The sequence below is a fragment of the Nomascus leucogenys genome, chromosome 24 (assembly GCF_006542625.1).
Source record: "Nomascus leucogenys isolate Asia chromosome 24, Asia_NLE_v1, whole genome shotgun sequence".
Lineage (NCBI taxonomy): Eukaryota > Metazoa > Chordata > Mammalia > Primates > Hylobatidae > Nomascus > Nomascus leucogenys.
This window is the reverse complement of record NC_044404.1, coordinates 29,004,826-29,148,322: the sequence shown is the minus strand read 5'-3', so window position 1 is coordinate 29,148,322 and position 143,497 is coordinate 29,004,826. Positions and strand designations below refer to the sequence as shown.

The 143,497-nt window shown below is 51.6% G+C and overlaps 1 protein-coding gene across 10 annotated transcripts; it reads right to left on the bottom strand.

Annotated features, from left to right (window-relative positions):
• Positions 1–44,282: 44,282 nt before the first annotated feature.
• Positions 44,283–138,653, bottom strand: PTPRU (protein tyrosine phosphatase receptor type U). 10 transcript variants are annotated; one of them, XM_030805491.1, is made up of 32 exons: positions 138,458–138,642; positions 118,328–118,459; positions 114,948–115,219; positions 114,380–114,461; positions 114,158–114,273; positions 113,680–113,854; positions 112,605–112,898; positions 97,309–97,617; positions 93,968–94,077; positions 93,434–93,635; positions 92,948–93,050; positions 90,139–90,412; positions 87,497–87,533; positions 86,603–86,741; positions 81,944–81,973; positions 79,633–79,790; positions 67,264–67,454; positions 66,517–66,592; positions 65,936–66,012; positions 64,227–64,244; positions 60,582–60,618; positions 59,813–59,910; positions 59,607–59,723; positions 58,678–58,832; positions 55,895–56,030; positions 55,254–55,403; positions 53,162–53,335; positions 50,197–50,337; positions 47,553–47,678; positions 47,261–47,418; positions 45,765–45,900; positions 44,283–45,492 (listed from the first exon to the last, which is right to left on the bottom strand). In XM_030805491.1, the coding sequence occupies exons 1-32, from the start codon at positions 138,528–138,530 to the stop codon at positions 45,430–45,432; spliced, it is 4,359 nt and encodes a 1,452-aa protein (XP_030661351.1). In that variant the 5' UTR covers positions 138,531–138,642; the 3' UTR covers positions 44,283–45,429. The 10 variants fall into 10 exon arrangements, with proteins under 10 accessions (XP_030661351.1, XP_030661344.1, XP_030661345.1 ...); XM_030805484.1 differs by having other exon boundaries at positions 59,822–59,910; positions 138,458–138,638; XM_030805485.1 differs by lacking the exon at positions 64,227–64,244 and having other exon boundaries at positions 138,458–138,647.
• Between the last annotated feature and the right edge of the window lie 4,844 nt (positions 138,654–143,497).

Genomic DNA, 143,497 nt, shown 5'->3' with positions numbered 1-143,497 from the left:
AAAGAATATAAGATAACCTAGGAATCAATTTAACCAAAGAAGTGAAGGATCTATACAAGAAAAACTATACGACACTGATGAAAGAAATTGAAGAGGACACCAAAAAATGGAAAGATATTGCATGCTCATGGATTAGAAAAATTAATATTGTTAAAATGACAATACTAGCTAAAGCAATTTGCAGACTCAATGCAATCCCTGTCAAAATACCAAGAACATTCTTCACAGAAATAAACAAAAAAATCGTAAAATTTGTATGGAACCACAAAAGACCCTGAATAGCCAAAGCAATCTTAAGCAAAAATACCAAAGCTGGAGACCTCACACTACCTGACTTCAAAATATACTACAAAGCTATCATAACAAAATCAGCATGGTACTGGCATAAAAACAGGCACATAGACCAACAGAACAAAATTAAGAAGCCAGATGTAAATCCACATGATTATAGCTGACTCGTTTTCAACAAAGGTGCCAAGAACATTCAGTGGGGAAAGGAGTCTCTTCAATAAATGGTGGTGGGAAAAATGGAATAACCATATGCAGGAGGACAAAGCTATACCTCTATTTCTCACCATTCCCAAAAATCAAATCAAAATGGATTACAGACGTAAATCTAAGACCTCAAACTATGAAACTACCAGAAGAAAACAGTGTGAAAACACTCCAGGACATTGGTCTGAGCAAAGAATTTTTGTGTAAGATCTCAAAAGCACAGGCAACCAAAGCAAAAATAGACAAATGGATTACATCAGGCTAAAAGCTTTTGCACAGCAAAGAAAACAATCAACAAAATGTAGAGATAACCCACAGAATGAGAGAAAATATACGCAAACTATTCATCTGACAAGGGATTAATAACAGAATAGATAAGGAGCTCAAACAACTCAATAGCTAAACAAGAAAATAATCTGATTTTAATTTTAAAAGAATCAAATTCTTCTTTTTGTCTTAAAAGAAGACATACAAATGGCCAGTAGGTATATGAAAAAAATACTCAACATCACTAATTTTTAGAGAAATGCGAATCAAAACCACAATGAGCTATCACCTCACACCTGATCAAATGACTACTATCAAAAAGACAGGCTTGAGACTAGCCTGGCCAACATGGCTAGTATTTAGTATTTAGTATTTCTACTAAAAATACAAAAATTAGCTGGGCATGGGGTCACACGCCTGTAATCCCAGCTACTCAGGAGGCTGAGGCAAGAGAATCGCCTGAACCCGGGAGGCAGGTGTTGCAGTGAGCTGAGATCGCGCCACTGCGCTCAAGCCTGGGCAACAGAGCGAGATTCTGTCTCAAAAAAAATAAAGCCAGGGAATAATGGATGCTGGTGAGATGTGGAGAAGGGGGAACCCTCACACACTGTTGGTGGGAACGTAAATTAGTACATGCACTGTGAGAAACTGCTTTTCCTCAAAAAACTAAAAATAGAACTACCATGTGATACAGAAATTCTGCTACTGGGTATATGCAAAAGAAAGGAAATTAACGTAATGAAGAGAATAAGCACACCCATGTTTACTGCAGCACTATTCACAATAGCCAAAATATGAAATCAACCTACAGGCCCATCCATGGGTAAATTAATTTTAAAAAAAAAAGTGGTACATACGCAAATGGAATAGTATTCAGCCATAAAAAAAGAATGAAATCCTGTCATTTGCAGTAACATGATCAGAACTGGAAGTCATTATATTAAGTGAAATAAGCCAAGCACAGAAAGACAAATATCACATGTTCCCACTCATATGTGGGAGCTAACAAGGTGCGTCTTATAAAAATAGAGAATAGATTGGTGGTTACCAGAGGGTGGAAAGGAGAGGGGGGATGAAGAAAGGTTGATTAATGGGTACAAATACACAGTTTGATAGAAGTAAGACCTGGTGTTTGATAGATCAGTAGGGTGACTATAGTTTATGATAATCTATTGTATATTTCCAAGTAGCTAAAAGAACATAATTCAAACATTTTGAGCAGAGAAAAAGGCAAAGGAAGAGGCAAATGTCTAACCCTGAATGTTCCAAACTGCATCCCCAGGAGATGTGATTACCTGGTATTTTCCAGGGCAGTGGGGCTTTAAGATGCAGGATACTCGGCCGGGCGCGGTGGCTCACGCCTGTAATCCCAGCACTTTGGGAGGCCGAGGCAGGCGGATCACGAGGTCAGGAGATCGAGACCTTCTTGGCTAACACGGTGAAATCCCGTCTCTACTAAAAATACAAAAAATTAGCCGGCCGCGGTGGCGGGCGCCTGTAGTCCCAGCTACTCGGAAGGCTGAGGCAGGAGAATGACGTGAACCCGGGAGGCGGAGCTTGCAGTGAGCCGAGATGGCCCCACTGCACTCCAGTCTGGGCCACAGAGCGAGACTCCGTCTCAAAAAAAAAAAAAAAAAGATGCAGGATACTCAAAGTACATCAAACAGCCCCATTATGGCCAATTCCCTCTTTGCTGCTGTTGTTTAATTTCTCCTGGAGAATAAGATTGGAAAGGCAGTGCTAATTCAATTTGCCAGAATGAATAAAGATAAGACAGCAACGGAGGGTGATGAAGCACTGGGAACACATAATTCACATCCCCAAAACCCAGTCTCCTTCCATCACAACTGCCTTCCCCATGCTGGAGCTAATTAAGCCAGAATGATGGCGGTTAATTATTTTCCGCTGTGGCTGGGGAAGGCTGGCTTCGCTGGCCAGGCAGTGGGCATGAGGAGGTTTGTAAAAGGGCAAATCAGATTAAAAGAAGGAACAGGGGCTTGTGGATCCCCTGGGGGCTCACAGATCTCCCTTATGGCGGAGGGAGGTGGCACTTAAATGACATGTTCATTAGCTAAAGATTCGCGCATCGATCCTGGTCTCTGGAGTCCAGTACTCATTAAGCCCAACACTAGGCAATCTTGCCAGGCTGGGTCCAGAAGACAGAATGGCGTTCACAGGAATGGCATCACTATGACCTAGGCAGGCATCCCTGTGTGCAAAAAGGCTTTTCATCCACGCACACAGGGGTGTTGCTCATCAGAAAGAATAAAGAGTAGCTTCATGGTACATATTGGGGTCCTCATTGCTAGAAGAGCACATGGGTATACTTGGACACTGGTTCAGCCCCATACACATGAGTATGATATAATTAGAAGCACCTGTATTCAGACAGCCTGAGGGTCCCTGCCCCACTGCTGACTAGTTGCATGACCCTGGTGAAATTGCTTCTGTAAGCCTCAGTGACTCGTAGAGTAGGGATAGTCACAACACCCGCTTTACTGAGTTTTGATGAGGACTAAGAGAGAGTGCCTGAAAGAGCCCAGCTCAGCACCCAGCCCATGGGAAGGGCTCTAATCATGAGTTATGATCCATGTTATAGTATGATGATCACATGGCTTCTCCTTTCTGAGTGCACGTGGAAGGTGGGCCCTCTGGGCTGGTTCATGCGCTTCAGGGAGAGTTGTATTTATGGCCATAGGGGAGACCTTCCTGTCTCTTTTGTGATCCTCCTTTGTGACTCAGATAATGAGTACTTGGTGCCTTGCTAGGAAGGAGGGAAAGAAGGTGGAGAGCCAGGCGCTCCTTCAGGGCCAGGAAATGTGGACTTTATGGAAAGCTGGCAGTCTGCTTTGCTGAAATTGAAGGCAATTTGCAGCAACACAAAAGGGTGCATTAGAGAGGGAGGTCTGGGAGCCCCAGCAACGGGGAGGCTGGAGGCTGGAAAAGAAGGGGATGAAACTGACCCAGAAAACAGCAATTTAAATGCAACCAAAGCACGAACACAGCTGCCAGGGACCGGGGTTTCCATTCACATGGAACGAAGGACCCAGGATGCAGATGCCTTGTCTGGCTGATGGAGCAGGGGAAGGAAATCCCCACGGGGGCCAAGCCTCGGTGGGCTGGGCTTTCATTTCCTTTTTCATGGAGTCCAAAATGAGAACAGCTGGTGTTGGGGCCTGGGATTGGACTCAGATAGGGACTGGGATTTTTTCTTAACTGAGGGAAAAGTAGAGTCACAATCAAAGACGAAGGGGGTTGGAGCTGGAAAGGCATCAGCTCAAGAGTAGATGCTGGCTGTGAGCGGGAGTTTCAGGGAGTAGGTGAGACTGAGGACAGCGGGTGATTCCCAGCAAAAAGCTCAGGACTGTGAAAGGGGAGGATGGGACGTGGCTCCAGGTTTGTGAGGAGCCTAGCAACTTAAAGGAACAGGAGGGTGGATGGCAGTACCCCCACCCCAACCCCAGCTCACCATGGGCTTCTGGACCCCTTGAGAGCCCAGGAAGTCCCAGATGGAAGAAACGTAACAAAACTCCACTACTCCAGTTTGGAGAATCATAGAGTACTGGGGATGAGAAAAGTTTTGGAAATGACCCAACTCGTAACCATACACAGGAAATTCCAAGGGCTGGAGATGGGCAGTGACCTGACCAAGGTCTCTGCAATAGTTTAGATTTCTTTCAGCAAATATTCACTGGCCTCCCTCTTGAGACAGAGTATAGTTCTCTGTCCTACTGATGTAGAAGAGCTTGGCTATGTGACTTGCTTGGGCCAAGAGAATGTGAGTGGAGGTGACAGTTGCCAATTCTGAGCCAGGTCCTGGAGAAGCATCCTGTGGTTCTGCTCACTCTCCTGGCCTGGTGCCATTTTTGATGAGAAGAACACGACCTTGGGAACCACGACCCACAGAGGATGAGCAACACGTGGGCAGACCAAAGCCCGGCCCAGCCCAGAGCCAGCCCCCACCTCAACTTGAACCTGGAATGGAGCTGCCCTGGCCAATCCCCCCACCCAAAAGCAGGAAAAATAAATGCCTACTGCAGTCAGCTGCTGTCCTGGAGGTGGTGTTAAACAGCATTACAACAGCAATAGCTGACAGGCAGCCACATAGCAAGTCAGGGACTAAGCTGGACACACCCCAAGCAGCCCAGGAAGAATAAAGGACTCATTCCCTCCCACCACTTCTGTCCCCTGAACAGGCCATCGTGCCTCTGGGTAACATGATAGCCCAGGTCCAACTCTTAAGAAGCTGTGTGTGGCCACTGCAGCCAAGTGCTGTCTCCGGGAGGCACCTCTTAAAGCTCACACTGCCAGGAGGGGTGAGCTGGCCCCTCTCCCACCAGCCCAGCAGCAGGGACTCCTCTCAGACCAGGCAGAGATGCTATAGTGATGGTGGGTGAGCCCAGCGGGGGGCCTGGAAGCAGAGCAAGCCCAGGAGGGGGCTGGACAGCAGCCCCAGTGTGAGGGGTGGGAGCCTGAGTGCTGGCGGGCACAGGAAGGAGAGAGGGGCAGGGTGCTCGGGAAACGCTCTGTCCCAGGGGCCACCCTCTGCAGGGAAGAGCCCCTGGGTGTGGAGTGAATGGAGGGAATTGGACCCTCCTCCAAGCACAGGGCTCCGTGGCCCCCGGCGGCCAGTGACCTCACAGCTCTGAGCCAGGGATGGAGATAAGAATGTCCCCTCCAAGGATTGCAGTGGGGAGTGAGATAAGCTTTACCAGGTAACATGCTCAGCCCAGTGCCTGATAGACGGGATCTCCTCCCCAACCCCCAGTCAGGACACCCCAGGGGTCAGGATTGTGGGCTCCCCAGTCACACATCTGGGACCCGTGTCCTGCTTCACTGCCTCTGGCCGTGTGACCCAGGGCAGGTTCCCCTCTTTCCCTGAGCCTCAGTTTCTTCTTCTGCAAAATGGGGATCATAATAGCACCTCCCTCTGAGTTATGGTGAGGACACTGGGAGACAATCCTCATAAAGTGCCTTGCACAGGACCTGGCACAGAAAACTGCCTCCACCAAAGGCAGTAGGTGTCACCCCAAGCCGGGGGGTCTGAAGGGGACTTTCAGACAGTGACTTCTGGACCCACAGAAGGGGTTGTTATTCCCACAGCTCATTTGCTCTGGCTGCCCCTTCCAGGATTCACGGGTCCACAGCTATTTTTCTCCAGCCCCCAAACACCTCTCTCTCCCTCCCCATCCAGCTTTGACAGGGCAGCTCTGGCTCTATGTGAAAATGGATTTTTCTGTTCACATGAAAATCTCATGGAAAACAATATCTTCTTCTTCTTTTTTTTTTTTTTTTTTTGAGACGGAGCCTCACTCTGTCACAATAGCTTCTTTATAAACAAACACTCTGTCCCCACATGTGGGAGGATTATCAACAACAACTACATGGGAAAATGTGGCTCCTCCTTTCAAGCCACATTATGTTCAAAGCAGTGTCCACTCCACCATCTGTTACCTGTTTCCTTTCTCTTCTTCTGAATGAGAGCAGCCCGTGTTCATTGCTATGGACTCGATTGCGTGCCCCCAAAAATTCCTATGTTGCAGCCCTAACCCTCAATGCGATGGTATTTGGAGATGAGGCTTTGGAAGGTAATTAGATTTAGATGAGGTCATGAGGGCAGGGCCTCGTGATGGGGTTAGTGCCCTTATAAGAAGAGGCTCCAGGGAGCTTGTGTGTGCTCTCCTTCTCTCTCTTGCACGCCCTCTTTCTCAGTCTCTGCCATGTGAGGACATAGCCAGAAGGCAGCCATCTGCAAGCCAGGAAGAGAGCCCTCACTAGAACCCAAATTTGCTGGCACCCCGATCTGGGATTTGCAGCCTCCAGAGCTGTGAGAAAATTAGTTTCTGTTGCTTCAGCCATCCACTCCAAGGTACTTTGTTCTAGCAGCCCAAGCTGACTGACATTCCTTCTTGTAAAAGATTTGCTAGGGGAGATGAATCCAAGAAAATCACGAACTCCTGAAAAGATGGCTCTTGGAAAAAGCATTCATTGTGGTGTGGAACAGGGCTGAGTGTGGGTGGATAAATCCAGGCAAGGGCATGGGGCCATCATGGTGGGGGGTGAATTGTTTTCCTGGAGTTCTGTCTATAATTAATTACCTGCTCCTGACTGGTGCTCATGGCTTCCGTGAGTGAAATGGTTGAAGTCTGGCTGGGTCTGTGAAGCCCTGTAAGGCAGGCAGGTAAAACCCTAGCTGTATCTTACCTGTCCAACTCTCTGGAGCCCAGGCCCCATCTCTGTCTGACTCTACCCTTGGGCCTCCATGCCCTAACTTGGGTGCTATCTCTGGTCCACAGTCTTGGCATGGGGTCTGTGAGTCTTACTCTTGCTAGTGGCTTGGTCCAGCCTCTTGGGTTCATCCCACTGCAGAGCCGGGCAGACAGCCTGGCAAGTGGAGCAGGACTGATTTCACACCATCCTCAGACCTGGCCAAGATGGATCCTTGCCCTGGGTCCCAGAATTTGAGGACTCTGCTCTGTTCCTCCTCTGGCCATGTCTCTCCTCATAAGATGAGGAATCTGTGTGGCCAAAAGGATGTGACCTTTGGAAACTAACCCCCAATTTAGACAATAGTTTGGGTACCTGAGACTGCAGCACTCCCTGCCCAGATATCCCAAAGCCGACTCCCCAAGCCCAAGTGGGCCTGGTCACTGGGTCCATCCTCCTGAGGGTGGCCTGCGCTGCAGGCAGGCACCCAGGCCTGGGTCAGGGGTGGGGGTGTGTGAAAAGAATTTGAACGCGGTGTCCACATGCATGGGAGGCCCTTGAGGTGTGGAAGGGATCTGAGGTAGGAAGAGAAGGGGGCGGACCAAGGAGGGGCTAAGTTTGGTTCTCCCTGTATCTCCACATCTAGGATGGGAACTCAGGGGCCTGAGAACTTTAAACTCAAAACTGGCCTCCTAGGTTGTTAGAAAGTTGCATTTGTTAAAGGAGGAGGGTAGGACATCTTCTATTCACCAGTTTGTTGGTTTGGTTTATCATTTTAAATATTTGGAAATGTGGGCATCCATTTGTGCTCTTGCCCTGGGTCCCCCAAATGTCAGGGACGGCCAGAGCATCCACTGTGCACAGACAATGTGCTTGCCTGGGGGTCAGAGCCACAGGCAACATCAGGCACCTCCCCATTACATGACTGGGAGTGGGGAAGTCAAGGTGGCCTTTCCAGTCTGGTCTGATTGAGAGGCAGAGAGTGAAGTGGAGTCCTCACTTGCACAGCACTCCCCCTGCGGTACCCGCCAAGGTACCTGTCCTGCCCATGGGGAGGCATTTGATGGCACCGTGTGAGAGGGGCACACTCTGCCTAAGTGCGAGTTGACTGATGTGCTCCAGAGAGAGCAGGGCCCTTTAAGGAGGTGTGGCTGGAGAAGGTGGCAATCATCCTTCCTGCTTCCAGGTGAGGGCACCTCCAACCTCCTTGTCCGAAGAGACCAGTCCTCTTCAGGGTCAGCAGAATATCAGGCGCATGGGCCAAGAGCAGACTCAGAGGCTGTGGTGGGGGAGCTTGGTCAGCCGGGAGAGGTCTTTGTCACTCTTGCCCCCATCCTCAGGAGTTTTAATGCCCAGCACAGGCCTGGGCACAGAGAGAGCCTTTGAGGCACGTGGTTGGTGAAGGGATAACACAGCTGCAGGGCCAGGGTAGGGAGATCCCTCAGGACCCTTCATCCTGACCCATCCGCATCCCTCAGCCTCTGCCTTCAGCATCTGGGGCCTTCTCTCAGTCTTCCAGAAAGCACCAGGCTCCCACCCACCACAGGGCCTTTACACGTGCCCTTCTCTGCCTAGATCCTCTCCTGGTCCCTGTGGCTCTTCTTACCTCCTTGGGGCAAGTCAAGTCTCCGTATTATTGGGCCTCTTTCAAAGCATCAGAGCCCTCTCTTGCCTGGCACTCACTCCAATTGTGATGAATTAATGATGTGGGCAGTGATTTCTTCAGCACATCCCTCCTCCATTGGCTGCAAATTCACCAGTGAGTCTATGCCACAGATTTCGCTGCAGCCCTCCGAGGTCCTGGGGGAGATTCGAGAAACAAGATGGTGCCCAGTAACTGAGGGGCGAGGAGGCGAGCCGTCAGGATAAGAGTCTTGGTGAGGCTGATGGCCCTCCTCCCAGTCCCTCTCTCCTCTGATAAGAAGCAACACTGGCACACCTGAGACTGTTCTCCAGTGGCCTGAGGCCTGCAGAGTTTGTAGTATCTAGGAAGCATTGGTGGAGTGATGGCTTTTTATTCATCCCATCCCCTTGAGGTCTGACATTTTAAAATTCAGAATCGCAGCATCTCAGGGCTGCAGGGACTTTCCTAGGCACTTGTTGATAACCTGCCGTGGCAGGAATTGATTTATTATCCTGTGCATATTTCAACCATTTACACATACACACATACACAAGAATGTTATCTTTCCCCACTCAGCTTCTCCCCTTCCCCTGCCTTCTAAATGAGAATATTATCTTTGCAAGATGGTTTCTGATGTGTGTGTGCATGTGTGCGCATGATGCCAAGTCAGGAGAATGGGCAATGGAGGGGGAAGAAAGGAGGAACCAGAAAGAATAAGCTGATCTTTCCATATAATGAAGATGAGAGGAGGTAACAGAAATAGGAGACAGAGAGAACAGCTCTGCAAGCTTGTCTGGGGAGCTGCTGGAGCTTCAGCTTGTGGAAGGGTCTGCAGTTCTTGATGGTAAGTAATGGGGCCTGCAGAGAAGAGAGAGAGAGAGAGAGAGAGAGAGAAAGAGAGAAAGAAAGAAAGAAAGAAAGAAAGAGAGAGAGAAAGAGAGAAAAAGAAAGAAAGAAAGAGAGAGAGAAGGAATAAAGGAAGGAAGGAAGGAAGGAAGGAAGGAAGGAAGGAAGGAAGGAAGGAAGGAAGGGAGGGAGGGAAGGAAGGGAAGGAGGGAGGGAGGGAGGGAGGAAGGAAGGGAGGGAGGCAGGGAGGGAGGGAGGGAGGAAGGGAGGGAGGGAAAGGAGCCTCTCCAAGGGCGTGGCTTTGCACAGCTCCCCCAGCCAATGAGAGTCAAGCGCATGGACTCAGTTTAGACCTGTTTTCTGCCCCTCAAACTCTTGTAACTTGTGCTCTATCTGTAGCTGACCCCCAGCCCTGCCCTGGAGCCCTGAGCACTAGGCTAAGGGTGGCCCAGATCTGTGCATCCAGACTCAACAGGCCCCTCAGGCTCCATCTGCCTGCCCCGAGCCCATCACCCACGCAGCCTCCTCAGGTTTTGCCCCTTGGACAGTTCTTGGCCAACTCAACAGCTGGGGTCAGTGACAAGAGTAGCTATTTTGAGGAATAAGAATCAGTTGATCTTTCCGTATAACAAAGATGGGAGGAGGCGACGAAAATAGGAGCTCGAGAGAGAGCAGATCTACAAACGTGTCTCGGGGTACTGTCCTGCCCGTTGTCCACATTAAAGCCACATTTTCCTAAAGCGCCCACCAGACCAACTCGGTGCCCTGTTTACGGCCCACCAAATCTGGAGCCACTGATGCCATCCATGCTCCCCCACCTCCCACCACCACTGTGATTGTCCTGCTGTTCTCACCATGGAGGAAACCAACCTTGGAGCTGTCCAGGTGTGACCCACACTTGTAAGCCACCCACCAGCCCTGCCGTTGAGCACAAGATGAGGCTGCAAACAGTGGCCTGTCTGACCACTCATCGCCTGCTCACTCCCAGCCACACACCTGCATGTCTGTGTCATTTGTCTGTGGCCTGGGCTTTCTCCTGGGAATCAGGCCTCATGTTTTCCTGTAGAATATCCACTGGGCACAGCCATCACTCACTCTCTGGGGACCCAGCACAGGACTGTCTGTCTCAATCTGTGCCCAAGTCAGGGAGACTGTGTCAGGCCACCAGTCCAGGGGCCACACTCAATAGCTCTGAGAGGAGAAGGAGGGTTCTGGCTGGCCGGCAGCACCACCTGCCAGATACCTGGGTTTCCACCACGAGCGCAGTGGGTCCTGCAGGAGTCTCTTCAGACAGGCATATTCTCTGGGTGTGGGAGGGACCTGAGGTAGGAAGGAAAGGAAATACGCCATGTTTCTTCTGTTCTCCAGTTTCCTTCCCAATTATCTGGGAATGCGGAGCCCTGGATTCCCAGGCCTCTGTCACTGGGGATCAGGTGCTGACCCCACCACCACCACCACCACCAATTCTCCTGGCCCCAGAACAGGCCCTCTGAGTCCCTACCCTGCACACAAGGAGGACGGGGCACTGAGCAGAGGCTCAGGTTCAAGTCCTGGCCGTGCATCTCCAGGGAGCTGCTTCCCCCTCAGGGCACACCTGACTCATCTGTACAATGGGGTCGTTGTCTTTACCGCTCGAGCTTGTTGAAGGGATTCCGATGCCCAAGCTCCCCATAAACCCCCAACACTCTGCCGCCCCAGGTTTTGGGGTTTGCTATTGATCTTGTTACTTTTTCCCCACCATGTCTGCTGCAGTTTCTCCCGGACCTTGGGAGCTCTTCCTCAGGGAGCTGGTCCCTGCTGTCACGATCGTCTCTCTCAGGGCCCTGCGTTCTCCTCAACAAGGTTCAGTCCCCATTTTTCAGCCTGAAGTTCATTCTTTTCTACTTGTTTTTCAGTCTGGAACAGCATTTATACTAGATATCACCTGGCACAATTCCCTCATTGTCAGGTGCGGAAATAGAATCCCAGGAGGTCTCTCAGGGACTCAGAGCTGGGGTGAGGCAGGGGTTCCGATGCCAAGTCCAGGGCTCTCCCTCTACCTTCCAGGTGGCCACCCTTTTGATAGGCCTCCTCTGAGACCCACCCATCTGGGGTCTCTACACACAACTATGCCCCAGATGAGGGCAGGGCAGATGTGGAGCAGGGCCTGGGGACACAGCCTTGCCCATTGGAGAGAGGTAGAGGGGAGCAGAGGTTACACAAGCATAGATTCCTCAACCTATGAAGTGGACACAATAAGATCTGCCTCTCAAAGGTACTGGAACAGAGAGGATTGCTTGAAATTATCCCAGTCAAGGGACACTGCTTGGTTGAATGTGAAAATTCAAGAATGGGGTTGACAGGAACAGGACATGATGTTTTCAAGGAAACTGATGAATAAATTGCAAGTCATTCAGAGGAATTTGAAGCTTACCTGCCTTCATTGAATTGATCTCCAACTCTTTCCCTCCCTCTAGCAGAGTGGAGTGAGGAATAAACAGCAGCTTCCTCACACACACACACACACACACACACACACACACACACAGAAGAGAGAGAGACACCAGCCTCCGTGCAGATATCCCCTATGAGGGTGGTAGGGCTAGAATAGGGAGCCAAAGCCAACCTTCCTTCTGGGATCAACCACAGTCCTAATACTAACAGCTACTGTTTGTTGAGTACCTACTTGGCACCAGACACCATGGTAAGTATTTTACATGCATTTTCATTTTTTTATTGTTTTTATTTTTAATTGTTTGTGGGCACACAATAGGTATATATTTAATATATTTATGGGGTACATGAGATAGTTTGGTACAGGCATGCAATGTGTAATAATCACATCCTGGAAAACTGAGTATCCATCCCCTCAAGCATTTATCCTTTGTGTTACAAACAATCCATATACACACTTTTAATTATTTTAAATGTACAATTAAATTATTATTGATGATAGTCCCCCTGTTGTGCTATCAAATACTTATATCAAATACGTATTCATTCTTTCTATTTCTTTTTTGTACCCATGAACCATCCCCACCTCTCCCCCGCAGCCCCATTGCCCTTCCCAGCCTCTGGTAACCATCCGTCTATTCTCTATCTCCATGAGTTCAATTGTTTGGATTTTTAAATACCACAAATAAGTGAGAACATACATGCATCGTCTTATTTCCATCTCTCAAGAAGACAGTGAGGTGAGCATTATAAATAGCTTCCTGTTACAGAATTACAGGAGGGTCAGATAGCAGCAGAGAGAAGGCTCTAGACCAACACTGGGTTTGATTTCCACTGCTCACACTTGGCCATTGTGAGAACTTAAGCAAGTTATTTAGCCTCTCCAAGCCTCAGTTTCCTCATCTGTAAAATGAGGAGTGACAACTTTGCCGGGCTCTTTTGAGGTCTACGAGCAAACGGGTCAGTGTCTGGCATGTAGTAATTATTCACAAGTGGAGGTCATGGTTATTCATATCGTCATTATTGTTCAAACATTGCTTCTACATCATTCCTTTCCCCTGTGCCATCCCAGTTGCCCACACTGGGGAGAACTGCAGAGATGAAACCAACCAAAAATAGAACACTGAGATGTCTCATGAACTTTAAGTGACTACACAGAATTAAGACTTCCCTGCCGGGAGGCAACACACACGCACACACACACACACACACACACACACACACATTTCCTCCAGCAAGAAGAAGGGAGGTGGGGACTCCCTGGACATTCTATGTCCTGGACATTCTGTAGTTCCTGATGATTGCAGGCCCAAGCTCCTGGCATGTCTGGACATGGGACCCTCTTTGCTGGCACTAGGAGGAGGGTGAACGAAACCAGTGGGCAGGGAGGTTTCACTCTGCCTAAGGGGCCTGCCCAGCTATGGCCACCTCCTCTTCAGCTCCAAGCCTCCACTCCTGCTTTAAGACAATCTGTTCTCCACCTGACAGCTGCAGAATTGTCCCAGTACCCAGCACAGAGTCTGGCACAGAGTGGACATTCAGAAAATATTTATTGAATGAATTAACAAATTCTAAGATTCTATAATTCTAGGTGTCTACAATTCTATGACTCTGTGATTTGAGAATCTTAAACTACTATCATTTTAACCAGTGCCAAAGGGGGCCAGGCAGGGAACATGTATGAGTGAAATGAGCCAGACATAAGAGCAAATACCCACTGTGCAAACAGGGCAGGCTGGGAGGGACTCCGCTCCCCATCATGGCTGTGGCCCATTCTGAGCCTAGTGTGGGTAGATCTTCCGATTTTTCAGGACATGGCAGATATATGGGTTTTTTTTTCTTTTTCTGTCTTTTTTTTTTTTGGTAGAATGTTCTCATTTTTGCTCACTTTTAAAGAGTGGCGGCCGGGCGCAGCGGCTCACGCCTGTAATCCCAGCACTTTGGGAGGCCGAGGCAGGTGGATCACGAGGTCAGGAGATCAAGACCATCCTGGATAACGCGGTGAAACCCCTACTCTACTAAAAATACAAAAAAAATAGCCGGGCGTGGTAGCAGGTGCCCGTAGTCCCAGCTACTTGGGAGGCTGAGGCAGGAGAATGGCATGAACCCGGGAGGCGGAGTTTGCAGTGAGGCGAGATGGCGCCACTGCACTCCAGCCTGGGCGACACAGCGAGACTCTGTCTCAAAAAAAAAAAAGAGTGGCATGTTTTGAAAAATATAATAATGAGGGAAATTGAGTGCTGGGTTTATGGAAATTCTCTGGACTAGCTTTGACTTTTCTGCAAATCTAAACCTACTCTAAAATTTAAAATTTTACTAAACAACAACAACAAAAAACACCATGAGGACCAGCCAAAGGAAATGGATCTGTGAGCCGAATCAGCCCCATGGACAGCTGTCTGCAAACTCTGTTCTCATCAGCGGTAAACAGTAGGTGCACAGCCAGTGCCCAGGTCCTTGAGCGGCTCAGACGCTCCCACTTCCCAGTCAGGCTGGGGAAGAAGGTGGGTCCACCCCCGGAGACTGGGGCTAGGGGGGACACAGGGCAGAAGCTGAGGAGAGCAGGCCTGGCCGGGCTGGGGGTGCAGGTAGTTCCAGGCCAACACATTGAGAGGCCCGTTAGACGCCCAAGTGGAGAAACGTGGCAGGAGCTGACAGTCAAAGCCCAGGTAAGCAGGGTCAATTAGGGGGCGGCGAGCGTGTAGATGGTATTGCTACGGGACTGGGTGGTCTCATCTGGGGGAGAATGTCGATGGAGAGGAGGAGAAGGTGGAGGACCGAGCCCTGGGCGCTCCCATCTTGAGACAGCAGGAAGAAGAGAAGGACCCAGCCAAGAGACTAAGAAGGGCCAGCCCGAGAGGTCAGAGGAAGACCCAGAGAGTGCACGCACTGGACACAGTGTGGTGAGGTGGGGGACGCACTCGACTTTGACACCTGATGGCCCTGATTTTCATCAGATTCACTACGAATTCTGAGATTGCATTATTTCAGCAGTCTCTCACTCCGGCAGTTCAGGGGAACTCCTTCAGACCTCGGGCTTGAGTCTGACAGTCTGAATCCTGATTCTGCCCCTTTCTAGCTGTGCGCCCCTGTTTAGGCCTCAGTTTCCTGATCTGTAAGATGACGATAGTAACTCCTACCTTCGCCTCACCTCACAGGCCCCAGAAGATACCCGGTCCATCGTAAGACAGGACACACAGGGGCTCCCATTGGCTGGCGCCCCAGATTGGCATAGTCGGGCCCGCCTCTAGCACCGCCCACGGCCCCGCCCACGGCCCCGCCCACCCTCGCCCTGTGCACCTGCCCAGGATTCCTGGCATCTCAGCTCTGCTGCTTCGCTTCTCCTTTCCAGGTCTTGCTTCCCTTCTGGAGTTTGGCTCTGACCCTTGATTGAGGCTGGTTTTAGGCAGAACTTTTATTGCAAGGGGCAGAACACACACAGCTAAGGAAAGCTAGAATGTACCTGGAAAATTCACAGCATGGAACCATGGCTTCAGGGATGGGTGGAGGCAGAGGCTCGAACCGTGTCTCCGGGCTCTGCTTCCCTCTGTGTTGATACCTTTCTCAGGCAGGCTTTCTCCTCACTGCAGGGAAGGTGGCCACCAACAACTCCAGGCTCAGATGGTGTTTACAGGTTGTTGATTCTAGAGAAAGTGGGGCTGCCTCTCTCCAAGTATCCATATGTCAGACCAGAGGACCCTGTTAATAGAAGGGAAGGTTCCTGGACAAACGCCTGAAGTCCTCTAGATGACCTGATGTGCTTTTTGCCTTTGCGCCTGATGATCCTAGGAGAACAAGGGTCTCCCTGAGGTGACTGGGGGGAAGGGGGCCAAGCTTAAAGCTGAGAATGAGTTCCATGGAGTAAGCAAAGGTAGGGTGGGGCTGGATCCAAGGGCTTAGAAGACTGAATTAGTGGAAATTCGGGAAAGCAGAAATCTGCTCATGGGGCTGTCTGTGGAAGTAGGAAGAGAAGGGAATGCTGGAGGTAGTGGAGGTCTGGACTCAACCCCCACCACGGTCCCCACAGTCCTTGGAGGAGGTAAAGTCCTAGGTGTTCTTTTGAGCTCTGGGCCTCAGCTAGACTGCACCCTTCAGCTGCTGGCAGAATGGACACACAATAGGAAGGCGGGTGCCTTATATAACCCAGGACTGAAGAGGAAGGTATTTATCACACAAGCAAATCACAGGAGGAACCAATCAGCAGAAACTGCCAGTCAGATGGATCAGTCTGATGAATTCGTTTATTCAACCAATCACGAGTTGAGCAGCTGCGGTGAGCTCCTATAGGAGACAGGTGGGCTTGGTGGTGCCTGCTGGTTCCCAACAGCCTTAGGCCTCCAGGCGGCTTGCACCTCCCCCACCAGGGAGCAGGTCTCACCAAACAGGCAAAGGATAAATGGCCTCCTATGGGTGGAAGCCGTTCATCCTTTCCAGGCATGAGGGAGTGTGGGGGACTCCCGCCTGATATTTCAGTGGGGCATTGATACGCTCGCATCTCCAGGCCCCTGATGATGTCAAAATGTTATGATCTTGCTGGGAGAAGTGATGAATGGAGCACAGTGGAATTAAATATCGTCCTGAAACAGGATGTGGGCTCCCGAGCATGTAGTCATGGTGACAGCATCGCTGCTGACTTCACTCACCAAAGGGGACACAGGCACTTGGGGGAAAAGGCACCTGTCAGGCCCTCCTGGAGACACTGCCCCAGAATCTCTGTCTCATCAAGACTGAGGATGTCTAACTTTGTTTACTCATTCACTCACTCATTCCATCTATTTACCTAGCACCTATTTTCTGCTAGACATCATGAACATCACAGGATGTTTGCTGTCTGGAGAGAGCAAATAGTCTAGGAGAGGAATGAGACATAAATAAATATAATTTAAAACGTGGATGCTTATTGTGAAGTGAGAGAATAAAACAATGTGAGGGAGAACAAAAAGAGGGATTGATCTGGGGAGTCCAGGGAGGGCCCCACTGAGGAAACGAACTGAGACGAGGAGGGTCAGAATGAGCCAGTCAGCTAAGTAGGAGGAGAAGAGATTTTCTAGTGGCCAGAGCGGTCTATGCGAAGGTCCTGAGGCAAGAAGGAGCCTGGGGCATCCTGGGAACAGAGACCCCAGCGAGGCTGCAGCAAGGCTGGAAATACCACCAGGACTGGGTCAGGCGGGACCATGAGGGCTTTGCCAAGGTCTAGCAGCTTAACAAGGACAGTAATGGGCCATGGGAGAGGTTGAAGCTGGGTTGCGATGCCACTGGGATCCTGTGTTTAAAGATCCTCTGTCAGCAGTGTGCAGAGTGGGCTGGAGGAGGGGCAGGAAGGGAGAAGAGTATTCCAGGAAGAGGAAGCAGCTCACAGGCAGGTCAGGCTGAAGGCGTGGGCAGACATGTTCCAGCAACTGGAGGAGCAGGTAGCTGGGAGCTGTGAGGGAGGGCAAGGCGAGGGCAGGGATTTGGATGGGGATTTGGACAGAGCTATGCAGGCTTCATAGCTGCTGGTTCAGAGTATGGCTATTAAATGCGGAGAGATGACATGATCCATTTTTTAAGTTCCCTTTAAACTCAGCCTTACTTGGTCCTACAGCCAACAGTGATCACAGTGCAAGGAGGCTCAGCTCCTATAGGATGGGGGAAGGGATCCAACAGATAATGGTCCCAGCACTAACCTTTCTACCTGTGTGGCCTCGAGTGGGCTCCCGAACCTCTCTGAGCCTCAGCTCTCTCCTCAAGAAATGAGGCTGAGGCTCCCTACTCCACAGGCTTTAGAGCGGGCCTGAGGAGCTCAGGTGTGTGGCGTGGGGGTCAGTGCTATCATCCATGTCATTATGAGTCCATTTACCTTGTAGACAAGGAGCCACCACAACATTCCAGGAAGCAGAAGGGTCAGGAGTTGTCCCTTATATTTTCCAGATGAGAAAACTGAGGTCCAGGGAGGGGAAGTGGCTCTCCCAAGGGTGGCAGGTGGTGGGCAGTGCCCAAGACATTATGAGGTGTAGGATGGTGCAGTGGTTAGAGCTGGCCCTCTGTGGAGCCCCATGGACATACATTCCAAATCTCATCCCTGCCACTCACCAGCTGGTGCCTGGGTCGGTGGTGTGACCTCTCTGGAACTCAGTCACCTCACCGTTTTTTATTATTTATTTATTTATTTATTTATTTATTTTTTGAGATGGAGTCTCCCTCTGTTGCCCAGGCTGGAGTGCAGTAGCACGATCTTGGCTCACTGCAACTTCTACCTCTACCTTCAAGCAATCCCCCTGCCTCAGCTTCCCAAGTAGCTGGAACTAGAGGTGTGCACCACCACACCCAGCTAATTTTTGTATTTTTAGTAGAGATGGGGTTTCACCATGTTGGCCAGGCTGGTCTCGAACTCCTGACCTCAAGCGATCCACCTGCCTCAGCCTCCCAAAGTGCTGGGCTTACAGGCGTGAGCCACCACACCCGGCCAGTCACCTCACCTTTAAAATGGGCTTTATGCCCTCCTGTTCCATGAGGTGTGAGGATGGACAAGATGGTGCTAGTGAGGGGCTGCACCATTCCTGGCACCTTCTCTTCAATGCTTGTTCAATGGTAATTGTGGTGACAGGACCTGGGACTTCCCCCAGTCTGCAGAGGGTTCACAGTGGCCGAGGCTGCACCCATGTTTGTTGGGGTGGAAACTGCTTAATAAGCTGGCATTAAGGAAGCACATCACGAGAAGGCAGGAGGACAATGCCTGGGTAGAAATCTCTCTCCCCACTCAGGGAGCGGCTGCCCTGAGCCCCTCACACTTGGGCTCCTTTTCTCCCCTTGGCTCTTGGTGGGATCCACTGTCACTTCTGCACAGGGATAACAGTAACAATAACGATAATCCCAATCCTCGAAATCTGTCCTCTCGGCAGAGCTTTGCCTGCACCAGCTGTCGCTCCGTCCCCACCTCCCCCGAGAGAGGGCTGCTAACGGCAGAGTCTTTGGGCAGGACGTCCAACACCAACACACTGTGTGACTCTGGACAGGTCCGTTCCCATTCTGGCCCTCAATTTCCCCTTCTGTACAACACAGGTGTTGAACTACATACTCCTAGGGTTAGGAAGAGTCAGTCCATTTGAGCCATTAAGTTCTGGAAGGATGTTCTGGGAACGTGCATGCATCTGCCCTCTCAACTCCCACTCCCCCCGGACCTCATCCCCTCTCCTTTCCCCAGCACAAAGCTCTGCCCACAGTCACCTTCTGCTGTTCCCCAGGGCCTTTGCACAGGCTGTTTCTCCTGCCCAGGAGTATGCATCCCTCGGCTGTAAGCAGGGTTTGACCTTCAGTTCGTTCCCATCCCTACTCAGATGTCCCCTAAAGTGTCACCAACCCCCATCTATCACTCTTTGTCTCCCTAAATTGCTTTTGTCCCCTCGAAATACTCATGTTGAAGTCAAGACCTCTAGTACCTCAGAATGTGACGGTATTTAGAGATAGACCCTCTAGAAAGTGATTAAGTCAAAAATGAGGACCTAAGAGATTAGGACACACAGATACCAAAGTGGACACGAAGGAAAGACCACTTGAGGACACAGCACAAAGGTGGCTGGCCAAGGAGAGAGACTCCAAAGAAACTAACCCCGCAAGCGCCTTGATCTTGGACTTCCAGCCTCCAGAACTATGAGAAAATACATTTCTGCTGTTTAAGCCACTTAGTCTGTAGTGTTGTTATGGCAGCCCCAGCAAACTAATATGTCCCCACTATATAGCACTGATCAGCCCTGGCATTTTTCATATATTCATTTGTTGTTTGTCCCCTCCCTACACCATACACTAGAATGGGAGCTCCATAAAGGCAGGGACTTGGCCTATTCTGTATCCCCAGACCACAGAACAGCACCTGGAACATAGTAGGTCCCCAGGAAATGAAGAAAGTGGAGCCGGACATCCCTGATTTCAAGTTCTAGCCCTTTCACTCCTCCACGGTGTGACCTTGGACTGCCCCTTAACCTCTCGGAGCACACTGTGTCTCACCTGTAAAATGCACCTAATAATCATACCGAACTCAGAAAGGCTTGTGAAGCCATAGCAGACAAATGCAGGCAAACTGCCTAGCACAGTGCCTGGTGTGCAGCATATGCTCCAAAATAAAAGATATAATTGTTGCTGTTATTGCAGCAGTAGCAAGTTTGATCCTTCATTTAACCCTCTACAAACACACATTGACACCTCTTCTGCTGTCTGATGCTGGAGACAGAAAAATCACTCTGGCTTCTGACCTAGGTATGCTCACAGTTTAGTGGAGGAGACAGACCAGGGGACACGTGTCAAGACAGAAATAGGCCAAGAAGGGAGGGCTTCACTAAGAAGGGGATATTGGAGCTGGATCTTGAGGCATGAGTAACAGCTCACCAGATCAACAGAGAGGGGAGGGCATCTAGACAGGGAGAAGGGCAGGTGCAAAAGTAGGGACACGTGCTTTATGGTTTCCATCTGGCTGATGTCTGTGCCTCTGCGTGGGCTGTGAGCTGAGGGCACTGGGAGCCTGGGAAGGGTTTCCAGCTGGGAGGGACCCAGCCAGCTTTGTGCTGCTGATGGGCATTCTGGGTTAGACTGGAGGGGACGAGCTTGAGGGCAGAGAGCATGCATAGTGTGTGGAGCTGGGGCATGAGGTGGGCTTGACTGGAGGACCAAGGAGGGCACAAATGGTCAGGATGTGCCTCCGGTCAGCTGGAGAGAAGCAGTCAAGACAATGGCCTTGATGTGGAAATGCCTCAGCTGCCGAACAAGGCTTCTTCAAACTCCCAACTAACGTTGGGGTCTCCCCACCTAGGCAGAGACAGACTGGCAGGCAAGGCTTGGGGGCTGGGGGTTCAGAGAGCTGAGAAGATCAACCAGGGCATCACCCACACAACTCACAGGGATGTCAGGAGGAACATGCGGTCAGCCAGAACCAGAGCAGGAAAGCTGACAAGACTAGAGAAGTTTCCTCCCACCAGACAGCCAAAGAGAAACACATTTGTTTTCAGGAGACAACGTGATTGTTTTTTGCACTGAAAAGGCATGAATAGAAAATTCCACTTTCCAAGACAGCCATCTCCTCCCCCAAGCATTAAAGGGATCTTCTGTATCCAGCTTATTGGTGCTTGAAATTCTACGACTGGAGCTCCATTTCTATGGCTTGAGGCTTTGCCATTTGTTAAAATGCAAACAAAACTTCAAAGAAGTCATGTCTTCAACACAAACTTATTTTCATTAATTCAACAAATACTTATTGAGTTCTTTCTTTCAACCAGGCAGTACCCAGAGTCTGAGAACAGAGAAATTAATTAAGTCCTATCCAGAGCCAAACCTTCAAGGACCTGGCAAGGTCTGTGCGGATAGCAGGTGGAAAGTAGGGGCGGGGAGGCAATAATTTCCTTATTGCTGACCATAATGGTGTTGGAAATGATGGTGGTGGGCGCGAGGTGCTGTGGGAATCCCCGGCAGAGTTTATTCATTTCAAAGTTGCAAAAGGTGAAGCTTGACCTGGGATCGAAAAGATAAGGAGGGTAAAGGTTAGGGGCTGAGAATCCCGGATGGAGGGCTCAGCAAGGGCGAATGAATGGAGTCATGAGCCAGTACGGGTGAGGGGGACTCCATTCCACTAAGCAGAGGGCTTGGCCATAAGGCAGGACATGAAGGCAGGGCTGGAGCAGCAGGGGGAGTTCTGATTGACTGGATCATATTCACGATCTCAGGCAACGGCGATGACGACTATCTCAGGGCTTCGTTTGCCTCCCCAGCCTCCATGTCACCACTTCCCACCAAGTCCACAGACCCTCCCTCAGGGAACTACCGCGTCCTCTCAACACGTGCCCCGAACGACCCACCCTCAGCTCCAGGGCCGGATTCTGATTGGCCCAAGCCGTGGGTCTATCCTGTCTTACTGGATAGTGATTGGGTCAGGAAATGGCACATGACCCAGTTCAGACCAATGAAAGGCGAGGAGATGTTCGCTGGGGCTTCTGGGAAAGAGGAGCCGTCCCTCTCTTCGAAGGGAGGTCCCGGAAGCGACTGGCTCTTTTCTTCTGGTCGCTGCAGAGTGAGGGTGTGACGGGCCAGAAGGACGGCAACAGTCGAGGAGAGAGGCGAGAATGCCAGAGAGACGGAGCCCAAACCTGAACCCAGGGTCAGAGGGCAGCTGGGTAGCGCTCGCTCCGGAGGTCTCGGTCGGCTGCGCCGCTGACTTGCCAAATTTGCCTAAGCCCGTTTGTTGGTGTTTGCAGGTCCTAACTGATGCGGTGCCGTTTTTCAAGTACAGAATTGGGTAAGCGTTGGAGACAGGGAGCAGCCAGCAGGTGCAAGCACTTGTGTGGGTCCAGTCCCTTTCCTTCTGGTTCTGTCTCCGTGCACGCTTCTCATCACAAGTCAGGGTCTTGCCCTGGAAAACATCTCCCGACCCCTCTTGCTGGCCTGGCACCTGCACAGTGAGTCCTGGTCAGGCAGCCCGGGTGTCAGGAACCCTGGGCTCTGTGCCAACCCTGTCTGCTGTCTGGCTGTGGGACCTGGGCTGATTTATGCCCACTCTCTGGGCCAAATCTGTGATTCATCCACCAGCCCATAGACTGTGAACTCCCCGAGGGAAAGGGCGATGTCCAACCCATCCATGTGGCCCCCAAGCCCAGGACAGGCCTGGCATACAGCAGGTGTCCATGGGGCTGTTGACCAGTGTGGGAGTGGCGCCTTTCTGCTCTAACCTCCCAGGATCTGGGCCATTCATGATGCTGACAGGGACAGCTGCAATTCCTTCTGTCCCCCGCAACAGCCTCCTGGAGGCCCCGGCCCGATGCTAGAGCAGCAGGAAAGCTCACAGGAAGAGATTTCACACGGAGACTTTGAGGCAGAGGCTTCAGTTCGCACACAGCCTCTATCTCTGTTGAAGGTTCACTGAGCCACAATTAGACTACAGGGTGAGGACAATCCCCCAAAGGCTCAACCCTTTACTCTCCAGCTGCAGCTGACCTGGGCAAGATTTGAAACTCTTTCCTTAGTTTATTGGTGTCTGTGGCAGGGGTGAGGGAGGAAGAGCAATGATGAGGAGCCAAGACAAGAATCAAAAAGAGAAACAAGCCTGGGCGTGGTGGCTCACGCCTGTAGTCCCAGCACTTTGGGAGGCTGAGGTGGGCAGATCACTTGAGGTCAGGAGTTCGAGACCAGCCTAGCCAACATGGCAAAACCCTGTCTCTACTAAAAATACAAAAATTAGCCAGACATGGTGGTGAGCACAGGTAGTCCCAGCTACTCTGGAGGCTGAGGCAGGCGAATCACTTGAACCTAGGAGGCAAAGGTTGCAGTGACCCGAGATCATGCCACTGCACTCTAGGCTGGAAGACAGAGGGAGACCCTGTCAAAAAAAGAAAGAGAAGAAAGAGAAAGAGGAAAAGAAAAGAAAAAAGAAGAGAAAAGAAAAGAAAAAGGAAAAAGAAAAGAAATGGGCCGGGCATGGTGGCTCATGCCTGCAATCCCAACACTTTGGGAGGCTGAGGCAGGCAGATCATGAGGTCAGGGATTCGAGACCAGCCTGGCCAACATGGTGAAACCCCATCTCTACTAAAAATACAAAAATTAGCTAGATGCGGTGGCAGGTGCCTGTAATCCCAGCTACTCAGGAGGCTGAGGCAGGAGAATCGTTTGAACCTGGGAGGCAGAGTTTGCAGTGAGCCGAGATTGCGCCATTGTACTCCAGCCTGGGTGACAGGGCGAGACTCTATCTCAAAAAAAGAAAAGAAACAAATCCATGGGGTTCAGGTAATGTTTATTCCTTAACAACAGCAGAGCCACTCCTCTGCCGTATTGGGTGGCATGGGCTGAACCTCAGATTGTTCAGAGGATGAGGACCTGTGTGTCTGTATTCACAGGCAGGAGCAGAGAAGGCAGGGGTGGAAAGACCCACTTTCTCCCACGGGAAGAGGGTTCAGTCTAAAGAGAATTGGAGGTGGGTCAGGGGCTCAAAGCGACCCTGTTGTATGTGTAGGGAGTTTGGGAGGGGAGAGTAAATCTTGTGTGACATGTGAGGGTGGGCAGGGAGGAAAATGAGGAAGTGGTGGATGATGATCGGGAAAAGTTAGGAGGCAGAAAACATAAAACATTGAATTCCAAGTTACGGATCTTGGCCTTCGTTCTGTGGGCAGTGTACCTCACACCACACACCCCAGAAGAATTTTGGCAGTGTGCCCAGAGAGACATGAAGCCATAAGATGGGTACAGGACATCCTCCCTCTGTGTGGAAAATGCCCATTATTTTATATTTTATATTAAAACAATCATGGTATATCACAGAGGGCAAAATATGCATGGCTTTGAAATATTATATTGGAGAATTGAAAGAACCTATGAGCCTGTGGCTGGAGTAGATGAAGCCCTGTCTGGATGCAGGCCTCTCAGTAACCTGGGTGTCCCCATGTCCTAATGCTATTAGTAGGAAGCTCCCAGTTTCTCCTTCCCAAACTTAACAAAATGGAATCTCAGCCTCCACCAATACTGGGAGGGAAGAAATTGGGGGCAGGGGTAGAGGGCTGCCCATGGTGCTAAAACTGGATTAACCCGTTTCCACAGATGAGCTCTGACCTTAAAGTTTCTATTCTGTCTTCACCTTCTGGAAGCAGATGAAGGAGGGTGGCTCGGGGAGACCCCAGGAAGCTGAGTACTCCAAGGGCTAAGGAAGTAATAATCCTCAGGGCAAGGTAGGGCTGGAGAGTAGAGAGAGGACCTAGAGGAACAAGATTAGGACAATTATCATGTGTAGCATTCGCAGGTCCTAGGAAAAATATTTTCTTGAGTTTGGAGACTTTCTCTGCTTCCTAAGAACCATTCAGTGTTCTTGAAGTGAAAATGGTCCCTTAGGAAAATAGTCTCCAGGACCTCCTCTTTGTGTGTGTGGGTGTGTATCTGTATGTGTAGTTGCTTCTGTATGCATGTGTGCAGCTGACTATGCATGTAATAGACTCTGTGTGTGATGATGCATAGCTCATATTAAAACAACTGGCATCTCATAATTCAATTCCTCAGGAGGAAAAATCTAGGACAAATATTTAGCTGGTATTTTATCCCAATTCAAATATGTGTACATCCTGAGTTGTCTCATCTCCACCCACAGCCCTGTAGTCACAACCACCCAGGTAGCATCTGCTAAGAAGAGAAAGCTCCAGTCTCCAAGTGCAGGGGTGGGGGTGCCTATCTTGGTGGGGGCTGAGGGGAAAGCCTGTAAGGATTTCAGAGTTCCAGGCAGATGGAAAGCCTGCAGCTCAGCACAGCCAACCTGGGCTTGCAGACACGGTCTCTAGCCAAACTTCTTGTCTGGCCCATCATGACTAAAGGGAAGGGGCCCACACCCCAGGTGTCTATACTCATCCGTCTAGGGCTGCTCTGTTCCCCAGTCTTGCTGGGCCTTACAGGCCTGGGAACATCCAGCCTTCAGACATGGTGTTAGCCAACTCAGAGCTTTGGCTGCAGGCAGAGCTGGGTTGGAGTCCAGGCTCCACTGCTCACCTATTGGGGGACTGAGGGCATGTTGTTTCAACTGCTGCACCTCATTTGCTGTCAACCCCAGTGAGTGCCCCAGTATGGCTGCCACACAGTCAGTGCTCCCTCACTGTGGATCTCCCTCTCTGTCTCTCCCTAACAGGAGACATGACAGTCATTTGCTCATGGGTTCTCCATGTACATTTCTTCCTGAGTGATCTATTGACATGAAATTGGCCTTCAGCTTTTTTTTTTTTTTTTTTTTTTTGAGACAGAGTCTCGCTCTGTCCCCCAGGCTGGAGTCGAATGGTGTGATCTCAGCTCACTGCAACCTCTGCTTCCCAGGTTCAAGTGATTCTCCTGCCTCAGCCTCCTGAGTAGCTGGAATTACAGGTGCCCACCATCATGCCTGGCTAATTTTTGTATTTTTAGTAGAGAAGGGGTTTCACCTGTTGGCCAGGCTGGTCTTGAACTCCTGATCTCAGGTGACCCACCCACCTCGGCCTCCCAAAGTGCTGGGATTACAGGTGTGAGCCACTGCACCTGGCCTCAGCTTCTTGTATATTTATCAATTTAGCCACCATTAATACATCAACTGTTGTCCTCACAGTGAAATTTGTTGACCGCGTTCCTTTGCATGTGTGATTTGGGCTTCTGTGCCTCTTCAGACTTCTCTCAACTTGGACAAATCCATCTGCTCCTCTGCATGAACAAGCCCCTTATCTTCCAGTGGGATGGGTTTTCCAGACACTCCCAGCATACACACATTTGTAGACTCACAGCTGCTTTTCCCACTTCTGCTGCCACTCTAGCGACTGCATATTGAGGACTTGTGCTGAGGCACAGTACTGAATGTTTGCCAAGATTCTCTCTGAGAAATGGGCATCATTCTTATCCCCACTTTACAGATGTGAAAACTGAAGTTTAGAACAGTTGAATGACTAGCCCAAAGTCCCCCAAATACTGAGTGGTGGAGCCAGCCTTTGATTTTAGATTTTTCTGATTCTAGAGCCCACAATTTCTGCTTGCATTTTGTACCATAGAATGGAAACAGTCCTCCCCCAAATGTTCCGCTGTCTCCTTCTCTTTGTCTTTCTCTTCCTCCTCATCCTCTCCCACCTCCTCCTCTTCTTCTCACCCTCCTTCTTCCTCCCCATTCCTCTGTAAACCTCTTCTTTCTCTCTTTCCCTTCCCCAGATACTTGCCCCCAGCCCAGCACTGCCAAACCTTTGTAGCCAGGATGTTTAAGAGCTGAGATTCCATGTCACCTGCTGGGACAGCAAAGGGAATATGGCTTCAGAGACACCCCTACATTATGGGAGGAAGGATGGCCAAGGCCTCCAGAGGCCCCTCCCCTGGCTCGGAGCTGTGTGCCTGGAAAAAGGCATGTTGGTTTCTCCTTCACTTCTAGCAGCTCAGCTGAGGGACCACCCCTTTCCTCAGCATCCCGTCACTGCAGGCGTGTGGGTGACGAGAACACTGTTCCCAGGTTTACTTTCACACGGTGCGCCCGGGAGTTTCTCCTGGACCTCACGTGATCCTCACATTATCCTGGGAAGTGGAGCATTATGCCCCTTGAATGGGGAAACAGGTCACACAGGAAGGTAGGGGCAGAGCCAGCATCAGATCCCAGAGTCTCTCATTCCCAGGTCGGTGTCTGTAATGCAAGGGCAGGCCCAACCTGTGAGTCGGTCACGACGTCGGTTGTTTTAGTTTTTATTTCAGCAAGAGTCTCACCTGCCTGCTCTTCAGAGCCGTGGGAGAGGGTGGGGCCCCGGGTCTGACGCTGGCTCAGTGCGTGTGACCTTGGGCACGTGCTCCTTTGCCTCGGTTTGCCACAGGCCTGTTTTCTCATCTGTAAAATGGTCTTTTATGGGACCAGGGCGCTGAGTTTGACTCCCTGACAATCTGTGCTCGGAGCATCCTGTTCCCCAGGGGCTTCAGGGCTGGACGTGGCCTGTACGGCCGCTTGGCTCCGCGGCAGCCGCTTCACTTCCTCAGCCAGGATTTTAATTCCTCCTGCTGGAAACTGGGTCCATGCACTTGGCTTGAATATGTTGATTTGTCAAAATTACCATTTCCTGGGGCTGCTCACATCAGAAGCAGCAGGTGGTTCTTTCGTGTGCTTCAGAAAGCGCCCCAGAGTCCAGCTGGGACAAATCCATCCCTCCAAAGCGATATCTGCTGGAAGGCAGCACTGAATTATGTCGCATTATAACAGCATTTCACTCGGTTCCTGTGACCTTTATTTAGCCAGAGCCAGAATCTCCTGCCGGGGGGCCCACTCCCCTGTCTGGGGACTTTTCCTGGCCTGCACCAGGCAAACTGCGTCATAGCAGGTAGGACAGGGGAGTGAAGGAGTTGATGGTGGGACTAGGGGAGAGCTTAAGAAAGGTGGAGGATCTGAATAGTCCTTGAAGGGAAGGGACTCTGGGCCAGGTGGGGGTGGGCAGGGATAGGCCCCCTTGACGGAGAGGAGAAGGCGGGGTTGAGAGGACCACATCCATGGGACAGTTCTCTCCGCAGGGCTGGTTGCCCACCATGGGTGGCCCTGGAGACTCCCATCCCCTTCATCCATTCCCCTTCTCACTCAGTAAACATTTCTTGGTCACTGATGTGCCGGGGTCACGTGCCAGGTTAAGGGGACACAGAGGTGGGGAAGAGCTTGCCTTTATCTCAGAGACTCACAGTCTGGAACAAGAGACACAAACTCTGCGTCAAGAAACAGTAACAGACATCAGGGAACAGGAGGAGGGAGCAGTTAACTCCCTCCAGGGTTAGGGAGGCAGGGGTGTGTCTCAGGGGGGCGGCCCCAAAGGGTGCTCTTTTTGAAGCACATGGAGGAACCACCTGCTGCTTCCAATGTGAGCAACCCCAGGAAATGGTAATTTCAACAGCTTGCCCTGAGTCAAGGGCCCCAGTGCTGATAGTTTATCTGAGAGGGGATCCCTCTCAGATAAAGTGTGGAAACGGTGCAACTAAGGGGGGAAAAGAGAAAAGTCAGTGAAGCGTGAACTAAGCAGTGGGTTACAGCGACGGCAGCTTCGGGGCTCAGTCCTGCTGGGGAGCCTCTGAGGCCTGCGTGGAAGACGCCCCAGAGTCCACTCTCATGACTCAAAGGGCAGTGGGCACTGTTCACCACCTCTCGAGGCATTAACTCCTCCTGTCCCCTGTACTCCTAGCTGACACCTGCCACACAGACAAGTGAGGTGCCAGAGAACGAGAGAAAGAGATACAGGCATTTGAGGCGGGAAGCTGTCAGCATACTCAGAACTGTCTGTAGCCGCAGAACTCAGAGAGCCAAGGGGAGGGGGACACCAACCACATCTGTTACAGCATCTTAGGAAAGCTGACATCTGAGCTGGGTTTGAAAGTAAGTAGGAGGTTTGCAGCTGCAGCAAGCAGGGTGAGTGGCTCATCTGGGCAGTACAAACAGTATGCGGATGGGAGGGGAAGAAATGAAAGTGGCTCGAGGGGCCAGAAGATTTCAAGAAAGAAATTTATTTTAAAATTAAATATGGGGGAGATTGAGCAGGCTTTATGCAGGGAAGTCAGGGGTGCTGACAAATGCCAGGGGAAGTGGGGACAGAGAGAGAGAATAAGGACACTGTCCCACAAAGGCAGAAAGGAATCAGTCCGGAAGGTGGAAACGGATTGGCCCTCAACCAGAGGAGGAGAGAGTCTGTCCTGAGATGGTTAAGAGTCCTCTTCCCAAGCGGGCTGAGAACGGGTTCAGGAGAGAAAGGAGTATTTGAGGAAGTCAGGTCACTACTGGGAGTGAAGGAGCTGATGGTGGGACTAGGGGAGAGATTAAGAAAGGTGGAGGATCTGAATAGTCCTTGAAGGGAAGGGAGGTCGGAGCAGATGACAGGGAGGTGGCAGAAACGATGGGCGATGCTGGGGCCCGCTGACGTTGGCAGTCACCCCTTGGCGATGGTGCCAGTACTCACTGAGTACAGTTTTCTCAGCAGCTTCCCAGCAGCTCAGAACAGGAGTTGAGAAAGCAGATGGTTGCATTGGCAAGTGGCTGGGGGTTGGTAAGGCAGGGAGGCGAGAGGAGAATGTCAGCCACCTGCAGGCACAGAATTCCTCGGGGAAGGTTTCACTGGCTTTCCATTGCCTTCCTACCCCTTGGACCTGGGAGAAGAATGGGGAAGGGTTGAAAAGACCAGGGCTGGGGGTTTCAGTGCCTGGGCACTCATCCAAGCTCTGCTCCTCACTTTCTGTATGACCTTGGGCAAGCCACCTCCCCTTTTGGGACCGCTCTTTCTACACCTATTAATTCAGGACTTCTCATCCTCAGCACTACTGACATTGCAGGCCAGATAATTTCTTGTTGGGGGGTCGGTGGTGGGGGCTGTCCCATGCATTGTAGGATATTTAGCAGCATCGGTGGCCGCTATCCACTAGATGTCAGTAGCATAACCACATTGTGATAACCAAATGGCCCCTGGGAAGCAAAACTGCCCCCAGTTAAGAAGCACTGTATTAATCAGAATAACAATAATATAACTGGAATAATAATGTAAGTGGAATAATAATGATAAGATCTATCCAGCCAAGCCACAAGAAGAAGGGTTGTCACGAGGATCACAGGACATCACGGAAATTGAGGTGGGGAGAAAGCCTTTGCCGCTCATTAGAGCAGCTTGGATGGAAGTAGGCATCTGACACAACTTCTCACTTTCCCCGCCTGTAAAGGACACAGGTTAGAAGCTGAGCTGGGCCTAGAACCCAGGCATCCTGATTCCCAGCTCCAGGCTTTGGCCTTTCCGCAAGGCATGCTGGGAAGATGCCACATTCTCATCTTCGCCATGTTCGCACAGAAACTGGGACTTTCCGAGATGGATCTGAAAGAGGCAGAGGTGAAGAGAAAGGCCAGGAGGAGAACAAGGGGGAGGACAAATCTTCATCTCAAATCTGATTGAGATGGAGGAAGCAAGGAGGCCAGATGCCAGGGTGGAGAGTATGTGAACAGAGACCATTCAGAAGACAGGGACCACACCAGTAACCTGAACATGAAAAATTAATGTAAAGAACTGTTCATGAGGCCGGGCGCGGTGGCTCACGCCTGTAATCCCAGCACTTTGGGAGGCCGAGGCAGGTGGATCACCTGAGGTCAGGAGTTCAAGACCAGCCTGACCAATATGGTGAAACCCTGTCTCTACTAAAAATACAAAAATTAGCTGGGCATGGTGGTGTGCGCCTGTGGTCCCAGCTACTGGGGAGGCTGAGACAGCAGAATTGCTTGAACCTGAGAGGCAGAGGTTACAGTGAGCTGAGATCATGCCACTGCACTCCAGCCTGGGCGACAGAGAGAGACTCCGTCTCAAAAAAAACACAAAGAAATGCCATCCGTTTCTATAGCCTTTCAATACCCCTCCACTGCCCTCTATTGACAGAGATTAGCACTGCACCAGCCTGCAAACGAATGTTTATAGGGTCCAGCTCCAGTAACACAAAGCAGGACACAGAAGGGTGGACTTGAGAAACAACTGGTGGAACCATCACAGTCCTTGCCTTTGACTAATCAGCTTCCATATATATCTGCTACACACTTTTAAACTTCCATTCACAACAAGGCAACTCTGTGTTTCCACCTAAGGAGATGCTGTTATCCCTTGTACACATAAGGAAGTTCCCACCCTTGCCTCAAAATAAGGAGATACATAGTTCCAACATCATTCACCCCTTGCTGGCTCTATGAACCACTCCTCAAAATCAGCACAGTCACACTGAATATTCTGTTTCCTAAAGGCCACACGGTAAAGTTAACCTCCAATAACTGGTACATAAATAACAATGGGGAGAACGCATGGACACGAAGAAGGGAACAACAGACACCCAGGCCTGCTTGAGGGTGGAGGCTGGGAGGAGGGTAAGGATCAAAAAACTACCTATTGGGTACCATGCTTATTACCTGGGTGACAAAATAATCTGTACACCAAATCCCTGCGACACATAATTTACCCATGTAACAAACCTGCACTTGTATCCCCTGAACCTGAAATAATAGTTGGAAAGAAAAATAGGCCGGGCACGGTGGCTCACGCCTGTAATCCCAGCACTTTGGGAGGCCAAGGCGGGTGGATCACGAGGTCAGGAGATCGAGACCATCCTGGCTAACACAGTGAAACCCCGTCTCTACTAAAAATACAAAAAATTAGCCCGGCGTGGTGGCACACACCTGTAGTCCCAGCTACTTGGGAGGCTGAGGCAGGAGAATCACTTGAACCCAGAAGGCGGAGTTTGCAGTGAGCCGAGATGGTGCCATTGCACTCCAGCCTGGGTGACAAAGCAAGACTCTGTCTCAAAAAAAAAAGAAAAAAGGAAAAAGAAAAAGAAAAATACCAACGGGAAGAAGGAGAAGGAAACAATTAACATAGTCATAAATGTATACACATAACAAGAAATGAGAAAATATGCAAAGCTACTCTAGTCCTCATTTCTGTAACTGACCACAAGGCCGTAATTTCTATCTATGATTTCCTTCTTCCACTACCCATTCCAAATTTCCCCTACCCTCAACCAGAACCTCAGTTAGTTGGGGTTTTTTTTACTGGAAAGAGTTAAGTCAAAACTTCATTCTTGAATGATATGAGCCCTCAATTATCCTGCCTTTTTTGGAGTGCTGAAGTTTTCCATTAACCTTTACAGTTGGGTACTAAGAGGCACTCCCGCAGAATCCCCTGAGTTCCAGACATAGCCCTCTTGGCCCCACTGTGTAGAAACAATCCAATTTTTCCGTGGAAACCAGGATCAGTCATTCCATCCAATAGAGTAACCCTTTTATTCACCTGTTTGATAGGTGACGTAAGGACCCCAAATGGCTAGAGGCAGTCTCATCCTTCCATTCATTGGAACCAGTGTTGTCCGCTGGGATTCCCCCAATACTTGCCTTAGGAACAAAGATATCCAAGCCAGCAGAGCTCAAATTTGCAAAGACAAGAAGCAAACGTTCTCCAAGTGGGGGATTAAGAATAATAACGAGAGGAGCCTGTACCAGTTGTCATTTATTGCTTCTGAGTTCCAAATCCACCCCTCATGGCCTGCTTGTGAAACTAGAACATTTTGTCTTGCAAGCTGGCATGGTGTTGATTTTGTCAATAGATAGCACTGGCAGGATGTTGGACACTGAATCCAGAGTACTTGGCTTCTTCTTGCATTCGGTGGTGTGCAGGACACTCAGTAGAGCACACTGCTGGTGATAGCAGCAGCCCTCCCTTATCTGGCTTCCCAAAGGCAGGATCTATAGGAGCCCCAGCTCACTTCCACTCATCTTCCCAAAAATGGCTTCCTATCCTCCCACCCTAAATACTCTGAGAAACTTCTTGGCAGCCAGTGCTCCAGCTGGCTTCCCAGCAAGTTCAACAGAAACCCTCACAGGCAGCTTCCGAATTTCATCAGCAGCTCAGCAGGCATGCCCACTAACCTTGGCCCACCATGAGACCATCTCTGAGCTGACAATCCAGTGAAATTTTCTGCCATCCAATAGGCTGCAACTACACTCTCCTCAAGGGTCTGAATCCCAGCTGTGGAGAGGATCCTCTCCTCCTTCTAAGTTTTGGGCCTTGTACAGTCTCCTTCACCTTAGTGGTATTCTTTAGAGTTCTCTTTTATTCCCCCTTAATCTCATATGTTTTCTGTATCTTGATTGAAAACTGACTGACATAGAACCACTCCCACTTCCACCCCTGATTAATGGACCCAGGTATTCTAACAACGAGGAAGGTAGCACTATACAACGGTGTCCGATTCAAAGCATATATTGCATCCCTTCAGGGAATGTCTCCCAAGTGGTGCCATACCTGAGCCTTCAGTAAACCATTCCATCTTTTAATTAGACCGTTCACTTCCAGGTGATGAATGACGTGGTAAGACCAGTTAATCCCATGGGAATCAGCCCACTTTTGCATTTCCTTTGTTGTGAAATGAGTTCCTTGTGAAGAGGCGATTCTGTGTACTATACCATAATGGTGGGTGAGACATTCTATGAGTACATAGATGGTGGCAGGGACAAAAGAATCACAGGCAGGGACATAAAATATATCTCCAGATAATGATTATATTTCAATAAGAAAGAATCTATGCCCCCTACATGATGGGAGAGGTACAATGAAATCAAGATGAAACCTGGTAGATGACCAGTCTATCCAGGGAATGGTGCCATACTGTGGGCTCATGTTGGTCTCTTCCGTGAGAAGATTGAGCACCCAGCAGCGGCAGTATCCAAAGAAGTCCTCAGGAAAGGGATGTTCATGTTTTTAAGCCCAGGCATATCTTCCATCTCTGACACTACAGCCACTTTACTCATGGGCCCACTGGACAAGCACAGGGACAGAGGAATAAAGAGGTTAACTGATCATCACAAAGCATGTCATATTGCTCACCTACTTATTGAAAGCCTCCTCTGCAGTGGATGCCCTTTAGCAAACATTCACATGGGACACAAATCTTAACAGTCTATGCCCATTCTGAGAAGCCCATCCACATGACTCTTCTGCAGAATTCCCCCTCATCAATCTTCCAATCCTGTTTCTTCCAAGTCTCTGACCATCCAGCCAAACCATACCATTAACAACTGCTCATAAATCAGTGTAGAGCCATACTTCTGGCCATCTCTTATTCCAGAATGGACAATCAAATATACTGCTTAAAAGATTTTCCCTCACCACTGTATTTCAAGGTCACCCTAATGGGGCTATAATACCTCAGTCTTCTATTTTGGTTGGTATATCGGACAGCACCATCTGTAAACCAGGCTTGAGTTTTCATTGTTCAGCAACTGGTCATAGGGAGCTCCCCAAGAAGCCATAGGCATGATTTGAGGGGGACGAGGCAATGAAGCAGGAGTTGATGATAAAGGAGTTTGAACTACTAATTCATACAACTTACTCATACCTTCCAGACTTGCCCTATCTACTGCATTTTTCTCTGTACCAATTAGTGAGGACCATCAAAAACAGTTTGCTTTTACCTGGAAGGGCCAACAGTACACATTCACAGTCTTGTCTCAGAACTAAGTCAATTTCTCTTGCTTTCTCCTATTATATAATCTACAGATAATATGATCATTTTGACATTCTACAAAGCCTTGCACTGATATTACTATATTGATGATGAGCTGGTTATACCTGATGAACAGGCAGTAGCAAATACAACAAATGTGAATGTCAGGGTGGGAAATAAATCCGACCATAGAGAATCAAGTGAGGTCTCTTTAATATCATTCTCATTTGACGACAGATTGCTGCCACACAAAGCTAACCTTATAACTAGTTGCATCAATAGAATCTCAATTAGGAATCTTAGGCTGCATGGTCACTTGATGTCCCAGTTAGGTACCCAGTCTCTACCACAGTCCAATAGCAAGCTAGAAGATGTTTCTCAGGGGGAAAAAAAGTGGTGTCTGAATAAACAGGAATAGATTTACTTTAGAATCCTAAAAGTTTGCATTGATTCCCCTTTGGGGCTTAGCTGTGATTCCATACGGCATCCCTACCTGCTATGGACAATTTGAGAATCACTGGATCTACTGGATCATCCAAGTGGTAGAAAAACTTTTTCTGAAGCCTTAATTTGCTGCAGAACCTCCTTGACTCAAGACTGGAAGCCTTATGGAGACTTTTGCTGATGAGTCAAAGTTATACACGCAAATGTGACATGTGTTGCCTCTAAAATCCAAAATGCCTACCAAGTGCTGTGCCTCTTTTTTAGCAGTAGGTAATGTGCAGCAACTTGACTTTCACCTTGGAGAGACATATCAACATGTTCCAGACCACTGAGCCTCAGAAACTACCGAGACGGCAGACCTCTGAAATTTTGTGGGATTTATTTCCCACCCTGACATTCACATATGTTGTACTTGCTACTGCCTGTTCATCAGGTATAACCAGCTCATCATCAATATAGTAATATCAGTGCAATGCTTTGTAGAATGTCAAAATGATCATATTATCTGTAGACTATATAATAGGAGAAAGCAAGAGAAATTGACTTGGTTCTGAGGCAAGACTGTGAATGTGTACTGTTGGCCCTTCCAGGTAAAAGCAAACTGTTTTTGATGGTCCTCACTAATTGGTACAGAGAAAAATGCAGTAGATGGGTCAACAGCTACATGCCAAAGTGGTACACTGAGTTGCTCCAGTAAAGATGCTCTATCTGGGGCAGCAGCTGCAATTGGAGTTACCACCTAATGAAATATACAATAATACAGTCATTCTCCAAAACCCTTCCAACCTCTGCATAGGTCAAATAGGCAAGTTAAATGGGGACGGGATAGGAATCACCACCCCTGCATATTTCAAGGCTTCATGAATCTCTGAAATTTCCCCAGGGATATGGAAGTGCTTCCAGTTTGCTATCATGGCAAAGAGAGGAAGTTCCAGAAACTTCTATTTAGGCCCTTTCTTCCATGATGGATCTCATTCCATAAGACAAAGACCCAAAATGGGGTCTCTTCCAGTGAGAGTATGCCAATTTCACTTATACATTCAGAAACTGAGGGAATGACCAACTGAACACATTTGGGCTAAACATCTATCACCTGATGATCTAAGTCAAGACTTTGAATGGTGGATCACAGTGGCATTTTGCATCCCCAGGAATTATCATAAATTCAGAGTCAATGTCTAGTAATCCCCCAAAGGACTGGGTACTTTCTTTCCCCAAATGCAGTCATTCTAGTAAGTGGCCACAGGTCCCCTTGGAGAGGGCTTGGAGGAAGTTTTTTTTTTAATTCTTTTTATTTCTTTTTAATTCTTTTAATTTCTTTTTCTGTTTTAATTCTTTTAATTTCTTTTTATCTCAAATGTTTTGGGGGCACAAATAGTTTTTGGATAAGTTCCTTAGTGGTGATTTCTGAGATTTTAGTGCACCCATCACCCAAGTAGTGTACACACACTCAATATGTAGTCTTTTATCCCTCACGCCCCCCAAACCTTCCCCACTGAGTCCCCAAAGTCCATTATATCATTCTTATGCCTTTGTATCCTCATAGCTTAGCTTCCACTTATAAGTGAGAACATACAATATTTGGTTTTCCATTCCTGAGTTACTTCACTTAGAATAAGGCAGGCATGGAGGAAGATTTATGGTATATACTTATAGCACTACTGCAGGAATCTTCTTCAAAGGGTCTGGCATCCTCCTAAATCAAGACGCCCTGATCTGTGAATTGCTTTAGGTCTAGAAACTGGATGAGAAGCCGTAACTCCAACACAGTCATTCAAGTCAGGTTTTGGGCACCTGTGCTAGAGTTGTGTTTGTTCATTTGTTTTTCTGTTATACAGATCAAGCAGTGCTTTAGTAGGCTATCTGTCTATTTCCTTTCTAGGGACAAAGTGGTCAATTAGTCACCCCAAAGATCTCTATGGGCCAAGGCGTTCTAATTACAGGCACATCCCTGCTGCCCTTTATGGTACATCACCCATATTGTCTTTGGCTACTAAGCAATCCCACTTAGCCTCTGCAGCTCCAGGGTGCTATCATCCCCATGAAATCAAGAAGTTCACAGGAATGACAGCATAATCTATGGTAATAACTGGACTATGAAGGTGAACATCCGCAGAGTTTCTTAAGGATGAAGGTTCTCCTCTCAATAATATATTTCTCAGTGCCTTAGTTAAGAAGGTGTCTTCTGAGAATTTTCATGGAACATAGTTTGCAGGGGTGGTTGTACAGGTCACACATGATAAATTCACTCCAACATCCTATCTCCTTAAGCCTTTGGACTCCCTCTTCCACATTATGCCATGGAACCTCTGGCATTTCGATTTCATTAAATGTAAGCCACCTTCAAGTCCAAGTTTCAGTCAACCAGCTGAGCAAACTGTTAGAGCCAACTTCAGCTGCACAACTTAACACATTAAATACCAAATCCACATCCATGAATTCAGAATTATTACCTTCCACCCTTAGAATCAGCTCCCATAAATATTCCCTGAATTATGTGAAATCTTCCCATTAGCAAAATCTTGCCTTTCTTCTGTTGCGTTGCCTCCTTCTGCATCACGGTGAGTACCTGTCCCCTTGGAGCATGCTGAGATTCGACCCTTGTTATGGATCTAGTGGTAACAAAGGGTGCTTGTGGCATCTCCTGAGGATAATGGTCATGCTGTCTCAAGGCATCTGCCCCATATGAGGTTATCTCCGCGTTTTCAAACAAAGGAAAACTAACCTCCTCAGACACAAGAGCGGAAGATATTTCCATTGGCAAGGGAGGCTCAGAGGGCCTCAGGGAATCAGGATTCTCCATTTCATCTGAGTCCAACCAGATGTCCCTATTCCAAGTTTCGAGATCACATTCTTCCCTGATTTATACCCAAACTTTCACATGAAAAACTTGTGATGCTATAAATTTAACTGACATTTAAATTCTGCCACCCACACAATTAAATTTTATGTTTGGTTTTGAGCAATATCAGCCCTGTGGCTACATGAAATATGAGATTCTTTTACGGATGACATGGAAGCTCTGTGGTCCTCAAACTATGATTTGAGCTGAGAATTAAATAACCTCGACTTGTCTTTTTTTTTTTTAGTAAGTGCTCCAGTGCATGCAAGATTCATCCCACACCACAGTCCTTGCGGGCATCATTCCTGGTGTAATCCTGGTCAGGTGCAGGAGTCACTTGAGTTCCCAAGACACTTGCTCCAGTTGGCATTGCACCAAAATCCATCACAGGTGATAGCAACATTATGGTACCATTACACTGTAGATTAGGAGCATCCCATTCCCACTGGCAAGGAACTCAGCATTGTGCTCAAGCCCAAAGGCACAATGAAACCTGTCAAAATCTCATCTTTGCGGGTCTGTCACCTGGGACCATTCCTGCCCTCAATTCCTTATCAATTAGGATCCAGTCAGGAGACAGAGCTCACATCCATAATCTGAACATGGAAATTTTAATATAAAGAATTATTATCTAACAAAGGATAGTTAATTACTAAAAAGGGTAAAAGAACATTCTATGAGACCCAGAAGCAGCAAGTGCAAAAAAGTAGCTACTGTTTCTAGGCTGAGGGAAAGTGACTAATGAAGGAAGTAGGGCCTCAGGAGAAGGTCCTCCCCCTGACACAGACCTCCTCTATGAGGGAGTGATGACCATGAGAACACGCAGCCTCCAGTGGCTAAGAAACCCGCCAGGGAAAGTACGCTGGCTCAGCCTGTGGACATGGCCGTCTTTGTGGGAACCTGATCCCACATGGGTTCAGGCTGGTGTCAAGTGTGAGTAGGGCTGGTCTACAGAATTGATGCCCAGGTGGAGAGAGTGAAGCCTGACGGTTCTTTTCTGTTAGATAGAAAAGACGTTTGGAGCTGGTCCACACAGGCCACCGAGGTGATAGCACTGGGCCTTGGCTCCTGTGCTGAGGAAACAAAAAGATGGAAGGAGGACCAGAAGCTGGAAGGGAAGTGCCTTCCCGCTGCTATCATCTTACGGTGTCCCTCTAGCGCCCTCTCCTGACAAAGCCTAACATTGCTCCAGCTGGCACAAGAGAACTGTTCACAGGGCCCAGCTCCAGTATTACAAAGCAGGGCAACGAAGGATGTATTTGGAGCTCAGAGACAATAAATTAAGAACTGTCATGGGGGAGAGAGGCAGACATGGAAGGGAGCAAAGGGTTGACTGGGGAAGAGGCTAGAAGGGGAAGAGTTGCTATGCCTTTTGTAGGGAAAGGAGCATGCATGGGCTGGAGCCCTGGGGAGCAATCCCAGCCCTCTTCAAAGAGAGAATGCAGTCACAGAATAAACACAGCTCAAGAAAGCCACATTGTTCCACTTTCAAACGAACAGAAAATAAAATTCCTGGACAGGTTCCCTCTTCCCACTTCTGGGAGTAAGTAGGGAGTGGGTTGAGATACATTTCATTTTTCTTCAAAAGGCTTTCTCAGCTCCTGCTGACTCAGGCCACCTCCACCCTCTGCAGATTCAAGACATTCAATTGTCCAGTCACTGGCTTTTGCTGCAGGCCTACTAGATGCCCAGCCCTGAGCCCTGTTTGACTGTGGGCCTCAGCTAAGCCTGTCTGTGGCTGTGGCTGAGCCTAGCTTGAGTGTTGAGAGGGCAAACTGGTTCACGGACAAGAGAAGCTTCCAGCAGTTAATGTGGTTCAGGTTTAGATCTGCCAGTATTTCTCCAATGATTATAAGAGCAATGGTTTGGAGTCAAGTGACATGGCTTCTAATGCTGTCTTGGCTCTTTTCTAGCTGTGTAGCCTTCAGCAATTCACCTCACCTCTCTGAGCCTGTTTCCTCATATATCAAATGGTTTTGGTAACATCTGTCTCTCAGGATTTCTGGGAAGATTAGGGACAATGTCCACATTAGGTATAATGCAAGGAACTGCCAAAGGAGGTGCAGAGGCCCATCAGACCAAAGCTCAGACTACACCCAAGATTTCATCGGGCTCAGAAAGCAGATGCTTAGGCCAGTGGCCTGGGCACTAATGAGCAATTCCAGCCCCATTGTCTCTGAGGGACGTTGAGCCCACTGTTCTTCAAACAGGGATGCATTAAGAGAATAAACACAGCCCAAGACAGCCACATTATTCACTTTGAAATGAGCAGAAAATGACATTTCTAGTCAGGGTCCCTCTTCCCATCCCGGGGAGAGAGTAGGAGGTGAGCTTAGATGAGTTTCCTTTTTCTTGAAAGGCGTTCTCAGCTCCTGCACTCCCGATGACTCAGGCCACCCTCACAGTGAGAATGCAGCAGACTAGGATGATCAGGCAGTGTTTCAAGCCGGCCCTGGGCCTGGAGCGGCTGTTGATGGTGAGGCACAGTGGAGATGAGCCCGGCTAGAGCAGGGTTGGAAGAACAGCCTGGCTGAGGGTTGAGAGCAGCCTCAAGCAGCTGGTGTGGTGCAGGCACAGACTGGCTGTTGTTGCTGAGTTTGCATGAGCACTGGCTTTGGAGTCAATCCCAAATTCTAGTCCAGAGACAATCTTTTCTAGCTGTGACATTGAGAGCTCTTCCCTCATTTCTCTGAGCTTCAGCTTTCTTGCCTGCTAAATGGGCTTGGTGATACCCACCTCTCAGGATGCTGGGGAGATCAGGAACAATGTCTGTATTAGGGACAATGCACAGCAGTCACTATTGTGATGACCAGGACCAGCCAGGGTGGGGGTACAGGCCCGTCAGACTAAAGTCAGTGTAAAGCCACCAGCCTCAGACACCAGATGCTTAGGCCAATGGCCTGGGCCCCGCTGAGCGATGTCAGCCCCGTTGTCTGAGGGATGTTGAACCCGATGCTGTCCTACTTAGAATGAGCTCCTGAAAAGCACCTCGTTCTGCCTCCCCATGGACAAATCAGGAGACTGAGCCCCAGATGTTTGCTCAATAACACACAGCATGGTGGTAGCTGAGCCAGCATTGAAACCCAGCCTCATGACATCAAGCCATGTGGTCATCCAAGGACTAAACATTATGTGCTTAAGAGTATAGGCTTTGGAGCCAGACAGACCTGAGCTCCAGTCCCAGCTCTGCAACTTTCATTCATTCAACAAATACTCGTTGAGTTCTTGTCATGTGCCAGGCACCATGCCCAGTACAAGGGACACAGGAGGACAAGACCTACATGGCCCTGGCCTCTCGCTGCTCACAGTCTGGTGAGAACAAATACCCAGTGAATGAACAAGCTCATCACCCACCGTGAGAAAGCAGTGAGGCACAGACACAGGACAGGCCCTGAAAGAGACATGGACAGTGGGTGCTGGAGGGCCACTCAGGGCATTCAGGGAGGGCATCTCAGGGAGGGGACATCTGATCTGGGAGCTGGACGTGGACAGAGACGGCGGAGCCAGGACAGGCGGGCCTCAGAGGTCATGGTCAGGGGCGCAGTGCTCACGCACACAGCAGCAGGAGGCACTGGAGGGTTTGAGCAGGTGAGTGATGGGATCTGGCCTGTTTTTTCAAAGGATCACACTGGTTGCTGTTGTTTGTGTGACCTTGTTGGCTCTCTGACCTGGGGCAAGTTGCTTAAGTTCTCTAAGCCTCAGTCTCCTCATCTGTAAAATGGCGATGATCCCAGTGCCCACCTCACAGGTGAAACTGGACACTGACATATGACAATCTACAGAGAGCACTGAGCAATGTGCATTTCGGTGCTGAATAAAGCTTTGCTTTCTCACATCCCCACGTCCAAAGCCCTCATCCTCTACCGGCTGGCCATTCACTGCCTGACTTGAACCTGTTGATCCTGCCGATGCAATGCCTCCATTATTTCCGCACTGCCCTTAGCCATGGGGGTGTTGAGGCCAGAGCTCACTAGGCTTCTGTCCATCACAGGTCACCAGGGGGACGTCCATGGAGCCCAGGGAGAGAGAGTGGCCAGGCCCCGCTCCCAGCGAGGGCCTTGCAAGTGGCCTTGGCATCCATCAATGTCACGGCTCCATCTGCTGGGTGCCTGGGATACATAATGCGTCCCAATCAGGGGCTGAGAGAGGTTGTGTGAAGTAATCATTGCTTTCGCTGACTTCTACGGCCAGATTTATTATAGTATAAAGAAATAACTTAGCTTCCGGCAGTAACAGGCAGCTGGCCTAGCTGCCCTTGTAGAAATCTTATTTGCTGGGGCCTGGGTGGGTGGAGGTTTCTACCCACACCTGCTTGGCCAGAGGCCCTGGACAGAACCCGGCTGGACCATTCATCTTCCTGTGCTCCAGGCCACCTTGTCCAAGAGGTTACCACCTCTGCCACATTTCACAGCATTTGAAAAGCAGTGCTTAGGCCACAAATTCCCCATCTGGTGTGACACCAAGGGTCAGGCTTTTGACCCCAGGGAGGCCACAGAGCAGAGCAGTTAAAGGCCCAGGTGTTGGAGTCGCATAAACATGGGTTCAAGTCCCTGCTCTGCCATATATTAGGCAGGTGACCTTGGGTGAGTAAACTCACGTCCCTGAGCCTCCATGTCTTGTCTCTAAAATGACTCTATGATGTACTCATTCTATTTGCACACTGGCTGACCCTCTGTGCCTCAGTTTCTCCATTGGAGTCCCCACTTTAAAGAGCTGCTGTATGGAACAAGGAGAAGAGATAAAGGGTGTAGGGCACATAACACAGGAATAGGCACTAAACGAAAGGTGATCGTCACCATTTTCATTATCCACAGGCTTCAGTATTATGGCGTGGGATACCCTTTATTGAGGGTCAATTATGTCACCAGGGACTATGCTGGTTCCTTTTAAATATTTTGTCCCTAGACCTCACAACCAATCCTACAGATAGGTCCTGTTATGTTTATTGCAGGGTTGTTAGGGGATTGTGCAAGGTCACCCAACTGTGGGGTGTGGAGCTGGGGGCGGGACTATGGGTTCTGGAGCTGGTGCTCCTCCTTATACAGAGCCCACCTCCCCAGCTTCTCTGAAAGGCCACACAAGGCCCCTGGTCAGTCAGGCAGGCAAGCCCAACCTCTCCTTCCTTCCCTCCCTCATGCCAACATTTCCAGGGCACTAGCTCCATGACAAGCCCCTTACTGGGCAATGGACACGAGATGGCACAGAAATACTCCCTGCCCTTGAGGGGCCGGCACCGAACAGCGCAAAGGGCCGAACCGCATCCAGACTGCTCAGCGTGCGTGTATCAGTTAGCAAAAGCTAACTGTGTATGTAACAAGTGATTTCAACAGACTGTCTTCAAAAAAAAAACCATTTATCATCTCTCCCAGTTCTAGGGGTTGGTTGGGCAGTGTCTTCTAAGCTTAGCCATGTGGCTACACTTACCTGACGGGTCAGCTAGACTGGAAGGTCCAAGACAGCCTCACTCACAGCCGGGGAGTTGATACTGACTGTTCATGGCACGCGCTGGTTCTCCTCTGCGTGCCCTCAAATCATCTGGTAGGTGAGACAGGTTCCCTTGCAGAGCAGAGTTCCAGAAGAGCAAAAGCAAAAACTGCAAGGCCTCATGAGACCTGGGATCCAGAGCTCACATGCCGTCACTTCTGCCCATGCTATTGGGTAAAGCAAGTCATATTCTATCGCTTGACCATGACACGCATTTGTGATCCATCGCGTAAGGCTCAGAGGTCAGCTCAGAATGAGGATGGGGGGGTCAGTCTGTGCCCTATCCAAGTGCAATCCTAACTGGCCAATTAATTTTTAACTCAGATTAAAGTATGCTGAATTGTGAGGTCATTAGAATGGGTTGTATCCTCTGACCAATGGAGAAACTGAGGCACAGAGGGTCAGCCAGTGTGCAAATAGAACGAGAACATCATAGAGTCAGCCTTCATATCAAGAAACTGAGGCCCAGAAACAGGAATTGTCTTGTCCAAGGTCAGGCAGCAAGCCTGTGACAGAGCCAGGAGTGACACGGGTCCCTACCAGCCAGCCTGCTCCTCCTCCCTCTCTACCCCATGAGGAGGCTGGGGCTGGGAATGGGCTGGGCTGGGGCAATGGGATGGTCATCCCCAGCAGGGCTGTGTCTCCTCTGCCCCCATCTCTGCCATGTTTGTAAAGTAAGCCCTTTCAACAGGCCTGGCACTGCATAAGGCACTTAATCATTACCTCATCTGATCCAAACAGGACTGTCCCCACTTTACAGATGATAAAGTAGGCCCCAGAGGGCACTAACTCTCCCAGGGTCTCGCAGCTGCTGGGCCCATCTGCCTGACACCAAAGCGTGAGCCTCCCATGCTGACCCCGAAAGAGCTGAACCTGATCCAGGGCCCCCAGTGGAGTGAGAGGCAGCTCTGTGGCCCTCAGGGGTCTCGAGATGATATACCCTACCTGAGGAACTGCTTCAGAGGCCTGGGTGGGGACAGCAACGGCCAGGGTCCCTTGGAACCAACTCTGAAAGTGGAAGGACCCTGAGTGATGCCTGGTCCACACTCCCACCATTTTACGAATGGAAAAACCAGGACCAGATCAGAACCCAGGCTTCTCCAGGGCCCTCCCACTGCACTGGAGGCTGGGGGCAGGCGAGCAGGCCCCGTCAGGCTGGTGAGACACACACAGGGCTGCTCTGTGGCATTCAGAGAGCACGTTTATTTACAAAGTGCTTTACAAACATCAGCTTATGCCTCCCCACAGCCCCCTGCGAGGTAGGTCAGTAGTCATATCTACAGTTTACAGATGGGGAAATTGAGGCACGGAATGGGGGTGTGGCCTGCCCCATTTTAAAGAGACCTTCCCACCCACCCATCCAAAAATAACAAAAGAAACAAAAAAGCACTGGTCCTACCTCTCCCTCTGAACTCCAGAGGGTATGACCAGCCCTGCTCTAACACTGCCCCTCCCCATAATGGTCAGCCTGACCAGAAGCCACAGGGGCCTCAACCCCAGGGGCTATTGTTCAGCCTTGCAGATTGTCACTGGCCCAAGCTGAGCAGGACAGGCCAGTGAGGCCTGAAGATTAAAGGAAGAGGGGGGCGAGGTGACTTCATTCTGCAACAGTGGGTCAGGCAGGGAAGGAGCCCCCCCATGGGGCACAGCAGGAATAGGCAGATCCTGGTTCAGGGAAGCTCAGAGCACGTATCAGGGAAGCAGAAGTGGGGAGGGATAGTGAGCAAAATATCCCAGGGGCTGCAGGGGGCAGTGGGGAGGAGGGCGCTGCAGTTCCCCTGGGGAGGACAGTCAGTGTACCCCACTGGCTATTCAGAACAGAGTCCTGCTTCCCCAGGACCCTCAGGGGCTGGGCCAGATAGAATCCTAGATGCCAAGCCCCAGTACACCCTCTACCCACATGCAGAGGGGGCAGGCTAAGTGGGAACCTTGGCCTGGGATGCTCTCTGCAGGGCCTCACTCATCCCTGCCAAAAGCCAGGATGGTGCCAAGGGCCTTGGCCTGAGTCCCCCAGAGCCGGCCGTCCTGAGCCCTTGTCACTCTGCCAGGCAGCGCCAGGCCTCTCAGCACAGGCCTGCAGGACCCTATGGAGGTGGGGCTGGGCTGCAGACTTGCTAAGCTCCTCCTTGGCCCACGACCTGCCCATGGGACAAAGCGAAAGGCCCTGCCCACAGTGGAAGGGGGAGCAAGAGAGCTCAGCATCCACTCCAGTGCTTGCCCCATGGGAGTGTGTCTGGGCAGAGCAGGAGGCACTGATCTTCCTCGCCAGTCCAGGATGGTGGGTCTGGCCCTGAGTGTGCAGTGGGTGCCCCAGGCCAGGGCCCCGCTATCTTGACTCCAGCCCCTCCAAGTACTCCAGGGCCACATCGTAGCAAAAGTGGTACTGATCCTGGGGAGAGGAAGACAGGGAGGGAATCATGAGCCTGACCCCCACTCCAGTATTGTGGGGGGAAGGGAACGGGGAGCGAGAGGGCAAGCACGAGCCCGAGCCCAGGCCCGCCCTCGGGGAGAAGGGGGAAATGGGGGTAATGTTTTAGGACCACAGGGCTAGAACCAAGGCCCAATGGTGGGGCCCAGATATGGGAGAGTGGGTGCTAAGGAACCTGGCCTGGCATGGACCAGGAAGGTGGAAGTGGCTGGGCAGGGGACACAGCCCCTCACCATGGTCTCCACCATGTTGGGTTTGTAGTTCCGGAGGGTTTTGGCAGCAAAGAAAACATCCACCAAGTTGTGGCAGCGGATCATCTCCAGGACCGTGGCGCAGGCGCAGAAGGTGCCGCTGCGTCCTCCCCCGTTTCTGAATGAGAGATGCAAAAGGTGAGGGGCGGGGCCTTGGAATCTGAAGGTAAGGAAAGGGCCAGGGAACCACGAGGGAGGGGCAGAGAGCCCAGAGGAGAGGGGCGGAGCTAGGGAATCTAGAAGGGTGGGGCAGAGAGCCCAGAGGTGAGGGGCGGAGTTAGAGAACACAGAAAGGAGGGGCCCGAGAGCCTAGAGGAGAGGGGCGGAGCCAGGGAACACAGAAAGGGGGGCCAAAGAGTCCAGAGGTGAGGGGCGGGGCTAGGAAACTAGGGAGGGCAAAGAGCCCAACGTGAGGGGCAGAACTAGGGAACTCAGAAGGGCGGGGCAGAGGACCCAGAGGTAAGCGGCGGGGCTGGGGAACCCAGAGGGAGGAGCAGGACCAGGTTAAGGGCGATCAGAGGCTAGGACATCTCAGAAGACATATTCTCAAGACGAAACAGACTGCGGATTCTGAGAGAAAGGAGGCCAGACACACTCCAAGAGAAACACCCGGAGAGAAAAAGGCAGTGACGAAGAAGGGCGAGGGAGCAGCAAGTGTACCCAGAGAGCAAGGTGGAACAGGAACGCTGAGAAGACCGGTCACCACCTGGCAACGTGGGCACACAGGCACAAACGTACCCACACCCCAAGTCAAGCCCACAACCTCCCACAGAGCTCCATCCCCTCCGTGCCTCTCCCTCCTTCCCTGTGACTCCACGTGTGGGGTGCCTCCTGGGGGATGGCAGACTGATGCGGCCCTCACTCCCCTTCTCAGGGGTCTTTCCCACCAGAACCAAAACCCCTGGGGGCCAGACCCGGACTGACTCAGCTCCCCACCAGCTTCCAGGAGGCCCAGCTTGCCATTCGAAAGGCTCAGTAAGTGCTGAAAGCATGAAAAAGTGGGGAGCGAAGGAGTGACTGCACCCAGACATGAGTGAATACATGAACTTATGAATGGGGCATGCAGATGGATGGATGGATGGATGGATGGATGGATGGATGGATGGATGGATGGATGGAAAAAGTCGCATGTGTGCATGCATGAACAAAGACTGGGATTCTGTTGGCATAAAAAGTGTGCCACAATCTCATGGGGTAAAAAATTCTAACCAAGGACTCTAATTAAATTGGCAAAGTCAGACATCACACAGAGGGTACTGGGCAGTTGTTCAGGGCTGAGTCTATAGCCTGGAAACTCACTGGATTCCTCCAGGGCCAGCCTTGGCTGGTTGGGCAGCATCCAGGCCACAGCCATCTGAGAGCCCAGGGGTTTCGGTGCCAGCTTTGCAGTCCAGCCAAAGCTGGCACCCTTTCAGACTGGAACTCTGCCCCTGGCTCCCCAACCCCTCCACCCGCCCTCCCGCAGGGCAGGTACTCACAGGCAGTGCACGATGGTGCGCCCATCCCCACTCTCAGCCTGCCACTTGTCCACCTCAGCCAGCAGGTGCAGGAAGGCCTTCTTGGAGTCAGGCGTGTCCCGGTATGCAGACCAGCGCAGGAACTGGAAGTGCCGCACCAGCAGGTGCCCCTCCTGCAACTGGGGACAGGGGCAGCCAGCCAGGGGGGACATGAGCACCAGGGTCCCAGGGGCCCCTGATGACCCAGAGGGTCATTAAAAGCTGCCCCAGCCACCACCCAGGGTCCTTCCCTGGGGCTCCTCAGACCACTCACCCGAGAGATGTTCTGTACCCGGAAGATTCGGGCCACTAAGTCTTCATCTGCTGTGCCCGACATAAACTCCACCTCCATGAGGCCATACTGCTGCCGGCCTGGCTCTGGCCAGTACTGCAGGCAGGGCTGGGCATGAGCACGGAGAGGGGAGAGCTGAGTAGAGCCTGGCCGGGGCTCACCCCACAGCCACGCCCACCCCAAGGGCTCCACACTTGCCCTGTGGCTCCCACGCACCCCGGCCCACCCACTCACTCCAGACTCACCTTCAGCAGCCCCCCAATCACCACCAATCGCCCACAGGCTGCAAGGCCCACCTGCCCCAATGCGTTCTGCACTGACACGTTCGGATCAGCCAAGATGAACCCTTCGCAAACAGTGCACTGATGCCTACTGCTGTGCAGCTAGAAAGCTACAACTTAACCGGTTCACACGCTCCTACATGAGGCTGCCTGCTTCCAGGAATAGGCCTGGATCACTCCCACCCACCCCAGAACCTCCCCCCAGCCTTCTCTCTCACTGCCTCTGCCCTTCAGCACCAGCTCACAGAGGTGGGGTGTCCTTGATGCTACAACACAGTTCAGGAGATGGAGTCAGGGTCCTAAATACAACCCCCTCCCAGACTCCAGACTGTGGAGGGACAGAGGAGGTGCAGCCCTATGACCACACACACACACACACACACACACACACACACACACACATCCCCCAGGCTAAGTATCCTAAGCCTCAGTTTCTAGTCTCAGCTCTGCCTGAAGCCCAGGAAAGGCTCTTCCTTTCTCTTGGCCTCAGTTTCTCCATCTGTAAAATGATTTCCATCCTCTTCCAAAAAGACACCGTGCTCATCAATCCCCTCTGACCAAAGCCCGTGACAGGAGGACACCACCTTCCTCATTTTGCCTCAGGTCCTGGCAACCCTATGCATTCAGAACCCTGCACAGGCTGCTCCCTCTCCACGGCTCACTCTTCCTCCACCTCCTCACCTAGTTAACTCTGCCCTTCCCACACATTGCACTCAGACACTACCTCCTCCAGGAAGCCATCGCCGATACATGATCCCCTGGGCTTCTCTGTCCCTGCGCCAGCTCTTTGATAGCGCTTTTCCCTCTGTGCTGTCGTCACTATCAGTTTTTCTACCTGTTTCCTCCTGGACCATGAGATCTGGGAGGGGCTGTGTCTCTTCTCCCTCTGTCTCCTCCCTGCCCACTGCAGGGAGCTGTTCATGGGCAAAGTTGGTTGAGCAGATGAGCAAATCAGTGCCCAGTGAACGACGTCTCTGTGAGCCTCCCTCTGGGCCTCTCCCCTCTACCCTAGCAAGGATAGTTCCTGCTGCACCCAGGGCTGAGGCCCATTACCCTGTAGTCCTGAGTCATTTTCACAAAGTGCCTGACTCATAAAGAGCCCAGTTAATGAAATCTTCTCCAGGAGGCCATTAAGAAGCTGTTGTGCTCATTTTACAGCAAATCTTCCTAGCCCCCTGGGCCCAGCAGAAAGCTGGGGTGGGAAGGGGTCCAGAGACCTAAAGCACATGGTCAGGCAGGGCTGGAAGGCTGGGTATCTGTACTTCCTACGAGCTCCAAAGGGAAATGGGGGAGTCAGAGGGGCTGCCCCCAGGCTGAGGTCACTGAACCAGTGTCTGGGCCAATCTCAGATGCAACTGTCACCCTCATCATCTTTGTCCCTGCCACATACCACATGCCTACTGTGCACCAGACACAGCAGTGCCACACATCCTATGCACACCTGACCTGGTCCTCACAATAACCCCATAAGAACAGATCCTATGATGGCCCCCATTTTACATAGAAGGAAAGTGAAACTCAAAGAGGTCAATCAACTTACCCTAGATCAAACAGTCAGAAAGTAGGAGGCTTGAATTGTATTCTACCTCGGAGGCCCCCGCGATGGCCGCTTTAGTGGAGTGACTAAAAGAGCAGAAGCTCTGGAATGAGGCAGCCGAGGCTGGGGAGCACAGCTCTGCCCCTCCCCAGCCATGTGGCCCTGGAGATGGCACTGAACCTCTTTGAGTCTTAATTTTCTCACTGAAGCCTTCCCTCCAAGGTCATTATAGATTCTAAATAAGACCATGAGTGCAAAGCAGTCCCTGGCTTAGCAGGGGGCCAATAAAAAAGCAACTGTGGCCAGATGCAGTGGCTCATGCCTATAATCCTAGTTCTTTGGGAGACCAAGGTGGGAGGATCACTTGAGGCCAGATGTTCGAGACCAGCCTGGGCAACATAGTGAGACCTTGTCTCTACTAAAAAAAAAAAAAAATCAGCCAGCTGTGGTGATACAGCCTGTAGTCCCAACTACTCGATAGGCTGAGGTGGAAGGATGGCTTGGGCCCAGGAGGTGGAGGCTGCACAACTTAGTGAGCTGTGATCACGCCACTGCACTCCAGCCTGGGCAAAAGAGCGAGACCTTGTCTCAAAAAAAAAGAAAAGAAAAAGAGCAACTAGCGGTCTCCCATCTGACACCCTTGTTTTACAGATGAGGAAACGGAGGCTCTGGGAAGGTATATGATTCGTCACACAATAAAGAGATGGCAGAGCTGGGACCCAACTCTTGGCTTTGGGGACCATGCTCCTGAATACACAGAGGACCTGGGCAGCAGGCAGCCTGTCGGCCTGGCCACTGGAGGCCTCACCCAGGCAGAGTTGGACTGGTTCAGCTGGTTGAGCATGACGATGGAGGTGCACCCGTAATCGTAGACCAGCCGCCAGAAGTCGGGCGTGGTGCTCTGCAGCGGGTGCAGGGTCACGATGAAGGCCGCGCTCCGTGTGTAGCTCTGCAGGGAAACCGGAACTCAGCAGGGCCCTGTTCCCGGCCCCTGGCCTGGGCTGAGCCTCTGCTCCAGGCTGTCTTCCTGCACTGCCCACCCTGAGTTGGACGCTTGTGCCCCACAGGACCAGGCTGCCTCCAGTGGGCCATTTCTGACGTTGGTCGGCACACGGAGGCCTATTGACAGGGTGGGCCCAGGCCTCTGGGGACCAAGCCCATGAGCCCCCAGAACTAAACAGCAAAAGTTTCCAAAGGTACGGCGAGGGGAGCTTGGGCATGAGGCTGAGCTCAAGGCAGAGGCTGGCCGAGCTTACTCCCTGCCTCCGCGCTTCTGCATCTGCTATTTTGGCTGCCTAGGCCAAATTTCCCAAATGTCTATATGGCTGTCTCCCTCACTTCTTTCTGGTCTTTGCTTATCACCTCCTCAAAGAAGCCCTCCCCTACCACCTCATCAAAAATAGCCCCCCACACACCCCAAATCCACATTAAACACTGCCTGGCTGTTTTTGTAGAAATTTCCAGTTGATGACATATCATTGTATATTTATTTCCTGACTATCCCACTCCACCTCCTAAAAGCAAGGTTCAGGAGAACACAGCTTTCAGGGTACAGTCTCCACCCAGAACCCTGTAGGGGCTCAATAAATATTTTGAATAAATAAATCTCTAGGTCCCTTCCAACTCCATAAACGAAGGGCCTGGGGCCCCAGGCTCCCCACGCAGTGACAGGCCCCAACGCTGCTCACTGCTCCCTCGTCCTGCCAGGGGAGCTGGCACCCGGCCTTCTCCCATCAGAGACCTGGCTCCCAGGCTCCCCTGGAGACCTGCCCTGCCCCACCCTGTGCCATGACCCCCTCCCTTTCCTGAGCTCTTCTCCTGACCCCCAGTCTTCCTCCTGACCTAGGGGCTGGCACAGGCTCCCATGACCCTGGTCTTTGGCTTCTTCTGGCCTTGACCCTAACCAAATGTTGATCTGCCCTTTGTAATCCCGCAAGGTGCAGTGCAGAGAAACAAGGAGCCCCTCTGGTCCCCCAGAGACCTCTCTCCAGGACTCTCTGAAGGCTCATGATTGAAAGCTCCTCAAGGCCAGGCCCAGCCAGACTCCAGAACTCAGGCCTGGGTGCCCAACAGGGCTCCTTGCAGACTTGACTACCACAAAAAGACTCCAGCTGGCCCCTCACTGACGAATTCAGGGCCTGTCTGAGAAATGGGGCCTCGTGGCTCCTGAGCCAATAAGACCCGCATGGCTGGGGTCAGGCGTCAGAGGCATCAAGGACCTCAAGAGGGGACAGGGCTGTCCCAGAACTTCTCCATGTGACAGCCCACCCATCAAGGCCAGGGAGCCCCAGCTCAGGACCCTCAGACAGTCTCCCTTCCAGGCCCCCAATGTGCAGATGGGCACACCAAGGCCAAGGACGGGGCTGGGCAGGAGGGCACAGCTTCCTAAGTTTAGTTCAAAGATCTTCCCAGTACTACACGCCACCCCTCCAGGACCTCTGACCCCTCGGCAGGCCAGATGTCCCCAGGCGCGCATATGAGCACACACATTCCATCCACCAAGCTGAGTGACAGTGACTGATGGGCCCCTCACATCTCTCTCATCAGTGGCTAGGGCAGCTCTTCCCCTCCCCTTCAGCGATGCCTGGAACCCCCTGGGAGGTCACCCTCTTTAGAGAAACCCCACTGTCCTCTGCACTGTCCTGCCAAGGAGTTCCTGGCCAGGCATCAGGCCATAAAAAGCCCATCTCCCTCTTACCCGCTGTGGGAGAACCTTCCCCGATGGCATCCTTCATTTCTGCGTGGAGAGACGCAGTGGTGACACACCTGGCAGTGACACACCTGGCCTTGGCCCACCCTTCACTCACTCCTCCCATGATCGAGGCTGCTTGGCTCCACTCCTTCCTCTTTTCCCAGGCCAGCCTACCCTCAGAAAGCATGCACTCAACTGCTCCTGCTCCCCTGCCAGTAAAGGCCAGTCCCGGACGGGGAGGGGTGGCCTGCGGTTGCACGGCCATATCGGGGAGGGGCGAAGGAGCGGCCCACCCATGGGCCACACATCTCAAACTCCATCTCCAGTTTTATCTATAACATATGATCTCCACCCGTGTGTCTCCTGTGTCTATATCTGAACTGGCTCCAGTGTGGGAGAGGAATAGGGATTATAATCCTAGACCCTTCCCGCCTCAGACAGCAGCATCTTGGAGCCATTTAGCAGGGGCCTAAAATGCCAGCACCCATCTCCGGCGCTGCTTCAACCCTCAGTAATGGAGGCAGAGCCCCTGAGCTGGGAGCAGGGAAAGGGCTGGGAGCGGGGAAAGGGCTGGGAGCGGGGAAAGGGCTGGGAGCGGGGAAAGGGACTTCTAAACGGTTCCTGAACCCTCAGATGGCCCATGCCCACCCAGGGAAGAATGGGGCCAGAGATCACTGTCCCAGGCCCGGTCCTGGAGCAGACTCCAGCTCATTCTCCCTAGGACAAGCTCCCCTGGCTCCAGACATCAGGTCTCAAGTTCCATCTCCAAACCCTCGAGGTATCTCCAGCCAAAGCCCCCTGAATCACTCATCCTACCCCAGGCTCTGCTGGGCCTGATCCTGGAGACAGCCCTGCCTAAACTCCACTACCAGACCCCACTCAGGCAGAGTGTGGGGGGCACTGGCTTGAATGCCCTGAATGGAAGATCCCTAGGGGTAGGAGGGTCACGCATGGGCCTGTTCCCCAGAATGGGCAGAGGTTCCACCAACCAGGGCCCTCAGCTCTGTTCCCTTGCCCCCGGACCTTCCCTGATGCTGCCGGGAGGGGGAGCCCCAGAGCCCACTCCACCCCGAGCTCTCACGTCAGTCAGGGCCGCATTAATGTAGTTGTTGGGGTCCCCATCAGTGGAGATGAGGAAGGGCAGGCAGCGGTCGGGCGGCAGGACGTCCATGCTGCGGTTCTTGTCGCGGTTTCGGGGCAATAGGGCGATGCTGCACTCCTCCACGTCCAGCGGCGGGGTGACCGAGTTCAGCGTCTACAGGAGGCGGGGGTGGGGACAGAGAGTTATGTCCAGGGCTTGCTGGGCCTCCTCACATCCCCGTGAAGGAGGCTGGACAGAGTCACTAACCCCATTTTATGGATGGAGAAACTGAGGTCCAGAGAGAAGGGTACAGGGCAGGGAGCCAGACTCCCTGTCTCTAGGCCATTGTAGGGCCTGGACAGAGCTCTAGAGACCAGTCTACCTCCTTGCCACCCACATAACCTCAGACAAGCTACTGCATCTCTCAGCCTCAGTTTCCTCGACTGTGAAATAGGGAAGTAATATGCCTACTTCATGGGGCTGCTGGGAGGCCAGAGTGAGACCACGACAAGCACTGGGCTGAGCTCGGCATACATGGGCACAGCGAGGATCTTTACTAGCTGACCAGTGTCTTCACTGAGGCAACCCCTGAAACGCCACACCCTCCACAACGCAGACCCCAAGTACTTGGAGAGGGGGTCACCTTCCTTGGTCACGGCCCCGTCTGAACAGAATGAAGTCCTAAGCACCGGGCACTGAATCACACCTGGATTTCCCGGGCATCTCCTCCGCCCATGTGCCTTCACACCTCACACATCCAGACCCAGGGGCTCTCAGTTTCTTTCTCTTGTTCTTGAAGATCCCTCACAGGGAACCACAGTCTATCATGATCCCCAAAGCCTGACACCCTCCTCCGGGAATCCTATACCTCCTGTGAGAAGTGCCAGGTCCCCAGCACGTGCCATCCTGCTGAGCCGCTGCAGGAACCCTGGAGTGGAGGGGACTTCTGAGGTCTCTGCCCACCCAATGATCACTCTCAGGCTTCTCTGGAGAACCAGCCTTTTCCCATCTCAGCCATGTGACATGGTGAGGCTGGTCCTGCCCCAAGAGCCAGGCTTTGGGCATGTGACCAGAGCCAAGGGCAATCAGTGAGCTCCACCTCTCCAACCTGTGACTGGTCCAGGGATGGGAACATAAGAGTCTGATCTAGGACTTTTGGGGGGATGCTGGGAGCAGCAAGTGCCTTTTTCCTAAGTTACCGGAAAATAGAGATGATGGGAGCCCAGCACTGCTGGGGGCCAGGTGCAGGTCTGAGAATGTAGCCAAAAATAGGAGAGCAGAACCAAGGCAGACAGAAACCACCTGTTGGCATCATCATCTGAGCCCCTGGATCCAGCCACAACTGAAGCTGCACAATCCTCAGACTTTTCAGTTACAAAAGCTGGAATTTTTTTTTTTTTTTTTTTTTTTTTGAGACCGAGTCCTGCTCTGTGCCCCAGGCTGGAGTGCAGTGGCGCGATCTCGGCTCACTTCAAGCTCCGCCTCCCGGGTTCACGCCATTCTCCTGCCTCAGCCTCCCGAGTAGCTGGGACTACAGGCGCCCGCCAACACACCCGGCTAATTTTTTGTATTTTTAGTAGAGACGGGGTTTCACTGTGTTAGCCAGGATGGTCTCGATCTCCTGACCTCGTGATCCGCCCGCCTCGGCCTCCTAAAGTGCTGGGATTACAGGCTTGAGCCACCGCGCCCGGCCAAAAGCTGGATTTTTATCACTCACAACCAAAAGAATCCCAATGAATACAAACATTCCAAGGGACATATTAACTACTTTTCTTCTCTGAATAACAAAACTGAGACTCAGAGAGGTAAAGGGAATTGTCCAAGGATCTTCACAGCTCTTAACCAGGTAAGCCAGGATTTGAACCTGGGTTTATCTGACTTCAAAGCCTGGGCTCTTAACTGCTTTGATGCACGCCCTCTTCCGCTGTCCCAAAGTCCTTCCTAGTAGCTCAGCTCTGTCCCTCCAGCTGTGGCCTCAGGCTGGTCCCTGCTTCTTGGCCCTCAATGACTCCTGCAGTACTAAGGATGCCCCAACACACACACAGACACACACACACACACACACACCTATACACACGTACTCGTCCCCCACCTGGAACTCTTCCCGCAGCTGGGAGGAATTACTCTGAGGATCAATGCGGATCATCTCCTTGTAGGTGGCTTTGAACTCACTGACAGGGATGGTAGTCTCCCCACACAGGCAGGCCTCCAGGATTGCATCATGAATGAAGATGTACTGCTCCTGGAACAGGAGATGAGAATGAGGCCGAGGAGGGGCCTAGAAGCTGGAGATCTGTGGTGATGGGGCTTAAGCAAGCTCAAGGTTGAGGCAGGGTGTCCCGAGGTGGAGGCCAACCGTGTTACTACAGGCTGGACCAAGCCTACCTGAAACAACCTCCATGGACATGGCCCTTTATCTCCTATTTCATCCCTACTCCCTATAACAACCCTGTGAGTGCTCTGAGAGGTGGAGGACAGCTCACCATCACACATCCAGTGAGGATGCAATCCCAGGTATGTCAGCTCCAGGACCCGTTGTCTGACCCCACCCAACAAAACACAGGGGAGCAGTCCAGGATGACCCTATGCGGTTGGCGGCCCAAGGTCAGGGATGACCTGAGGGAAGGCAAGAGCCTCAGGACACCCTTTGGGCATGCCCCACCGGCTCCAGGATCCTTCACGAGAAACTCCAGTCCTAGAAGTAATGGTGGGGACAGGGCCGGGTCCCCGCACCTCAGTCTGGATCATGTTGACGCGCCGGGAGCAGAGAGTCTTCACGCAGTTGTAAATGTCCACGACGCCCTCACACTCTGCCATGTCCAGCATCACATCCAGAACGATATAGCAACCTGTGCGGCCGGTGCCCGCGCTGGAGAGAGAGCGGCCCCGGACCACGTCAGAGCTTTGGGGAGGAAGCATGGGACTAAGGAGAAGAGAGGAGGGCACTGGCCATGTCTACACCATACAGGTGACACGGACACAGAGATGATTGCCCCTCCCCCAGTAAGGAACCAGGACGCAGGCTGCTGGATGGAAGAGCTCTGGTGAAATGTGCTAGAGGACAGAGATGGGATGGGCCTCGGGGAAGGAGAGGAGAGAGGGTGGGGAGAATGCAAAGGTGATGCTGGCTCAACCTAGCAACTTAGATTAGGAGAGAACAGGAATGATGATCCTCCGAGCTAATTCAAGAATGTTCTTTCCTCCTGAAAACCACCGAATCTCCTACACATCCTTGAAAAGCCCACACACTCATACCCATTCACATACCCACTGGAGCATCCCTGACCCTTCCAGGATGATCATTCTTTTGAGTTCCCAAAGCAATGTGGGCAGGTTTTTATTAAAACACTCTTCGTGGCCAGGCACGGTGGCTCAGGCCTGTAATCCCAGCACTCTGTGAGGCCGAAGTGGGTGGATCACTTGAGGTCAGGAGTTCAAGACCAGCCTGGCCAACACAGTGAAACCCTGTCTCTACCAAAAAATACAAAAAATAGCTGGGTGTGGCGGCAGGTGCCTGTAATTCCAGCTACTCAGGAGGCCGAGGCAGAAGAATCGCTTGAACCCAGGAGGTGGAGGTTGCAGTGAACCGAGACCGCACCACTGCACTCCAGCCTGGATGACAGAACAAGATCCTGTCTCAAAAAAAAATACTTAATTCAATAAAACACTCTTCCTGCTACATGGTCACTGTTTATGTGGCTGTCTCCCTAACTTGACTGGGGGCACATCAAGATCGTTGTCCTCACATGAGGTTGTGCAGAGTTGAGGGGGAAGGAGAGTGGACAAAGATGACAGCAAGATTTCAGGTTTGAAAACGGTGGCATCCACGTGTTGCAAGGACATATAGCAACTGAATACCCCACATACCCCTGGTGGGGCTTAACTTAGCACAACCCCCTTGGAAAACTGCTCAGCAATATCTCCTAAAGCTGAACGTTCACAAGATAACAGTTCTACTCCTACGTACATACCACACAGAAAGAAATACATTTCTTGGCCAAAAGACATACGATCGAATGTCCTTAGCAGCACCACTCATAATAGCTTAAGACTGGAAACAACCCAAATGCCTATCACGCAGAATGGACAGACACACTGTCATTTATTCACTCGATGGAAGATGATCCACTGTGGACGAGCCTCACAAACCTGAGGCTGAGGGAAAGAAGACAAACGGCAAAGAGCACATGCTGTATGATTCCATTTATGACAAGTCCAAAAACATGTGAAACTAACTGTGCTTTAGAAGTCAGAATAGTGATTCCTCTGGGACTAGGGATGGGGGAATTCAGGCCAGAAACGGGCTCAAGGGGGCTTCTGGGAACTGTTCATGTTCTGTTCCTTTCTTAACTTAAAAAAAAAAATTTTTTTAGAGGCAGAGTCTCGCTCTGTTGCCCAGGCTGGAGTACAGTGGTGCAATTACAGTTTACTGTAACCTGGAACGCCCATACTCAAACAAACCTCCCGCCTCAACCTCACAGGTAGCTGGGACTACAGGCTTGTGCCACCACAACCCACTAATTTTTTTATTTTCGTAGCAATGAGGTCTCACTATGTTGCCCAGGCTAGTCTCGAACTTTGGGCCTCAAATGATCCTCCCACCTTGGCTTCCCAAAGTGCTGAGATTACAGGCATGAGCTCCTGTGCCCAGCCAATGTTCTGTTTCTTAATCTCAGTAGAGCTGGTTATTTCACAGGTGTGCTCAGTTTATGAAAATTCATATTTTTAAACATATTTCTGCACTTTGTTTTAAGTGTATTATTTATCAATAAAGTTTCGTTTTTAAAAGATGGCATCTTAAAGAGGCCTAAAGAAATCAAAGAGAAGCTGGTGTGTGTGGCAGGGCAGGGAGGACGGCTCTACCGTGCAGCATGTGGGGAGCTGATAAGACAGTAGAGGAACCACAGTGAGACACAGGCCATGGACAAAGCCACACAGGCTGGGGGTTACGCTCTCCAGGAGGAGACAGAGGGCAGGCCAGGACAGCGTGCTGGGTCCCCATTTAAGAAGCAAGAGAAAGATGTGAAGCCGGGGAGGAAGCAGAGAGAGGAGGAGGAGCTGGGGTCACGGGAGCCAGTCAGGGTCTGCAGAAGGTGTGAAGGTCAAGGGATGGGCAAGGCCCACTGGGTTTGGTGGAGAGAAGTGAAGTCCTTCCCACCCCCAGGCCAGGCCTAGCACGCAGCAGGTGTGCAATGAAAAGCTGCTTACGGAAAGCAGGCAGAACTCAATCGTGCCTGGCGCCTCACTGGCCCCTAGGCCCCTCCCTATCTCCAGTGCCTCCTCAGCACCTGCGTCAAAGAGCTTCACAGGGTCTTGGGGGGCACATGAAGGTGCCAACCTCACAGCCAAAGCTCAAAGCAGACAGGGCCTTTAGAGGTCATTCCCTCCTGCACTCTGTCTCTAAGCAGGAGAACCCAGGCCTGGTCCCCACTACGGATCCTGAACCAACACAACCCCAAGCCCAATTTCCCAGGGAGAAGGGCCCCTTTTCTCCTTGGGATTCCTGGTGCCCCCACCTGCAGTGGATGACAATGGGCCCGGCATCAGGTGGGGTGGAGGCCTTCACACGCCGGATGAAAGCCAGCAGCCCCGTGGCATGATAGGGGACGCCGTGCTCTGGCCACGCTGTGAAGTGGAACTGGCGGACCTCATGCCGGGCAGAGTAGCCTCTCTGGGGAGACAATGGGAATAACAGTCAGCGTCACTGGCAACATCTATTAGACACCTGCTGTGTGCCAGACACTGCAGTGAGCGTCTCATTGTATAATCTCAACTAATCCCTATGATCAATGTATTAATGAAGTAGGTATTCATGTCCCATTGCACAAACAAGAAAACTAAGGCTCAAAGAGGAGAAACCACTTTCCCAAGGTTAGAGAAACCAACACCATGCAGGATCTGCCTGATGCCTACACCTGGGCTATGAAATACTCACCTCTGCCACCAGGTTGTTGTGTAAACATAGATCATTTTGACTCCCAGGGTCTTGATTTAAAGGAAAAAAAACTATCTTTCCTCTGAGGACTTTACAGAGTAGATAAAATGGGATCATGGACGGGACTCGCTGGCCAGCCACTGACTATGTGGCCTCTCCTGCCTGGCATAAGCCCTCTGAGCCTCACTTTCCGTACCTGGACTAATCCCACAGAGCTTTCCAGGGCTGAAACAATATGTGTAACAGGCTCAGCATGGAGTAGGAGCCAGCACCTGGCAGATACTGTCATCCCCCTCATTGTCTCAGCTTCCTCTTATGGGCACCAGCAAAGGCAGTGACCTTCCTGCCTTTCTAGACTGCTCCCAGCGAACGGTGACCAAGTAGCTTCCTTGCTGGGATGGGCAGTGGCGTGCTCCCCACCCTCCTGCTCCCAGGGCTGGGGGAAGTGGCAGTGAGCTCTGATCCCTGCTCAGGCACCCTCCGCAGGGAACAGGCGGCGGGGAGACTCACCCGCTCCAGGGCAAAAGTGCGCACGACATACTCAGCCAGGGTCTCCGTCTTCACCAGCGTGATCTTGATGTCCCCGTAGGTGTCTGAGTCCTCCGGCCAATACCGTGAGCATTTCACCTGGAGGCCCCGCAGGACAGAACTCAGTGGGCTCTTCGCTGCCCTCCTGGCCTGCCATGCACCCCAGCTCGCCCCACAGCCCAGCTTACCCTGCCCACCTCGACCAGCTTGGTGATCATGACGATGCTGGAACAGTGCTCCTGCCACACCATGCGCCAGAAGTCATAGACCATCTCGGGCTTCGGCCCTGGGGATGCAGAGGATGCCTGTCCCTGAGACAAGGTCTCCACCCCAGGTCAGCACATCCAGCACCATCCAGCACCACACCCCAGGCCAGGTGGCCTCCTGAGCCCCAACGGGGGCTTCATGCCGCCCACAACACCCAGCTTGCAGCCGACGCAAGCCTGTAGGGCCCTGAGGCTGGGTAGCATCAGGAGAGGGCCTGGCGAAAGAGCCCGCTCATCCTGAATGGGACCCTGGAGGAGGACCAGATGGTTGAGCAATGGCATGAGTGTCCAGGAGGGACAGACAGATGTACAGTCACGGAAAGAGATGCAACCAGAAGAACCCAGGCAGCCACCAGACCAAGAGGCCCAACCCACACCCACGAGGCCTGAGCCTGGCTGGCCCTTTTACAGACACCACTTTGGAAACAGGCAGGTGGACCAGGAGCCACAGATAGACTGAGCACATCAGGGAGACACAAACACAAAGAGGGGACAAAGGCAATCAGCCAGATTCCAAGAGACCCAGCAGAACAGGGAGCAGACAAACAAGCAGGGAGCCAGAATGTGGCGACGGTGGGGAGACATTCAGGAATCAAGCGGATCAGCAGGGGAGGCAGAAAGGCAAGCTGAGGGCATTCCAGCATGCCGGGAGGCACACGGGAAGGTGCATGTGGGCCGAGGTGCCAGGTACCTTGAGTGGCTATGAAGTGGTTTGACCTGTGGTAACCCTGGAACAGGAGGAGAGGGCACGGTTAGACCCCAGGGAGCAGCACCTCGCTCCCTCACACCTCCTCTGCCCTCCCCTCCCAGCAGCAGAACCCCTACCCCACCAGGGAACTGCTCCCTCGCATCCCAGGACCTCCTAAGCAGGGTGACTTTGCACCCCCCCGTCCCCAAGGAAGTGGAGAAGTGCAGCTGGGACACCAGAGTCGTGGGCTTAATCCAACCTGGGCTGTGCAACCCCAGGGAGAACATGACTCCTTTATGTGCCTAGAGGGACCCCCACCCATAAAGTGGAGAGAGGCATCTGCTTTCAGCAGCTGTTGTTGGGAGACAGAGTCCCCGATGGCCCTGCCCTGTTCCCAGGGTTCCAGAAGCTCTAATCAACCCAGATCCCAAATGTGGGGTAACCAGAGTTTGTCAGTTATCTCAGCCCCCCCACTCGGGATAACCAGAATGGACAGTACCCCTCCCCCCTACTCCTCAGTCACTCAGAGTGTGGGGGGCCTAGATGAGGGCTTCAGGATGGAAGTATATGGGCACAGGCGTTACTCATGGCCCTTAGATAAAATGTTAAAATCTTTAAGATCAAGAATAATGACCCTGTTATGGTCACGTACTGTGCTAAGCACTTTACCTGTACCACCTCCCACAAGAGAGAGGTCAAGAGCTACTTCATCCTCCATCCCCAGAGCCCCCAAGCTGAGGAGAGAAACCTGCCCTCTGACAAGCCACGCCAGGGCCACAGCCACCCATGGGGTCCTGCCACAAAGCCTCATCTTTCTGAGCACAAGAATTCACCAGATACCAAGGGCATCAACGCGGGCAATGCGGAAAGGGGAATTAGTACTGCAGGGCTGGCACTGAGAAAACTAGCCCAGGCCCCTACCTCAAGTTTACACCCTTGACACAGCTCCCGGCAACTCCTCCGGTCTCGTGAACTTCCCAGGCCTGAGGAGCCCAGGGGCCAGACTGCCAAGGTTCAAATCCCAGCTCTGCCTCTCACTAGCTGTGTGCCTTTGAGCAAAAACCCCTTCATTTCTCTATGCCTCCATTTTCATGTCTATAAAACGGAATAATTACAGCATATACCCTGAGGGCTGTTGTGAGGCGCAAATAAAGCAGTATGTTAAATGCCTGGCACAGTGTCTAGCACAGTCAGTACTTAATCAGTAATAGCCATTATTATTACTACTACTACTATTTTAAAGCTGAAGCAGTATCCTTGAAGATACAAATGAATCAAGTGTATCAAATGGAAGTCAAGAATTGCTGGGGCAGAAGGTGATCGACTAGGGGGTGAAGAATCTGAGTCTCGCAGTTGAATGGACCTGGGTCCCTGCCACAGCGATGCCCAGTAGTAGCTGTGTAACTCTGAGCGCTGAGAAGGTGCTTCTCAGTCTTTCTAGAGCACATAAATCTCCCGGGGGATCTTGTTAAAAGGCAGATTCAGATTCAAAGGTCTGGGGTGGGGCCCAGGATTATGCATCACCAGCTCCCAGGTGGTGTCCATATTGCTGGCCTCAAAACATCCTCTGAGTAGCCAGGCTCTCAGCCTCTCTAAGCCTTTGTTCTCCTCTCCAATATGAGGATAATAGCAAGACAAACCCTCAGAGATTCTGTTGGAGACCTGCTCACAGTTCCCACGAAAATGACCAAATCATAAGCAAAGCGACAAATGACCAAAAGCCTCCCTGCGACTCTCAGCCCTCAGCACTGGAACTTCTCCACGTCTAGCCCAATTCCCTCCTGCTGTTGCTCCATGCCACTGTCTCCACTGCAGCCTTGACCTCCAGTGCTCAAGCAATCCTCCCACCTCAACCTCCCAAGTAGCTGGGACTACAGGCACAGGCCACTACATCCAACTAATTTTTGTTTGTTGGTTTGTTTGTAGAAACGGGGTCTCACTATGTTACCCAGGCTGGTCTAACTCCTGGGCTCAAGCAACCCTCCGGCCTCAGCCTCCCAAAGTACTGAGATTACAGGTGTGAGCCACTGCACCCAGCCAAGAAATATATTTTTTAAAAGAAAAAGGAGACAAAATGGAAAAAGCACCCACAAAATAGCAAATAATCACATCAGTCATTAAATATTATGAAAACAGTGCATATGTATTAAAAACCCCCAGCCTAGGCAACATAGTAAGACCTCATCTCTCTCTCTCTTTTTTTTTTTTTTTTGAGACAGGGACTGGCTCTGTTGCTCAGTCTGGAGTGCAATGGCACGATCTCGGCTCACTGCAACTGCTGCCTTCCAGGCTTAAGCAATCCTCCCACTTCAGCCTCCCCAGTAGCTGGGACTAAAGGCATGAGCCACCATGCCCAGCTAATTTTTGTACTTTTTGTAGAGACAATCTCACTATGTTGCCCATGCTGGTCTCGAACTCCTGGACTCAAGCAATCTGCCTGCCTTGGCCTCCCAAAGTACTGAGAAGACCCCATCTCTTAAAAAAAAAAAAAATGAAAAAAATTAGCCAGGCATGGCAGCACACGCCTGTAGTCCCAGCTACTCAGGAGGCTGAGGTAGGAGGATTGCTTGTGCATAGGAGTTCAAGGCTGCAGTGAGCCATGATCACACCCCTGCACTCTAGCCTGGGTGACAGAGCAAGAACCTGTCTCAAAAAAAAAAAAAAAAAAAAAATGAAAAAAGAAATCAAATCAGAGAATAGCTAGATGAATTAGAGTATTTTTTTTAATTTTAAAAGGCTAAAAAATGGGCCAGGCGTGGTGGCTCACGCCTGTAATCCCAGCACTTTGGGAGGCCAAGGCAGGTGGATCACCCAAGGTCAAGAGTTTGAGACCAGCCTAACATGGTGAAACCCCATCTCTACTAAAAATACAAAAATTAGCTGGGTGTGGTGGCACATGCCTGTAATTCCAACTACTTGGGAGGCTGAGGCAGGAGAATTGCTTGAACCCAGGAGGCAGAGGTTGCAGTGAGCCGAGATCGTGCCACTGCGCTCCAGCCTGGGCAACAAGAGCGAAACTCCACCTCAAAAAATAAAAAAAATAAAAATAAAGCATAATTTTTAAAAACAGAATATCCAAACTGCTTCCACCAAAAAACATTCAAACTAAGGCTAAACTGAGGGTAAAATGGTCAGGGTTGAGTTTCAGGCAAACTGATCATGAAGGTATTTGAACACTAGGGAAAGTAGTTTTAGGAGGCTGACCTGGGGCTGTCCAAGATCTTGACCCTCAAGCAGCAGAAACAGGGCCCTCCAGGGCAGCTTCCCCTGCACCCTCCAAAGGGTCCTGTAGAAGGTACAGCTAGGGAGGACTCCTTGGGAATGGCGGAGCCAGGGAAGGAAGGTGACAGACTGTGGTGACCAGTGCAGAATGGGGCAGGGGAAGCACCCCCAACACTGCTGCCCCTGCTCAAGGCAATGAGGATGGGAGGGAACTGCTTACACTCGTGAATCTTCAGCCCTGGACGGCCCCTGGCCAGGCTGCTGAAATGGACGGTTGGTGCTGGGCACAGAAGTAGAAAGGAAGGACAGAGACAGAGAGAGAGAGAGAGACAGCCAGAGACCGTGAGAGAGTCTGAGATACAGCCAGTCAGACAGACAGGAGGAAGAGGAGGAGGAGGAGGAGGAGAAGGCGAGAGAGATACTTACTTCTCGGTTTATCCGAATCTTAATGATTCCAGGGAGGGAACAGGACAAAGCAAAAGAGACAGATATTAGGCCAGGGGCAGATGGAGGTGGACGGAGCACAGGAGTGGCCAGAATGGGCGATGTGAGCAGGGCAGGCAGAGCGGAGACGGGCAGGCCGAGCCGGGCTGAGCCACAGAGTGGGGAGTGGCATGTCCCTGCCAGGGCCCAAGAGAAGCCAACTGGGTCCTTGACAAGACCAAGGAGAGGCCCGCTGTCACCAAAGCTGCCCAGGTCTGCGAGGCCGGGCCTGGCCCTGACTCCAACCAAGGGACAGGATGAGTGGGGGAGGCAGCAAGGGACTCTGGGAAACACGGCATGGCATATCTGGCCCCAGGTGGAGGAGAAGAAGAGGGAGAGGAGAGGCCACCTCCAGAGGCCCTGACTACCTTAGCTCCCAGACTGTGCCTTGCTCTGCCTGGCCCCCCAGGCCTTTGCTTAGGTAGCTCCCCACCCGGGACACTCTTCCCTCTCCTCTCCAGCCACCCAGAGGCAGCTCAAGCCCTGCTTCCTCTACAAAGCCCGCCACACCAGCCCTGGCTCTGCCACTAGCCTGCTGTGTAATACTCAAGCTGTGTGACCTCTCTCCTGGCCTGCACTTGCTCATCTAATCTGAAGTTATTTTGATTTGTAAACATGTCTGTCGCACCCACTCGAATAGATATGTTCAAGGAAAGCAGAGGCCATGACTGTCTTATTCACATCTGTATCCCTGGTGCCCAGCACGACGCATGGCACAAAGGAAGTGCTCAAAATATATTTCATACATGATTAAATGATGCTCTCCCAAACTCGGTTTGCTGTAGGGATTGGGGGCCCTGTCCCGTCTCACCCCTCTTCCACACCCAGGGAGTAGACTCATCACCTCTTCTTGACACCCAAGCCCAGGCATCCTGGCTGCCTGCTCTGTCTCTGGCCGCTCCCTCCAATCCATCCAAGTCCTGCTGCTGCAGCAGGGGCAGGACAGCCTCACAGCAGCAAAGGCTTCAGAGACACAGACGGGTTGAGATTTGAGTCCTATCTTTACCACTCACTAGCTGTGCAACCGGGACAAGTCGCTCCACGTCTCTGAGCCCCGGTTTCCTCACCTGTAAAGTGAGGTCATGGTGCTAAGTGCCTCAAAGGGTGGGTGGAGGGATTACAGAAAAGGAGATCTTGGGTGTAAAGTGCTTAGCACAGTGCTTGGCACTCAGTACGTGCTGGATAAACATGCGTTATTATCCTTAAAGGACCACTCTCTGATCACGGTCAAAACACTTTAACAACTGCCTGGTGTCCCTAGGAAAACGCCCCCACTCCTGAGCCTGCCATTGAGGTCTTCACAATCCAGCCCCTGCCTACCTCTTCAGCCGCACGGTGCATGATGAGAATCCCATTCTCCATGCCTCCCGCCTTCCTCACCTCTTGGCCTAGCTGTCTGCCTCTTCCCTTTGCTTTGCTTCTCTAAAGCACCTCATCTCTCAGGCCAACTCCAGCCTACAGATAGCCTTCCAGAAGCTGCTGCCCACTGTCCTTCCTCCTCTGAGCTCCCTGGCACTGACTGCAGAGATGCGGGCACTCCGAACTCAGCCATTTGAACCCCCATTTATCCTGACAGGTTTCTGCCCTGCCTGGGTAGTAAGCCTGGAGTGGGCAGGGCCAGGTCTGCAGAAACGACAGGGCAAGGCACTCACATCTATGTAGTTGGCATTAATGTAGTCAGCATTGGGGTCTCCCAGCATCGGGTGCAGTTTCACTCGGTGCCGATCATCTGTAAACACAGAGCAGGTGGGCAGGGGCTGAACTGGGGAGCCCAGAGCTAGAGGGGGAGGGATTCCTGGAGGCTGGGGATAGGGTACAGGCAGGGCAGCCAGGGAACCTAGAGTCTCAGGGCTTACCAGTAGTCTCTGGGCACCATGGGAGGCAGGATATGCCAGGGGGTAGAGTCTGGGCTATGGAGTCAAGGAGGCCTAAGAGTGTATGCTGCTCAGGCAATTACTGGCTCTGAGACCTTCAGCAGGAATCTTAATCTCCCAAGCCTCAGTTTCCTTATCTGTAAAACGGGGATTATAGTATTTCCCGCTTCACAGGGGAATTGGGGGGAATAAATGAAACAAGCAGAGGGTGTGACGTGTGGTAGGCCCTCAACAAAAGGTGGCCAATGCTACTATCATCTCTGAGGCTGCCCCAGCTCCCCCTGGCTGTGCTCCCCCCCCCCCCCACCGATGCCCTCCTGCCCACTGCCCTGGACCCCAGGCCCTTCCCCAGGACTCACAGGCAGGCATTGGCTCCTGCCGGCTGCCCTTGACCTTGTCTTTCTTCTTTGTGGCGTCCCAGCCTTCAAAGAAGCTCTACCAGAAAGGAAAGTGGTGGTCAGTGGGAGAGAGGGACCCTCACTCATAGGACCCCTTCCCCTCAATGGGGATGATGTAGGCAGGATGGCAGTGGGACGACAAGGTCCAGGTTCAAGCTGAACTTGGGCCTGAGATAAAGTCACTGTGTCACTGTGGGTCCTTTTATCAGCCAGGGACCAGGGTCAAAAAACCAAGGCATGTTGGGGGAAGGGAAATGAGAAAAGAGGAAAAGGGGGTCAGGGTTCAAAGACATTTTGGAATAAGGGTCAGGTTTAGAATAACGGTTAGAAAGAAGGTAAAGGTGAGGTCAGATTTAGATCAGGATAAGGGCGATGTCAGAGTCCAGAGAGAGGTGGGATGAGATCCAGAGTTCAAATGGAGCTTAGGATGACGGTCAAGATCAATGCCAGGCTGGGATTACGTCAAGGTCAGTGTCAGTGGGCAGGTTCAGATTAGGGGCAGAATAAGGGTCCCGATCACAGTCCACACAGAGATGGAGACGAGATTCAAGGTCAGATTTCAAATCAGGGTTAGCATGAGAGTGAAAAACCGAATCGGTCTAAAATTAGGATGAGGGTCAGAGTCAAGGTCAAAAGGGTTGAGTTGGGAAGAGTAAGAGCCAGGTGAGGCCTCTGCAGGGGTCCTGCTGGCCCGGGGCCGGCGTGCACCTCGTACTCCTGCTTGAAGCCGTAACCCTCGGCCGTCTTCATCTGGTTGATGTGCTGCAGAAGGTCTGCCACACGCACCGCAGGGTGCAGCTGCCCCGTGTGGTATGGGGAGCCCTTCCGGCCACAAGGACGCCTCGGGGAGCCCCCCAGGAGGCTGCTGGCCTCAGTGACCCCACCGCTGCGCTGGTCTCCTGCAGTCAGAGAAAGACAAAAGGGTTCTTGACACACACGCCCCAGCCTCGGGTGTCCCGGAGAGACTGGGGTCTATGGGGGTGGGGAGGCACAACCAAAGCCAAGGACAGCTGGGTTGCTGGCTGGAGCCAAGCAGCCTAGCCAGGCCCACCCTGTGTGCTCCTGGGCACATTCCCTCCCTCCAAATCTTGGTGCCACTTGTAGAATGAGCAGGTCAGATCAGGTGGCCTCCGAGGGCCCTTGCGGCCCTGCCTGGCTAGATTTCATTATCCCCTCACTCCACCCCTCGAGGCTTCACCACACTACCTGCAGAAGGCAGCACTCCACAGAGCCCATGACGGCCGCTTCTTCCTCCCCCTCTTCCAGAGAACACTGGCAACTCCCAGCAATTACCCCCATTCAAAGACAAGCAAATCGGAAATTAGCAGCTGCTGCCAACCCCTCTGCAGATTAACACGAGGCACCCGAATAGGCGCCTTTCTCCTGCGCAGGCTGTTCCACCGTCAGCCTGTGCGGGGCCACAGCCAGTGGGGGAGTGGGTGGAGAGGTCCACAGCTCCTCACACACCCTGCGAAACCATCCTCCCCCCAGCCCCCAGGACCACCCCGTCCCCGGCTGTTGTGCTCAGCATTCCCAAGGACGTCCCACTCTCGTCTTGGAGATCAGGTCCTGGGACTGAGAAGATAGCCACACCGGCCTTGGGACACGCACGCCCACTTAATGCTTATTCATCGCTTAACAACAGGGATGCATTCTGAAAAATGCATTGTTAGGTGATTTGGTCTTTGTGCGAACGCCACAGAGTGTATTTACACAAACTCAGATGGCAGAGCCCACTCCATGGACCTGGGCTGCACGGCATAGCCTATTGCTCCTACGCTACAAACCTGTACTGAATACTGTAGGCAATTATAGCACAACGGTAAGTATTTCTGTATCTCAACATAGAAAATGCACAGTAAAAACTACGCTATAAAACATAATAAATGGGCTGGGTGTGGTGGCTCAAACCTGTAATCCCAGAAATTTGGGAGGCCGAGGCGGGCGAATCACGAGGTCAGGAGTTCGAGACCAACCTGGCCAACATGGTGAAACCCCGTCTCTACTAAAAATACAAAAAATTAGCTGGGTATGATGGCACGAGCCTGTAATCCCAACTACTTGGGAGGCTGAGGCAGGAGAATCACTTGAACCTGGGAGGCAGAGGTTGCAGTGAGCTGAGATCGTGCCACTGCACTCCAGCCCAGGCAACAGTGCAAGACTCTGTCTAAAAAAAAAATAATAATAATAATAAATGATACCCCTGTATAAGGCATCTACCATGAATGGAGCTGCAGGACTGGAAGCTGCCCTGGGTGAGTCACTGAGTGACTGGTAAGTGAATATGAAGGCCTAGGACATTCCTGTACACTTCTGTGAGCTTCATAAACACTGTATGCTTAGGCTACAATACATTTATTTAAAAATAGTTTCCTTTCTTCAATAATAAATTAACCTTAGCTTACTGAAATGTTTTAATTTGAATTTTTTGACTTTTGTAATGAATACACATAGTACAGCTATACAAAAATATTTTCTATCTTTATTCTATACACTTTTTTCTATTTAAAATTTTTTTTGGTTTTTTAAATTTTTTTTGTTAAAAACTAAGACACACACACACACTAGCCTAGGCCTGCACAGGGTCAGGATCATCAGTATCGCTGTCTTACACACAGACACACACACACACACACACACACACACACACACACACACACACACTAGCCTAGGCCTGCACAGGGTCAGGATCACCAGTATCACTGTCTTCCACCTCCACATCTTGTCCCACTGGGACGTCTTTAGGGGCAATAACACACATGTAGCTGTCATCACCTATGAAAACGTTGCCTTCTAAGACTTGGAACCAACCCAAATGTCCATCAATGATAGACTGGATTAAGAAAATGTGGCACATACACACTATGGAATACTATGCAGCCATAAAAAAGGATGAGTTCATGTCCTTTGTAGGGACACGGATGAAGCTGGAAACCATCATTCTGAGCAAACTATCGCAAGGACAAAAAACCAAACACCACATGTTCACTCATAGGTGGGAATTGAACAATGAGAACACTTGGACACAGGGCGGGGAACATCACACACCAGGGCCTGTCGTGGGATGAGGGGAGGGGGGAAGGATAGCATTAGGAGATATACCTAATGTAAATGACGAGTTAACGGGTGTAGCACACCAACATGGCACATGGATACATATGTAACAAACCTGCACGTTGTGCACATGTACCCTAGAACTTAAAGTATAATAAAAAAAAAAAAAGAAAGAAAGAAAACGGTGCCTTCTTCTGGGACACTTCCTGAAGGACCTGCCAGAGGCTGTTTTACAGTTAACATTTTTTAAAGTAAGTACACTCTAAAATCATGATTAAAAGTATAGTATATTAAGGCTGGGTGCGGTGGCTCACGCTTGTAATCCCAGCACTTTGGGAGGCCGAGGCAGGCAGATCACGAGGTCAGGAGATCGAGACCACGGTGAAACCCCATCTCTACTAAAAAATACAAAAAAAATTAGCCGGGCGTGGTGGCGGGCGCCTGTAGTCCCAGCTACTCGGAGAGGCTGAGGCAGGAGAATGGCGTGAACCCGGGAGGCGGAGCCTGCAGTGAGCTGAGATTGAGCCACTGCACTCCAGCCTGGGCGACAGAGCGAGACTCTGTCTCAAAAAAAAAAAAAAAGAAAGTATAGTATATTAAATACATAAACCAGTACCACAGTCATCCTTAACTATTATGTACTGCACATAATTGTATGTGCTAGACTTTTCTACAACTGACAATGCAGTAGGTTGATTCCAGCTTCACCACACACAAGTGAATAATGCATTGCACGACGACATTATGACGGCTACAATGTCACCAGGTCATGGGAGTTTTTCAGCTCCGTTATAATCTTACAGGACCACCACGGTATATGTGGTCCATTGTTGACCAAAACTTCATTATGCGGTGCATGACTGCACACATGTCCCTCCTGCTCTAGGTGAGGCTGCAGGTGGCTTATTCAACTCCAGCCCTCCCCACATTTTCGAGCCAATCTCTGCCCAGGTCTAAGCTGGCAGGGTCCAGTGGGGGACTGTCAGTGGGGCCTAGATACCTGCCCCCACTCCCTGTGCCTTCACATATGCCATCCTTCTCCCTCCAAAACCCCTCCTCCCCCTACTTTTCTTGCCCGATAAGCTCATATTCATCCTTCAACTCTAAGCTGAAATGACCCTCCCTGCAAGAACCCTCTCCGGTGCCTGGCCTAGAATTCCTACTCAGCAACTAACTGGCAGAATGAATGCAGGATCACCAGGAGACCCCCCTGATGAGCTCAACTTCCTCAAACTCCAACCAGGTCAGGGAGGCTGCCCCATTGTGCTTGGGTTCCACCTTCCTGTGCCATGGTTTGAAGATGACTTCACCTCATTTGTTTCTCTGCTCTCAGGAACCAGTCTTCAGCTGCCTATAGTTCCATGTCTGAAAGCAATTGATTCCTGTATTTTAGCTGGATTTCTGGTTGCTTACAGCTGGATGGCAAATCAAGTACCAGTTATGCCACTGTGGTGGGATGCCCAAACCCTTAATTTTACAGATGGAGAAACTGAGGTCCAAAGAGAACAGACTGGCCTAATATGGTGATTGCCAAAGTGTTTCAGAAAATCGTAGGTATGCAAGATGATTAAGCGGTGTCCCATTAAAAAGAAGAGCAAGAGGAGGAAGAGGAATTCTGCGTTTTAAAGGAGTCTGTGAAATTCTGGTTTAAACAAAAACAAACAGGTTTCTTCCCTGGAAGACCTCTCGGGGCTTTCGGCACGTTTGTGTGCATTTTAAATCTTCAAGAGAGGAATGGAAACAGCAATGTTTCACAAACATCTTTCGCCATGGAGGGCTTTTCTTGTTTGTTTCATGAAACATCCTCGGGGGAACACAGTGCAATGTAGACACTGAGAGATGGGCTCTGGAGTCAGACTTCAGATAAATTCCCAGCTCTGTATGTGACCGTGGGGATGTTACTCTCTCCAAACTTCCATTCTTACATGTCAAGTGAAGGTCAAATTGTTACAATCCAATATGATGATGTAAATATTAACTATAATAATGTATATAAAGCACCCAGCCCAGTGCCTGGCACACAGCGAGCACCTGCAAGGGCAGCTGTTGACATTACTAGTCATTTCCAGAAAAGGAAGGAAACCCCTGAGTGCCAGAAAGCCATGGCAGCCGGCTGACAAGAGTCTTGGTCCCCCTCTGCTGTAAGATCTTGGGTCTGGGACCTAAAAGGCAGCTTGAAAAGATGATTCCAAGGAGGATCCGTAACGCAACACAAGGCAAGTGCAACAGTTTCAAGAAGAGGGACTTCTGTTGGCTCAAAGAACTCAGAGAAGAAACTGGCGAGATGGAGAAGCCCTCGTGCTCTTTGTGGAGAGTGGGCCGACAGCTCCACAGAGAGCTCTCCTGGCAGAGAAAGGAGCAAATGAGGGTGGCAGAGAATCAAAGAGTTTATCCCAGAGATCCTGAAGGGCTGGCAGCCCTGGCACAGCCCCGCAAGGAGGTGTGCAATCAGCACACAGCGGCTGAGGACAAGCAAAAAGTCCCACCTGGAAAGCCAGAGCCACATCCGGGCAGCTGACAGCTGAGCCTAAGAACAACACAACATGTTCTACAAATAAGACCACCAGGAAAGGACGGGATGATGATGTTCCCAAAAGGACCCTCCAATTCCTAGGCCCAGAGAGGACAGGTCCCTACTCTCCTTGCCTATGAGTTCCCCTGTGGGACTTGAGACACACTTCCTACCCCACCCCATCCCCTACCCCTAAGGACCAGTTTGCCCATAGGCCCACCTTCAAAGTCTCCACTCTGGGGCTCTCCCAGGCTCTTCCTAGCTCCATCGTGACTGTGGAACATCTTCTGTGAGTAACCACTGGACAGCTGATGCTTTATGGGGAGGGCTGAGGCCCAGAAAAGAGAACACTAGGTCTGGAGTCAGAGAGACCTGAATTCAAATTCTGGCTCAAGTTCCTTGACCTCTCTGGGTCTCGGTTTCCTCATCTGGAAAGGAAAATCCTCAGCCCTCCCTCAGTGATGGCACTTTCCCTGACTCCCACCACCCTCAGATGAAGAGAGGCCCCCAGTTATTCAATCTGGTAGCACCCCAAACTTTTCCTCCACTGTTTGCAATTAGCAAGTACGTTTCTTTCCTAAAGAAGCACAGCCTGTAATAAGAGCTAGCCATATCTAACATATCGAGTGCCCAGCACAATTCTTAAGTCACTTATTCCCTAGAATATCCCTATGGCAGGGGCACTATCATTGTTCCTCTTGTGCCAACGAGAAAACCGAGGCCCAGAAGAGTTAAGCTACTTGCTCATTAAATGGCAGCACTAGGATTCGAACCCAGGCTTGAATCCACCTGACTCTGAGACCCTGCTGTCCCCACTGCTCTCTCTGCTTCCCTGATTAAGGGGCATTGATGGGCATGAAAAAACCTGGCACTTATTTGACAAACAATTTGGCCAACACCAACTGGCACCCACAGGAATCAATAGCTCCAGACGGACAAGGCCCAGGAGGATCTGAGGGTTTTCGCAGGCAGGACTTCACAGACAACAGGGCTCATTCCAACACCTTGGGAAGATTCCAGTGGCTTTTTCACACCAGCCCCACCACCAGTTACCCACGGTGATAAGTCTTTCATTTAAAATTTGCATAGAAGGATCCACGAAAATCAACATGGCTTTCCATTCGAAACCACAAAAACCTGGCCTCCACTGTTTGGAAAAGAAGGAAGTGGAAGCCAGACCAGCAAGTGGAGGGCAGAGAAGAACAAAGAGAGAGAAGGTGCTGAGGCGCAGCTCAGCTCATCTCCTGGACACGTTTTGTTTTTTTTTGGTTTTTTTTTTTTTTTTTGAGACAGAGTCTTGCTCTGTCTGCCAGGCTGGAGTACAGTGCAGTGCAGTGGAGTGATCTTGGCTCACTGCAACCTCTGCCTCCCAGGTTCAAGCAATTCTTGTGCCTTAGCCTCCCAAGTAGCTGGGATTACAGGCACCCGCCACCATGCCCGGCTAATTTTTGTATTTTTACTAGAGACAGGGTTTCACCACGTTAGCCAGGCTGGTCTTGAACTCCTAACCTCAAGCGATCTGCCTGCCTCTGCCTCCTCAAGTGCTGAGATTACAGGTGTGAGCCACTGCACCTAGCACCTTTTGAGTTTCCAAGCATCACCTCTGCCCAAGCTCAGTGCCCCTTCCTCCTCACCATCAGTCAACCATACCCATCTCACCAAAATGCTGACCACTCCTGCCCAAGGGCATATTTTCTCAAAACTAGCAGCACGGATCGTCCCCACTATCCACATAGCAATTAGCCTGGTCCCGACTTCCCTGGGTCAGTCCTGACTCCCCAACTCATCAGTGAATCCCAGGAGCAGAGCCCGTGTTTCCTGCCTCTCTCTGTCTCTCAACAAGACCCAGCAGTTAGGCATGAGCCCACACCACCCTGATCTCCCACTCTCTCTAGCACCCACTGGAGGATTTAGTGCAGTCACGCCTCACCCTGTCTCCTCCCATGCCTATCACCACACATTTGCACATACTGTGCCTTCTCTACACATGCCCTTTCCTTCCCATCTCTGCCGTCTGAATCCTACCCATCCCTCAAGGCGCAGCATGATGCAGTAGAAACAAGTTTGCAATTCAGAAAGACTTGCATTTAAGTCCTGACTCTGCCACTTTCTGGCTGTTTAACCTGGACAAGTGACTTCCCCTCTCCAAGCCTCTGTTTCCTGATTTGTAAGCTGAAGGGTTAATAATAGCTACTAAGCAGGCAGGTGCGGCGGCTCACACCTGTAATCCCAGCACTTTAGGAGGCCAAGGCGGGTGGATCACTTGAGGTCAGGAGTTCGAGACCAGCCTGGCCAACATAGTGAAACCCCGTCTCTGCAAAAAATACAAAAATTAGCCAGGCGTGGTGGCAGGTGCCTGTAACCCCAGCTACTAGGGAAGCTGAGGCAAGAGAATCACTTGAACCCGGGAGGCAGAGGGTTGCAGTGAGCCAGGATTGCACCACTGCACTCCGGCCTAGGCAGCAGAGTGAGACCCCATTTCAAAAAAAAAAAACACACCTACTAAGCAGGGTAAAACGGTACAAAATGGTGAAAATTTAATGAGAGAGATTGTTACAAGGAGAATATGATTAATAAGTACATAACACTGAGTTTAAAAACATAAATAAAATGGCCAAATACCTAGACAAATATAACTTATCAAAAATATAACTTTCTATTTTTAAAAAAATAGAAAGCCTGAATAGTTGTTTAGTCCTTTAAATATATCAAATTAGAAGTTTAAAATCTGGCCAGACAAGGTGGCTCACACCTGTAATCCCAGCACTTTGAGAGGCAAAGACAGGTAAATCGCTTGGGCCCAGGCGTCCGAGACCAACCTGGACAACATGACAAGACCCTGTCTCTACAAAAAATACACACACACAAAAAAGTAGCGAGGCATGACAGTGGGCACCTGTAGTCCCAGCTATTCAGGAGGCTGAGGTGGGAGGATCACTTGAGCCCAGGAGGTTGAGGTTGCAGTGAACCATGATCACACCACTATAGTCCAGCCTGGGCAACAGAGTGAAACCCTATCTCAAAAAGAAAAAAAAAAGAAAAGAAACATCATAATCATCATGACCAAGTTGAATTTATCCCAGGAATTTAAGGTAATTTTTTAAAAATCTAAAAATGTCACTCATCCCATTGGCAGACAAAAGGGGAAAAAATAATTATCACAATAATTGCAGAAAAAAGTATTTGGTAAGTTTAATGCCCACTTAAAACCTCTCAGCAAACTAAAAACTAACGGGAACTTGGTCAGCCTGATAAAAACATTTCTGCCAAAACCCCAAAGCAATTTTCATTCTGTGTTTAAATGTTAGAAACATTCCTGTTAAAGTCAGGAACAGAAGACAAGGATTCCAGCTACAACCACTCTATTCAACACAGTACCGGAGGTCCCAGCCAGAAAAACATGGGGAAAAAGAATAAGAAATGGGAAAGAAGAAACAACTATTTCTTCTGCAAAGGATATTCACAGATCCTTTAACTGCTCAGAAAGCCTGAAACATTCTACAGACAAATGAGAATAAGAAAGCATATCAAGAAGTATGAATATAAGGCTGGGCATGGTGGCTCACGCCTGTACTCTCAGCACTTCGAGAGGCCCAGGTGGGTGGATCACCTGAGGTCGGGAGTACAAGACTAGCCTGGTCAACATGGTGAAACCCCGACTCTACTAAAAAAAATACAAAAATTAGCTGGGCCTGGTGGCGCATGTCTGTAATCTCAGCTACTTGGGAGGCTGAGGCAGGAGAATCACTTGAACCCTGGAGGCAGAGGTTGGAGTGAGCCGAGATTGCGCCACTGCACTCCAGCCTGGGTGACAGAGTGAGACTCCGTCTCACAAAAAAAAAAGAAGTATGAATATAAGATCAATATGCAATCAAAAATAAACTGCATTTCTCTATATAAGAAATAGAATTGTAATATTTGAAAGGTGTACCATTTGCAATAGAAGTCAAAAATAAAGAATCTAGGGACACCTATCTAAAAAAAGATGTACAAGATTTTATGGAGAAAATTATGGAAAGACATTCAAGACCTAAATAAATGGGGCAATATACATCACTTTCATGGGTGGAAAGACAATTTCATAAGATGGCGATTCTTCCCAAATTGATCTATAAATTCAATACAAAACCATCCAACAAAGTTTTTCAAGAAACTTAAAGAGATGACTCTAAAATTTACAACAAAGAGAATTAGCTGGGCGTGATGGCTCATGCCTGTAATCCCAACACTTTAGGAGGCTGAGGCGGGCAGATCACTAGAGCCCAGGAGTTTGAGACCAGCCTGGAGTAACATAGTGAAACTCCGTCTCTACCGAAAAAAAACAAAATGCAAAGATTAGCCAGGCATGGTGGTGTGCCCCTGTAGTCCCAGCTCCTCAGGAGGCTGAGGTGGGAGATCGCTCAAGCCCAGAAGACGAAGGTTGCAGTGAGCCGATATTGTGCCACTGCACTCCAGCCTGGGTGACAGAGCTAGACCCTATCTCATTAAGAAAGAGAGAGAGAATGAAAACAAAAATAGCCAAGACATCCTTGATGAAGCACAAAGTTGGCACGGCTTCATGTTTCAGATATCAAGACTTAAATAGCCTCAATAATTAGACCATGTGGTTGGGAATCAACCAAACCGACCAATGAAAGAAACAGGGAACTGAAAAATGATCCACATATCTGTAGAAATGTGGTGTGCGGGAAAGATGGCACTGCAAATCAGCAGGGAAAGCGTGAACTATAATAAATGATGCTGGGACAGTGGCTTATCGCCATGTAAAAAATAAAATCCTTAATTTATACCACCACACACAAAAATCAATTCCAGATGGAAAAAGATTTAAATATAAAATGTAAAATGTCATAAGTTCTAGAAAAAAAGCAAAAAATACTTTATAACTTTGGGTAGGGAAAACTTCTTTAAAAAACACAAAAAGTGGAAATCACAAAGGAAAAGACTGATGAATTTAAATGCGCGAAAATAAAAACCTTCTGTTCATCCAAAGACACTATAAATAACCTAGGAAGATAAGCCGCAAATTGGGAGGAGATATTTGCAATTCATAAGTGACAAATGATTATTATCCTAAATATATAAAGAACTCCTAAAAACCACTAAGAAAGCAACAGAAAACCCAATAGAAAATTAGGTGAAAGACATGAACAGGCATTTCACGGAAAAAGAGACCTGAATGGCCATTGATGACTTGAAAATATGTTCAACCTCATTAGTCACCAGTGAAATGCAAATTAAGACTATAGAGAATTACCATTTTATACAAACTAATGTGGCAGAAGTGAAAAAGGCTGGCAAATTTTGATCTTGATGTAGAGCAACAGAAAGTCTTACACACTGCTGCTAGGAAAGAAAACAGGCAGAGCTGCTTTGGAAAGCAACTTGGCACTCTTATTGAGCTAAAGATGCACGTACTCCATAATCCAGCAATTCTATTTCTAGAACCTTGCGTGCAGGTGCATCTAGGCATCCACATCAGAATATTCACAGCAGTCTCATTTGTGATAACAAGAAAACTAAAAACCAATCGAATGCCCACGGATGGCAGAATGAAGAAGTCAATTGTGATACAGCCATACAATGGGAAACTACGCATCAGAGAAAGTAAATGAACTGCAGCAAAACATCCACATGGGTAAATTTAAATATGATGTGGAGTTAAGAAGTAGTGTGTGATTTCATTTTTATAAAGGATGAAAATGAGCAAAACTATACAATGCATTGTTTGGGGATATATGTACACATGGTAAAACTACCCCCAAAAGGCCAGGTGCAGTGGCTCATGCCTGTAATCCCAGCACTTTGGGAGGCCGAGGCGGGTGGATCATGAGGTCAGGAGATCGAGACCATCCTGGCTAACACGGTGAAATCCTGTCTCTATTAAAAATACAAAAAATTAGCCGGGCGCAGTGGCAGGCGCCTGTAGTCCCAGCTACTCGGGAGGCTGAGGCAGAAGAATGGCGTGAATGCGGGAGGCGGAGCTTGCAGTGAGCGGAGATCGCGCCACTGCACTCCAGCCTGGGTAACAGAGGGAGATTCCATCTCAAAAAAAAAAAAAAAAAAAAAAAAACTACCCCTAAAAAAGGTAGGAAAATTATAAACACAAATTTCAAGGGAGGCTGGGCACAGTGACTCACGCCAGTAATCCCAACATTTTGGGAGGCTGAGGCGGGCAGATCAACTGAGGTCTGGAGTTCGAGACCAGCGTGGCTAACATGGTGAAACCCTGTCTCTACTAAAAATACAAAAACTGGCCAGGCGCGGTGGCTCACGCCTGTAATCCCAGCACTCCGGGAGGCCAAGGTGGGTGGATCACCTAAGGTCAGGAGTTCAAGACCAGCCTGGCCAACATGGTGAAAGCCCATCTCTATTAAAAATGCAAAAATTATCTGGGTGTGGTGGCACACACCTGTAATCTCAGCTACTTGGGAGGCTGAGCCAGGAGAATTGCTCCAACCCGGGAGGCAGAGGTTACAGTGAGCCAAGATGGCGCCACTGCACTCCAGCCTGGGCAACAGAGTGAGACTCCACCTCAAAAAAACAAAAAAATTAGCCGGGTATGGTGGCAGGTGCCTGTAATCCCAGCTACTTGGGAGGTTGAGGCAGGAAAATCATTTGAACCTGGGAGGCGGAGGTTACAGCGAGCCGAGATCATGCCACTGCACCCCAGCCTGGGTGATAGAGTAAGACTCCATATCAAAAAAAAAAAAAAAAAAACACAACAATTTCAAGGGAATATTTACATCTAAGAAAGAGGTAGGGGATATAGCTAGGGAGGTGTATGTACCAAGATAATGTTCTAATTCACCAATGAGGTTCATTGCTGTTTGTTGTATTGTTATGATTTTATGACTTTCATAAACATTACATATTCTCTTCTGTACAAATCAACACTAAACAGAATAAAAAGATGTGGGATGAAGCAAGTTAAGACACAGACCTAGTACATGACGGCTGACTCACTATATTCTGTGAATACAAGCAGAGCTCTAAGTGACTTTGCACACATTATCTCATTTAGTCTTCACACTGGCCCTACCGGCAGAGGCAATCGGCCTTCCCATTCTATACACGAGGAAACAGAAATCCAGAGGGCGTAAGCGACTTGCCCCAGGTCGCATAGCTAAGAGAGGGAGAGGCGGGTCCAGGTCTGACTCTATCGGTCTCTCTCAGCCACTGTATCCCCACCTCTCACCTAACAGGTGCTCAATAAGGGGTGAGGCCACTCTGATCCCTCTGTTCCTACAGCAGCACCCTCCTCCTTGACAACTGTCACAATGGACCTTGCATTCCTCTTACACTAGCAGAATTCCTTGCAAGCTCCTCCAGTACACAATGCAAAAACGCCACCTGTGCGGCTCTGTATCCAGCAGGTATCCAGCAGGAGCACCATAGATGCTTCACTTTTGGTTGCAGGTGTTACAGAACTCATCTGATGTGGGGACCCTATTGTCTCAGGTCAGGAGCCCCAGAGCCATGAAGAAGGGGTAGGAGGGCCAGGCACTCACCCCGGGTGCTGTAGCCATGGGTGTCCATGAAGGACAGGCCCAGCCGCTCGTCCTCCTGCAGGGTGCTCTGGTCTGTGAAGCTGCGGTCCACGGCGCTCATCATGTGTGTCTTCTCCTGGCGGTAGTTGACGGTGGCCTTGGTCATGTTCACCGGCTTCCTGGAGAGGGGGGTTGAGGGGAGACACAGGCACTGTGTGGGGCTGGACACCACCCAGAGGTGGGTGGGGAGGCCCTGGAGTAAGGGGACCTCAAGGCCAGGAGCCAGCAGCTGTCCTGGAAGCATCTCTGGATGCTGAGGGCTCTGCCTCCATCCTTCACTCACTAGATCCAGAGCTGCTTCTTCCCTGAAAAGGGCTTGGCAGAGCCCGTCCTAGGGACCTTTGCGAAGGGAAAGGGGTGGAGCAGCAGTGGCCTCAGGCTGGGATCTCACTCCTAAGTTTCACTGGCTCCCTGGGCTTAGGAAATGGGAAAGAAAGTCACTCCAGGGCTAATTTGGTGTCACAGCAGACAGCTCCCCTCACCCCCACTGCACCCCAAACTAGGAAAATGGCTGGCCCAGCTCCAGGCCCAGCATGTCCCCACCTCTCTCTCTCTTCCCCATGTTAAACAGGGACCGCTCTCCAGACTCCTCTTTCTCCTGCAGGAAGGAGAGACTACACCCTTCCTTCCCCGCAGAGGGTCTGGCTCGTGCTCAGCCAGGCCTCGGGGGCTTCCCCCACGCACAGAATGAACTCCACACTTGGCTTCTCCCTACTCCCAGTAGCACCTAGGATGGTCCCAGCATAGACCACCACAGACTTGTAAAGAGACCCACAGAAGGTCCAGATTCCCACCACTGCCCACCAGTCTGTCCTGCTGCTCAGAGCAGCAGGGAAGAGAAAGAGAGGCCTCCTCTTCCTCCAGGCCCAGCTTCACGGATGAGGATGGCAGTTTGCGACTTCAAAGGAACTTAGAGGAAAGTGGGAGGGAGAAAAGGAGGTGGGGAGACAGGGCCATGGACAGAGGACAGCCGGCCAGGCTGGCTGAACATGGAGCCCAGAGAGGACCCATCACTGAGCGGATGCTGGCCTAGAGGGCGGTCTCCGGGGATGTGCCACAGGCTCCGTTCCCAGCCCAGGACTCCTGGCCTACCTGGAAGAAGAGCTACAGAAACAAACCAACCCGATCCCCAGAAGATGGAACCCGGGAGGGACACCTAACGCTGTTGGCATCCGGCTGAGCTCAATGTGAGATTAAGCAGATGGAATTTGATACAGATTCTTTGAAAAGTTCTGCATCTGGTTTTGAAAACTAACTGCACAAGCAGCAGGGAGGGAGAGCTGCCTGTCCACAGCCCCTGCAGAAGCCGAGTTGGAGGCTCAGCGCGAGTCGCTGGGTGTTGAGTTGCTGGAAAAGCTCGTGTTGGGAAACAGCAAGGTAAGGAGCCGTCCAGGGAGGAGGAGGTGAGAGACCCACTGTCCTCAGGGCTGGCCTGGCGCCCTCTGGGCCTACGCTTCAAGGGAGGGAAAACCAGGACAGGTGCGGAAGGAATGTTCCGGAAGGCTTGCAGAGTAGAAGACAGAGACAGAAGACAGAGGAGCATCGGCAGGCTGTGGAGTCAGCAGGGGCCTGGGTTGTGTCCCAGCTCTGGCACATTCTGTGACCTCCCACAAGTCCCTTGGTCTCTCTGAGCCTCAGTTTCCTCATCAGTAAAGTGGGAGTGATAAGAGCTCCTATTTCTCAGAGCTGTTGTGAGGATTCTGTCAAGAACTGAGCACAGGGCTTGGCCCAGAGGAGGCTCCCAGGAAATGGTGGGTCTGCAGAGCTGGGGCTGCCCGGCTGGAGAAGGGACTTGTAGGGGCCTGAGAGTTGCCTGTGCTGTGGGAGGAGCTGCCAGTCTCAGAACAGGTAGGCCCCGCCCACACGCACACAAGCACACACATGCACATGGACGTGGGCTCCAGAGAGTGTCCCGAACGTGGATTTGGTTGGAAGTCAGGACATCCTTCTAACCACGAGAACAGTGGACGTAAGGGGCTGCTCTGGTGGTGAAGGGGACATTGAGGCTCAGGGGCTTGCTGGGGGTGACTCAGCAGGGCCAGCTCTGAACCCATGCCTCTTAGGGGCAGAACCAGCACTCGTGACCACGACTTGAGGAAGATGCAGAGGGGAGGGACAGAGCAGAAAGTCAGAGGCCGAGGTGACCAGGGAGAACGGGGTGGACACCAGGCCAGGCTGGGCGCAGTGAGACTAGGCCCAACCAGAGAAGGCGGGCGGGGGGGATCTCCCCCTAGGCAGGGCCGGGACTCCCGGGCCAGGTAGAGCTACTTACGGGTAGTAGGAGTAGGCATAGCGGTCTCTCCTGGCAGCGTGCAAAGAGAGAACAGCACAGTTGTGTCCGAGGTCCGTCCACCAAGGCCGGGCTGAGGCAATGCCCAGGCAGCAGGGTGGGGCCTGGGTGCCGCCCAGGCTGGGGAGGGGGCTGGCCAGGGACTGGACAGGTCAGAAGGACCTTCCTGGTCCCAAGAGCTGGTCAGCCTCAGATATTAATGACCAGGACCCAAGGCCCTTCTGAAACCTTCCCTAAGCCTACTGCAGGAGTGAGGAGGAGGTGGGAAAAGGGCCTAGGGGGCCACAGAGCTTTCACACGCAGTCACACACATATGCACACTCACACAGACACACATGTAGATATATGCCCACATACACTCATACATGGAGAAACACATTATCAACACACACAAATGCAGACACACAGATGCAGACATGCATGCACATGTATTCAAACACACTTGACACACACTTAGACATATATTCACAAACACACACACATACACATTAGACGTCCCCTGACACACACAGACTCGTACTCTCTAGGCTAACTGTGCTTACCAGGGTTGTTCTCGTCCCTGCAAACAGCACCCCACCCTCCCTCCCTGCAGGGCCCTCTGCCCCTAAGGGGTCAGCCCTTTTGTCTGCACCTCCACCTGGGTGGGGACAGAAAGGGGGCAGGGTGGAGAGGACTCCAGATGTATGCCCAGGACACACCTAGGGCCCACCCTCACCACTAAAGGAGACAGGTCATCCCCTCTGGGAGTACCTGGGGCACAGCTTCCATCAAGAGCCCTACCTTACCGCAAAGCACCCACAGTGTAAAGCAGGTCGGATTCCCATTTCACAGGCGAGGAAGCTGAGTCAGGGAACATGGGCTGCCTGGGCCTCTCTGGGGGTCAGTGGCAGAGTCCAGAGCAAACACCTGGCCCAGGACCCTGGTCCTGGAACCTCCTCTGTGCTCCCCTCCCAGGCTCTCCAGAGGCCTCCATTCACTTGCCCCCACATCACCCTGTCGGCAGGGACCCCAAAGAATGGCCTTCCACAGGAAATCCTGCAGATGAAGGGGAGGAGAGCAGAAGACGGACCAGCAAAGGCAGGAGCTGGACCCCAGGTCACACAGCACATCTCCTCCATCCCAGGGAGAGAGGGGAGGGTCCAGGGCGCTGGGGCTGTCGCAGAGGCCCCACGAGGGAGGATGCGGTTGAAGAAATGGCATTCTTCTGGCCTCAGTTGACACATTGTGCTTCAAAAGGGCCTTCCAGGACCACTGTCCCACGAGTGCCAGCTACATGATGTCTCCTGCATTCTCTTTGCCCCCAACACCCAGCACCCTGTTCTTTTCACAATTTGTAATTATCTCTTCTATTTGTGCTTTTTCTAATTTCATGCCAGGCTTTCCACTGGCTACAAAGTACAGGAGGACAGGATCCTTGTCTTTTTGTCTCCCTTGGTTGCCCCAGGGTCCCACACATTGTAATCCCACAATAAATATTTTGTTGAATGGAATAATCAATAAATGAGTAAAAATAAATAAAAGAACTTCACCTCCATGCGCTTCCACCTTCTTCTTTAAAAAGTGAGGTTAAGCCTGGGCACGGTGGCTCAGGCCTATAATCCCTGCACTTTGGGAGGCCGAGGCAGGTGGATCACCTGAGGTCAGGAGTTTGAGACCAACCTGGCCAACATGATGAAACCCTGTCTCTACTAAAAATACAAAAAATTAGCCGGGCGTGGTGGCGGGCGCCTGTAGTCCCAGCTACTCAGAAGGCTGAGGCAGGAGAATGGCGTGAACCCAGGAGGCAGAGCTTGCAGTGAGCTGAGATCGCGCCACCGCACTCAAGCCTGCGTGATAGAGCTTGAGTCCGTCTCGAAAAAAAAAACACATACATACATACATAGTGAGGTTAATAATAATCTCCCACAGGGACTGCTGTGAGGCTCCAGCACCGGGAAGCACCCAGCAGTGCCCACAAACCACTCCTCCCTACACCTCAGAGTGGGGAGACCTGACTCCCCTGGGCGTGGAGATATAGACAAGACAGGGCTTTCTCTGCCTTTCATGGAGTTCTTAAACCAGGAGGGGAGGCGAGCATTGAGCAAAACACTACAAGTAAGTAAATGACAAAGTGCAGGGAGAAGAAAGTGCTGCCACAGAGAAGGGTGGGGTATGGGGACTTCTGGAAGCAGAGCCAGGGGATCTGACCCGGCCTGGGGTCACCAGCCTCCCTTCCAGGCCCTGGAATTCCCCTACAGCAGATGCATCCAGTCTGATCGTCCACAGAGGCAGGGCAGGATGGAGAATCTGAAATCGCCTTCCAGCTGGCCTCTATTACCCATAATCCCCCTGGGACTCTCTCCTGCCTCCAGTAAGGCTCCATGGGAGTGTGGGAACTGCCCTCCTCAGCAACTTCCTACTCATTAGTTATGTTGGCACCCCACGTTGATCTGAACACCCACATCCCTGCCAGGGCTGCTGCATCCCATAATACCCACAATGCAGACTGCAAGGCCCTGAGGAGCACGGAAGGCCCTGAAGGCCAGGCTCAGATCCAGGGGGATGCAGTAGGCGCTACACAGTGAGACTGAATGGCTTTTAGAGGAAGTAAGAAGGTCTGGGGTGATGGGGGATGAGGGGTTCCTGGAGGCATCTGGGATAACCTGGGTTTATGGGGTAGCAAATACATAATGGAAGGTTTCCTAGTGAGGCCCTGACAACATTTCTGATCCACCCTGTCCTGGACCCAGCGCTCTCTTTGCAGTGCTCTCTTTGCTGCGCTCTCTTTGCAGCGCTCTCTTTGCAGCGCTCTCTTTGACACCCCCCACTCTGCCAAGCCTCTTCTTGAGGGTAGATTTCTAGGACCTCAAATACCACCTGAAACTGAAATCTGCCCCCTCCATTATAGCCCTCTCCAGCCCCAGCCCTACTTAAAGTCACTTCTCAGGCCCCCTGCTGGGGGAAACTCAGGGGCTTGCCACTCCGGGGGCACCGCCTGTGCACCAGACTCGGTGAGGCCTTCACATCTGTAGGCGAGCCTGAGTTGAAGTCAGACCCTACTGCTCATCAGCCAAGTGGCCTGGGCAAGGGGCTTTCATTACAGTTTCTTCATCCAGAAAAAAGGGAGTCAGTCAAGATCCAAGAAGGAAGTGTTCTCTGATGCATCCTGAGTGCCAGAACAGTGCCTGGTACACAGTAGGTGTCCAATAACTAATGTACTCATGGATGATGTGTGTGAAGCTCCTGGCACATAGTAATGCCTCATTAAATGATACTTTAAAATAGTTTCTCTTAAAGCTGTGCAGGAACAATGAGGGGAAAAATCAGAGTGTACCGCCCTGGCTGGGCCATGCCCCCCGCATCTCCTCTACTCCACTGCACACTCCACCCCTAGACTCTCTCTCTTGCTGGTGTCTGGCCTCAGGCAAGGTGGCTCCAGCCAGCTCTCTCTCATCTTCCTGGATCCTATTATCTGCTCCCGGCAGCCCAGAGATACAGCCAACTCATCCACGTGTGCCCAGCCTGGCAGCAGTAGGGGCTATAGAAGCCAGAGCCCAGGTGGGGAAGGGTGGAGCTGGCTCTGCCTCTGGCTCTCTGGGTAGCCTTGGGCAACCCTGTGTCCCCTCTAGGCCTCAGCATCCCCATCCCTCATTTAAGGTGCTTGGACCACAGTGTCCCACGGCTGCCTGGTGGGGAACATGGTGGGGCAGAGCTGGCAAGCAGAAAGGTGCCAGAAGCCCCCACCCGGCCTCCGGCCAGCACTGCTGCTCAGCCTTCATCTGCTCCATTTACTAGGCTCCCAGGGAAGAGTTTTCTGGTGTTTTGAAGGCAGGTTCTGTTTCTTTAAAAAGATTTGAAAACCACTAGACTAGATGGCTTTGAACTACCTGGCAGCTCTTACGTTCTGGGGCTCTGAGCCTCTACAATTCTAAAGCCTAAGATTCCTAGAGTCCTAAATCCTACATTTCTGAAACTGCAAGATCCTAGGTTCTGGATTCTACAATGTCCTGGGATTTATGCTGCCCTCTGCAAATCCGCTAGGAAACACATTTCATGCAAACACAGACTGGACCTTTGAGACATGAGGGATAGTAGGGGCGGCAGGGGGAGGGGTTTCTCAGTCACAGGCCCAGGAGGGCTCCTCAAGGATCCACAGGAACAGGGTCCAGGGCAAGTTGAGCCTGAGAGAAGGTGGATCCCAGGAAGAGCCATGGCTCAGGGCCCTTGGTTTAAAGAGGAGTGAGCTCCATCCTGTGCTCAGGTCAACTGCACAATCCCATAAGCAGGGCAGACACCTTGGCTGAAGGTCTGCAGGGGGGTAAGGGTTCAAAGCCAGGTCACCTCTATGCCCTCCCTATTGAAACAGGCCCAGGAGGCATAGCTCCTTGGCACCAGGCACTGAGTGCCCCTCCCTGGACGGCAGCACCTGGCACCAGCCAGAACTGTACTCCAGCCATGCCACTCCAGGGCAGCCCCATCTGCCCAGTCTCTGGCTTCCCACCACCCAGCTCAGATCCATCTGTAGAGGCGATGCCCAGGCTGGCAGCCCTCCACACACCTGCAGGACAGTTGCCCTACCTGCTCTTAGCCGCAAGTCCTCCGTGCCACCAGGCCTCTGAGGAGTAGAAGCCACTGGCGGGACAGGGCACCGGCCTCACTCACCCTTTGCGGATGATGACAATGATGGCACCCAGGAGAAGGATGAGGACAGCAAGCCCCCCAGCACAGATGCCCAGGATAAGCCCCATCTCCTCCGATCTCTGGGACACCTCCAGGGGCCGCTTGCTTTCCTTGCAGGCAGCTGGGGAGAACAAAGAAGAACAAGGGATCAGAGGAGAGACAGGGACCATCAAGGCCCTCCTGTAGGTGGCTGTGCCCAGGGAACAAACTGGGCTGCACAAACCACCCCACATCCTCAACATGCGTCCTGCCTTTCGAGCAAATCTACCTCCTCACCATCCCCGATACCTTCTGCACTTCCACACCACGGTCCTCACGGACATGGCTCCTTTGCCAGGAAGAGGTTCCCTCGCTCCCCACTTTCTCAGATCCTCCCAGCTCTCAGCAGATAGGAAAGAGCAGACACCTGGGCTTCAGCCCCACCCTCTTGCCCTCCTGGGAGGTAATAGGAATTACGAATTGTGTACCTAGGGCATGGTTAGTCCATCTCAGGATGGGAAACCAACCACATTCCCTGTCTGGAAGCAGGAAAGATACCTACAGCACAGGGCCCATGCTGACCTCACCTTCTCCCCCACCACAGGAAAGCCGGGCAGATACGTAACCCAGAACCAGCACCCAGTACCCACCACCCCCAAGGCCCAACTATAATGGCTCCTCTCCACAAGCCTGCTCCAGGCCCCTGCTATCAGCCTGGGAGAAGGCGCCCTTGAGGTAGGGCACATGGAAACCCAGCAGAGAAGCCCCTCCTGGCCCCAGGCCTGCCCAACCATCCTCCTCTACTCCCACAGCCCTAGGTCCTCAGGATCCATCTCCCCAGCGCTGGGCAGGTGAGAAACCTGCCGCTGAAAGGCTGCAGGAACTCAGCAGACTTACCTTTCCTGGCAATGCGGATGCAATTCAGCCGGGTCTCCTGGAGGCACAGATGGGGGTCTCAGCGCTGCTGAAGCCCCCACCTCTCCCTCCCCAGGGTGGGAACCTCAGACAGCGTTTCTTGGGCCTGTTCAGGGCTTTGTCTGGTGCTGATGGCATCAAGGGACACCCCACCCGAAGGCAGGCCTGGGGAGACCCTTGAGAGCGGGGCCTAGAGGGGAGGCACCTGCAGTGCCTTAGGAAAGGGGGATGAGATCGAAGGCAAAAGAGAAACAAATGTCATGGGGAAATGGGCGGGGCCTCGGACATCGGGGCGGGGCCTAGGGCCAGAGGTCCAGCTAGGAAGTCAGAAACCAGGCAAGAAACCAGGCAAGCAGCAGAGGAGAGAGGAGCCTGGAGGAAAAGGTGGGGCTTCAGTGAGGAGGCGGGTCCTAGGCCTTAACACAGGAATGCTGGAATCTGAGATGGACTCCTCTGGGAAGAGAAGCATCTAAGATAGAAGGCAGGGCCTCAGGAAGGGGCAGAGACTAGACTGGGGACCTGGATAGAAAGGAGGAGCCCGGGAAAGAAGGCTCAGGAAGGGGGTGGTGCTCTGTGGGAAGGAGCCTGGGGTCGGGAGGGCTGGCTATGGGAGGGGTGGGACCATGAGGGAGGGACTATGGCTCTGGGGGGAGGGACTATGGCTCTGGGGGGAGGACTATGGCTCTGGGGGGAGGGACTATGGCTCTGGGGGGAGGGACTATGGCTCTGGGGGGAGGACTATGGGAGGGACTCTGGGAGGCGGGACTCTGGGAGGCAGGGCCGTGGGGGTGGCTCTGTGGCTATTGGAGGTGGGGCAATGGGAGATGGGCAAAAGGAGGCAGGGCTATGGGAGGGGCAAGGTAATGGGGGAGGAGCTGTGGGGCCAGGGCTACGGGAGGTGGGGCTATGGGAGGTGGGGCTACGGGAGGTAGGGCTATGGGAGGTGGGGCTATGGGAGGTGGGGCTATGGGAGGTGGGGCTATGGGGGTGGGGCTGTGGGAGGTGGGGCTATGGGGGGGTGGGGCTATGGGGGTGGGGCTGTGGGAGGTGGGGCTATGGGGGGGTGGGGCTATGGGGGGTGGGCTATGGGGGGTGGGCTATGGGGGTGGGCTATGGGGGGTGGGCTATGGGGGTGGGCTATGGGGGGTGGGCTATGGGAGGTGGGGCTATGGGAGGTGGGGCTATGGGGGGTGGGCTATGGGGGTGGGCTATGGGAGGTGGGGCTATGGGAGGTGGGGCTATGGGAGGTGGGGCTATGGGGGGTGGGCTATGGGAGGTGGGCTATGGGAGGTGGGGCTATGGGGTGGGGCTATGGGGGTGGGGCTATGGGAGGTGGGGCTATGGGAGGTGGGGCTATGGGGGTGGGGCTATGGGAGGTGGGGCTATGGGAGGTGGGGCTATGGGGGTGGGCTGTGGGAGGTGGGGCTATGGGAGGTGGGGCTATGGGGGTGGGGCTATGGGAGGTGGGCTATGGGGGTGGGGCTACGGGGGTGGGGCTACGGGAGGTGGGGCTATGGGGGGTAGGGGCTATGGGGGTGGGGCTACGGGAGGTGGGGCTATGGGAGGTGGGGCTATGGGAGGTGGGGCTATGGGGGTGGGCTGTGGGAGGTGGGGCTATGGGGGTGGGCTATGGGGGTGGGCTAGGGAGGTGGGGCTATGGGAGGTGGGGCTATGGGGGTGGGCTGTGGGAGGTGGGGCTATGGGGGTGGGCTATGGGGGTGGGCTATGGGAGGTGGGGCTATGGGGGTGGGCTGTGGGAGGTGGGGCTATGGGGGTGGGCTATGGGAGGTGGGGCTATGGGGGTGGGCTATGGGGGTGGGCTATGGGGGTGGGCTATGGGAGGTGGGGCTGTGGGAGGTGGGGCTGTGGGAGGTGGGGCTATGGGGGTGGGCTATGGGAGGTGGGGCTATGGGAGGTGGGGCTGTGGGAGGTGGGGCTGTGGGAGGTGGGGCTATGGGGGTGGGCTATGGGGGTGGGCTATGGGGGTGGGCTATGGGAGGTGGGGCTATGGGAGGTGGGGCTATGGGGGTGGGGCTATGGGGGGTGGGGCTATGGGAGGTGGGGCTATGGGAGGTGGGCTGTGGGAGGTGGGGCTGTGGGAGGTGGGGCTATGGGGGTGGGGCTATGGGGGTGGGCTATGGGGGGTGGGCTATGGGGGTGGGCTATGGGGGTGGGCTATGGGGGTGGGGCTATGGGGGTGGGCTATGGGGGTGGGCTATGGGGGTGGGCTATGGGGGTGGGCTATGGGGGGTGGGCTATGGGGGTGGGCTATGGGGGTGGGCTATGGGGGTGGGCTATGGGGGTGGGCTATGGGGGTGGGCTATGGGGGGGCTATGGGGGTGGGCTATGGGGGGTGGGCTATGGGGGTGGGCTATGGGGGTGGGCTATGGGGGTGGGCTATGGGAGGTGGGGCTATGGGAGGTGGGGCTATGGGGGGTGGGGCTATGGGGGGTGGGGCTATGGGAGGTGGGCTACGGGAGGTGGAGCTGTGGGAGGTGGAGCTGTGGGAGGTGGGGCTATGGGAAGGGCTGGGCCTGGTGTCTGCTGGGCCTGCTCCAAGGTATCCCCCGTCTGCCATCCCCCACACCCAACCACGCCCACCATGACCCTGGCCGGTCCCTCACCCCCTTCAGGTGGCTTGCTGCCTGGAAGTAGATGAGATAGGCCTTCCTAGGCTCAAGTGGTGGGTTCCAGAAGCCTCGGTAGGTCTGGTTGTCACCCACGGTAAAGGGCATGGCCTCAGGTAGACTGCTCGCCGCCAGTTCGGCCCCGAAGTAGTGCACCAGGCCTCGGGCCAGCGCCGCCTCGAAGGTCAGTGGCACTGGGAAGCAGTCCTGTCCACCTGGCTCCCGCCGCAGCCTCCGCGCCCGCTCCTCCTCCACAATCACCTGGTACACGCTGGACAGGGAGGAGAGCGTACAGAGGATCACAAGCGGCCAGAGGACTGGGAGAGCCAGCTGGCAGTTAAAGGCCCTCCTGGGGACTAACTTCCACACACCGCTCCTTACTAGCTGGGCAAGTCCCCTAACCTCCCCGGGCCTGGGTTTCCTCCTCCATAAAATGGGAGTAATTGCAAGACTGTTCCAGAAGATAGACGGGAAGAACAGGCAAGTTAAGCAAGCAGCCAGCACCTGTCAGCGGTTATTCCTGTTACTAATCCAGGCTAAGAGGATCGTGGACCCTGCTCAACATAACCAAGCCATAAGGCCCCAGCCTGCTTCCTCCATGAGTCCTCTTGTGTGTGTGACACAAGACCTGGGAAACCAAAGCTACTGAAAGCTCCCTTCTGGGACTCAGTAAATGACAGGGTTAGCCAGATTCATTCATTCATTCATTCAGAAAGAGATGACTGAGCTCAGACGATGAGCCCTGTGCTAGACACTAGGCACCTGGGCTTCCTAAAACTGACCTCTAGTGAGAGCCAGTCATTTAGCAAACAAGGACACCCAACGCTATGTCTCTAGCACCCTCCCAATGCCAAGGCAGCCTCTGATCAGCAAATCGGAGCCCTGCTGTCTCAGGATCCCGACTGCCCACTCTGGTTCGTGCTCCCTGGTCCCAGCTGTGTTTCTATTTTATCTCTTTACTAAGTAGGCTTCTGCTATGAGCTCCTCCAAATCCTCTGCAGAACAAAGTGGAGAGTAAATAAGTGAATCCTGACAAATTTAAATATTTCCAGTTACAGTCTCGGTCACGTCTTGGCGTGTGACATCCCATACTGACAGCCTCTGCTCGGGGACGCAGAAATGCCTTTTCCTTGCTCACCAGATGTTTCTTTGGAGCATCCAAGTTGTGGGGAATCATCCCAGAGTGTTGGACACCAGCCCATGGCTTGTCACTAGCCCATTATAAACACCAGTCCAAGCCCCTTTCAGCCTCCATTACCCCAGGCTAAGGTCAGGCCTCTCCTAGCCCTAAATCCCACCAGGAGGTAATCATTAACATTAGCCATGAACAAAGTGCATCTTAATCTAGAATAATCCCCATTGTGCAGATAAAGAAATGGAGGCTCAGGAAGGTAACAGGACATGCCCAGGGTCATGCAGCCATCTTGCCGCTCCCCTCCCACCAAGCCTGCCCCCACCTAGCCTTGCAATCATCATCCTGAGGGACCCTGACCAGTGCTGCTCACAGGATCCCTCAAGAGGACAAGGAAGGAAGGGTTCCCAACCCATCCCAGACTCAGCGGCATAAGGGCCCTGAGGCTCCAGCAACAGACAAAAGGCCCTGCAGACCCCGTGACTTTTTCCTGGGGCTTCCCTGAGGGTCTGGGAACCGGTCCAGGGCAGGATTTGCAGTGGCAAATACAGGGAAGACAAAGCAGAAGAGGAGAGGATACAGTGGGGAGTGAGGAGGCAAGGGACTGCCATGGTCACCCGGGCAGCCCACTCTCTTCCTGGGAACTGACTAGGACCCTCACACCCCCCCACCTAAAGGCTGTCACCCTCTCCCAGAGCATGTACCTTCGTGGAAGGAAGGGGTGGACCAGAAGGGCAGGGAGGCTCTATAACTTCTAGAAAAGGTACAGGCACAGCAGATAGACCTGGCTTCCAAATCCAGCTCCACCACTTACTAGCTGTGTGGCCTTGAGGGCAAGTGACTTAGGCTCTCTGAGTCAGTTTCCCGATATGTAAAATGAAGGTAATCATACCCATGCCACAGGGCTGCCATGAGGATAAATGGCTTCACGCAGATAAAGCCCCTAGCACAGAGTCTGGCTAACAGTACGTGCACACAGTTGCACAAACACCCTCACACACTCTCACACATGCACACTTATGTCTCCCATACACGCCTCTCACACACATTCACACCACACATCCCATGTCTTTATCACAAAGACACACCCAGGTTCACATCCCACGTACACACACACACACACACACACACACACACACACACACACAGAGTCTTGTCTCCAGCACCCTCTCCCCAGTAGCGGAGAGGCACCAGCAAGCCCCAGCCACCACGGCACCAGCAAGCCCAGCTTCCTCCGGGAGAGCAGGTGGAGAAGCCAAGCCCCTAGCCATTCCAGAGAGATGGCCCTATCTGGCTGGCTGCCCCAGCCTTCTAGAAAGCCCATCTCTGTGCTTCCAGGAAAAGGCTGGGATGATATAAGGCCCCCAGAGTTTCACTTCTCCAAGGTGTCTGAGGAAAGGCCCCGTGGACAGGCCTGGACAGTCCCCTCTCCAGGCTGGACCTATCCAGGGTCCTCCTGACAGTCACCATCTGAGACCCATGGCCTCAGAGGGGAGGGACTGCAGGCTTCTCGCCTACCGAGCATCACAGAACGATCTCCTGCAGACACCCCGAGCCCTGCGTGGGAGATTGAGGGAGGAAAAGGGTGAGCTGGCCTGGGTGGGGCTCTGGGTCAGAAGAGGGGCCTCTTCCCTAAGGCCCTGGACTCCCACCCCTCCGTCCCCGCTTTCCCACCTGATGGGCGCACCGCGGCCCTGTGCCGGCCTCAGCAGCACGGTGATGGTGTTCTCAGACTCGCCCAGGGGTGACGGCATGTCGGCATAATCAAAGCTGGGAGCTGGGGAAGGGGACAGGGTCACAAGCTGGAGCTTGGCCACTGGACCAGGGAGACCAGGCTTCCAGCCTCCTTGACCACAGTCCTCAGATCTCCCCTACTTCAGCCTTAGCCTCTTTTTTCCTGCTGACATGACCTGAGCTACCCTGGCCCCTGACCTCAGGCACCGGCCCCAGCCTCAATCTTCTGATTCCACTGACCACAGTCTCCTGGCTCCTCTGACTTCATCCTCCCTGAGCCTGACTTTAACTCCTAAATGGCATATTTATCTCAGCAGGGGCCCTCTGTAACTACCCCCAGGATGCCCCCCATTTCCCCTCTGCCCATGGAACCCTTGGATTCTGGGCCACCTCCAAAGAGGCTGGGCCGGGTCGGGTGGGGCTCACCAGAGATGTTGGTGGTTATCTCAGTGAGTGCCGCCTGGCCGAAGCCTTTGCCTGTGCGGGCCCGCACGGAGAACAGGTAGGTGGTGCCTGGGTGCAGGTTGGAGAAGACGTGGTAGGTCTCGTTGCAGAGCTTGGAGATGGTACGTCGTGGGCCCGGCACGTTCACCACCGGGTCTGATGACTCGATGCTCTGGTAGCTGATCTGGGAGCAGGATTGGCAGGCAGGTGGGCACAGGATGGGCAGAGCATCCCTGACCAGCAGCCTCCACCCACCATGTTTCAGGAAAGTGAGAGATAAGGCTAAGCAAAGGAGACTGGATGCCATCAAGCCAGGCTTCTAGTCATCTTCGCCTCTCCCTCCTGCCTTCAGGACCCTTCCCTAGAAATCACGGGGCACAGACCTGGCCATAGTTGAAGAAACTATGACAATCACATCTGTCCTCCCATGCACCTACTACTGTAGCAGCAGAGAGAAAGAGGGTCACCCCTCACCTTCCACCAGGGACCCCCACTGTAAGAGGGTCCCACACCCACCTCATACTGAGTGATGAGACCATTGGGCTCCTGGGGCTCCTCCCACTTGAGGAAGATCATGTCCTCCAGTGGAGTGAAGGTCAGGGACTCAGCTGCAATCCCACTGGGCACTGCAAGGGAAAGGCGGCAGGGGCCAGGGGAAAGTGGGCTTTGGTGCCAGACACCTGGGTTTAAATTCCAGCCTTGCTGCTTCCTACGTCGTTCTCATGGACTATTCAGCCTCTCTGCACCTTACTTAACTCAGCTGTGAAGTGGGAATGATATAACCCTCTCAAGCCAGGACTCAAATGATATGATGTACATAAAGCCCCAAGGCAAACATCAGCAACTGCATATGGTTCAACCTATTACTAAGTACTCAAAATGGATAGCTGGCATTTTCATTACTGTGTAGGTTGCATTCAGGAGAGAAATACGTTTGAAGGCTCCAATTTTGTTCCAGTTGGGTAGTTTTCAGAAAATATGCACATGTGCCAGAGAAATGAAAACAGCAATTGCATTGCGGTATTGGGATTATGGGTGGAGATATTTTCTTGTCTAAAAATTTCTAATTACATAAATGACATGTTCAACGTAGAAAATCAAAATGAGCGTAAAGAAAATTAATGGCATCTACAATTGTATCACCCAGAGATACTGTTAACATTTTAGCATTAACACTTGCAGGCATTCCTTTGTTTTGTTTTCCTCTGTGTAAATGTGTACTGTTAATGGCAGGCACAGGAGTGTCATTTAGGAAGAGAATGGTCTTTGCTTGGGAAAATGCCTTGAGAAACCACTATGGGGAAGCTGAAGTCCTAAGGCAGAGAAAAGCAGAAACTAAGGAAGGAGCTGAATTTTGCATCTAGGCCAATGCTGTGCAGAACAGAAAACTGTGCACGTGCGGCAGCAACACAAAGCCATCAACCAGGGAGCTTAGGGGTAACTGGGATCTGTAGGAACCCAGGGAAAGGCTTTGGACCTGTGACAGCATTCGAGTGTAGCTCTTAAGAATGACAACTGGCTGAGCGTGGTGGCTCACGCATGTAATCCCAGCACCTTTGGGAGGCTGAGGCAGGCAGATCACTTGAGGTCAGGAGTTCGAGACCAGCCTGGCCAACATGGTGAAATCCCGTCTCTACCAAAAATACAAAAAATTAGCCAGGCATAGTGGTAGGCGCCTATAATCCCAGTTACTCGAGAGGCTGAGGTGGGAGAATCGCTGGAACCAGGGAAGCGGAGGTTGCAGTGAGCTGAGATTGCGCCACTGCTCTCCAGCCTGGGCAACAGAACAAGACTCTGTCTCAGGAAAAAAAAAAAGAATGACAACTGTGAAGCCAGATGGTCAGGTGAGAAAACCAGGCTTTCTGTGACCTCTTCTGTAAAATGGGAATAGAAATGAAATGGGAATAGAAATAGTAACATACCACATAGGGTTGTCATGGGTATTAAATGCAGTAATATATTAAAACTATTCGGAATGATGCTTGACATGTACACTAAGGGCTAAATATTAGTTTGACATATGTAGAACACTGCATTCAACAGCAACAGAATACATGTTCTTTTCAAATACACATGGAACATTTACCAAAATTTAACGATATGTTGGGCCATAAAGTAAGGATCAAATTTCAAAAGATAAAATTTAGAGGATATCCTCTGACTACAGCGGAATTAACCTACAAATCAATAATAAAAAAAACAATTAGAAAAGTCTCAATTGCTGGCCAGGCACGGTGGCTCATGCCTATAATCTCAGCACTTTGCGGGGCCAAGGTGGGCAGATCACCTGAGGTCAGGAGTTCGAGACCAGCCTGGCCAACATGACGAAACCCTGTCTCTACTAAAAATACAAAAATTAGCCAGGCGTGGTGGCAGGCGCCTGTAATCCCAGCTACTCAGGAGGCTAAGGCACGAGAATCGCTTGAACCCAGAAGGCGCAGTTTACAGTGAGCCGAGAGTGCGCCACTGCTCTCCAGCCTGGGTGACAGAGTGAAACTGTGTCTCAAAAACAAAGAAGAAAAGTCCCAATTGCTTAGAAATTAAGCAACATAATTCTAAATAACTCTTAAGTCAAAGAAGAAATTATAACAGAAATAACAGTTCAATTGTATAAACAACAAATTGAACTGAATGATAATGAAGATAGGAAATATCAAAACTTGTGGGATGCAGCTAAAGCAGGACTTAGGGGAAAATGTGTAGCTTTAAACACATATTAGAAATGAAGAAGGGCTCAGTATTAATGATCTAAGAAACTTCTACCTCAAAAGGCAAAAGAACAGCAAATCAACTCCAAAGAAAGTATAACAAAAGAAATAAAAAATAGAAAATAAAGAAAATCAAGTAAGCCAACAGTTGATTCTTTGGAAAGATTAATTTATACAGTCCTCACAAGAGTGAACAAGAAAAAAGAAAACAGAAATTACCAATATCAGAAATGAAAAAGGTGATATCACTATAGAGCCTACGGACATTAAATAAATATAATAAAAGAATATTGGCAAATGAAGTGGCTCATGCCTGTAATCCCAGCACTTTTGGAGGCCAAGGTGGGTGCATCACTTGAGCCCAGGAGTTCGAGACCAGCCTGGGCAACATGGCAAAACCCCGTCTCTACAAAAAATACAAAAAAATTAGCCAGGCATGGTAGTGCACGTCTGTAGTCCCAGCTACTTGGGAGGCTGAGGTAGAGGGATCATTTGAGCCTGGGAGGTCGAGGCTGCAGTGAGCCATGATCGTGACACTGCACTCCCACCTGGACAAAAGTGTGAGTCCCTGCCTCAAAAATAAATAAACTAGCTTGGCGTGGTGGTGCATGCCTGTAGTCCTAGCTCAGGAGGCTGAGGTGGGAGGATCGCTTGAGCCTGGGAGGAGGAGGCTGCAGTGAACTGAGATGGTGCCACTGTACTCCAGCCTGGGCAACAGAGCAAGACTCTGTCTCTAAATAAATAAAAAAAATTATAAACAACTTTATCTCAAGAAATTTGACAATTTAGGCGTAATGAACAAATTCCTTAGAAAATACAGTCCATCTAAACTGATACAAGAATAAAAAAAATCTGAATATCCCAATATCTATTTTAAAAACTAAAATTTACTAAAAACCTTGCCACAAAGAAAACTCTATGCCCAAATGGCTTCACTGCTGAATTCTTTCAAACACCTAAGGAAATAAATTAGACCAATCTACCCCAAAGTCTTCCAGAGAAAAAATAGGAGCTCTCACTACTTTGGTGTTATACAGTTGGTTTAATCCTAAGCAAAAAAAAAAAATACCCTCAGTAAATTTCAGTCTCAGACATGGCATATCTGTGGGAGGTACACAGGGCCCTGGGAATTGGAACTGAGACTCTTACCATCCTCATCCGTCTGGAAGGTGACCTCCTTGCCCTCTTTGCGCCCCTCAGGGTTAGTGAGGACAAGCCTCACGTGAACGTTCCGATAGGGCAGCAGGTTCTTGATGGTGTAGCGGCTGACACCTTGCTCTGTCTTCACACACTCTCGGATGGTCTGGTTGTGGCTGCTGCCCAGGGTGTAGTGATAGCACAGCGACACAGTATATGTGTGGCAACGCGTCACGTTGTAGCCCAGCGGTTCCCACTGCAGGGTCAGCTGGCGGGCCTGGATCTCAGCAAAAGCCAGGCCTTTGGGGGCCCTCATGGGCTCTGGAGAATGCAGGAGGCAGAGAGAAGAAGTTAGAAGAAATGGGAAGAGAAGAGGAAGAAGAACAGGGAGAGAAAGCATCAGTCAGCTGCCTGAAATCATCCCTCCATTGCCCTCAAGAGCTCAGGGGACCCCTAGAACATCAAACGGGGAGTAAAAGTATGTGCTTTGGAGTCAGGCGGACTACATTTGAATCCTGCCTCTGCCACTTGCAGCTGGCAACTGCTGACTGAATCACTTCACCCCTCTGATCCTTAGATTCCTCAACTACAAAATGAAAAGATAATAGGCCCTGCCTCATAGGATCACTGTAAGGTTTAAGGAAATACACACAAAGGATGCATGACAATGGCTAATATACAATAAGCCCTCAAAAAATATTAGCCTTTTTTTTTTTTTTTTTGACAGAGGCTCACTCTGTCACCCAGGATGGAATGCAATGGCACAATCTAGGCTCACTGCAACCTCTGCCTCCCAGGTTCAAGCAATCCTTCCGCCTCAGACTCCCAAGTAGCTGGGATTACAGGCGTACACCACCACGCCCAGCTAATTTTTGTATTTTTGGTAGAGATAGCGTTTCACCATGTTGGCCAGGCTGGTCTTGAACTCCTGACCTCAAGTGATCCACCCACCTCAGCCTCCCAAAGTGCTTGGGTTACAGGCGTGAGCCACCGCACCCGGCCAATAATTTATTTTTAACAGCACAGTTCACCTCCTAATTCAAGGCCACCCTGGACTACAACAGGTCACTCCGAATCAAACTGTTGATATATTTTTCTTTAGGTATTAATTCCAAACTTGTTCTGAAACAACGTATAGTAATACATATAATATAATAACATACAGAAATCAGGGTAATGAGGGAAATGAGAGCCGAATCGTTAAATAAAGCCAGAGAATGACAGGGAAACAGAAACAGAAATACATGACATTAGGTCCTACGTGGAGGTCTAAAGAGAAGGTTCAAATTCAGTGGTGGGTTCCCTGGCTGTCAAAGCAAAAAAGGGAAACACAATCTATTATATAATGATAATAATAATAAAGGCAGTTAACATGTATTGGGGGTTTTGGATAGGCCAGGCATTGTTCTCGAGTCTTTAAAATGCTTTATCTCGACCGGGCGCAGTGGCTCATGCCTGTAATCCCAGCACTTTGGGAGGCTGAGGCAGGCGGATCACAAGGTCAGGAGTTCAAGCCCAGCCTGGACAATATGGTGAAACCCCATCTCTACTAAAAAGAAAAAAATACAAAAAAATTAGCCGGGCGTGGTGGCGCATGCCTGTGGTCCCAGCTGCTTGAGGCTGAGGCAGAGGAGTTGCTTGAACCTGGGAGGCAGAGGTTGCGGTGAGCTGAGATTGCACCATTCCACTCTAGCCTGGGCAACAGAGCGAGACTCCATCTCAAAAAAAAAATGCATTATCTCATTTAATCCTTGTAATCTAGTGAGACAAGTGCTATTATTAGCCCTATCATACAGATATTAAAACAATGGCACAGAGAAATTCAGTAACTTGCCCACAGTCACAGAGATGGTAAGTGGTGAAGCTGGGATCCAAACCTGGTCAGGCTGGCTCCGAAATCCATGCTCTTAACCGCCACTCCCCACCTCCCCAACAGGAATTCACCGATGCCTCAGGAGAGAGATAGCTACCCCAGCAGAAGGGAGGTGCATGTTAGGTTTTACGGTTTCTTGATGACTCTATGGACCAGAATGTTATCCCCATCTTATAAATAAAGAAACTGGGCTGGGCACAGTGGCTCATGCCTGTAATCCCAACACTTTGGGAGGCCAAGGCAGGAGGATCGCTGGAGCCCAGGAGTTTGAGACCAGCCTGGGCAACACAACAAGACACCATCTCTAAAAAAATAAAAAGTTGGCCATGCGCAGTGGCTCACACCTGTAATCCCAGCACTTTGGAAAGCCAAGGCAGGTGGATCACCTGAGGTCAGGAGTTTGAGACCAGCCTGGCCAACATGGAGAAGCCCCATCTCTACTAAAAACACAAAAATAAGCCGGGCGTGGTGGCACATGCCTGTGGTTCCAGCTACTCAGGGGGCTGAAGCAGGAGTACTGCTTAAACCTGGGAGGTTGAGGCTGCAGTGAGCCATGATCGCAACACTGCACTCCAGCCTGGGCGACACAGTGAGATGCTGTCTCGGAAAAAAAAAAGAAAAGAAAAGTCAAGGCTTCTGAAGCAAAGGCAAGATGGAGCTCAGGACTCAGCCCTTAGTCCTGCATCTGCATTGACCAGCTGTGTGATCTTGGGAAAATCTCTGGGCCTCAGTTTCTGGATCAGTAAAACGAGGGAAGACACCAAGATTGCATCAAATGATCCTTTTCTCTCTTGCACTCAGATTCCATGAAGTGTAGTTTCATTACTCTCAAGTTCTGTGAGCACCTGCAAAGTGTCCCCACCTAGAGGGACCTCAGCATCCCTTAATGAACAGGTGAGAAAGCACCGCTATACAACCTCTGAAGAAGATTAAGTACAACCCCTAGGAGCATTTTTTTTTTTTTTTTTTGAGACAAGGTCTTGCTCTGTCATCCAAGCTGGAGTGCAGTGGCAGGATCATGGCTCACTGCAGCCTTGATCTCCCCGGCTCAGGTGATCCTCCTGCCTCAGTCCCCCAAGTAGCTGGCACTACAGGTGCGTGCCACCAAGCCCAGCTAATTTTTGTATTTTTTGTAGAGACGGGGTGTTGCTGTGTTGCCCAGGCTCATCTCAAACTCCTGGGCTCAACTGATCCTCCTGCCTCTGCCTCCCAAAGTACTGGGATTACAGGCTTGAGCCACCGCACCCAGCCCCTAGTGGCATTTTTTATGTGATTAATTTGTTCAGAATTCCCCTTACGAAGAAGATGCAAAGGAAAGCATTCGCCCAGGCTGCTCCTATCTTGGGAGTGCACCAGTAACACAGTTTTCAACACTGGCCCCAAGTACAGCACAATACAAGTTTCTGTTTCCACCCAGAAGGTTTCCTTTCTTCCCTGGAACACAGGCAAGCAGCATGTCTCCAGTTACATATGGAGCCATCGAAGAGAGATTTCAGCACTCACTAGGAACAAAGCCTGCCTCCTGACTGGCTCCCTTCTCCCCACAAGCAGGGCCTACCCAAATCCCATCCCATATGGACACGGAGGGGCTGGCTGCCACTGCTCCCTGTATCCTGGGTACTGTGGGCTGCAAGCCCATTCAACACACTTAGGTTTTCTCTCCCATTCCTGGCCCATAGAGATTTTTCTAATTTTTTTAATGTAGTTTTGTTTTAAGCCATCATTCTTCTATGTTTGCACCCGAGGGGGCAGATCTGGGGTGTGCTCACTTGCTATCTTTCCCAGAGGTCCTCGCGTTATTCTCCAACTCTCTGGCTCTGGTCCTGGCTGCCCTGTGTGTACTGTCCTGGGAGTCTACAAGAGCCGAGGTGCCACTGCTTTATTTGCACAACCGGGAGTGGCTCTCTGTTCCCTGCAGCCCAGCTCACACCATCCCCACCCCCTGGAACGCAGCCCTGCATTCCTTTCCAGCCTCTAGGGCTTGGCAGAAGCACTCTGCTTCCTAGTCCTCCTGCAGCATTTACAGAAGGGCAGGAGAAGTTCCATGTAAACGGGGGACGTACGCTGGGTGAAGACCATGGCAAACAGGACAGTAGTGTCCCATCCAAAAGGGGCAGCTACTGCTCACCTCTAGATGACTGCTGCCATGCAGGACTACAGGTTCAGAGTTGCCAGATCCTCCCATTTTTCAAGAGGAGCCAGAAATTCCAATTTTTATGTGAAATCTCCAGATTTTTACATACTGGCAACCTACTCAAGCTTCTTAAAATCACCTTACAGGACCCAAGATAGTGACTTTGGAGGATGAAACTCCCAACTTCGGACTTAGGCATCTCATTCTTTGACAACTGTGCCACCTCCCATCCACCCAGGTAGACTGAGAGCTCTCTGAAAAGAAGGTCCACTTCTCTTTTTTCTTCCTGCCTACCCTGATCATATCTGGACAGATCCAGGGAGCTCAAATAGTTTGTTGACTACAGACTGATATGTTGATTGAGGGGTGTGAATCCATGAGTTTCTCCATGTTTCTAAAAACCATCTGGCACCCAGACACACTCTCTTCAACTGTCAACACACACTGACAAAACAGAACTCGGGGACCTCAAAGCCCCATCCCTCTGAATTACACAGGGCTACAGGTCACTCCGAGATCAGAGGTCAAAATGCACATTAAAACAATGAGGATAACATTTAACGCTGTTGAATTCGGCCACCATGTGTTGACTTTAGTAAGGCTAAACAAGATGCAATAACCCCGAAATGGTCAATTTTCTCATTGGGGGAGCTTTGGACTGGGATCTAGTACACCCAAGTTCACATCCTATCTCCACCCCTCGTGAGTTCTTTTTTTTCTTTGTTTGTGTTTGTTTTTTTGAGACAGAGTCTCACTGTCACCCAGGCTGGAGTGCAGTGGTGCTATCATTGGCTCACTGCAGTCTCAATCCTCCCACCTCACCTTCCTGAGTAACTGGGACCACAGGCACGTGCCACCATGCCCCTGGTTAATTTTTTTTGTATTTTTTGTAGAGACGGGGTTTCACCATGTTGCCCCAGGCTGGTCTCAAACTCCTGAGCTCAAGTGATCCACCTGCCTCAGCCTCCCTAAGTTCTGGGATTACAGGCATGAGCCACTGCACCTGGCCATAGTTCTGTGGCTTCAGGCAAGTTACTTAACACCCTTTGAATGTTGATGTCAGGTTCCTCCACTAAAAAATGGAGATTATGGCTGGGTGCAGTAGCTCACACCTGTAATCTCAGCATTTTGGGAAGCCAAGGCAGGATCGCTTAAGCTCAGGAGTTCGAGACCAGCATGGGCAACATAGTAGTGAGACCTTATCTCTACAAAGATATAAAAATTAGCCAGGCATGGTGGTGCGTGCCTGTAGTCCCAGCAACTCAGGAGGCTGAGGTGGGTGGATAGCTTGAGCCCGGGAGGTAGAGGAGGCAGTGAGCCAAGATCATGCCATTGCACTCTAGCCTGGGTGACAGAGTAAGACTCTGTCAAAAAAATAAACAAAAACAAACAAATGGAGATTATGACACCTACTTTAAAGAGCAAGTGTGAGAGTTACATGAGATAATATGAGTCAAATTGCCCAGCCTACAGTCATTACCAGTCTATAGTAATTAATAAACATGTGCATTAACATGAGATGCCAGTAGCAGTATAAATTAGCACAACCATTTTTTAAAGCAATATATTTAAAAGCCCTTTCTTCAACCACTCCTGACTCTTTATCCTAAAGAAATAACTTGGGGTGGGGGGAGAAGGGAAGAACTATAAGGCTAGGTTTCTCAATATAGTATTATTTATCATTACACAAGTCTGGAGGCAAACAGTCCAGCCAAATGGGGACATTCAATGGACTTCTAGAGTCAATAAACATAATTATAAACAACATCACACACCTAACAACACAAAGCAAATGAGGCAGCATACGGAATGCTTTCTACATCCCAATGCAAGGGTGTAAAAACGTCTACTGCAGGCATATGGGCAGAGATGTGAAGAAGTCAGAAAAATTATAACAGCTGTTGGGCTAGGATGATGGGCTTCGGAGTGCTTATTTTTAAAAACGCCTTCGCCTGATGCTATATTATTGTTTTTACAGTAAATAATATATTGCGAGGGAAGTTTCATGGGGATGGAGGAGATGACAACACAGCTGGTCAACAGCAAAACAACTGCCGGCCAACGCGCCTAAGCAGGGAGGGGCCACGATGTCAACAAAGAGAAGCGTGTAATTCAGAAGGCCAGGGGGAGATGTTTGCACCCTGACTGCCAGGCCCCTGCCCCAGCTTCCGTCCTGGCCAGCCTATGAAAAGTGTTTCGCAGTGCCCAGCACAAACTGGGCATTCAGCCCATGACGGTGGCAGCAGCTGCTGTTAAAAACACTGGATTACGCTGGATGCACTGGCTCCTGTCTGTAATCCCCGCACTTTGGGAGGCTGAAACAGGAGGATCCCTTGAAGCCAGGAGTTTAAGATCAGCCTGGGCAACACAGTGAGACCCTGTCTCTACAAAAAAAAATACATATATACATATATATATATATATATGTATGTATGTATATAAATTAGCTGGGCATGGTGGTGCAAGCCTGTAGCCCCAGCTGCTGAGGAGGCTGAAGCAAGAGGATCACTTGAGCCCAGGAGTTCAAGGCTGCATGTAGTGAGCTGTGATCGTGCCACTGCACTCCAGCCCAGGTGACAGGGTGAGACCCTGTCTCCAAAAACAAAATAAAACAAAAAACTAAAACAAAACACTGGATGAGAAATCAAGAGATTCAAACTTTGATTCTAGCTCTGCCGTGGACTCACTGTGTAGATTTGTACAAGTGGCTAAATCTCTAAATCTGAGTTTATTCATCTGTAAAATGGGAATAATCAACAGCCGTCATCATGAAACCTGGGTTCTTGACCCACTGTCTGATCACAGCCAAGTCTCTTCCCCTCTCTTCCCTGTATGCTGCCTCATTTGCTTTGTGTTGTTACATGTGTGATGTTGTTTATAATTATGTTTATTGACTCTAGAAGTCCATTGAATGTCCCCATTTGGCTGGACTGTTTGCCTCCAGACTTGTATAATGATAAATAATACTATACTGAGAAACCTAGCACTTATAGTTCTTCCCTTCTCCCCCCACCCCAAGTTATTTCTTTAGGATAAAGAGTCAGGAGTGGTTGAAGAAAGGGCTTTTAAATATATTTCTTTAAAAAATGGTTGTGCTAATTTATACTGCTACTGGCATCTGGGTTTCAGCTTCCCCATCTGTACACTAAGGGGAGTGCAATAGAGATCCTCTATGGAACCCTGTGCTATGATTCCTTTTATCCTAAGTGGCAAACCAGAACTGCCTTTGAAAGATTAAAAACACCATAATTTACTGGGTGCTTACTGTGTGTTAAGCACTATACTTCACGTGCATTTAATGCATTTCCCTGCAATTGTCTGCATTTAACCCAAAACACTGGAGGCTCCAAGGTTCAGGCTTTACAACCCCTCTTTCTTCCATCTACGTTTATTCCCTAAAAATCTAAGGACTAAATCGGGGATTCTCAACCTCAGCACTGCGAACATTTTAGACTAGATAATTCTTTCTTATGTGGCTGTCTGCGCATCGTAGGATGTTCAGCAGCTTCCCTGGCCTCTATCCCTTTAGATGCCAGTAACACCCCATTGCCGCCATCCAGTTGTGACAACCATTATATCCTCAGTCACTGCCAAATGTCTCCTAGGAGACAAAACTGCCCCTAGTTGAGAACCATTAGCGTAAAAGATCTCATCCAACCTCAGGGCTTTAGATGCCATCTATTCCATCTCCACACTGATGACTTTCAAATTTGTATCTGCAGCCCAAGCCTCTTCCCTGAACTCCACACTCATGTATCCATCTGCTGATAAGTACCTCCACTTGAACGTCTAACAGGGATCTCAAAGTCAACATTCCCAACACAGAACTCCTGATCTATGACACCCGCATCAAATCAGCTTCCACCACAGTCTGCTCCTTCGCAGAAAACGACAGCTCCATCGTTCCTGCTGCTCTAGCAAAACACCTTGGAGCCATCCTTGACTTCTATTTCCCTTTCTCTCATCCCATATTCAATCCATCAGCAAATGCAGTTAGCTCTGCCTTCAAAATAAACCCAGAATCTGACCACTTCTCCCTACCACCACCACTTCCACTCGGCTCCCAGCCATCACCACCTCTTAAGCAGATCATTGCAGCAGCCTCCTCCCTGGTCTCTGTGGCACCTTTGCCCTCCTGGAGAACGTTCTCCACAAAAGGGCCAGAGTGATCCTTTTAAACAAAAGTAGACGATGCTCACCCCTGCTCTCTAAACTCTTCAGTGGCTCCCCAGCTCTCTCTGGGTACAACAGCTCTAAGTCCCACATCTGCAGCTCAACTTCAGCCTCTTCTCCTGCCATCTCCCACTCAGTCACTAACACAGTGACACTGGTCTCCTGGATGCCCCTCGCATGTGCCAAGCATTCTCCAGCCTCCAGGCCTTTGTGCTGGCTGCTCAGCTGGGCTGGTGCTTGCTTCCCCCAGCAAGCCCCCAGCTCTCTGCACGGCTCAGTCCCTCGCCTCCTTCAGATCTCTGCTCAAATGTCACCTTCCCTTGAGACTTTTAAAAATAACAACCCTCCAGGCCCCACTCCCTGCTTTTGTTCTTCATGGCACTTACCACCATCTGACAGGCCATAAAGTCCTCCCTCGGTATATGCCAGGGATTGGTTCTAGGACCCCTACATATAACCGAATTCACACATATTCAAGTCCCATAGTTGGCCCTTCATATATGCAGGCCCTAGAAACATTGGAGTTTTTTGTATTGTTGGTTTGTTTGTCTCTAGATAAGATCTTGCTCTGTCATCCAGGCTGGAGTGCAGTGTGAAATCTTAGCTCACTGCAGCCTTGATCTCCTGCGCTCCAGCTATCCTCCTGCCTCAGCCTCCTGAATAGCTGTGACTACAGGCACACGCCACCACATTCAGCTAATTATTGTTGCTGTTGTGTTGTAGAGACAGGGTTTTGCTATGTTGTCCAGGCTGGTCTCAAACTCCTTGCCTCAAGCATTCCTCCCATCTCAGCCTCCCAAAGCACTGGGATAAAAGATATAACCCACCATGCCCAGCCCGCAAATACCGTATTTTTGATGCACGTGTGAGTGAAAAAAAAACTATGTAAGTGGACCTGCCCAATTTGAACCTATGATGTTCAAAGGTCAACTGTATACTTCACGTGTTTACTCATCTATTATCTATCTCCTCTTGCCAAAATACGAGTTCCATGAAGAACTCACATGTTGGTGGCCTTTGTCCATCTCGGTTATAGTCATATATCCCTAACAGCCACAATAGCACCTCGCACGTCATAGGCACTCAATATGCATTCGTTGAATAAATCTTCAAACTAACCCTACATGGTAAATGTTATTATTCCCATTTTGTAAAACAGGGGGACTGAAGCTCAGAAAGGTTACGTAACCTGACCCAGACCCCTTCGCTAGAAAGCAATTCCCCATTGGAACACTCTGACCCACCACTCAACGGTCTCCTAAAGTGTGACATTAAACCAGATTTTAGACCTACCACCCGAGGCGCTCCCAAAGTGTGGCTTTAAACTGGATTTTAAATAATTCACAGATCGGCTTTTTAAAACACTTACAAATATTGATTAGCAACAAATAACATTGACCTAAACCTCACACCTTACCCAAAATAGATCATGAACTTAAATGTAAAATGTAAAACTATAACACTTTTAGAAAAAAAACAGGAGGCCAGGCACGGTGGCTCATGCCTGTAATCCCAGCACTTTGGGAGGCCAGATCACCTAAGGTTGGGAGTTCGAGACCAGCCTGACCAACGAGGAGAAACCCAACCTCTACTAAAAATACAAAATTAGCCAGGCATGGTGGTATATGCCTGTAATTCCAGCTACTCAGGAGGCTGAGGCAGGAGAATCGCTTGAATCCGGGAGGCGGAGATTGTGGTAAGGTGAGATCATGCCATTGCACTCCAGCCTGGGCAACAAGAGTGAAACTCCGTATCAAAAAATAAAAAATAAAAAAAACCCAGGAGAAAATCTTTGGGAGACACAGACAGGCAAGGAGTTCTTAGACTTGATACCAAAACCATAATTCATAAAAGGGAAATTTTATAAATTGAACCTCATCAAAATTGAAAATAGTTCTGTGAAAGTCCATATAAAGAGGGTGAAAGGACAAGCTACAAACTGGGAGGAAATATTTACAAACTCCACATTTAACTAAGGACTGGTACCTAGAATGTACAAAAAACTCAACACTTAACAGCAAAAAATAATAATAATAATAATCCAATTAGAAAATGTTCAAAGACATGAACAGACAATGGACCAAAGAGGACATACAGATGGCAAACAGCACATGAAAAGATGCTCGTCCAGGCACCGTGGCTCATGTTTGTAATCCCAGCATTTTGGGAGGCTGAGGAGGGCAGAACACTTGAGGTCAGGAGTTCAAGACCAGCCTGGCCAACATGCCGAAACCCCATCTGTCCTAAAAATACAAAAATTAGCCAGGTGTGGTGGTGTGTGCCTGTAATCCCAGCTACTCGAGAGGCTGAGGCACAAAAATTGCTTGTACCTGGGAGTTGGAGGTTGCAGTGAGCTGAGATCATGCTGCTGCACTCCAGCCTGGGCCACAGAGTGAGATTCCATCTCAAAAAAGAAAAGAAAAGATGTGGCCGGGCGCAGTGGCTCACGCCTGTAATCCCAGCACTTTGGGAGGCCGAGGTGGGCGGTTCACAAGGTCAGGAGATCGAGACCATCCTGGCTAACATGGTGAAATCCCGTCTCTACTAAAAATACAAAAAAATTAGCCGGCCGTGGTGGTGGGCGCCTGTAGTTCCAGCTACTCGGAGAGGCTGAGGCAGGAGAATGGCGTGAATCCAGAAGGCGGAGCTTGCAGTGAGCCGAGAGCGCGCCACTGCACTCCAGCCTGGGCGACAGAGCAAGACTCCGTCTCAAAAAAAAAAAAAAAAAAAGGGTGTTCAACATCACTAGACACTGAAGAAATGCAAATTCAGACCATGATGGGAAGTCACTACACACCTCTCAGGAAGTCCAAAATAAAAAACAGTGACAACACTAAACGCTGGCAAGGATGCAGAAAACTGGATCACTCATACGTTGTTGGTGAGAATATAAAACAATATAGCCACTCTGGTAGTTTCTGATAAAACTAAACGTGCAATCACCATATGACTCATTGATTGTACTCTTGAGCATTTATCCCAGAAAAATGAAAAGTTATGTTCATGCAAAAAGCTCTGTATGAATGCTCACAGAAGCTTTACTTGTAATAATGAAAAAGTGGAACCAGCCCAGATGTCATTCAACAGGTGAATGGTTAAACAAACTGGCATTTCCACAGCATGAAATAAAAAGTAATAAAAAGCAACAAAAAGTAATAAACTACTGATAAACACAACTTGGATGAAGGAAACTACGCGAATGAAAGAAACTAATTCCAGTGCCAAGATAATTCAATAAGAATAGACTTTTCAACAAATGGTAATGAAGATCTACATACAAAAGAACGAAGTTGGCCAACCATGCCTATAATCCTAGCACTTTGGGAGGCTGAGCCAGGTGGATCACCTGACATCAGGAGTTTGAGACCAGCCTGGCCAACATGATGAAACCCTGTCTCTACCAAAAAATTAGCTGGGCATGGTGGCACATGCCTATAATCCCAGCTACTCAGGAGACTGAGGCAGGAGAATCACTTGAACCTGAGACGTGGAAGTTGCAGTGAGCTGAGATTGTGCCATTGCACTCCAGCCTGGGCGACAAGAGTGAAACTCCGTCTCAAAAATAAAAAATAAAAAAAAAAAAAAGAATGAGGTTAGATCCCTACCTCACACCACATTTGAAAAATTAACTCAAAGTGGATCAAAGACCTGAATGTAACAGCTGAAACTATAAAACTATTAGAAAAAAACACAGGAGTAAATCTTCATGCCTGCGGATTAGGCAATAGTTTCTTAGGTATGACATCAAAAGCACAAACAACAAAAGAAAAAAATAGATAAATTGAAAACTTTCGTGCTTCAAAAAAAAACTATCAAGAAAAAGAAAATATAATCCACAGAATGGGAGAAAGTATTTGCAAACATAAACACCTGATAAGCATCTAGTGTCCAGAATATATAAATAACTCTTTTTTTTTTTTTTTTGAGACACAGTCTCACTCTGTCACCCAGGCTGGAGTGCAGTGGCACCATCTCGACTCACTGCAACCTCCACCTCCCCGGTTCAAGCGATTCTTGTGCCTCAGCCTCCCGAGTAGCTGGGACAACAGGCATGCACCACCACACCTGGCTAATTTTTGTATTTTTAGTAGAGGCTGGGTTTCACCATGTTGGCGAGGCTGGTCTTGAACTGGCCTCAAGTGATCCGCCCTCCTCGGCCTCCCAAAGTGCTGGGATTACAGGTGTGAGCCACCACCACACCCGGCCTACTCAGAATATATAAATAATCTTACAACCCAATAATAAAAAGACAAATAACCCAACTTAAAAATTGGTCATTTTTAACACTCTGAAGACATTTCTACAAAGAAGAAGATATAGAAATGGTCAATAAGCACATGAAAAAATGCTCGATATCATTAGCCATCAGGGTAATGCAAATCAAAATCACAATGAGATACCATTTCATATACACTAGAGTACTTATAAGAAGACAGATAACAAGTGGTGACAAGGAAGCAGAGAAACTAGAACCCTCATAGACAAGTAGTGAGAATTTAAAGTGGTACAGCTGCTTTGGAACAGTCCAGCAGTTCCTCAATGAATAAACACAGAGATATGATATATATGGTACATAAGAAAAATGAAAACATGTATCAATATAAAAACCTGTACACAAATATAGCAATACTGTTCATAATAGCCAAAAAGTGTAAACAACTCCAATTTCCATCAATTGATGAATGACAAATAAAATGTGATATATTTCTATAATGGAATATTATTAAGCAATAAAAAAGAATGGAGTATTGATACATGCTACAATGAGGATAAACCTTGAAAATATCATGTTAAATGGAAGAAGGGTCAGGTGCAGTGGCTCACGCCTGTAATCCCAGCACTTTGGGAGGCCGAGGCAGGCGAATCACCTGAGGTCAGGAATTCGAGACCAGCCTGGCCAACATGGCCAAACCCCATCTCTACTAAAAATACAAAAATTAGCCAGGTGTGGTGGTGGGCACCTGTAGCCTCAGCTACTCAGGAGGCTGAGGCAGGAGAATCCCTTGAACCCAGCAGGCGGAGGTTGCAGTGAGCCGAGATCACGCCACTGCACTCCAGCCTGGCGACAGAGTGAGACTCCGTCTTAATAATAAATAAATAAATAATAAAATAAATGGAAGAAGCCAGTCACAAAAGATTATATATTGTATGATTCCATTTATGTGAAACGTCCACAGAGAGGCAAATCCATAGGGACAGAAAGGAAATCAGTGGTTGCCTAGGGCTAGAGGTGTTCGAGTGAAATGGTGATGACTGCTAAAGACTACAAAATTTCCTTCTGAGGTGATGAAAATGTTCCAAAATTGATTGTGTTAATGGCTGTGTAACTCTGTCAATACAGTAGTCCCCCCATATCCGCAGGGGACACATTCCAAGACCCCTAGTGGATGCCCTTACACCGCAGAGAGTTCCGAACCCTAGATAAACTATGTTTTTCCTATACATACACACCTATGATAAAGTTTAATTTCTACATTAGGCACAGTAAGAGGCTCACGACAATAACTAATAACAAAGTAGAACAATTACAACACCACACTATAATAAAAGTTATACAAATGTGGTCTGTCTCTCTCTCTCAAAATATCTTATTGTACTGTACTCACCTTTTCAAGCCTCAAGTTGACCACAGGTAACTAAAACCATAGAAGGAGAAACCTCAGATACACAGGGACTACTGTATACTAGAAACCACTGAACTGTATGTACATTTTAAGGATTGAATTGTATGAAATGTGGATATTGCAGTAAAGCTGTTATCCAAAAAAAGCCAATTCTAGAGGTTATATACTCTGATTTCATTCATATATTGTTGAAACAACAAAATTTTAGAAATGAAGGACAGATTAGTGACTACCAAAAGTTGGGGAGTAGAGGAAGAAAGGGAGGTGAATGTGGTTATGAGAGTCCTTAAGGGGGTTGAATTATTCAGTATTTTGACTGTAGTGGTGAATACACAAACCTACACATGTGATAAATTGTGCAGAACTACATACACATATATACACACACAAACAAGTACAAGCAAAACCAGAAAACTCTGAATAAGATCTGTGGTTTGTACCAATGCGAATATCTTGATTGTGATATTATACTATAGTTTTGCAACATGTTACCATGCAGAAAATAGAGTGACGTGCACAGAGACTCTTTCTGTATTTTTTTTACAACTGCATGTGAGTCTACATTTATCTTAGTAAGTCCACTAAAAAAACACTCTAAGCCAGGCATGGTGGCTCACGCCTATAATCTTACGGGTGGATCACCTGAGGTCAGGAGTTTGAGACCAGCCTGGCCAAACTGGTGAAACTCTGTCTCCAGTAAAAATACAAAAATTAGCCGGGCATGGTGGCGCATGCCTGTAATCCCAGCTACTCAGGAGGCTGAGGCAGGAGAATCGCTTGAACCCAGGAGGTGGAGGTTGCAGTGAACCAAGATCACGCCACTGTGCTCCAGCCTGGGTGACGGAGCAAAACTCTGCCTCAAAAGGAAAAATAATAACAACAACAATACTAAAGTCACAAAAAGAAAAACCTGTTGTGTTCTCAATTTCTCTTCTGATTAAACAAAAAAGACCCTCATCTGGCACAGGTGTACCATCCTCCAACAGCTGCTTTGCCCTTTTTAACAAGAGCAGACCTCAGGCTCAATGCCCAGACAAGAGAAACCAGCTGGAATGTATAATATACTTGTATTTGATGGTGTTTAGTTGCTTATTTTATCTAGATGTAGAATTAAGAACACAGATTCTGGAGCCAGCCAGTCAAGAGTTCCAATCCCATCTCTGCCACTTACTAGCTGTGTGCTCTGGGGCCAGTCACTTAACATCTCTGTACCTCAGTCACATGTGTAAAATGGGTACGACAAGAGCACCCACATCGTGGTGTTGTTGTAAGTTTTAAATCTGTAAATATGGGTTTGTGTGTGTGTCTACGCACAGATATGTTTAAGTGCCTGACACAGTAAAGTATTAGCTATCATTATCTTTACCATAACAAGGCTTGAGGAAAAATCGCAGTTTTAGAAAGGTTTACGAGCACAGATCCAGGCCACGCTACCTCTCGAATGCGCCCCTCCATAGCCCTGGGCCCACCAGGGCCTGAAGCCAGGGGTAGTGGCTGCACCCACCTGCGCATTTGGTGCGGCTGATAAGGGGTGGCCCGGGGCGGCCAGTGCCGCCGTCTCCGGGACGCGTGAGCAGCACGCTGATCTCATACTCTGTGTCGGGGTCGAGGTGCCACAGCTTGTAGGTCTGCAGGCTGACGGCGTGCACCTCGGCCCAGGGCCCGCGCGCCATGCGGTACTCAATCTCCTTGCGCACGATGGGCCCATCGCCAATGATGGAGTTGGTGTTGAGCTGGATGATGAGGTAGGTGGGGCCAGCACGCAGCAGCTGTGGGGGCGCGATGGGAGTGGGGGGCTCTGCGAGGAGATGGGGGAGAGGCGAGGCGGACCGATGCTGCTGTGAGACCCCAGCACCCAACTCTGAGTTCCACCACACCCAAATCCCTCTCCGTCCTCCCAGGGCCTCTGACGCTGCTACCAAGCCCTCAACCAGACCCTCTCTCCTACCCCCACTAACTCCCAGGCCCTAAGGGGCACCTGGCTCCAAAGGCTGACCCCGCCCTCGCCCATCAGCCCACGACCCCTCTCTCAGGCCCCTCCTAATCCCCCAAATCCTCACCTCCTAGAGCGGACCGCAGGCCAGCTAGGATCAACACAGGGGTCACACAGCCAGAACCCCACCCCTCTCTAGGCTCTCACCCTGACCCTGTCCGTCCCCCTCGACGCCAGCCCCGACCCCTAGATCAGCTCTCATCCCGGCTGGGCCCCTGCCATCTCCACAGGCCCACCTTCAGATCGCGCCCCCGCGGCACCCTGCCGGCCCCACCCCCTACGGCCACGCCCCCGGACAGACCCGCCCCCCGCCGCCGGCCCCACCCCCCTTCGGCCACGCCCCCGGACAGACCCGCCCCCCCGCCGCCGGCCCCACCCCCCTACGGCCACGCCCCCGGACAGACCCGCCCCCCCCGCCGCCGGCCCCACCCCCCTTCGGCCACGCCCCCGGACATACCCGCCCCCCCCGCCGCCGGCCCCACCCCCCACGGCCACGCCCCCGGACAGACCCGCCCCCGCCCCCCCCCACCGCCGGCCCCGCCCCTCGAGGGTGGGGTCCCGGCGCTCCCACGCGTCACCAGCTGACCCTTGACGATGAGCTCCGCGAAGTTGGAGACGCCCGCGCCGCGCGGGGCCTGGGACACACAGCGGTACAGGTCCTGCTCAGCGCGGCTCACGGCAGCCAACGGGAAAGTGGCCAGGAAGCGCCGGTGGCTGATGTGCCGCACGCCCGCCGCCGGCACCAGCGCCCCGCTCTGCCGCTGCAGGGAAGAGAGTGAGAGGGTCAGCGGCGCCTCGGAGCGAGGGGTCCCGATCTCGCTCTGACCCGGGCCCCATTTAGCCGTCCCGACTACACAGCGCGGACACAGGTTCCTGGAGCCGCGCTCTGACCTAGGGGAATGGGGGACCCAAGAGAGCGCAGAGCAGAGCTAGGGGAGGGCCGGGACGCTGTGCGCGGTGCTGGAGTACGAAGCAGGGACTCAGCAACCTGCGGGGAGTCAGGGCCAGAAGCAGCCACCAACCCCCCCACCCCGCCCCCAGCCAAGGTCACGGCTCCCGCTCACCTGCAGGAGGAAGCGTTCGGCCTCGGCCGCTCTGCCCGCGGCCATGCACTGGAACACCGCGTTCTGGCCCGCGTTGACCTCCACGTCGCCCAGGCGGGAGAAGTGTGGGGCCTTTGCTGCGGGGTTAGAGCCGCGTCGTGAGCTAGGCCTGCGTCCCCTGCAGGCAGGAGCCGCGGCCGCCCGCACCCTTTACCCCTGCGCCCCCAGTGGGCTGGGACTCACCGCAGGGGTAGCTGAGAAGCAGGATGTCATCCAGGCCCATGTAACCCCTGCGGTCTGGGGAGATGAGGGCCTCAAACAGCACCTGGGGGAGGCGGGAGGGCCCCTGTCATACTGATATTCCTCCAGCCTTGCCTGGGGAGGTGCCCACTTTCCGCTCGGCCTCAGCCTCCTGTGCCTCAACTAGCAGAGGTCAGCCCCACTCACACTGACCCTCCCTCCCAAGCCAGCTAGGTGGGGGTGGGGTCCCAGCACCCATAGTGAACAAGGTGGAGGCCAGAGTTTCCATCCAAATCCTGGACAGTTACCCTCAAGCAGCCAGACAGAGTTTCCAGCTCAGCACTTTTCCAACTCACCCTTGACCTGGGCCAGAGGCTATTCCTAGGAACAATGCCCTCAGATGCTGAACCCAGACTGGCCCCAGACTGACCCCTGGCCTTGACCACAGGTTGCCTCTGATGCTGAATGCGGACACATTCTAACTTCAGCCACTCATCTACTCCAACCTCAATCTGACATCCATCTGCCCCACCTCCAGGCACAGGCTGACCGCTGACTGACCCCAGCCCACCTGATATTCATTGGGCCAGAAAGTGCTGACAGCCAGCTCAGCCTGGTGCCACTGACGGCCATGGGATCCAGTCATATTCCAGACAGCACTGCCCAGGGGGCCCCCATTAACGCGCACGTAGACGCCCAGGGTGCCCGGGCTGTGCCCGTCCCGGCTGTACAGGAAGTAGCTAAACTGCACACAGTGGGTGTCATTCTCGCTCAGGCTCTGGAAGATGACATGGGCTCGCTGGCCTGGGGCATGCTGAGAAGTGTTGACCATCAGGTAGGAGCCTGGAAAGAGAGGAGGAAGAGGCAAGAGCTGAGGAGACCTCAGGGGAGGGCCAGGGCCAGGGGGGCACTGAGGAGGACTCCAGGCATCAGGACCCACCAGGAGTCAGGGATTCTGAGTTCTGGCCCCAGCTCCACCTCCCTGGGTGAGTCCCTTCACTTCCTAGCATCTGTTTCCCATAGGAGACCTGGAGAAGTAAAAAACACACAAACCTGACTTTGTCAAAACCATTTAAAGGCTGGGCGTGGTGGTTCACGCTTGTAATCCCAACGCTGTGGGAGGCTGAGGTGGGTGGATCACCTGAGGTCAGCAGTTCGAGACCAGCCTGACCAATATGGTAAAACCCTGTCTCTACTGAAAAAACAAAAATTAGCAGGGTGTGGTAGCAGGTGCCTGTAGTCCTAGCTACTCGGGAGGCTGAAACAGGAGAATTGCTTCAACCTGGGAGGCAGAGGTTGCAGTGGGCCAAGATCATGCCACTGCACTCCAGCCTGGGTGACAGAGCAAGACTTGGTCTCAAAAAAAAAAAAACAAACAAAAAAAAAAAAAAAAACCGTATGGCTCCTTACAATCTACAGGTCCCAGAGCCCATGCCCGGCCTAACCACAGCTTTCCCCATGTTCTGAGCCATCCCTGGAGGCAGGGACTAGGTCATTCATCCCTGGAGTCAAGAGCTTGGCACACAACAATCTCTCAAAGGCCACGCCTTCCAAAGCCCTCCCTCCGCCTCCCACCATGGGCTTCTCTCCTGCTCCCTGGGTCATTACTAAAGTGCCTGTCTGTCTCCCACCAGGCTGTGAGGCCTCAGGACACAAGCTGAATGAATATGTAGAACAGAGATTGAATGAAAGGATTCCAATTTCCCTTCCAGCCCCCATTCCTGAGTCTAAATTCCTGGGATACAAATCCCCTTGACTTCCAACCTGGAGAAAGGCAGCCTGTCCCTTCCCCAGAGACCCAGGCTGGGTACTGGGGGAGTAGAAGTGGACTAGGCTGGCTCAGGACCTGGCTGGGGGATTTGGGCTTCCCAAAGGGCACCCGAAACCACCCAGCGCTGCCTCCTCCCAGCTTGGCTGCCAGCCAGCACAAGCTCATTCAGATCCCCGCTCCAGGAGGGCTCCGCAGGGACTCTGCTGGAGGCGATCCCATTCATCTCTGTAAGCTAGAAGCCCTATGGAGGCAGCTCCTGGATCAGTCCCAGCAGGGCAGTTGTAAACTGAACTCAAGTCCCCATCCCCACCCAGGAAGGGGCACTTCCCAACCCCCAACACACTCCCTCTTGGCCCACTCACGCTACTTCTCTCTCCTCTCCCTGCCAGCAGCTGTGTGCATCTTTCTCCCTCTTCCAATCTGACACTTTGTTCTTTCCTCCTCCTCCTGCTCCCTCTGCCTCCCCCTCGGCTCACTGCATCCCTCCCCTTCTCTTTCATTTACTCCCTTTGTCCCTGTCGCTCTTCCTTCTCTTCTCTCCGGCTCTCCATCTCTGAGTGTGAATCTCCCTCCTTTCTTCTCCCTCCACCACCAGCTCCCTTTCCTAGAATGTGAGAACCAGGAGGACAAAAACTATCCATCTGGCTCACCACCACATCCTCAAGACCTAGCACAAGGCTCACACTAATTGCTAAATTCCCCTCTTCCCTTTCTCACTGGGTATGTCTCTGCTTGCACGTGACAAGAGAGGCAGCGCGCACTCAGGGTGGTCAGGGCTGTAAGAGGTGAATTCCAATCAGCTGCCTTGTACCTGACTGCCAACCATATATCAGACTAAGGCTGGGCCCTGGGAATATGGAGAGGCCCACGTGAGGTCCCTGCCATGGTGGGTACCTTTACAGACTGTGATACCCGCTAACACCTGCAGAGGCAGAGATAAGTGCCCTAGGAAGGGCACAGTGTGAGCAAATGCACAGAAGGGGAGGCAGGGCAAGCGATGAGAGTCTGCAGGAGGCACCTGTGCCAGGTCATGAAGGTCTTCTCTCCTAGTGGTTTCAAGTCCTGGCCCCACCACTGAGAATCTTTGCTGCCCCTCCCTGACAACAGATGCAATCTCAGCCATGCTGTGAGCTGGGCAGTAAAGACCCTGGGCACTAGTGTGATGGGGCAAAGGGAGGGGGCTTTAGGCGTGGAATTTCGGAATTCACTCAGAAAGCCCGTTTGATACCCACACTATCTATGTCCTCTGACACAGCCCTTATCAGTAATAAAGTTGACAATTTGGCCTGTATTTGTCTCATTCTTTTTTAATTCCCAGTTGATTCTGCATCCAGTGAAGAGCAGTACTAGTAATCAGGGCCCCCAAAGACCCTCAACCACAGCAATTAAATAACTGACCCCTGCATGCCACCCCTGTGCTCTGTACTTTCTATGCATCATCTCGTGACCCTCTGAAATGGAGTCCCGTTTGCCTCATCTTACAGTGAAGACAATGGAGGCTCAGAGACGTTAAGTGACACTGCTGGTAAAGTGATTGGTGCCAGGTTTTGAGCCCAGGTCTTCATGACTCTGGAATGAGTGTTCTAGGGGCCATGAGGAAAGCAGGAAGTCAGTACTAGAATCCATATTATTAGTCTCCTGACTCCCAGTCCAGAGCTCAAGATGACAAAGGTGCCCCATCTTGAAATAGGAACAGAGCAAGGTAGAAGTCGAGAAGGATCTGGGACTTCCAGGAGGAAGAGGGCAGAGGAAGGAAGGTTTTATACACATCTAGTCCCAATGTTACTGCTCTTTCAGCATCTTCAAGTCCTGGAAAGACCAGGATTCAGGGGCTCTTTGGGAGAAAAGAATCTCTGAAGACAGCCTCCCAAAGATGGAGGATTTAGGAAGAACTGAGAGTGGGAGTGGGCTGGATCCTGAGCTAGGCAGCAAGAGGAGTAATTGGAAGTGAGTTTTAGCTCACAGCCATGAGGGCCTGCACTCATTTTACACACGAAACTCACTGACATGCACAATTAGTGTCCAGAGAAAGCCACATTCAGTGTCACATATGTCATTAAAGATGCAAATGCAGATGGGGCCCAGAGAGGTTAAGTAATGTGCCCAAGGTCACATAGAAGGTGGGTAGAAGTGCCTCTGGAAGGAGAAGAAGGGGTAGTGGCGATGGAGAGTAGACTTACCGTGGGGCAGGTCCGCAGGGGCCCGGGTGCCAGGATGGATTCTCACTTGCTCCCACTGGAAGTCATCGTACTGGGCCTGGCTGTACTCGCAGGGCACTGCTGGGTCACTTGCCTCCTCGAAGGTGCAGCCAGCTGTGAGAGCAGGGCCTGGTTAGCCCAGGCTAAGGCAGGGCTGCTGGCCAGGAGAACTCCTGGAGGGTAGCCCCACTCTCCCTTCTACCCAGGCTCACCTGCCCTCCTCCCTCTCTTCAGGCCCTTCCCCACACTGCTCCCTCCCTCTAGCAAAATTCTCCCTCCTCCACCCTCTCCCTCTACCAAGGTCCCCCTCACTGTCCCCTCCCAATACCAAGATGTCCCTACACTGCCTACTTCCCCAGTACTTCCCAGGACCCCCCCACCACCACTGGCTCAGCCATCCATCAAAGACCCTCCTCAATAAAAACTAGTTATCAGGATTGCTATATTATTGGAACTTCACAACAACCCATAAGATCAGGAATAGAATTATCTCCACTTTGTGGATAAGGAAACTGAGACCCCAAAAGGCTGAGTGACTTCATTAGGGTCACACAGCTCACTGGTGATGGAGGTGGGGTTTGAACTGAGATCTCCTGATTGTTACTCAGTGTCCTGTCACCTGCCCCTCTATCTTCCCATAGAGGACAGACAGTGGGCCCTGGGCCTGGCAGGATCATGCGTGCCATAATCCAGCCCAATGAGATCTCCTTTAAAAACAACAATTGCCACCAATCCACTCAAGCCGGGCATGATGCTAAATGGCGGAAGTACAGAGCCTCGTTCAGGCCATGCATTCTGAGTCAGGCACCACTATTTTTCCTACTTAACAGATGTCGATGGGATTCAGTCATTGCCCAAAGTCGGCCAAGTTAGGTCTCTGCCTGCAGGAATGTGACAGTCATGTGTGGACTAGGCACATGTATGACTAGACGAAGCAACTTCCCGCGATGTGCAACCAGTACTAACAGTTTCAATGAGAAAGGGGGGAGGAAGTGAGGATTGAAATAGATGTGAGTCCTTTGGTTGGTAATGAGGTCCATATATCTCAGTGAGTTCATCAAAGGCCTGAGCTGGTTGCCTGATAAACCTGAGAACGCTATTGGTTCAGAAAGGAATTGCAAGCTTCTCCCTGGCACTCACTCCCAAACCTTAGTGTTTGCAGCCCCATCAGGAGCCTGAGGCATCAGAAACCCAGGAAAACGCCCACCCAAGTGGTGAGGAAGCAAGCGTAAACCATGCCAGACCCTGTCCTGGGTGCCTGCCAGCCACTGGTACTCCTCCCGATTTGACGGATGATGTGACTGAGGTTCTGAGGAGTGAAGGGATTTGCCCACAGCACCACGTGGTGGATCAATGAGTGGACTCTGGCATCACAGACTTGGGAGTGAATCTTCACTGCAATTTGCCAACCCTTGTGTCCAGGGGCGGGTGGCTTCTCTTTCTGAGCCTCTGTTTCCCTATCTGCACATAAGCTTGTTGAGGATTTGATGTAGTGGCCCCCTTAGCACAACGCCTAGCATACTTCAGCACTCAGGAAATAGCAGCTCTTATATGTACCATGCAAGTCTATATAAGGAACAGAGGTGGGATTTGAATCCATGTGGGTCAAATGATGAAGTCCAGGCTTCCCACCCAGAAAGGTTTCGATACCAGAAGGAGCAGACGTGAGCTACTTCCCAATCTCAAGAAGAGAGAGAGGTATAGATAGTTGTGATATTTACATATATTTGGTTAATGCAAAAGTAATTGCGGTTTTTGCCATTTTTTTTTTAAGTAATGGCAAAAACAGCAATTACTTTTGCACAGCCTAATACATATTTATTTATATATATAAAACCCGGCCAGGCGCGGTGGCTCACGCTTGTAATCCCAGCACTTTGGGAGGCCGAGGCGGGTGGATCACGAGGTCAGGAGATCGAGACCACGGTGAAACCCCGTCTCTACTAAAAATACAAAAAATTAGCCGGGCGTGGTGGCGGGCGCCTGTAGTCCCAGCTACTCGGAGAGGCTGAGGCAGGAGAATGGCGTGAACCCGGGAGGCGGAGCTTGCAGTGAGCCGAGATTGCGCCAGTGCACTCCAGCCTGGGCGACAGAGCGAGACTCTGTCTCAAAAAAAAACCCTTTGTACAGTCTTATGTTATAAAGCTGGGACACTTTAGGCCTCAGAAACAGGCCTCAGGAAACAAAATTTCTCTCTGGCCTACTCCTGTCCTCCTTTCACCTGTCCAAGGCAGGGCTCTAATCTAATCACGGGTCATTCCAGACAGGGTCCTGCCCCATACCCTAGAGGAAGGAATGCCACGGAAAGGCCAAGTAAAGTCTAAGCAGACAGGACTCGCTGGGTTTAGATCGGGCGCTTCATGTGCAATCACATTTGTCAATCGTGCTTATGTAAGGAAACCTCCGTAAATACCCAAAAGGACAGGGTTCGGAGAGCTTCCAGACAGCTGAACACATGGAGCTTCTTGGAAGGTGGTGGGTCCAGGGAGGGCGAGGAAGCTCCATGTCCCTTCCCCCATACCTCACCCTATGCATCTCTTCATCTGTATCCTTTGCAATATCCTTTGTAATTAATCAGTTAATGTGTTTCCCTCAGTTCTGTGAGCTGCTCCAGCAAATTAATCAAACCCAAAGAGGGGCTCGTGGGAACCCAACCTGCAGCTGGTCGGCCAGAAGTTCTGGAGGCCCAGACTTGCGACTGGCGTCTGGAGAAGGAGGCAGTCATGGGGACTGAGCCCGCAACCCATGGGATCTGACCCTTGTGCTAGAACTGAACTGGAGGACGCTCAGCTGGTGTCTGCCACAGAATTAATTGCTTACTTGGTGGTGGGGAGAAGTTCCCACACATTTGGCCACAGAGGCCTCCTGTGTTGATGACTGATGCTGTGGTGATGTGAGGGCAGAGGAAGAACACCGTTTGCGGGAGCTTTCCCCAAACAACAGCACCTGGGGAGTGGGTGCCACGTGACATTTGAGGGAGCTTTTCCCTAACAACAGCACCTGGGGAGTGGGTGCCACGTGACATTTGAGGACGCTTTCCCCAAACAACAGCACCTGGGGAGTGGGTGCCACGTGACATTTGAGGAAGCTTTTCCCTAACGACAGCACCTGGGGAGTGGGTGCCACGTGACATTTGAGGAAGCTTTTCCCTAACGACAGCACCTGGGGAGTGGGTGCCACGTGACATTTGAAGAAGCTTTCCCCAAACGACAGCACCTGGGGAGTGGGTGCCACGTGATATTTGAGGAAGCTTTTCCCAAACAGCAGCAGCTGGGGAGTGGGTGCCACGTGACATTTGAGGACGCTTTTCCCAAACAGCAGCAGCTGGGGAGTGGGTGCCACGTGACATTTGAGGAAGCTTTTCCCAAACAGCAACAGCTGGGGAGTGGGTGCCACGTGACATTTGAGGAAGCTTTTCCCTAACGACAGCACCTGGGGAGTGGGTGCCACGTGACATTTGAGGAAGCTTTTCCCTAACGACAGCACCTGGGGAGTGGGTGCCACGTGACATTTGAGGAAGCTTTTCTCTAACGACAGCACCTGGGGAGTGGGTGCCACGTGACATTTGAGGAAGCTTTTCTCTAACGACAGCACCTGGGGAGTGGGTGCCACGTGACATTTGAGGAAGCTTTTCCCTAACGACAGCACCTGGGGAGTGGGTGCCACGTGACATTTGAGGAAGCTTTTCTCTAACGACAGCACCTGGGGAGTGGGTGCCACGTGACATTTGAGGACTCTTTCCCCAAACGACAGCACCTGGGGAGTGGGTGCCACGTGACATTTGAGGAAGCTTTTCCCTAACGACAGCACCTGGGGAGTGGGTGCCACGTGACATTTGAGGAAGCTTTTCCCTAATGACAGCACCTGGGGAGTGGGTGCCACGTGATATTTGAGGACGCTTTTCCCTAACGACAGCACCTGGGGAGTGGGTGCCACGTGACATTTGAGGACGCTTTTCCCTAACGACAGCAGCTGGGGAGTGGGTGCCACGTGACATTTGAGGAAGCTTTTCCCTAATGACAGCACCTGGGGAGTGGGTGCCACGTGACATTTGAGGAAGCTTTTCCCTAATGACAGCACCTGGGGAGTGGGTGCCACGTGACATTTGAGGAAGCTTTTCCCTAACGACAGCACCTGGGGAGTGGGTGCTATGTCACAGGCACAGTGCTAGGTATCTTCACACACAGCAAACGACTTCGCTTTTAGGAGGCTCCACTGTTTCATCTGCAGCTGCAACTCCGCTAGGCTGTGATGTGGATGATGTGAAGCAGCACACGAAAAACACACCCAGGCCAGGCGCGGTGGCTCACACCTGTAATCCCAACACTTTGGGAGGCCGAGGCGGGCGGATCACCTGAGGTCAGGAGTTCGAGACCAGCCTGGCCAACATGGTGAAACCCCATCTCTACTAAAAATAAAAAAATTAGCTGGGCGTGGTGGCGCGTGCCTGTAGTCCCAGCTACTTGGGAGGCAGAGGTAGGAGAATCGCTTGAACCCAGCAGGCAGAGGTTGCAGTGAGCTGAGATGGTGCCACTGCACTCCAGCCAGGGTGACAGAGTGTGACTCTGTCTTAAAAAACAAAAGAAAAAGAAAAAAGAAAAACACACCCAGAAGAGCCAGGCACAAAGGGGCTCCTCACTGCCGGGGGCTCCCTGTCTTCTCCTGAAATGGTGAGACGTGGGTGTGAGGATGGCACCACGCAGTTGGGATGAAGTAACAGAAGACTCTTTCCAGAGCTGGGGCAGGACCTTGGCTGAGCTCTTTGGCTCTTTGTTTGAAAAGCCCTGGTCAGCATCATACCCTATTGCCTGTAGGATGTGGGTTTTAACCCCATCTTACCTAGAGGGCCTCAGCTTCCCCTCTAGAAAAAGACCCACGGTGCAGCAGAGAGAGAGAACATGGCAAGTACAGAGAGAGAGCATGGTGGTCAGGGAGGACTTCCTGGAGGAGGAGGCCAGCTGACTTCAGCTTGAGCTGGGCCTGCCCTGAGGCTCTTAGCCAAGGCCTCCTTGAGGTAGAGGGGTTGCCAGAAAGGGAAGCCCAGGATCTAAGGCCCTGGATGGGGTTCAGACCTTTCCTGTTCCTTCACAAGTAACAAAGCGGCTGCCTCAATGTCTCACTCACCACCCTGGGGAGAGCCTGGGAGTGCCAGCCCCTTGGCTTCCTCTTGTTCATCCAGAGCCAGGCCACACGAACGGCCAGGACTCCCAGACTGACTAACCTGGTCAGAGTGACACCCAGACCACCTGACCTCAGTCACAGCAGCCCCCAGATAGACTGACACCAGTCCCATGATCCCCAACAGACTGACCCAAGTTGGTGACCCCCAAATAGGCTGACCTCAGCCAACCTGGCTCCCCGCTGACTGTCCCTGTTGAAAGTGGCCTCTGCCTCATACAGATGACCCCCAGACTATCTCACTTCAGCCAGAATAACCATCAGACTGACTGACCCCAGACCTGCCCACCCCAGCCACAGTGACCCCTGACCTCTGCCAAATGACCCCTACAACTGACCCCGGCCAGGGTGACCTCCAAGGAGTCAGTCTGGATTGGCTGACTGACTGACCCATCCAGAGTGATTCCTTTTTTTTTTTTTTTTTTTTTGAGATAGAGTCTCATTCTGTTGCCCAGGCTGAAGTGCAGTAGCATGATCTCAGCTCACTGCAACCTCCAGCTCCCAGGTTCAAGCTATTCTCGTGCCTCAGCCTCCAAAGTAGCTGGAATTACAGGCGCGTGCCACCATACCCAGCTCGTTTTTGTATTTTTAGTAGAGACGGGGGTGTCGCCATGCTGGCCAGGCTGGTCTCAACCTCCTGGCCTCAGGTAGTGCCCCCACCTTGGCCTCCCAAAGTGCTGGGATTACAGGCACGAGCCACTGCACCCAGCCTCAGAGTGATTCCTTAACCGGATTCACTCCCTCTCCCTGACCCGTGTCCGTCTCTAGACCTGTGTCTCTGGGCCAGGCCCAGTTCTAGATCCAGCCCATAGTGGGTAACATCTCTGGGGCCAGGCTCCCCAAGGAGAGCCCCACCCTCACCCCTTCCCCTGGTCCCCTGAGATGGAAATGGTCAGGTAGGAGCCAAGAGCCCCAAAGCCAACTCCCAGTTCTGCTACAGACCCAACTCCTGCTGGAGGCCACTAAATCTGACTTTGAGTTCAGAGCAAGAATGGTAGCAAGGAATCCTTCTTGACTCCATCGACACAGACACGGGCACACACATGCACATATATACATCAATACCTCTACGAGGGGGCTGTGAATTACCACCATGACCACCTGTGCCGGTGAAGCCTCATAGCAACTCAGAAGGTAGGTAGTGTTATTTTTGTCTTATTGTTAGTTTATTAGGTACTATTATTATTCCTAATTTACAGATTAAAACAGGCTCAGAGAGATACAGTTGCTTACTCAAGGCCATACAGCTACAATGTGCAGAAGCTCAGACTTAAACCCCCTATCTTTATTCCAGGAGACCGGGCACAAACAAAACAAAGCCTGCCCTTCTGCTGGTCATAAGTGTTAATTCAGCTTCATTCACAGGGGACTTTTCCCTGCCAGTACAAAGCAGGTCCCAGGCTGGCACTATTAGAGGTACAAGGATGATGAAGACTCTGCCCTGCCCTCAGGGACCTCCTAGTCCCAGTGAGGGTAAGGAAGAGGGAATGAGGGAATAAGGGAAGAGTCAAGGCCACAAGAGGGGGTCCAGGGGAAGGGGCCAGGTAGAGGGGAAAGGCCTCCTGGAAGAGGCAGCACCTAAGCAGAGCCAAGAAGGATAGGTAGAGACGGGTGGAAGGCATTTGTGGCAAAGGACCCGGAGGGGGGAACCAAGGCAGTCAATAAACACAGTTTGTCCAGGGCACAGAAAGGAGCCCAGGCTGGCTAAAGCCATGGGAGCTACGACTGGAGGGAGGGGAGGTTGAGGCCAAATCACGGAGGACCCTAAACGCCAGGGTGAGGAGCTGGGCCTCATTTTGAACTGAGAAGCTACAGTAGGTGCCTGAGTAGGAAAGTGCCTGGATTCAGATGAGATAAATGATATATGCTATAAGCCATGAGTAGGGCAGGTGGTGTCTCCGGAGAGCACAGCAGGATCCAGAGGCAGCTTGGGACCATGTCACCAAGGGGTCCAGAGTCAGATGTCAGAACCTGGTGAGGACAGGGGCCTCAAGTCCCCTTCCAGGATGTAAACGGCACACCCTCCAATCACACTCAGAGAGGTGCACAGCACACAACACACATATGCCCTGAGCCTTGCGCTCAGTGTTCACACACACTCCCTTTCTGCAGCCTGGGCCAAGCCTGGGGATGCAGTCTCAGACTGGGAACAGGGAGAATGCCTGCCCTTGGGCACCCCATCTCTACAGAGGCCTCCCTGAGAGGGTGAATTGAATCAACCCAGGACCCCCAAGGGCTCCCCCAGCCTCAGTTCAAACTGGCCCAGCTACATTCCTCAACTAATCTCCCCAATCTGGCAGGCGGTTGCCTGAGCAACCGTCAGCCACAATTTGGGAAGGCAGGGGGATGGTTTAGCCACATCCGGCTGGGCTCGGGATGGGGTGATGGAAGGGGCAGAGCTGCCTCTGGAGGAGTGTGGGAGGGGTCTCCCTGGTGGGAGGGGCTCCACACCTCCACATGTGTGTGTCCACATGCAGGTGTGCGTGTGCGTGTGTGCAGGTGTGCGTGTGTGTGTGTGTGCACATGCACTCATGGCTGTAAGATGACAGGACAGCCTGGTACTGAGTTTCAAGTATTCAAACGGGAGGCGGGAAACCTGGATCTTTTTCCTGCTGAGCCTCTAAGTCCCTTTGTGACCTTGGGCAGGTGACTTGCCCTCTCTGAATCCTTACCTCCTCACCTGTAAAATGAGAATGGGGACCGCTAAGGTCGGATGACAGGTTGCAGTTGCGTGAGTGTGCACGTGAGCAAGAGTCATCTGGGGGCAGAGGTGCATGAGGGTGGGCATGGGTGTTGGAAAGGGGAGGTCTCCCGGGCAGGCGCTGTGAAGCCGTGGGTGTATAGATGTGCGTTTACAAGCAAAGGTACAAGGGCATATTTAGTGGTAAGCCTGCACCTAAGGGGGAGGGGGGAGGTGGGTGTGCGCAGTAAGGTAGATGGGAGTTGTGCATACGTGCGTGAGTGTGAACACCACAAGCACTGTGCACCAGACTTTCCTCACACCAGACAGGGAACAGCACTCCATGCCCAATGCGGCTGCAGCTGCAACCAGTATTTTCTGAAGACACCTGGCAAACAGAGCCTGTTTGCAATGAGACTTTTATGCTCTTTGGTTTGTCAATAGAACATCCAATTCCCAAGAGTAGTCCCAGGAGAAGCAAAACTTCTCCCAACAGATTGCAAATTTAGGGGCTGGGATTTCACCCAAGCCCAGATGCACACCCAGTTGTGGGTAGGGGAACTCAAATACAACCCCAACAACAACACTGGGCTATTTCATCATCCAAGGTTGTACCCCTATTCTCAGCAGCCCAACCCAAGCCTGGAACCACCAATGGCCTCCCCCTGACCTTCTTGCCTAACCCAGCCCCATCCTGGGTTCTGCACCCCAACGACAGCTCCATCTCAGCCTGTCTAATCCCTACCTCCTCCCTCCACCCCAACTACAGCTCCATCTCAGCCTGTCTAATCCCTACCTCCTCCCTGCCTGAGGTCAAGGACCATCTCTCATGCGTTTGAACCCCATCCTAAGCCCTGTGTATAGCCAACGGTGCCTGGGCTTACCCACCCCATGATCCCAGCTAGTCTGACCCTCACCGACCACACCCAGCTCTAGGACCAGGACTCCAGCCCAGAGGCCTGGCCCAGCCCACCTTGCTACTGTCCTTGCCCAAGTCAACTCATCTAGACCTAGGCCGAGGCTCCCAGAGCTGCCCAAAGAGCCCTGACGAACTGATGGGTCATTAATTGTAGTCAGGGCTGGGAGCAGTACGCCCATGTTCTAATCACCCAGGAGTCACCATAGCTGCAACCAGAAAGATCGCCCAGGGCTGGGCCACAGGGAAAGTCGAGCTAGCACCACCCACAGAGCCAACACACAGCCTGACAATGCCAACATCTTGCCATCTCCACTGAGAATGGAAGGAAGCCAAGTACAGCAGGGGATCTTATGCCAGGCCCACTCCCCATCTCCCTCATCAACATGTGCTGCAAATCCCAGAGTTAGCAGTAGAGCTGCCACACTGGCAGTATGAGGGGAAGCCACAGGCCAGGGCTGGATGCCAGACAGAGGAAAAGGGCCGAATGGAGGACTGTGTTGTGCAGTGGTGCAGTGGGCAGAGTTCACAGATCTGCCCCGCAGACACCCTGCGACATATGAAGACAGAGTACCCAGTAGAGGGGCATGGGGCTGTGCACAAACCCGAGTAGTGTGAAGATCTGTACTTCATAAAGGTCCGTGGAGAGAGGCCTCTGCCGTGCCACAGTGCAGTGTGTGGAGGGTGCAGTGCAGCAGCTTTGCAGTGTGGAGACAGAATACAGTGACACAACGCAGGGAGCAGAGCCCACAGTGTGCACAGGCCTCATTACAGACATCTGGTACAGCATGGCAGAACTGGCCAGGGCCGTGATGCAGCATAGAAGTGCCACATCCATCATAGGCATGACCCAGAGCTGCGCAAGGCACACCGCGCCACTGCAGTGCATTTAGTGGTACACTGGGCTGGCACCCAGTGCTACGTGATAGGTGTATGGAGGAATGCCAAGATGGTAAGTTTAAGCCTTACTAGTTCAAGCTTCGTGCATTCTCAGGGGAAGGGTGTGTGCCCTGCACAGACATGCAGCACAGGCACACAGAACAACAGAGAGATACAGGGATGGGAAAGGGGCAGTGAGTGAAAAGAAACTGCTGGGTGCGGCAACCCAGCCTAGAATATAAGCCCAATAAATACAGTCCTGAGGAACAGAGTAGGTGCAGACTCGAGGCAGGGGTAAGAAGTGGCACAAAATGGAGTACAATTAAGATGCTGTGTGGAGCTGGGCACGGTGGCTCATGCCTGTAATCCCAGCACTTTGAGAGGCCGAGGCAAGTGGATCACTTGAGGTCAGAAGTTTGAGACCAGCCTGGCCAACATGGTGAAACCTATCTCTAGTAAAAATACAAAAATTAGCTGGGTTTGGTGGCTCATGCCTGTAATCCCAGCTACTCGAGAGGCGGAGGCAGGAGAATCACTTGAACCCAGGGGGCGGAGGTGGCAGTGAGCCCAGATCGCTCCATCGCACTCCAGCCTGGCCAACAGAGTGAGAGTCCATCTTAAAAAAAAAAAAAAAAAAAAAAAAAGATGCTGTGTGGAACCAGTGGATTAAACGCAAGGGTTGTGGGTCCCACAATCCAGTAGAGTGCACACAACCTAACAGTGAACAGGTTCGTTGCAGGGTAGAGCCCCTGGGCAGGAATCCTTTGCAGTGCACAAATGCGATGTCAGACCCTGCAGTGGTGCCGCCTTTGCAAACCCAAGCCAGTCCTGAAGCCCAAGAAAGTGGTCCCCAGCTGTACTATAGGTATAGACTCCCTGAGTCGTGTGCAGCGTGGGGCAGTGAGGACACTCAGTGCAAAGATGTTGTTCACGTAGGGCTGACAACAAAAACCTGGAAAAGGACGCCAGCCTGCAGATACCGTGGTGGCAGGACAGTGAAAGGCCAGGACACCACAGGGGCAGCGTTTCAGCGGCAGTGGTGCAGTGCAAGGGCTGGGCCATGAGGCACATATCCAGTGCCACAAAGCAGTGCACATGCACAGAAGTGCTATGTGGGGCAAAGTGCACTGTTGGTACAATGCAACCGTGGAATGCAGAGGGGCTGTGCAGAGAAACTCAGGAAAAGTTCACAGTCCTGATGCAACACCGGCGTCCGTGAAATAGTGCGGTGCAGTAAGAGATGCTGTGTGATGCCAAGATGCAGTGTTATGGTAGCATGCCATCTGTTGGCACGGTGCAGTGCTGCAATGCGAGGAGCTATGCCCAAACCCCAAAAGAGTCCACATGCCCAATGCGATGTAGACTGCCCAGTGAGGCATTGAGATGCAGAATATAAACGCTCTATGATACAGACATGCAATGTGGCCGCAGAAAACCGTGTGTTGACCTTAGACAGTGGTGCAGTGTGAGGGGCTCCGCCCAGAATCCACCTTCCCAATGCAACAATGACATCCAGCAGAGTGACACAGTATACAAGAGCAGCAAAGACACACACACGGCAGGACCATGGCAGGATGGAGGCACGGTCCAGTGGGACACTGCAGAGGCAGGGCATGCAGAAACTCAGGAGAACCCACACCCTCGATGCAATGCAGCAGCAATCCCAGTGAAGCAGAGGGCTGAGACACAGGGCTGTGCGAGGAGGCTGGACCCAGGAACCCCAGATAGCACACACCCAGAGCGGTCCAGAGCCTGGCACACTGCAACGGTGTTGCTGGGAGGGTCGTGATGCCTCCCTGTGATGCACCGGAGGAGAGGGGAGCTCAGATCCCTGGAAAACCCTCTACCTACAGCTCTGCCCGGCCACGCTGACTCACCCCACAGGTTGGGGGCCGAAATCTCATCTGGCTTGTCTCCCTCCCTCCAACATCTTCCACCCCAGTGACTCTCCAAGGGCAAAGGATGAAGCCGCTGCCACCCACAGGATAGGCCATCTAGAATCGAGCACATTGTCCAGGTATTATAACTGAGCAGAGCCCCAGCATGCTGGCAGGAAAACAATGAATTCCAATTCTGCTGGTAAAGCTTTCGGACAATTAAAGTACAGCCCCTGGCCCCCAGCCCAGGGCAGGACAGAGGAGAGATAGAGAGAAAGACCTATTATTGGATTAGGCCCTGGGACAGGGTGGGCAGGAAGTAGGACGAACAAGAGGTTAGGATGTCAGAGAAGAGCCACTCCCCAACCGCCACCCCCATCCCCATCACTATTACTCCCTCCCAGGCCCGGACTTCATCAGAAACCAACAACAAACTTTTCTGGGCACACAGGATGCCCGCACGCACGCACATACACACATCGTGACAGTGGACACTTACGCCGTGCTTACTACCTACAGGACCTGCTCTAACCTCCATAATCATACCCATAAAACATCCTCAGGACAAACGCATGCAGTGTGCTCTATTATTAATCCCATTCCACAAATGAGAACACTAAGGGCCCAGAGAGGTCAGTAACTTGCCAAAGTATCACACAGCTAGAAGTGGTGGGCTTGGGATTAGAACCCAGATGGTCTGCGCCCTGAACCCATGCTCTTAACCACCACACGCTAGACAAACACATATTAACACGCATGCGCAGCTGCAAGTCCACATGCACGCCCCTGTAAACATACATACATACACATTCTGAGCAATGTATTCCCCACTCAGCTGAGACTCACTGGTCCTACCCACCAGGTTTCTGATACCTCCCAGTTGTCACCTCTTATCTCCAGCTGTCCCACATCTCCCTGTTCTATCATCCACCTGTCCCCCAACCCTCAGTTCTTCCCCCCATACTGCCTGTCCCTTCACTGTCAGCTGTCCCATCCCCAAGGTATGTCTTTCCCACCAGTTATCTTCTATCCAGCAGTGGTCCCCCAGGCCCCAGCTGTCACCCACCATAGTGGACGTCTGACAATGTGCTGCAGTTTTCCATCTCCTTTTTCCACTAGGCTGGGAGCCCCCGGGGGCTGAGCTGTCACCCCAGCCCCAGCTTTAATCTTGCCCTGTCAAATATCCTCAGCATCTCCCCTTCCTAACAGCCCCATCTCAGTCTTTCTCCCCAGCTTCTGCCCTCAAACTCCCAAGCCTCAGTGGCCCTCCAAGCCCCCTTTCTCCTTGTCCCTTCTGAGTCATCAAAAGGTCCCGTGGTTTGCATCCTGGGAATCTGCCCAAGACCTCCTGCGTCATCTGGAAGCAGCATCTTCTGAGCTGTCCCCCTCAGGGGTCCTCCCACAGTCATTCTGCAGGCAATGGCAGCCCCCTACCCAGAGCCAGAGGAGGAGGCATAGCCAGCCCACCCACGACTGTGCTGCAGAGCCCCAGCTCCTGCCTTCACCCCTCCAAGCCTTCCCTGTGCACCCAGAGGCATCGAGATGCAGCCACTCAGTGGGCATCTGCCACGTATAGGCCCTGGGGACCACAGATGACAAAGACATAGCTCAGCCCCTGGGGGCTCCCAGCCTAGTAGAAAAAGGAGACGGAAAACCGCAGCACATTGTCAGATGTCCACTATGGGAGAAATTCAACCGACTGCACTGGGAGAGGGCTGGGAAGGCTTCACTGCATCAGTGACAATGGAGCGGAGCTGTGAAGGCTAAACAAGTAGGTAGATCCCCCACCCCCACTGCGAGGTGAGAAGTGGGGAAGGGCACAGTGTGTGCAAAGGTAGAGAGGTGTGAACAGGCATGGCAGGCTCCTGGATCAGCAATTTGCCTGGTGATTTGGAGCAGACAGCGGATAGGCAGGAGTGGGGTCAGGGAAGAAAGGGATCACGTGAAGCTGCTTCAGAAAGAAAGGGCTGGTCACACAGGGCCTCATCTGCTATGCTAGGGTTTGGGTTTTGTCCCGTGAGTTCTGGGGAGCCTTCAGCTTGGGACAAAGGAGTGGCAGCATCCTATGTCTGCCTTAGAAGCTTATTCCGGCCAAGGGATGGTAGAAGCATTAGAAACCGAAAGCCTGGCCGGGCGCGGTGGCTCATGCCTGTAATCCCAGCACTTTGGGAGGCCGAGGCAGGCAGGTCACGAGGTCAGGAGATCGAGACCATCCTGGCTAACACAGTGAAACCCCATCTCTACTACAAATACAAAAAATCAGCCGAGCGTGGTGGCAGGCACCTGTAGTCCCAGCTACTTGGGAGGCTGAGGCTGGAGAATTGCTTGAACCCAGGAGGCAGAGGTTGCAGTGAGCCAAGATGGTGCCCCTGCACTCCAGCCTGGGTGACAGAGTGAGACTCCATCTCAAAAAAAAAAAAAGAAACCGAGAGCGTGACAGCAGGCAGAGTAGAGGCCAAGAAGGCTCCCAGGCTACTGCAATGGTCCAGGCAAGATCTAATAAGGCTGCAGAGAAGGGGCCTGGATTGAACAAAACCTTCGTCAACAGCCACTGAATCACAATCCATCCAGACCAGTTTCCCTCCCAGAGATGCCCAGGCCTCACTGAAGGTGCTGCAGGCCACCTCATGCCTCTAGACCAGAACTTTCTGAGAGGATGGAAATGTTCTCTGCCTGCATTAACCAGTACAATGAGAGCCACTAGCAACATGTGACTCTTGAGGAGTCTTGAAATCTGACTAGTGCAACTGAGGGATTGAATTTTTACTTTAATTAATTTAAATGTAATACCCATATATGACTCAGGAGCCACTGTATTGGAGAATGCAGGTAGAGGACAATTTCCATCACCACAGAAGGTTCTATTAGATAATGCAGCTCTAGGCTGACCGTTGAAAAACAGAACTATCGGGGCCCCTTCCGAGGCTTCTGGCTTTGGAGTCGGAAGAGTGATCAGGAGGCAAGTCCCAGCGAAGAGGCTACCAGAGGTTGAGTTGGGTACAGCCACCCGGACATTCCCACCCAACACGTCCACACCCCTCGTGGACACGTCCTGGATACATGGCCACCACCATAGGTCACAAGGGCACCTCCACATCTAAACGTACAAATAGACACATGAGGCCAGGCGCAGTGGCTCACACCTGTAATCCCAATACTTTAGGAGGCCGAAGCAGGTGGATCACCTGAAGTCAGGAGACCAGCCTGGCCAACATGGTGAAACCCCAACTCTACTAAAAATACGAAAATTAGCCAGGCATGGTGGCGGGTGCCTGTAATCCCAGCTACTCGGGAGGCTGAGGCAGAAGAATCGCTTGAACCCAGGAGGCAAAGGTTGCAGTGAGCCGAGATCGTGCCATTGCACTCCAGCCTGGGTGACAAAGCGAGACTCCATCTCAAAAAAAAAAGAAGAAAAGGCTGTGCGCTGTGGTTCACACCTGTAATCTCAGCACTTTGGAAGTCCAAGGCAGGCAGATCACAATGTCAGGAGTTCAAGACCAGCCTGACCAACACGGTGAAACCCAGTCTCTACTAAAAATACAAAAATTAGCCAGGCATGGTGGCGTGCACCTGTAATCCCAGCTACTCAGGAGGCTGAGGCAGGAGAATCACTTGAACCCAGGAGGCGGAGGTTGAAATGAGCCGAGATTGCGCCACTGCACTCCAGCCTGGGCAACAGAGTGAGACTCCATCTCAAAAAAAAAGAAGAAGGAAAAAAAAGACACATGGCACCCCACACCCAGAATCACTAACAACTGGATACTTCAATGACTGGGTCCCTGTTGTTTCATACACAGACACCCCTACCCTCAGATACCCGGACACTTGGGGACCCCTACAACCAGACACTCAGGCACCTGGCCAGCCCCATACCTGGACACAACACAGAGACACTCCCCACTTATAAATACCCACTAACCTGAGGATTCCCAGACACATGGATACACCCACCTCCAGACCCAGGGATGCTGGGATAGCCTCTGTCTGCACACCCCGATCCTCCCACATGCTGGTACTGGGACGTCCACATCTAGATACCCAGACACCACCCATCCAAATAGCTCTGCACCCAACTCCAGGAATGTGATACTTGGACAGCCAGACACCCTTAGCACCAGGCTCCCCAGGGGTCAAAACAGCTGGTTACCTCCCTACTCCAAACTCAGATCCTGCCACACCACACGATAACCAGATGGCTAGACACCCTAACAGGTCACATGTGTCCATGCCCCTAGTTACAATCCCTACACACCCCGCACTCTGACTGCCCAGATGCTGGAGTCACATCTGCACACACCTCGGCCAGCCTCCCCAACCCGATCTGCCAGGGCCACCACGGGACACAGTTCTCCTCCCTTCCCTCCAGTGCACAAGTGGTCAGAACAGAGGCTGTGACCCCACCTGCCCACCCTAAGATCTAGGATTGAGGACTGAAGGAGGGTCTTCCAGGAAGCTTCCCTCCCTCTCCTAACACAGGGCCCTGCGGGCTCCCTCCCTCCTCCCCAGCCACTCACACAGACCGTTGAGACTCAATGTCTCACCAACTGCCAGGCCCCATCACAAAAGGCCGAGACACGGGGCTGGAAGGGCCCTGCCAGCTGCCGGGGGTGGGGTCGGAGCCTGGGGGAGGGGATGGCAGGAGGCCCATTCCCTTCAGTCTCTTGCCAGGGACTTAACCTCCCCAACTCAAAGATCCCAGATGACACTCTCAACATGGCCTTTTCACAACATAACACCATCCCCCACCCTCCAGGAATTTTCCAGATTCCTGGAGGGAAACCTGGTTCTTCAATCTCTACCTTCAGTGGCATCAGTGCGCCCCCATCTGGCATCTCCACCTCTGAACTTGACCCCCTTAAACTTTTTTCTTTCAAGCCATATATATTTATTCAGACCCGGTGGGCCAGGCCTTGTACCTGGCACTAAGATTCAGAAGTAAACTAAAAACCCAGTCTCTGTCCTCAGCTCTCAGTCTGGTAAGGGAGACAGCACTAATAAACTGTAATTACAATAATTACAATGCTATGTAAAAATCCAATTGACCCCCACCCCCCACTTCCTAGGCTAGGACAGGGCATCACCGAGGAAGGCTTCAGGGAGTGGAGATGCTTAGAGCTGAGAGCTGATCAAGTTGCAGGAGTTCACCAGCGAAGAGGTGGAGTTAGAAAGTTCTGAAGAGAAAGCACGGCTTGCCCAAAGGTCCAGAGAGGAGACGGCAGGCTGTGGGCATTTGGGTCTTTGGTAAGAAGGTCAGGCTGGCCAGATCATAGGATGTAAGGGGCAGTGACACAAAACAAGATGCAGCTGGACAGGCGGGCAGGCACTAGAGCCAGCAACAGGGCCAAGGGATAAGGACTTCGTCCTGAAGACAATGGGGAGCCTTCAAAGGGTTTTAAACCCTTTGAGTTAAAATGTGTTTTACAAAGATCCCTGGCACCATGAGGGGAAGAGGGAAGGAGGAGGCTGCAGCCTTCCTGCAGGTGAAAGATAGCTGAGGATGGACAGAAGGAGACAGATGAAAGAGTCTCTGAGAGGGCAGACAGGACATTCCAGAATGCAAGGGGGCAACTAGGAAGAGAAAAGGGGGGAGCGGGAGGAAGGAGGAGCACAAGGTACCCCCTGCAACTCTGGCTAACCCAGTCCTGCATGGAAAGGCCACTCTATATGCCCAGCTTAGCTGATGAAAATCATGGAAGGATGGTGGCCTGTCTCCATCAAGCACAATGCTTGCCCTAGGTTTTTTCTGACACCAGAGCTGGGCAGCAGGCTGTCCAGGAGCTTAGCGTCCCCACCCCGGGCCACTAAGTCCTTCCTGCTAAGGACTTCCTGCTGAGTCCCCTCCCCCAGCCCCAGGGAAAAGGGAGGGATGCCCCGACAAGCCTTTATTGCCCAACGTGAAACCACTGGGCAGCCGCTCCCTCATTCCTGCCGTCCACAACTCCTGCGACCAAAGGGACAAAATAGCAAGAACACAGCAGAATAAGCAAGGCTGAGAAGGCATCACACACCCCCCCTACCTGGAAGCTCCGGAGGCACTGAGGGAGCTGGGCTGACTCTGTCCAGACTGGGGACAAGGGGATATCACATCTATTCTACTTGGGCTTCGGAGTTCATCTCTAAGAGTAACAAAGGGGGCCAGGAACTTTAGAAGTGAAGTGATTCGCCAGAGGTCACGTGGACAGCAAGAAGCAGAGGCAGAATTTGAACCCGGATCCCCCAGCTTTAAATCACAGCTTCTGGGGCTTTGCAACAACTCTCAAATCCACTTTTTGTTCCCTGGCACTCACAGACAGAGCCTTACTTTACAAGGTACTTGGTATCTACCAAAAGTGCCATACACCATTATCATGATGGCTATGAGGCAGAGGAGGAAACCGAGGCATCAAGAATGGGAGTAACCTGCTCTAGGCCTCACTCCCAAACTTCAGTTCCTGACGGTCCTCCTGCCGGCAGGGCTTGGGGCTTGTTAGGGTTCCTGAAATCAAAGCGATGGTGGTAGGAGCGGGGGTGGGGCGCATACAGAACCCCGCGGGTTTGATTTCACGGTGGGAGGGGGAGGCAAAGTTGCTGCAGGACATGGGGGAGAAGTTGGGGAGGATGAGGTGGGAGGTCGCCTTCGGCGTCCTTTCGGGAACGGGGAGGTCAAAGCCAAAGCTGGGCCCTATGGCCCCGGAGCTGCAGGGCGAGGCCCAAGCGCTGGCCAGTGGCCGGCGCGAACGCGGGAGCCACGGGAGTTCCGGCCCGAGACACCGGAGCCCGCAGGAGGGCCGCGAACGCGATGCCGGGGAGGTCAGTCGTCTGCGGCGGGCGACCGTGAGGAAGCGGCTCCGCTCCGGCACGTGTGTCGGCTCGGATCCCGCCCCGGGCGCCTCCCGGGTACCCGGAGCCCGCGCAGCAGCCCCGGCGGTGGCGAGGGCGGGGAGGTCACCGGGAGCAGCGCCCCGAAACTCCGCGGGAAGGGGCGGCGGTCTAGGATCCCAGGCCTCAGGGTGGGATGTGGGACACGCGCAGGCACACACACACCCGACACACCGTCCACACTCCGACGAGCACACGGACACACAAACACCGGCTCCGTATACAGACACTCAGCTGCGCGAACACACACACGCGCACGCACACCCAAAGACCCCAGACCCCGAAACACACCCGGAGAACGCGACCACACCGCAGACAGGCGCGGAGCCACACGCTCACACTCGCTCACACTCACGCTCACACTCACACTCACGCTCACACTCACGCTCACACTCACGCTCACGCTCACACTCACGCTCACACCTGGCGGTCCCGGCCGGCCGGGAGGCCGCACAAAGTTGCGGGCTCCACCGAGGGAGTGTCCCCCGCGCGTCCTGCGCGCCAAGGGAGGGGACGCCGTCCCCCGGCGGCCAGCCAGGCCCTGCCCGCGCCCCGACGTCGCAGCCCAGCCCGGGGACAGCCCCCGCCCGGCCGCCCGGGACGCAGCCGCGGCCAGGCCCTCCCCTCCCCGCCCGCCGGCCCCTCGCTGGGCCCCCGCTGGCCCGGGCGCCCCGCAGCCCCGGCGCCGCCTCGGATCAGCCGCCCGCCAGGGCCGCGCGGAACTTGCGAAACAACAAACAGTCCGACACGCCCGAGGCGGCGGCCGCGGGGCCCGGTCCTCCCCTGAGCCTCGGGCCCTGCCGGACCCGGGCAGCCCAGGGGGCGCCGCCGCGACAACTTGTTCCGGCCCAGCGCGCCACACACGCGCGCACACGCACACGCGCGCACACACGTCCTGCCACCGCCCCCTCGGGCGGCCCCGGGCCCAGGGCACACTCGCAGCCGCGGCCCAGGCGCGCTCCACACTCGCAACATTCCTGGACGCGCAGCCAGCACACACGGACACATTCGCACACACTCACATCCGTTCCAGACTCGCTCCCACACACGCATTCCCGGCACACTTGGCATTCACTCGGACCCACGCGGCCCCCGGCGGCACACACCACATACCCCAGACACTCCCCACACGTACACAGCGCACGGACACACACGTTCCGGACCCGTTCCCACGCCTTCACACATGTACACGGATCTCAAAAGCACACACGCCACACACGCGTTCCCGGATCCACACTCAGGCGGGATCCAGAGAGCACCCCCGGCCACAGGCATAACACAAACACACAACCCATTCTCAGACACAAAACAAACAGCACTCCCGGCCAGGCATGCAAAATGCAAACAAACGCAACACATTAGCAGATACAACTCCGCAACACAACCAAACTCAGATGCACACACAACCCACTTGGCCACACAAACACTACACACGGGCCGACCCACAAGACACTCAGCGCACACCCAATGCCTCGATGCACACAACATTCACCCCCAACATACTCGCAGATACACATCACCTTTTCTTGCGCACAGAACTCACGGACACACAACATTCGCAGTCACGCAACACCCCGAGCACACAATCGCCCATCCTACGCTCAGACACACGCAGGGAGCACCCTCGTAACGCCCGGTCACTCAACACTCACACTTTCTTCCGAGCTACGCCACGGGCCCCGGGGCTCGGCGGGGCAGGCTCGGTCCGGCCGCCGCGCGCTTACCTGCCGGAGTCTCGGTCTCCGGCGCGCAGAGCTGGAAGGTGAGCGCCAGCACGAGCGCCTGGGCACGGGCCATGGTTGGAGCGCCGCCGCCCGTCCCGGGGCCCGGAGCGGGGGACGCCGCCGCCGGAGCCCGAGCCCAGCCCGAGGCGAGCCGGAGCCCCAGCCGGAGCGGAGCGGCGCGGCGCGGAGCGGGACTGGCGCCGAGTCCAGAGCGGGAGCCGGAGCAAGCGGGGCGCTGACGTCAGGCCCGGCCGCGGGTTCGGCGGTTTCGCGGCGCCCCCTGCTGGCCACGGCGGGTGCTGCAGCGGGTCCGGCCGCCCGCTTAGCCCTGGCCGCCCCTCCCCCGCTCCCGCATCCTCCGCGCCATGAGGCCCCGCGGCTGGACCTGGACGCCCACGGACGTCTCCACGGACCGGGCACCAACACTGCCAGGCGAGCACGCTCATGGCCCACGCCTAGCTCCCGTACGGTGACCCAGGGACACCCGGCCTCTGTCCCATCCGATGCCTGAATCCCTTGTACCTTGGCGCCTTCAAATGCGTGTTCTACATACCTCCAGGAACAGGGCGCTCATCACCTGGCCAAGAGCGGTTGTTGGGGCTTTGGAAACGCCGGCTTTTAGAAAGTTTTTCATTTCATGACGTGCAAGTCTACCTCCCTCACTAGCCCTACTCTACCTTCTGGCTACACGGATTAAATATATTTGGGCCTCTACCCAGAACGAGCCCTTGCACTATGATCTGCAAACTCGTTGCTCATTACTATGTAAGACCAGGTACCTTCTATGTGTTTTACCCACATGGACTCATTTAATCATCATATATTAGGTATGCAACAATTATACTGCATAAATACTGTTATGCAACAGTATTTGACAGCACCGAGATTTGAATCAAAGTTGTTTGGTTTGAATTGAATAGGGGCTGAGACCTTCCTCCCATCCGGACACCTATTCATTCAAAAAATATGTATTGGGGTCTATTCATTTATTCAACAATTACTATAGGCCAGGGTAGAGATATAAAACAGACAAAAATTCCCTACTCTCATGGACCTTACATTCCAGTGGGAAGACAAGAACAGTAAACAACCAAAAAAACAAAAACAAAAAAGCAAACCCTCTGGTGTACGTCCCGTATCACTGTCTCATACACCAGGAAATCTGGGGGTGGTGGGGGGGACAGGGAAGGGAAGGGGAATTGTTGCAATTTCAAACAGAGTGCAGGCTATATGATGAGTTCATTATCTGTCTCCACCTCTAGAAATGAGCTCCCTTGGGAAAAGATTCATCTTGTATTTCAGTGCCCAGTATCTGGCATGTATTTTATTTTATTTTATATTATCTTTTCTTTTCTTTTATTTATTTCGAGATGGAGTTTCACTCTTGTTGCCCAGGCTGGAGTGCAATGGCGCAGTCTTGGCTCATTGCAACCTCTGCCTCCTGGGCTCCAACAATTCTCCTGCCTCAGCCTCCCAAGTAACTGGGATTATAGGCGCCCACCACACCCGGCTAATTTTTGTATTTTTAGTAGAGACAGGGTTTCACCATGTTGGCCAGGCTGGACTGGAACTCCTGACCTCAGGTGATCCACCTGCCTCGGCCTCCCAAAGTGCAGGGATTACAGGCGTGAGCCACCGCACCCGGCCTCTGGCATGTAACTGAGGGTCAATAAATACTGACTGGATGGAATGAATGAAAGGGAAATGGTCCTAGCCTTCATGAAGCTTACATTCTAGTAGGAGAGCCCAACAGCAAACATGTATGTAAATATATCATTACCATCTAAGATATGCACGCTAAAGGAAACGAGGGAGTATAATGATAAAGAAGATAGGGAAGGGGCATCTCCTTTAGATAAGTGATCCAAGAGGGCTTTGCTGTAGAAGTGACATGGTGACATTTGAACTGAGACCTGAAGTATGAGAAGAAGTCAACCTCATGCAAATCAGTGGAGAGGAACACTACAGTGAGAGGGGACAGCCTGTGCAAAGGCAGGAGCTGGTGGGTACAAGCAGCTGCAAGGAAGCCGGGCAGCTGGCATGGAGTGAGTCGGGGGCAGCTAGACAAGTCAGCAGGGTCTGTAGGTCAGGCAAGAAACGATGAGCAAGGAAGGGGCTTGAGGTTCAACCCTAAAAGTAATGGGAGGCCACTGAAGTGGAGTAATTAAGCAGAGGTAATAAGGAGTAATAAGTTCTGATCTCTGTTTTTTTTTTTTGTTTTTTTTTTTTAACAGCTCCAGCTATAAAGACTGCTGAAGTAGGGAAAGCCATGGGCAGATGGGTCTGACCGCTGAGCAGTGACACTGAACAGAGCATAGGAGTTCAAGGTATATGTAGGCCCTCCCTGTGCCCTGCCCCCTCTCCTAGCTGGCTTCATGCTGAGATGGGCACACCTTGAAGCTGCCCTGGGGCTGGAGCAGGTATCGCTGAGCTGAGAGTTCCTGGGCTCTTGGTCTCCTCTCTTGTGAGAGCTGATGAGCTCCACGCTGAGTTAGGAAAGGGACCGAAAGACACAGACCAGGCAAGAATCAGACACAGATAATTCAATAGGGAGAGGGAGGCAGAAGCAAGAAGAAACCAAGGGGAAACCTTAGGGAAGAAACTAAGAGAGACGCCGGAGCAGAGAGGAGCCAGAGAGGCTCACCCAGAAAAGGAAACTCAAGGAGAGAAAACCAGTGAACAGAAGAAACAACCAAGGGTGCTGTTTGCAGAGGGCTCTTGAGGGAGCCTGAAAACAGGAGTTTTACCAGTGATCCCATTTTACAGGTGTGGAAACTGAGGTTCAGAGAGCATATGACGCTTGCCCAAGGTGACACAGCTAGTAAATAGAGGGCGGGCCCTAGATTTGAACCCAGGTCTGACTGATTTCACATCCCTTTGCTCTTTGTGCAGGGGAAGATGGCAGAGACTATAATGGAGGGAGAAAGAGAACACAAGCAACAGGTAGACAGATGAGAAGAGGACATTCTGCTTTACTTTAAAAAGACCACAAACTTCAGCCAGGCACAGTGGTTCACACCTGTAATCCCAGCATTTTGGGAGGCAGAGGTGAGGTCAGGAGTTTGAGACCAGCCTGACTAACATGGTGAAACCCTGTCTCTACTGAAAAAAAAAAAAAAAAATACAAAAATTAGCCAGACGTAGTTGCAGGCACCTGTAATCCCAGCTACTCAGGAGGCTGAGGCAGGAGAATTGCTTGAACCTGGGAGGCGGAGGTTGCGGTGAGCCAAGATCGCGCCATTGCACTCCAGCCTGGGTGACGAGCAAAACTCTGTCTCAAAAAAAAAAAAAAGACCACAAACTTCTATAATCCTTGAGAGAAGAAGGAAAAAGGAAATTCCTGGCCTAGAGTGACCGGCCCAAATCTAGGGAAAAGGAGATGGCACCACAGACAGTTCTAGGCCATGAGGAAATTCAATTACCTGCAACTCATGGAATATTTATGACACCTACCCTGTGCCAGGCTCATATCAGGTGCTAGTGTCATGGAGATAAACCAAACATGGCTCCACTCTTGCCTGGAGGGGAATAAATAAGAGACGATTACTAAAGGCCATAACACAGCTCCAGAGAAAACACAAAGGCAGCAGCAGATGACCTGGGAGTTGTGAAACATCAAAGAAATGACATCTGAACCTGGAGTTTCCCAGGCAGGGAACAGCATTTCAGGCAGAAGGAGTGGCCTGAATAAAGGCACAAGACACACTGGGGAAGACGGGTATCAGATGCAGCTGGATCACAGGCTATGCACGGTCCAACAGGAGAAGATGCAGCTGGAAACGCAGCGTGGGAGTCAGAGTGCAAAGAATCTTGAATGCAAGGCCGGGAAATTGGACTTGAACCCCTCAGTCAGTAGTTCTCAAACTATGCCCCTGCGAGAACCCAGATGGCCTAGACTAAAAGTGAGGGCTACTGGGATGCACAGGAGGCTAAAGTCCAGCCTCAAGGAAGAGGACTTGCTGGATGATTCTTCAGGCGTCCTGACTGGGCTCCCCAGAAATTCAGAGGAGCCAATTTGGTGAAGAAGAGAATGTCGACATCTCGATGTCACCGAGGGAGTCTTACAACAGAAGGTTACGTTGTACTTCCCAGTTCAAGTAGGCGTATGTGTCACTGCGGAAAAGGGTAAGCAGGACTGGTCATCGTGTGTGTGCCGGCACAGAAATGTGGGGCCAAGCCTTTCCCCCACCGTGGGACACCAACTTTCTCTAATAACAGAAACAAGTACAGTCATTTAGTGAGCACATACTATGAGCCAGACCCTAGTCTGAGGGTTTTATGTGTGATATTTCTCATTTAATCACAATAACCCCCGATAATATTTATCAAATGCTTCCATGTGCCAAGCATTGTACTAAATGCTTCAAGTGGATAATAGCTCACTTGACCCTCACAACAACCTTGAAACAGATAACTAGTATTCCTTCCATTTTAAGAATAAGGAAACGAAGATACAGAGAGGCCTGGTGACTTGTCCGAAATCAAATGGCTGGAAAATGGCAGAGCTAGGACATAAAGCCAGGTTTGTCCAAATCTAGCTCACGGTACTTTGCTGTGCTCTCTTCCTCAGAGGAAAGGCTTGGAGATGGCGAGCTTCAAGTCAATAAAATCCAGAGAAAGGAACTCTTCCTTATCCTTCAAAGCCCTGGCTCAGTATCTTAAAACCTGTTTCCTGGGACACCTGCATCAGAATATTCTTGGGAGCTTGTAAGGATGTAGATTCCTGGAACCCCCATCCGCAAGATTCTAATTCAGTAGGTCTAAGATGGGACCTCGGATTATTTTTATGCACACAGAAGATTTTGAATCACAGGGCTGGCTCTAACAGCACCTCCTCCAAGAGCCCTCACCCCACCCCATCCCAGAGCACCTCTCTTCAGACTACAGCATTGCACTCTGGCACAAGCCACAGCTCATCTGGGGTTTTAGTAATGTTCATGTCTTCCCTACACCAAAAATAAGACTAGATCCTTCATAGGGCTACACCTTTTTACAAGCATTTCCAGTGTTCCACTTAATCCCTTTTTACACTGTGAGCAT

What these genes read in the sequence shown, in the direction of transcription:
- PTPRU (XM_030805491.1), bottom strand. Translation starts at nt 138,530, where the DNA reads ATGGCCCGTGCCCAGGCGCTCGTGCTGGCGCTCACCTTCCAGCTCTGC. An exon ending in CCACTTCATAGCCACTCAAG is followed by an intron (nt 59,911 to 60,581) that starts GTACCTGGCACC and finishes CTGCATCCCCAG; the next exon opens with GGCCGAAGCCCGAGATGGTC. An exon ending in CGCACCATCGTGCACTGCCT is followed by an intron (nt 45,901 to 47,260) that starts GTGAGTACCTGC and finishes TCTCTCATTCAG; the next exon opens with AAACGGGGGAGGACGCAGCG.